At 31.7% G+C, this 144179-nt stretch overlaps 1 protein-coding gene and 1 non-coding gene across 2 annotated transcripts; one reads left to right on the forward strand and one right to left on the reverse strand.

Annotated features, from left to right (window-relative positions):
• The first annotated feature begins 22917 nt into the window (after positions 1–22917).
• LOC124365555 (adenylate kinase isoenzyme 5) lies at positions 22918–118056 on the forward strand. The gene is made up of 11 exons (XM_046821546.1): positions 22918–22921; positions 24505–24678; positions 47402–47502; positions 61150–61171; positions 74906–75051; positions 83261–83443; positions 95788–95977; positions 97167–97345; positions 109729–109842; positions 115674–115838; positions 116446–118056. The coding sequence occupies exons 1-11, from the start codon at positions 22918–22920 to the stop codon at positions 116902–116904; spliced, it is 1737 nt and encodes a 578-aa protein (XP_046677502.1). The 3' UTR covers positions 116905–118056.
• Positions 93159–93229, reverse strand: Trnaa-agc. Its single transcript has one exon. It is a non-coding gene; the product is annotated as a tRNA-Ala (tRNA).
• Positions 118057–144179: the final 26123 nt, after the last annotated feature.

Raw genomic sequence — 144179 nt, forward strand, 5'->3', positions numbered from 1 at the left:
ATGCTTTTAAGACAGCTATTAATATGTGCAATGACATTATTGCCTTGCTATTTTAATTTTTAGGTGTTACTTTTTCGAAATATCCTAAAATTTCAACAGTTAAAAAAAGTTTTTAATACTGAAAAGTGAAAACTCCAACATACTTCTGGAAAGAGTACTTCATTAGTACCCTTGGATAAAGCTTTGGATTTATCACAATATTTAACGAAATAACAGTAAAAAACTATGAAACCGTATAAATTCGATATTTTTGACCACCCCTGATGCAAAAAGTGAAGAAAAATTAACACTTTTTAAAATGATCAATGTATAGAGGCATTTACAGTTATATACTGCTCGAACTACCTTTACATTTGAAAATCCTTAAAAACCCATCCCTAGTGCCATTATTGGGTATTTTTTGACTATTAAAAATTATTTTTTCCGAAATATTTAAGGTCGAAATATGAGCGTTTTCCTACAAAAAAGGTTTTACGTATCAGCCGTTATAAATCGCGGACTAGTGGTCTGCTCCACATTGTGTACTGCGCGGTAACCAATTATAACATAATAACCGTCAGTAACGGTATACACGCTATAACACAATAACAACGCCCGCTTATATTAATCAAAATGATTTATATAGAGCAATTATTAATGTCTGTTGCATATATTGCATCATTTTCGGATATAATCATAAGCTACAAACTACAAGATATTTTTTGTATTTATATCTAATTTAGGATTTAAAGGATCAATAATTTTGGATTTTAAAGATAACCGTTGACGCTATGTCAACAAGTCCAAACCAACCTTGTCATAAATTTAGATACCCTAATTATTTTTAGTATATATGGGTGAGTAAAAACTGCTTAGAAAAGTTGAGTGACAGATCTTTTGTACTTATTATTATGAACTACCAACGTCTCAATATGGAAGGCCTGCGATCGATGAATAGTGCTTCTTAGTGGTAGTAATCATTGGCCAACATAAAAAAAGTTGAATTAACTGTAGAAAATGTCTTATTTTAAGGAAAGAATTCATTCAATCGACGATATCGGAAATGGCTTTAAAGAAATCGCCTTCAAAATAAAAGGAGATTGAAAATGAATTGACTTTGGCGCTCAAAGAAAACGGAGATACAACTGGACCCAAACAAAGGTTGGAAGATCACTGTTATCTCCTGCACTGAATGTAATACAATGGCAGATAGTACTATTGACATTAAAGCTAACTGTTATCGTCTGACTGTATTCACTACGGTAAATCCTAATCTAAATTACTGATACTATTTTAATTTTTTTATTAATTGAATCTGGAAATTATACACTTAATTTTCCATAAAAAATAATGGTTTAAAAGAAAATTAAATAACCCTTTATTGGTGTCCTTGTAGATGTTGCAAATGTTACTTTAAAACACAATCATTAATATATATATATATATATATATATATATATATATATATATATATATATATATATATATATATATATATATATATATGATTAGTGTGAATAATGCCAATAAGAATTAAGCAGTTAACTGACTCCTTATTTACGGATTGCAATAATTGCACTTTTAAACATCATATCATTCAAAAAAACTTGTATTTCCTCAAAGGCTACCTAGTGGATGTAAAATTCACAAATGCATAGTAAAGAATAATATGTTTCAATATAAGGTCTTTTATAAGTTACGTAATAACGCGCTTTCAAGGAATAATTAATGTTTACTCTGTACTGATATTAAATATCAAGACAAACAAAACTATCTGTTTTTCAAAAGTAATTGTTTTGCAACAATACGCGTTGTTATGCTTTTAATAATAGCAGCTTAGGTTTGGTTCTCAGTTTAATGTTACTGTTTCACGAACAACCTACGTCTTGCATCTCTTGGCGTACGTTTTCAGATTTTACGAAACCTAGCATTCTTTGTAAGTTAATTAAATATTTAATACAAAGTCTATAACTATTATGAAACAGTTATATGAAGGGGAAAAGACTCTAAAAATCATATTAATTATAATTTTTAACAAAGTACAATTTTTATATATTTAATGATAATTTATATAGTATTCAATAATGACAGCTATGACTTACTTTAAAGCATTATAAAATGCAAATGGACATTATACAAATAGTTTTTTTCGAACAGCTATGACTTACTTTAAAGCATTATAAAATGTAAATGGACATTATACAAATAGTTTTTTTCGAACTGTTTGTTAATTCTATCTTTTTAGTAGATTAAAAAAACGTTTTAGAAATGGACTATGTTTCCGAATACAATTGATACAGTAACCGAATGACAGTTGTACAGAACATATTCATGGATGGTGCTTTACATTGGTTACATACAATCAAAAATGTTATCCCGCGGATAGTCATAATGTGAATTCAGAAAATAACAGGGTTCTGATATAAAAATATTTTCCATAAAGAAAGAGTCTTTATACGAGGCAACATAAAACATAAGGCCAACAATATCAAAACCACGTATTAATAATATTAGATTTGCAACTTAAATTTTTATGATTGGGCACATATTAAATTTTTATATTTTAGAATGGTATATTTTACATTGTAAATACTTTAATCACTGCAATAAACTACTTTATGGTATGTTTTCGTGTTTTATAGTTTTCAGTCTATGAAATGTATGTGTAAAATCTATTTTAACGCCTTTATTGCGACACAAGTCATGTACCGACTTTGTGGCAGTAAGAATGGTATCATTGTGCGTTCGCAGCATACAATGTGTTAACAGTTTTCTGTGATTGAATAATCTTATCACGCATGAGATAAAAAATTGTAGAATATGTAAGTTATTGAACCTAACATACAGAAGAATTTGGGACTAATAATGGCTGTAATGGTCACTAAACATGAAATACCTTTACGGATTTATTTTCAAATGTGGAACCATCCAAAATGTTATGTCTTAAAATGGGTTTTACGTTATTTAGAAGATAAATATCAAAAATGTTTTATAATTGATAGGTTGAATATTAGAAAGAAATAAAGTTTACGAGAAAACCAAAATGTGTGATTATTTATTGAATACACCTTTACAAATGAGACGAAAAACATAATTCAACGTTAAAAACTTAAGAATCAAAAGGAGTTTTAAGTTTTAATTTGTCATTATTTCTAACTATTACTAAAAAGGAGTGCAACCGGCTTTCAAGTTGAAGTGGTTTTAAAACGTTCCCTTGTAGATGTTGTAAAGGAAGACGTAGCGTCCTTTTAGTTACTGAGTTATTAAAACTAATTAATTTGTTTTTCATTTATCCATGTTTTTAAAGCAGAAATAATATTATGAATGTTAAATTTTTTTACCGGCGATGTATATTAAAATGAAAAGTATTTTAAGGCTTAAATTTTAATTAATTATGCAATTCCAATTTGTAAATAAAAACAACCTTTCCATTTCAGAATTAGATATATTTCTTGAATTAAATACATTATTATTATTTAATATCACCATGGCTCAAGGGATTTTGATTTATTGATGTATAAGTGTTTTGCGTTTTCCAAAATTTCAATTTTAACTGTAGTTAGTCAAATCAAATATAGTTTGTATCAGTTATCAGATTTTGCTAACAGATCATATTACAATAAACTCTAGTCAAGTCTGATTTCTTTACCTTTAATAATCGAATGAATAACAGTATTTGTTTTATGGGTTTCTATGGGTAGAGAGTGAAAATGGTAGGGGAGCGGAAACAATAACCGCTTTTCCTCTCAATATTAGTATGAACCAGATTAATTCACGAACATAATCGTTCTGAGAAAATAAAATTTTAAGGACTAATTTTGGATCTAACTTCGCCTGGTAAAGTAAGATATCTTTACTTTACTTCTACAAGTGCTGCACACCTGATCCACAGTAGAGGCATTCCTCAAAATGGAATCCAAGCACTCATAGACCATGACCTTGTAAAGCCACGTTGGATATTTTGTTATCAGTTATTTGGGCAACTTCTTACTACTTCAATCCAGTAGGAATATATAAAGACAACGCGTTTTCAGAAACAATGATGCTATGTTATGGATTTAAAAGTAATCATGAAATACTGTCAAGGCATTGCTGCAGTAAGCAAGCAACTTGTTGAATTGAGTAATGAAATATTTTGAAATTTAGCTTACTAGGTACAAAGTTTTAAAGACTTAAACGGTAAATGTCCCCGAAACTCTTAAACTATTTCTATTGACACTACAAACAGGTATTTGTGTTCGAATCTCTGGAGATTTATTCCGTTATATGATAAATACTAAATCAAGGGATGATTTTCGTTTGACCCTATCAGTCCTGCGCTGCCGTAGTCCACATTAATGGCTGGAGGCATTAATGTAAGACCGATAGAAAACCATACATACTTATAACCATACAAATATACATATCTTGCTACTCGTAAAACAATAATAGACACTCTTTCTCTGGTTCTCATTACTATTTCAGTAGTTTACATCGGGTGCTAATACCGCATACCATCAGTGCAAACTGCGATGCTTGGGATGGTGAAATACTCATCAAGATGATGATATAAGAAATGGACAATAGGTTTTTAGAGAGTCTAGTTAAAAATCTCTGAGAAAATGCTGGAATATTATAGGTATTTCATTTCCAAGGAAGTATTCTAAAAAGACTGAAGCTCTAAATAGGCTTGACAAGTTCCAAGCTCATTAAGATAATGCATAGTTTCACATATAATGCCAAAAATACGATATATTAAATAATAATGGAGATCAATAGCGTTAAGTTGAATTTTAGATTAATGAGCACATACCGGATTTTGACTGAAAAATACATAGCCCAACCTGTGTGGCATATGTCATAGACAGTAATCCTCTCTCTACTAAACTTGGAATCTCCGTTTTTTTACTATATTGTTCGTAAAATATGGCAAGGAGGAAAAATAATGAAGTATTATATACCTACTATTACGTTTTTAATCGCTTTGGCCGAATACATTTCAATTATGTAATTAATCAAGAGAAAATATCCTTATGAATATTTATTTGATCCATGAACTAATTGAACTAATGTCACACAAACTACTCATTAAATTAGGTAATGCAATTTAATAGTTAGTGTCCTAAGTATTTTCTTCGAGGTATCAATCTTTTATGATAAAAGCTACACTGCTCATACCTCACTTTGTTACATGCAATGCATAAAACGTGTGACGTATTAACTAATGAATAAATAAATAAACAAAGTCTTTATTTGAAGCGATTTTCAACATTACATTGTTGTTTTTAAAAATAACTCAAGTCATAAATTTTTAATCAAGGCACATACAAATCTATCTATCATCATCCGAGAAATACAAAGTTAAACTAATCAAACCGATAATACATTACATTAAACAGCTATTTAGGGGTGAAACACTCCTCCTCCAAAGCCAGTCTGAGATTGTTTCTAAAAGTGGAATATCCATAAGCCTTTAGTCTGTGAGGGACGCTGTTGTATATCTGGGGGCCAAAGTATCTAAATCCATTCCTCCCCATCTCTAGCCTGACCATGGGCACCTCCAGAATGGCGTCCTGCCGAGTGTGACAGTCCCTAATCTCAGCCCGGGTCTGTAGCATCCCCCTGAGGTAAGAGGGTTTTCCCGTCAGCAACGCCTTGTGAACAAGGCAAGCCACTTGAAGTTTGAAAATGCACTTTATCAGAAGTTTCCTTGCTGTACGGCGATACTGGCTAACGTGATCAAATTTTCTCAGGCCGTATACAAATCTTACAGCAGAGTTCTGTAACCTATCAATCAGGACCGTACCCTCAAGGGTCAATCTTCCCCCAAATACAGGAAGAGCATAAACAATAACTGGGAAAACCACAGCTTTGACAATCTTAAGTTTCACTTCCTCCTGGAGTAACCCCGGTTATGTAATAAACACGGTTACATAAACAGATAACCCTTATACTTTATTTAAGACAGTATTTTACCGATGTATTTGAAATTGATTGTCTGTTTAAAAATTAATTCATGTATTTATCATTCGCCTTTAACCCATCCAAATTTGTTTTAAACGGGAATACGTAATGCCAAAAGTATGTTTAGATGTCCTCAGAGTGTAGTTTAAAAGTAGTGGTCCAATAAAACAAAAGTAATAATTGGGATGACACGTGGTATGGCAGTGAATGAGAACATTATGCAGCATGGCTCCCCCAAGGCTACAAGTTGTACAGTAAACAGTGAACAGTGAACAGTGCTGTGCTGTGCTGTACATCGCTGAACAACAATGATGTACACGAGTGGCGTTAACGGCTGTAGAGTGTTGCAGCGGCAGCACTAATGATGTTACATTAATAGTATGAGGCTAATTTCTCAGTATTACAGTTTGAGTACACTATAAAATAATGAGAAATTAATAATTTTACCCGCACAACAAACATTATGTATTGAGTTTCTCATTTGAATTTACTATTACAAAAGTTGTAAATAAAAAGTTGACAATATAAACAAAAATTAAATTTTTTTTTCTCGACGATTGGTTTTAAAATAAAAATACGTAGAAGAATAAAGTAATAAATTAAAACAATAATTTTTATACTAACATTAGGTTTGCTATGGTAAAACTTTTATCTTACAACATAAAATATATTGCACCAAGTAGGCCTATTGCAAACAAAAGATTTTAGATGTACTAGAATTATTGAAAATTCACATGATTTAAACATTTTTCAAATATGTTCAATGTAAAATTTACTTTGACAAAAACTGAAGAAATCCTTATGTTTTAACGGCATTGAATCGCTATTATTTATTATATGCTATATACTATTATTGTAGCAAAAAACCTGATAATAAATTGAGATAGTCTAACCTAATATAAAGCATTGTAATATTATTCTTCCAGCGTTCTCGGTTTTTAGCGCTGTGTTTTTTATAACAACCCGTCAGTTAAAAGTGAAATCCTACTCAAGAACTTTTACTCTTTGCTGCTGGAAATCTTCTTCATGGCTTACTTAACTTGTGCTTAACATTGTGCTTAAAGTTATATTCATATTGAACTTTTAAAATCCATCAAACTAAATATTGCCTTATTCAGGTGTTTGAGTCACAAAATTTTATTATTCATGTAAAACGTGAAGCAATTATACCTATGTAACTGTTGACTCATATTTCCTTCAATGTACTATTTGTATTATCCAACTTGGAAGCATTAGGATGGGTGCTTACATTATAATTTAAAAAAATCTTCTTCATAAGGATACACACATTTTGTATCATCTAAATGAACAATGCTCGAAAAAAATGTACAGCTATCTGATTTTGTATGAAAATTTTATGTAGCCAAATTTGAAAACAATTTCTCTGCCAAAGCATTGTTATTATTGTTTTCGTTTTTGAACTATGCCATCTCTGCCCTGCATTTTTTTGATAAGCACCTCGAATAGGGCATTGCCCCATGAAGATTGCCAGAATAAGAGGATTGGCATCCATTTAAAAAAAGCATCGGAAACAGTCCTATCAAACATAAGAAATAAAATAAAAAATAATAATATTTCTATATAAATTAAACTGTGTACTAAAATTTGTACATAAAAAAAGCTTGTACAAACGTAAATTAAAAGACATATTTCTTACGCATTACAATTGTAACGTACAAAAAAGCCAAACATTTGAACCTAATTAACCAAAAAGTTGAAGTATGTCAAAAATCTCAGAACTATATAACTTTTCAAAACGTAGTTGCATGAAATACCAAAATATTTACGCTCCATAAATTTAAGAGGATTTTCATAAAATAAAATAATGAAATATAAGACTTTTCGACCAGAAATGAAAACAATCTTTTAATTGTGGAAAGAAATATCTGTGAAATTGAATGTGACCTAAGCCAGTAATAAAGTTATACTTTCAATCCGAATGTGTAGTTAGTTAGTGAATCTATAGTATGTAATTCTTGTATCTCATATACAAAGATCTGAGACTAGTTTATATTTCGATTGAACAGAGAATAAGGGAACAGACATAATATATAGGAAGCAGGAAAAGTATTTTGTGTGACAATAGTTAGTTAGGCCTTACAGGAGTTAAGACCATATGTGACACATTAGCTGACAGAGCAAATACTACACAATAGCAATTTTGCTGAACAAGTCAGTCATGGTGTAACTTACAGTTACATTTTTTTAAATATTAAAATCATCTCAAATTAATTTCCTTAAACTAAAATGATTCTTTTTATATATTCTAATATTTAATCCAAATTATTGCAATACAATTAATGTATTTTAAAATTTAATTATGTATTTTGGTATTTATATTACAATTTAAAAGCTTTACAAAATTAATTATTTATAATTATTAATAACGTTTTATGTTTAGGGTTTACTCTAAGTGTTATTTGTGTTTGTCTTTTAAATGTATACGTAATAGACTTTCTTAATAAAATGTGTTCTCATAAAATTTTATATTCTTAAACTTTATTATATTTAAGTATAAAGTTTCAACCGTTATTACAAGTAATATATTACTCACATTACCTAATTGCCAGTTTACTAAACCTTCATGTGAAATTCAAATAAACGCTATAAAGGCCAGCCAGCTTGCATAATAGAGTGCGCCTGAACTGTGACGTACAGCCGCATGTAAATGTTGCACGCCCAAGGTGATGTGCCAGGTATTGATTACATATCCTGTCATCCTGCCACGCTCCTACAGTCCAGCTAACATGTCATGCCACACAATAAATCTTTTAGACGTGGCAAAATAAAAGCTTCAATAGTAACTTGGATCTAACTTTAAAACTAAGTTCTCTCCTGTCTTAATTATAAGCAGTGAACTTATTCTTTGCCAACCAGGCAGGCAACTGTAGGAGAGGGTTATGGGTTCATTACACAGTTACTTTCGTAAGTAATATTTTTAACGAAATTATAGGTATAATAACTTTATTATACCCAAATTTTAATACATAAAACGATACCATGTACAAATAAAATACTGTTTTTTGCCAGAATAAGAATACAAGTTACTGTTTAATATTGAATTTGGTTACTATAAGTGATCATGTAAAACAAACTCAGTTAAAATATTTAATTTACAAGTAAAGTATACATTAATATAAACTGAAATAATTACGTTTGGTTACAAAACATTCACAACCCAGGAAACAAAAATAGTGTCGTGAATAAACTCTCACACTTAATTATTATAATCTTTATTGAAAACTCTTTGGTATACACACTTTTATTAAATTAAAATAAAAATATAATTATTTCGTGTTTTTACGCTATGTTGACGATATATTTGACGTATTTAATAAAAACCCATGATCTTCAACATTTTGTTACCAAAAACGTTTTAATTACTCATCAAAAGAATGATTTTAAAAATTGAAATACATTCATCCCTACCATTTTTAGTTGCAGCCTCTTAGTAAAATGGAACAATGGTAACATAGAATATGAAATTTACAGAAAACCCACTGTTGCAAACAAATACATTCTACACCGTTCCAACCCGTGCCTTCCCAAAAAAGCTGGCTTTAATGCATTGATTTCATATTACTGAAAAAACCTTTGAAGGATAATGAATACGAGAAAAACAAAATAATAATAAAATTAAAACAGTTTCCAACGGATACAACGAGAAATAATTGACGGTAAAATTTAAAAAAAATACAATCCCTTGATCAAGAACCAATTCAAAACAAGTACGAAGAAGAAGGCTTATTTTTCTTAGGCTTAAAATGTAGACATGCCGTTATTTTTATACATTTACACAAACAATAGACATAAGTAATATACTTAATATACAAAATAAACTTTTAACCCATTTAGGAAGTAGTTAACTTTATTCTGAACTGACCTTTACAAGGCAATTAAAATCAGCTCTTTTGCAGGCAGTTGGTAAAAAATTCATAAAATAATTTCTATTAAAGATAAACTTATCATTTTTGTTTTGTTTTGTAGAAAACATTGCGTTTTTTGAACTAAAATATAATCACTGTACATTAAAAAAAGGTTTTTGGAGAAAATATAAAATATGATTAATTTATTTTAGAAATTTTAAAAGCAATTTGCTTTAAAAGCTATTTCAAAAATTTTAAGCCATCTAAACTATATATTTTCTGAAACTTCAAAACAGGGATAATGTCATTCATTATTAATGAACTAACGGTCACTTAAACTACTTGTTCCATCGTCTCAAGAAGGTTCAAAGTGTAAAGCTAAGAACGACGAATTCTGAAATAAGAAACGTAAATAAGAAGTTTGCATTGGGTTAAAAATGTGAGCTGCAGTTTTACAAAAGAAAACAATCCTACTCTGTCATCTAATTAGTAAAAGGTTACATTTTCATTTGATAATCTCTCAATAGCGTTTTATTCTCTGATAAAAGTACTAAAGCTGCCAAATAAATGCAATCCAATATTAATATTAGATAAAAAAACAGCCGTTGCTGTGACATACGGTAATTACAGTAGTACTAGGGAGGACTAATACTGCATGCATCTTCATGTAAGTATGGATAACGCTAATTCAGTTTAAATGAAATAAAACCACACCGATGTAAGGTTCGACTTTATTGCTTTTTCATAAGTCATATATTTTTGAAGATCAATAGTTTATAGCTTATCATAAATACGCGTGATTCTTTAGGATCTAACTGAATAAGTCAGTAAATGTATTAATTTAATATTCCTAATTACATATTTATAAATAAATGGACTACAGGTTAAGTGACAAATAAACAAATCTTGGGTGACAGTTTTATAAATAGCTAAAATGTTGTAAAAGATCAAATACTATGAGGGTGCTTTATATTTAGGAAAAACATACCTTTCATACCATACTACGAACATACCACTTAAAACCACTTTCTGTATTAATAAAATGAAAAATCATGTAAAAAATTAGTTGCTATCTTCACACTCTTTAATCCTATATACATGTAGCGTTTTTAAAGCTAAATTGTTTTTTTTTTTTAATTAAAACTTAATTTAAATGAAAATTTAGGGAACGAAATATTGGGATTTAATTTTAAATTATATTTTGAGAAATTAGGGTAAAAACGAATATGTAATCCTTTGGCAAGTTACTACTGGTAGTTTTAAATTTTTAGGAAGGCGGTTGACTGTCTTGAATTGATTAGAACTTATCTTGTTACGGCTATTGTTCTCCTTGTTTGATACAGCTGGACCAATGAGAGAGCAAAGCGGATGTCCAGCAGAATTTATTGGAGAGGGGGAGAATATAAGCGCCAGCTTGTAATTTTCGCCCTTCTTTTGGTAATTTTCGTGAATTAAGTGGATTACAGTGCGTCGTGTTTCTTAATTTTTTTCCGCGAGGGATTTTGAGGAAAAAATTAAATTCATAGAATCTACAGAGCAATCTACATAATTAATTCTCGATGAAAATAGAGCATAATAGAATCATACAAGTTACATTTGGTTCAAACTTGCAAGAAAAGTGAATTAAAATTGAACTTTGTCAATAACTTTAATTGAAATTTCGAAATTTAGTAATTAATTAATATTTAATTGGAACTGTTTTATTGTGAATTGTTAATTAGTTATTAATTGAACTTCAATAATATTGTTTGAGAGAGTTGTAATCTGAATTGCAGAGACTTGAAAGTTAAGGTTCAACTAGTGGAAAGAGATGTTTAAAATTTTATTTTTGAATTTTGAGTGAACTTAGAAGTGAACATTTTTATTTTAGTTATTTCCAAGTGGTATTTGATTTTTATTTCAAAACTTAATTATTTTATTTTAGAAGAGAGCTCTGATTTTTAGTTTGATATATTTCATTAATATTTTTATTTCTTGCCAAAGGAACTTTTAAATTTACTAAACGGTTTGTCAATTCTTCATTCCTGTGGCAATTTCATGAGTGAAACATGCGGTTGTGACACTATATGCAGTGTCGATTCATATAAATATCTAGGAATTATATTTGACAAACGGATGCGTTGGGCAGTGCAAATAGATTACATGAAAAACAAAACTAAGAAAATTTATTTTTGTATTTAGGCAGCTACGTGAAAATTTTAAATATTAATGAATTGAAACTTGCTTATTTTGCTTATTGTCAATCAATGTTATTGGTTGGTATTATAGCTTGGGGTGGTGCCTATAAATCAGTATTAGAACCTATAAATGTTGCCCAAAGAGCCATTCTAAACACTGCCCTGTGTAAAGGTAACCGTTATGCATCATCTGCACTTTTTAATGATATGGGAGTTTTGGGGGTCAGGCAGCTATATGTAAAAACATTGGTTTTGTATATGTATAAAAACAATAACACAATTTTTAAACGAACTAACCTAAGATACGGAACTAGGATTTCGGTTTCAGTAAATATTTTAACAGATAGATTAACTAAAAGCTTTACACTAACTAATTCTCGTTATATAATGCCAATTTTGATTAGAAATTTACCGAGACAATTAACTGATTTTTATAATATAAAAATTGGAATATTTAAGAAGCTACTGGTTAATCGGCTTACGGATTTAGGAGGGGAGGCAACGGAGAACGTTATTGCATCCAATTACAGATAGGAATTTTCTTTTTCTTTTACTTAAAGCCCTTGTCTGTTACCAGCCTATGCCCGTTACTTTACTTTTTTTAGTTCTATTGTACTGGGAGCTAGGTTTATGTATTTATGTATGTACGTGAGTGTGTTAAGTATGCTATATATCTGAGTTATATATGATTAAAAACTTATCGGCAATGTGGGTCGACCTATCTTTTCAACGACTCGTGCCCACGCACAGGCTTGCCTATGTGGGTACTTTTTTCCTATATTTTAAGTAATGTTAATGTTTGAATCATTTATGAAAATTACTATAGTGTATATTAATCTATTATGGAATTGTAATTTTTTTATTTGGAAATAAATAAGGTTTTGAATTGAATTGAATTGATTTCTTTGTGGAAAAAAGAGTGATGAAAATTCTGAAACGTTGAACTTATTAATTAGCCAGTTTAAAATAAATCCATTATTTTTATTTAGAACTGTGATTTTTATTTAAGACAAACCAGATAATATTTAATAGTTTAAAAATCTATTAATAATTTTACTGAATACTCACTCGGAGCTTACTAATAACAAAATATTTTATATCGTCTTGGATGTCTAAATATTAATATCTACAATCCAAGTCGTTATAAAACAGAAACTTGCCACTTGCGTCTTTACGTTGAGGAGAAAATATATTTGATTTATTGTTTGTTAAACATATATTTTCACATATATCAACGCTTAAAAAGTCATTTATCATATTATAAAATTTTGTGTTTTGGTGATTCGTAATTTAATTAGGTAACTCTATCCAACGGAGTTTTCATATGTCCAAAAAAATTCATATTGAAAGATAAAAGGAAAGTATGGGTTTACTTCTGGCTGGGTTATAAGTGAACAAATAACATAAAAACTGGTACTTGAATCTGGCGTACGCAACGAATGTCCAGGAGAAAGATTTAAGGGACCGCAAATTTAGAGATACTGGGGTAAAAAGGACCCCAACGTTCGTTTAGAGTGAAAGGTCTTCCTAAGAGCCAAACGAAGAATATTAAAATAATCTAATCCAAAGGGAGATGCTTTGGCTTATAAAAAATTTAATACAGATAGCTTTCACCTCTTCTAAGTTGGTAATAGCGAAGTTCTTTGCTTGCTGGATAAGGCTAAGATTTATTGAGAGTTCTTCAATAGTTTCTGTTTCATTCACTCTCGGCAGGAAATGTTCGAGCCGAAAGCCATTGCCTTGGTATAAAAAATATCTTTAACATATTACCACCAAGGAAGAATGCAACACTAATCGATTGCTGGTAGGTGTCTAATTAACTCTAAAAAATAAATATACAGGTTTCCAAATACTTTAAACCTTTTAGAACTATTGTGTGTAAAGTCCATAAATTATTTTTAATTCTTGCCAACAGACGTTATATGTTTGTTTTATGTGAGTAAATTTAATATCCAATATAGGAAAAAGTAAAAAAAATCATACAGTTGAAGAGAAGTTGCATATTTTAGCAGAATAGACCATCGCGTATCGGCGGTAAATTATTAAAATTTTTTTAAAATAAAGCAATGTTTTAGGGGTTTAATAAGAAAACATATTTAGTAATTTCTTTATAGACAAAAGGTTTATACCTATAGCTGTGCTATAATTTTTAGATTTAATAAGAGTAGAATCTTAGTTTCTTAATGTTGAAAATACTTACTGGTATATGTACACTTAAAATTACAATAATAATAATTATAAAATTATACAGATTCTAGGTTATTCTAGTGTTGATAGAGATGTTAAAAATGTAGTGCCAATAAGAAGTGTACTTATAGGATTGTTTAGTCATATTTATTTTCAACAATTGTAGCATCAAAATAATGTATTTTTCTTCAGTTTTCATATTTTCATAAATATTTCTGTATAGTAAACTCTCTTATAGTTATTAAATTAAGTTCGTAGTACTTAATATCAGTGAGTTAGAGTCGATTTCATTACTATAATAGTTTGACTTTGTATTATATAACTGTATAGTTTAATAACAGCATTTAGTTCTTTCAGAATGTATGTCTGAATTGTCTTTATAAAATATTAGGTCACTAAGACGACACCCCATTCATCACCTAAACCAGGTCAGTGAAGCATTAAATTGTTATTATCGTGCAGTTTCTTGCACGCCCATTAAGCGTTTGAAGGGCGCAGGTAATCAATAAGCAATATTCTTCCCATAAACATTTTATATTCTTCCAGAAGTAGGCCAATGTTATTGGTTTAAATTCCAAAAACCGATAAAATATCCTCTATATTTCCTCATAACTATTGATTTATAATTATTATAAATAAATTATACTTAAAGATTAAATCAACTTCCAAATAAGTATTGTTTGTAATTATTGTGATGAGATGGTGATTGAATAGTACATTTTGGCATATATCCCACTTATATATTTTTATTTACATATAATTGTGCTGGCCATACCAAGTGTGTGTATGAGAAATAATAAAATAGGTATAGGTTTTGTTTTTATAAACGTGGAAAAAAAGTAGAGTGATGTAAAACAAGATGGCTTATGAGATGTGACGATTGTAGTAAGAGAATCAGATGGAGATTTGGAGGATGCAGAAAATACAAAATATTTTGATATAGATGATGAAAAAACTTAAAAAAAATTTAAGTTAAAAAATTTTAAAACTACGTTTAACTATGACTATATTTAAGCTTTTTGAGTTTCGAAAACAAGACTCTATCTTTTTGGAATTTTTTTTACATTTTATAATCGTGGACGAGTGGTCTGGGACACCCTGTACATAAAATTAAAAAATGTGGCTTGTAAAAATAAAAACTGTCCAAAAAATTTAAATGTTTGATATCAAAATGTATATTATAAATATCACGGGTACGTTCACTGGGCATGTTTGTGTTATGGGGGTTATATTTTTCAAATTTCCCATATACGTTCATTGTTTCTCATAAGTTATAGTTCATGTGATAATTAATTTCATGAAATTATTATTGTTTCTGATGAATATAACCATTAAGTATTTTCTGTGCGATTGAGTGAATAGATAATAAAGAGTTGGGGGACATTTAATGAACAGTATAAAATAATAGGGGGAAAGAAGTAGATGCTTGTTAAATCATCCATTCAACTTTCCGGAGCACGAAAAAGAGGATGTAAGAATATATGTGGATCTTCAGTTGTTCAGATTTAATAGAAAGATCTGTGTTGAACATCACGGGACATCCCAGATTGCAATATTAACTCCGGAAAAGCTTAAAAAATTATCATAGTGGAAAAAATATTTTTCTTCATGATGGATCGATAGTTTTGAGTTGAATGGCAGGAATCCTCGTCAGTTTTTTCAATTGACAGCCCCTTTATTAAGGAAATCTGGCAAGAGATTTAAAAAAGCCAAGAGATCATATTCAATAATTGGCAGATTAACAAAGCTACAAGAAAACATCATGTAAAATAAAATAGTCCAATATCTAATTTAAGATTTATTAAATTATATGTATGAATCGTTGAGTTGTTCGCAGCGATTAGTGTATATTCATTTGGATGAAATTGTTCTGGTAGGAGCATCTCTATAAAGCATGGCAGATCTGAACCAGTGTCAATGTGGACGATCATTGGTGCAATCTGGACAAGCTCAAAGAGAACTATGCATCGTTTTGAGTTCATAGACAACTTTATTAGAAATCGAATTCCTATTTAGAAAATTAGGAATTCTCATTGTCTCATCAGTTGCATGAGAACTGATTGTTATAAGAAGTTTTAAACACAGTCTCAAATCGTGACAGAGTAACCGGGTTGTCTGTCCACACATTACATTGCTATGGTTGGAAGATATAACGAGACTGTTGATATCAAACACTAAGCGGAAGACGAACTGGAACTGAATACACCATTCACATTGAGTCAACTTCTCCCAATAGAGCCACGTTATGTGCATACGCATTTTCTGTCATCCAAAATAAGCGTAACTTTTGTATTGCTTAAATTCTCATATGTTAAAGTAAGATGAAAGACGATATGAATATTAGATTTTGAACATACTGGACACGATGTATACGAATTATAGTGTGGGATATTCACTATCTCTATTGCGCTACCTGTTCTATACACCAGGCACAAAAGCCTGCACTGTAGCTGAGATTCCATCAGAAACAAGATTCCGTGCTATATACTTCGAAAGTCGTATTATTATCGCAATACCAAGGTAAACTCTAGATAGGGTAAACAAAGTAAAACAATTACTATAACAATGAAATGTTGTGTGGCTTAATTAGTAACATGATGTGATTATTCTCGCCACACCACGTGGATAGATTTAAAACCATATACTAAATAAGATCGTGTGTAGTCTATGCTCCCCAAACCATAAACTACACAACATCTTGTATGGTCTAAGTACCAAACCATAAACAAGATGACCTTGTGCGGTATATGTTCCAAACCATAAACTACATAAGATCTTGTGTGGTATATGTTCCAAACCACAAACTACATAAGATATTGTGTGGTCTATGTTCCAAACCATAAACTAGATAAGATCTTGTGTGGTATATGTTCCAAACCATAAACTACATAAGATCTCGTTTGGTCTATTTTCCAAACCATAAACTAGATAAGATCTTGTGTGGTCTATGCTCCAAACCATAAACTACATAAGATCTTGTGTGGTATATGTTCCAAACCATATAGTACATAAGATATTGTGTGGTCTATGCTCCAAACAATAAACTGAATATGATATTGTGTAGTTTATGTTCCAAAGTATAGACTACATAAAACCTAATTATAATTATTTTACTTGGTAATTAGGTAAATCGGAATGATTGGCAACCCTTTAGCTTCTCTTGTTTTGGTCAAACACCCAATAAGCATAAAATGTTTCATAGTTTTATTAGTAATTTACTTAGTTTTTTAATTTATGCGTGTCTACTTTTTATTACCCGTATAGCACAGATTCCATTCAATCCTGAAAATCTTAAATGATTAAATATGTGCTCAACAGGCATATCTTAGTTTCTTTCCATGATACATTGTGTTTGTTTTTAGAGATCAATGACTAACAAAGTATGATAATCCAGTATGTATATTTTGGCAATTGTTCATAGTCTAGAGTTGTTCCATATTGTCGATCTGTATAAATCATTTTACATAATAGTACATTTCTTAATCTAAGTTTCAAGTCCCATATTTATTTTAATTTAATTAATTTAAAATTATATTACTAACAGTGTAGTACGTTTAATAAATTTGAGCTTTCGTACATTTATATAATATGAGAACTATAAATGTCCATAAACCATATTAAACTATAAAATCTTAACTATAACAATATATTTTTACCTCTAGGTAAAAAAAAAATTGCAGAGCCCTTGTTATGTGAATCCAGTGGGGTAAAATGTACCTAACTTATTTACAAGTAGTCTAAGATTTCGGAACTAACTATATTCTTCATTCCAACACCCACGATATACTGCAAATGAGGTGGTGACCTTAATATAACTAGTTATAAGTACATGCAAATGTTACAAAATCCAACCTTTCTAGACTAGCATCCTTATTTTGATTGAAATAAACGTAAGAATAATGCACAAGTTTTAGAAAATGTGTTAAAAGTAATGAGTTTTTTCTATAATACGACCGCGTTTCTTAAACAGTGCTCTGTTTATAATCACTATGATATTATACTATAGCTATGGTTTAAAGGGATGTGTTCATTCTCTACCATTATCAGGGGTAGCACCGAAGGGTGGTCGGAGGCATATTCTTTATATTACACACATTTTTCTAATACAGGATCACATCTCTTGAACAGTTTTCCAATAAATTATAAAAAAGCGGTAATGTAGTATACAAGACCCAAAATTACCATTACTGTTATTATATTTTCATTGTTTGAGTTTATATGAAAATGCCAAGGGAAAAGCCATATATCATAGTATACTAAAATATTTTAATCTTTATGGATTCAAATATGAGTTCAAAATAAAAATAATACACACTGTGCTGTACAATACAATTTTCATTATACAACGTAATATTTAATTGAATACTTTGTAACCACAAACATAAAGCTGCGGGAATAGTATTTGAGCATAAATGTAATATTTAACGTGATTTTCGAAGAGGAAAAATGTATTGAAAAGTTTAAATTGAACTTGCGTTAGTAACGTGTGATCTCTGATTCCGTTTGCACAGAGAGGTTCACTCAACCATTTTGCTGATCATCATTCTGCGTTATCCTTTTGGTTAACTGACCTTTACAGCCCTTCCTCCACTAAAACTCAGGAAATAAATGGCTTAAAAATATCAGACTTAAAATATTTTGTTTCCGTTTACTGTTTTTCTGATGCCTGGAATTTATGTACATAGTATTAATTATTTTTTTATATAAACAAGAATTATTCTGCGCTTATTTTAACGAAAAAATCGTATGTTAACGAAAAACGCTTATTTTACCAAAACATTTGTTTAGAGATAAACGAAAATACTTGTTTTAGCTTATCTATACTGATGAAACATTAAGATTGATGAATGACCGAATTTAAAAGTGGTAACCTATGTATATAAATATTAATAAAGCAGTTTTAAATTGATTTAAATTAAAAATGAATATTATAACTTTAAGAAACTATTTTCAGGACTTAATTATATATTCAGCACCTCAGTGGCAATTTTTTATGCGTCTAATATAGGACATACGTTACTAAAAGTAGACTACTGCGTACTCTAGAGTTATGGTACATTACTATTAAATACAGTTTTTGTTTCTAAAATACTCACAAAATTAAATGTTTTCCTTACGTTTGATCTTTGACACGAACTTTCCAAGAATATTTTGTTATTTATCACACAAAGGAAACTAAAGCACACAACCTGCCTACCATCCCAACACGTGCTGTAAATGAACTTAGTAATACGTGTACCTTGAAGGAAAGCACTATGTCTGAAACACTTGGTAATTTCTCTGTTAACCTACATGAGTCTGATCGAAAGTTTCTCTTAACACACACAAAACATTAGGAAAGTTTGTAAGGAGTTCACTTTCTGAACGTAAAATCTGTGTTTCAGACGTGACTCAATTTTTAAAATACAATAAATAAAAAATAATTTTTCCTGTGTCAAAAAGCCAAAAAATGTTGAGGGCATTCACTATTACTAGTTCAATATAATCGAAAAGGTTGATCTTCTATTTAGGCAATATTAATTACAATATGGAACTAATAGGTAAAACTTACAAATCAATGCTTTTATGTTAATGTCTTCATATCGGTCTATCTGTACGTCTACTCGTCATCTTGTGAACACTTTTTCCAGACTCTAAAGTGATCAACGCTTAGTAAGTAACAAAGAAATGGGCCTTTGAACACATTTGACCAAATTTTAACAACACTAATAATGTTCAATACGCTATTTTGAAAAATAAATTTAGATGTTTTGTATACTTTATTTTTTATAGCCGAAAAAAAGAGGCGAGGTATATAAAGTTGAACTGTTTAAAAAACCCGTTGTTTGGAATTGACGTGGGAATGAAGTTATTCGTTCCCGATGTTAATCTAATTAAAGTTGAGTCCGCTGGTGGCAATACGTTCGTGAGAGGAGATTATCGCAGACGGGAAGTATTGGGAAACCATCAGGAGCAGGAAACGCCGGCTTTTTGTTGTTATTCAAACTTCATCTTCCCCCCAGGGCCACATTTTAACTGAACCATGACTAGAAACTATCATGTTTTGGTACTTCTTGTGGTGCAGTCGTATTTATGATGTAATATATTGTTCTCCTCAATCGATGCTTTGTCATGTTATTGGTTAGAATAGAGATCATCACATCTTTTACCCTGCAGGACCAAGTTCTGTACAAATACATGTCTCTAAATACAATTTCCATAAGGTCTCTTTTTATATTTGAAATGCCCTTCATGTTTTTAGAAGTTCTCTTTGCTAAAGGGAAATCTTGTAACCAGTGCTGTTGGCCATATTATGCGTGTGTTCAGAAAGAAGTTATGTCCACCCAAAATTGTTATGTACACCATTATATTTATTCCCATACTACAATAAAAACACACTTCTTCTTTAGATAGTTGAATATCTTCACTTACTATGCACACACGTAAGAACGTACTATCAATCTTCTTTAAGTTTTCTCATTAACTAAGTACATGTCCTTACTACACCATCTCCATTAATGTTAATATTTAAGTTGTTGTCTTATCTAATGTTTACGCTTATATGTAATTATTGTTATGTTATATTATATATATTATAGTTATTGTCTATTATATTATTTATTTATATATTGTTATAATAATATTATGATATTATTTTTGTTATTCTTATTGTTTCACTATATTCATTTGCTGTTAAATAAATTGTATAGTAACTGATTGGTTGAGACAAAACTTATAAGTTATTGAATATATTATTGGTCTATTATGACCAGTTAATTATATGCTTGAGCATTTTGTCAGAACCGGAGTTTTCTATTAAATCAGCGATCATTTTTGCGCATAGAGTATCAGATCAATATATATATTAATATCAATGTATTCATTTTTTTTATTGTAAATTGTAGCCTGGTAAGTTTTTATATTTATTATTTGTATGTTTAAGTTATTTAGATTAAGATATTGAAATTGTATAATGGATTTGCCGTTGGAAGTGAAAAATAAAAAATAAATCTCTTTGTTGCTTTTGATTATCAAGGGTTTCTTGTAATTTTATTTGTAATAAATATTCTTTAATTCCTCTCAAATTTCATATCTGTACGATAATAAGTCATAGAAATATTTGTTGAAACAGTTAACATGCTTACACACTTTCAGAGTACACTTATTTACTTTTCAGGTTTTATAAATGTTCATATTTATAACAATATTTCAAAAGTTTAATACATTTTTACTTTTAACTGAATTTAACATAACACATTACAAAACAATTACTCTGTGATTTTTAGCATGTTAAAGAGGCCAGGCAGGAAATAAACATGAGCAAACGACAGCCACAATCAAACTCCAAACTTAGACTAACTGTCTCGACGCGCCTTCTCATACAGAGCAAGTTTTATAGGAAATCAAGTTACAAGAACTAACAAGCAATATAGTTGACCAACCCCCCCACTCCTTGACCACCACGCACCGCGGTCAGGAGGCGGCTAAGATCACGGCAGCAAACGACTAGTAATTATTTTATTTGCATATTTCCTCTGAGAGCCTAATTTCTGAAGGTAATTGCAGGAAAACGCAAAGCAAAACTACGCCCTACAACTATTTTAACTTAAAAAGGGGACAACTGAAACCTATCATGGATAAGCCTAATTAATTCAGATCTAGAAATAATTCAATTAACAAGTCTGCACAGTCAGTTTGCGTCATATACTAGTGATACTATCCATTATCCTGTCATGTTGGAATAAAACAGATGGATTTAACATAAATATCAGAAACCAATCATTGGTAAGCCACATGGATTATTTTAGATCTAGCAATCAGTCGATGAGCCAGCCTACACAATACAGATTGCGTCACATAATACTAATACCATCTTTCCAAATTAGAATACAAAATATTTACGTAACACCGATTGAAAAAACCAATAATGGGTAAGCCAAATGGATTATTTTAGATCTGGAAAGTGATCAATGAGCCAGTCTACTCGATACGGATTGTGTTATATATTATCTACACTATAATTCTATGTTATAATACAACACAGATATTTATTTTTTATGACATATACCGATAATTGGTAAGCCAAATGGATTATTTTAGATCTGGAAAGTGATCAATGAGCCAGTCTACTCGATACGGATTGTGTTATATATTATCTACACTATAATTCTATGTTATAATACAACACAGATATTTATTTTTTATGACATATACCGATAATTGGTAAGCCACGTGAATTATTTTCAATTTAGCAAACAGTCAATGAATCAGCCTACGTTGTACAGATTACGTCACATAATAATAACATTGTACTGTCATGTTAGAATGCAACTGAGTTGAACATCAATCAGAAGAACCAATCATGAGTAAAACCATGATATCGCAATCAGTCAATGAACCAACCTACATGGTCTAGTTTGTGTCGCAATACTACCATCCTCCCGCAATGTTGGAATACAACAGAGTTACGTAACATCAATCAGAGAAACCAATCATGGGTAAGCCGCGTAGATTATTTTAGATATCGCAATCAGCCAACTAACAAACCTTTAGCGTCCAGTTTGTCACATATTCTGCTAACATCGTCCTGAAACGTTGTGATACAGCAGATTTATGTAACATCGATCAGAGAAACCAATCATGGTTAAGCCATTTGGGTTATTTTAAATCTCGCAATCAGACAATGGACCAGCGTACATGGTCCAGTTGGTGTTATATAATACTAAAATCATCCTGTAATGTTGAAATACAACAGAGTTATGTAACATCAATCAGAGAAACCAATCATGGGTAAGTCTTGTGGATTATTTTAGATCTCTCAATCAGCCAACTAACCAACCTACACGGTTCAACTTGTTTCCGCTTCAAGAAAATATATATCACAATTCACAAAAGTCTACTTTTGTCAAAATTATCTTAAATAAGATAGATTTTATATCAGTCTTTAATTTTATAGTAAAAATTAGGTACTAATGTTTTCTTTTAGATTTAATATTTAACATATAATACAAATGTGCAGTTCAATACACATTAACAATGACACTATGCCTTTTGCGTACTTAAACTGCAAAATATTGTTAATATTTTATAACATTTAGAATTGAAATTAGTACAATAGTTCAATTCACATATCAGTGAACTTTCAACTAGCATAGTTCTTGCCGGCTGGTTCAAAGGGAGTGAAACTCTGACCATCTTACGTTTTAGGACAATTTCTAAGGTAGAATAGTAATTAACAAATCGCTGAAATATAAAACGGTGTGAAAAATAACAGATATTCCTTAGATAAGTCCTCTCTTTAAATGTAAAAAATAAAAAAAAACAAACAATGTTTACACAGAACAAAGTGTTAAGAAGAAATAAACTACTGAGCATTTAATGTAATATTGAATTAGCCCAAAGCATTCCCAACAATCTGTCGGATTTCATATAATACTTCCGTATATATACTGTAGAAAATATTATTGCCAAATTCTCAATAGCTTTCAGACATCATATGCACAGTATTAAGACCTCTGAGTAGAAATATGAGATCATGGACAATAAAGATACAATTTTATCAGTACCGGTACTGAAGTGATTGATTGTTACGATACTATACCACTATCGTGGAGTGCAAAACCATTAATCGCAAGTACATTACCATGATAATCGGCTATTTTGCACGCAATATTAGGCATACCTTTACAGTGTCAATCAAATGATAGGATACCGCACTCCATCTAAATTTTGCGGTTGCGCTATCGTGTCATTTACACCCACTCATGTGAGTATATTATAATTATATATATATATATATATATATATATATATATATATATATATATATCGTCCATCAAATAAGTACCATGTATTATCTATATGCCTGATAAATTAAGTTCTAATTTATTTAATTTTGATAATTTCGTATAATTCTGGGTGATGAAATTTGAGCTCTCTCTGACTTCAAAATTGCCCTCTTAACTATTAATTCTAAAATTGAGTAGAACTCGAATGCATTAAAATATTCGCCGATAGGTAAAAAAATAGGGGTGTAAACATGTAAATTCAAGAGTTGTATATAAAACTCTATTCTTTCTTTAGATACAAACATATTTAGTAAAATAATAAATATTGTTGAAAAATCATTGAGATTTTATTTTATAATTTGATTGAATACACTTTGCATAACTGTAGTGTACCCGAGTTGGCTAAAGACAACATTCTGCCTAGGCATGTCATGATATTAGGAAATGGGTATCAAATATATAAATTGAGTCTCATGTAAGCCCACTCAGTTTATGTACTGTATTTATTTATCTATGGATTCTGTTAAAACGTTGTATCTTGGACTGGCCCAAAAATACGAATATACGTGATTTTCATTGTTACAGAAAGGGAACAAAATGGATCTCAGGAATTCGAGATGCAAGGAGGGGATGACTGGCTTAGTGATGGAGAGGGCAGATTCCGCCTCGTCAGCACCCCGCCCGAGGGTCAGTTCCCGCTGCAGAACGGTTCCCACATCAAGTTTGAGCCTCCAAGGGTACCGGTCATCTTCGTGCTCGGTGAGTACTCCCATTGTAATTGCATAAACTGCTTGGTTGCGGTGTACGTAAGAGGGAAGTTGGTCCCGCTGCAGAACGGTTCCCACTTTTAGTTTGAGCCTCCAATGGTACCGGTCATCTTTGTGCTCGGTGAGTACTCCCATTGTAAACGCATAAACTGCTTGGTTGTGGTGTACGTAATAGGGAAGTTGGTTCCCCTGCAGAACGGTTCCCACTTTAAGTTTGAGTTTGAGGGTACGGGTCATCTTCGTGCTTGATGAGTACTCTCATTAGAAACGTACATACTAGTTTGGTGTGGCTATAGAACAGAGATGCTGTCCCCGCTGCACAACGATTATTACTTAAGATTTGATCATCCAAGGTTACAGATCATATTACCGGTGGTTTAGTAAATACCATTATTTATTTAAAGCATCCTGTTGGGTAATGGTTATTGGCTGAACGTTAGCGAAATATATTACTCGTAGGGCAGAAAAAAGTAAACTTATGTCTATCTGTTTGTCTGTAGGCACTATATAATGAACTGACCTATAGCATGTGTAATTTTAAAATGTGACACTTTTATTTGTAAAGTAAAGAGTAAGAAATAATATAGTGATGAGTAAATGTTCAAATCAACTGATAAAATTCTATTTCGGAACAATCTTGCATCTTATTACCCTATCTGGCATTAATCACAATGTGATAGTTGGGATTTATTTACAAACTAAACAGTTGTAACCCATGGCTGCTGAATTAAAAAAAGTAAATGCAGTTATCCGCTGCAAAACAGATCCCACATTATGTGTGTTAATCTGTATCCTTAGCACGTTTTAGTTGGGAAATCTAATTACATAATATACAGTTGTAACTACATGAGGTCTGAATGAAATGCATCCGCTGCAATCTAGTTTCCCACATTATGGTGTGAGCGGCACTAATTCACTCTCTAGTTGGGACATTTACAAGCTAAACAGTGGTAACTACATGGCTGCTGAATAGCAATGTCTGTTTCCGCTGCAAAACTAGAATGAAAAGAGCTATAGATTTTAGACCTTCCGGCAACTTATGCACCTGTTACGCGACACGTGTTTGTGGCGTAAACTAAACAGTTGTAACTACATGGGCTGAATAGCAATGCAGTTTCCGTTGCAAAACAGATCCCAAATGTGTGACCTTCGGGCAATTTAGCACTCTGCTAGTTGGGATATTTACAAACTAAACAGTTGTAACTACATGGCTGCTGAATAGCAATGCAGTTTCCGCTGCAAAACAGATCCCTCATTATGTGTGACCTTCCGGCACTAGCACTTTGCTAGTTGGGATATTTACAAGCTAAACAGTGGTAACTACATGGCTGCTGAATAAGCAAATGCAGTTTTCCGCTGCAAAATGTTTCCCTCATTATGTGTGACCTTCCGGCACTAGCACTCTGCTTTTTGGGACATTTACAAGCTACAGAGTTGTAACTACATGGCTGCTGAATAACAAAGCAGTTTCCGCTGCAAAACAGATCCCACATTATGTGTGACCTTCCGGCACTAGCACTCTGCTAGTTGGGACATTTACAAGCTACAGAGTTGTAACTACATGGCTGCTGAATAACAAAGCAGTTTCCGCTGCAAAACAGATCCCACATTATGTGTGACCTTCCGGCATTAGCACTCTGCTTTTTGGGTCATTTACAAGTTACAGAGTTGTAAACTACATTGCTGCTGAATAACAAATGCAGTTTCCGCTGCAAAACAGATCCCACATTATGTGTGACCTTCCGGCAATAGCACTCTGCTGGTTGGGACATTTACAAGCTACACAGTTGTAACTACATGGCTGCTGAATAACAAAGCAGTTTCCGCTGCAAAACAGATCCCACATTATGTGTGACCTTCCGGCATTAGCACTCTGCTGGTTGGGATATTTACAAGCTACACAGTTGCAACTGCATGGCTGCACTTTTCGCTTGTAAAAGCTTGAACTCCTTATGCCTCGGGACATCTTACTTGATGAGTACATCCAGTGAAGTTATAACAGTTTTTTAATATGAAATGTTTCTTAAAATATTTTCTTTATAACCTGACTATGAAGAAAACATTGCTGGTACACTCCTCTCCTTGTTTATAACAACCTCTTACTGTTACTTAGTTTCCATTCCACTATATAGCCCAATAGTATATTTCTATACAGTTTATATGGTTGTAACAATACACCATTTTCATTCCAATAAAACTAACCAGGGGAAGAAACGTTAGGCTTTTAAACATCAATTTATGAAGCGATCATCAAAGGTTCTTGAGATTAAAAAAAATTAGAAAATAATCTATTAGATCTATTTCTAATCGGAACTTAAGGCAAAATAGATCTGAATTTGAACTAGTTTATCCTAATCATTTCTGTATAGCTTTTCTTATAGGACTATTATCAATTTTGTCGCATACTCTCAAAAGATAATAATTTTAACTTTATTTGAATTTTAGTACTGGAAATGGTTGGTTTTGTAGAATTTGCTATCGTTGCCATGTTTCGAGGATCAAACTCTCGTCATCTCTAGCTGTGAATAACATCATTAAGGCTTAAAGTTAACTAAGCACAAATAGCTTTTGTAAGCGATGGAAACTGTTTGAAAGCCATCTTTATTATCATAATACCGTATTATTATGACAGTAATATTTTTAGTTGTGTTTTTCGTTTTAATAAGTCGTTGGGTAGCTTAGTCGTTTCATATAAAACAAGAGCAACTATATTGTATGTAGTCTTATACAACGGGAGTTATACGCAGATATATATGAAGAACTTAACGCAGCCGTGTTGAAAAATTGTTTATTTTTAGTTAAAGAAATATTCATACTAAAAACTTTATTGCGTAAAATATTGAAAACGTGAGGTATAAAAGATTAAGGATATTTTCCATTATACTGGCGTTTTACATATATAAGTAATTTGCCTAATTATTACTATATAATTGAGAAGAACTAATATTGTTTTATTAATAATTTTATTTGAATAGAAATTTAATTATTTGAGACGTATAAAATACCTATAACAAATACAATTTTACTGTTTATATACCTTTTGATAAGAATAACGTTAAATATTGCATGTAATTTTTCAACTTATTATGATAAGAATTCAAAAGAATTTCGTTCCTATCTTATAATTATTTAATGAAGTAGCAAAATAAAATCGTAATTGAATGGAACCAAATATATCTTACCAAAGACAGGTAAATAGAGCACGAATCCTTCCTTCGCTCTTACTTTTTAATAAAACAAACTGTAATGAGGCCTCTCCGGGACGGGTGGTAAAGATAGCTAATTTATTCATAAGTCGTGCTTCCTTTGAAAAACCCAGTTAAAGGACAAATTAAACAAAGAAGTCTCTTTGTAAACCCAATACCCTAGCTTTTGACGCCAGCAGTCCCTCTTGACTTGTTAGTTTCGGGTGAACGACCAAACTTCCACTGTTATCATCCGTGGTGTGCCCGGTCTCGGCTTTGATGTCTAGTTTCTGCCCGGGGTGGGAGCCCAGGGGTGATCACCAGACCAATTAATTGGTATATTACATCACTCGGTGTCATATTTGAGGAAGGCGAATTTCATAAAAAGCAAACGAGCATAATAAACAAAAAGTTTTCCTTCATTTTCACTTTCATAATGACGTAATTATTTCTCAGAGCAAAACGTAGTCTCATATAGTAACTTAAAAGTAATAATGACTTGGAAAGAATAATCATAATTACTCAACCCCTAGTCAATGCAACCCTTTAGTGCTTATAAATACTTTAAATCGCACAGTGGGATTAGGTTTTTAGTGACGTGAAATTGTGAAGGTTAGTCGTAGTTGTTATATTCGCATCAGACAAGTTACACAAGTATCTAATTATAAAGTATCTAAGTTAGGGTGATTTCACATGTTATAACTCAAAAAATAGCTGTAATAAATATAATGATGTAATACTTGTTTAATAAGTCATGGCCCCCAATAGTAGAATAATGATTAAAATATCGTAAAACTTCAGGGAAAAATCAGGTAATAGAACATAATATTTATTTTATGCTATAGATTGAAAGAGCTTGTTCAATTTAATAAACTATTCTGCTTAAACATTGTCTTATTAAAGCAAATATACGTGATTAACTAATTTAATCTAACTACTAATCTATTTAATTAATTTTTTTCTACAATGATGAAAGACTAATACAAAGTTTACCATGAATATCAACCACTCTTAAGGGTTGAAATCCGTACAAAAACAAAATATTTTGTGCAACTTGTCCAATGTATAAAAAAGATGAAACTCGACGCGTTCCTCACGTACGTGTAAAAACTAAATAATTTTAATGATCAAACAATGTTAACCCGTGAGAGGTTCCCTTGTTAGTTGGCACCTAACAAACATAGTTGGCCTCATGACAATTTTTCTTAAATGATGAATCTCTCTGATATTTCACAAGTGCCTCACTGAATTAATGACGAATTCTTTTCTGTAAATAAACACAGTATAATTCATCCATAGCCTTTTATACGGAAGAATGGGAATTCCACACTGTGCGCTTTGTTATTTGGCAGCTCGATTCAGGACCGACCGCGTTAATGCAGTTGTTAGACGTAATTATTCCGAGATAACGGAATGCAATCCCGTTTGTGTTTTGTATTAGTGCACGCGTGTTAGTGTCCATCCAATGTTTAGTTCGATATCGTTATTTGAGCGTGTGTGTCTGTATGAAACCTATTAGTTGACTATCCATTTTATTTGGTTTATTATTATAATAATTTAAATGGCCAATCATTCGGATAACATTATTGTGAATTGAAATGTAGAGGTTGAAGAAGATATTTCCCCATTTATGGTAGTGGCAATACATCTAATAAACCGTCAGAGCATTCAACATGTAATACGGACACTTAACAGTCTAGTGAAGATAGGTGTTTAGTGTACATACGGACACTAAACACTAAGTGATGGTGAAGGAAACAGGATATTTCCGGACATTTGCAGTTCAGTGATATAAAAATCTAATATATATATATATATATATATATATATATATATATATATAAACAAATATCATCGAACTACTGCAAATGTCCGGAAAATTCCTGTTTAATTCAAAATAATTCCATCGTCAAAAACAATATTCAAGGAAAGGAAAGTGATGGGGAGCCAGAAAATCCAACTGCAACCTTACAGGCCAGATAGTTATACTGCCAACTTAATAAAAATAAATTTACGCCGTTCTAGTATTCAGCTTTTAGATAGTCTACTTGCAAGAAAAATATTGAGAAAACCATGCACTGGTATCATGATTGAGTAAGAAGAAAAACTATTTTTCTTTAGTTGTTTTTGAATGTGTTTTGTTTTTTGATATATTTGATATTAAATTTTGTATATGCAATAAAACACATTTGCTTTTTAAAGAAATTAACTTTATTTATTGTTAGTTTTCCTTTAATACACTATTATGTGTAATGAACACTACAAAAATATTTATAAAATGAGTTATAACAAAAAGTATACAACATTTTATAATTGATTTTCTCAAAAATAAGCATAAAATTATCAAAAACAGATGCAATACACCTAATAAGAGTAAAATAGCATTTAGAAACATAAAAATTGCATGATATCAATTTTATGTTGTACTCGTAAAATATTTTAATAGGAACAATAATGAAGGATTTCAAATATATTTTTGAGGAAAATGATGTTACCAATGATAAATGAAATACGAACTTATAAAAAAACCCAATTAGAATTATTTAATCCAGAATTACTGCTTCGGACTAAAAGTCTTAGTGTTTGGTTCAGTGTGACAGGCTTCGTGTTTATCGAACTTAGCGCTTTGTGCGAAGTCACGCTAGGATGCCCATTGACGCTCATCATCTGCTTTAAAATTATATGATATACTAACAACCCTCTTCGATATTGAGTGGTAACCTATTACTCAAGAGTTTACTTAGCGTCAAATAGCAGATTGCATATATAGTGCATAAAGTGCAGTAACATCATTGAATTGTATAAAAGAGATCTGTCTGATTAAACGTATTATAAATGATTTGGCGTGACTGTTTATTTTACAGAATGTAAAAAATAAATAAATAAACTATAAGGTAGCATTGGTTTAGTAGTACAAAACAGTCTGCGTCAAGGTTGATTATACAATATAAAGTCTGTTTTCGAAATTTATAGTAAATATTAGGATTTCACAAGAACAATAATGAATTTTTATTCTAGAGAGTTGTTTAACGTAAACGGACAATAAATTGTTTCAGACGGAGGCTAATGTTAATAGTTAAGAAAACCCCTTTCGTCGCTTCCTTTGCGCAATGAAAGGACAGGAAGTCGAAACACTTTCCGAGAAGGATCAACAGTTGAGTCGCGTGATTACTTGAAATTCACCACCGAGCTTCATTTGACGCCGGAAGTTGAGCGGCTTTGGCCGGAAACTGCTCACTTCCAACACGGCAGACTGGACGCATTCGGGTGGTAAATATAACACTACACTGGACATATTCATCGCGTATATATTCGTTCCTTGTCAGGAGTACTGGATGATTCTAATAGTCAATAAATCAAGTTTGCCAAATAAATATTCCATGACGATTGTAAGGGTTTATTTGATAACAATTACATGTATACAGTATACAGAATAATAAATTAATACTGTTGTAACATCAACTCCATTGACAAATTTACTCATTGATTTATGTCAAATACTCAGTTATATATCCAAATTAATTGCACTGTAGTACACTCAAAGTATTGTTACATAATTGCCTACAAATATAGACGCTTATATATCAATATTTATTTAGTAAACCTAAGAGCTGCATCTAATTGAATATGAAATGCTTTATTGCCAAGCACGTTTTTCTGAGCTCATTTATTTCTGATATCCTTTTCTGATTTCGTTTCTGAACTGTTTTACTATCAAAACTTAGTCTAATATATGTAAAGAATTATTGATAAAGAAGTTTCCATTTAGAACTGAAGTCTATCTATATATTTAAAGATGCACATATTTAGATTAGTAGATCTCACATTTTGATAATAAATATTATATAAAAATATTATAAACTTAAAGAAATGTTTCAAGAAAAATTATGTTCAGATATGTGGATGTGTGTGTTACTAAACTTCCGCACAGACAAAAACTGTTATCAAAATGAAAAGAATTTCCCCAAAATAAATTAACATAAATATATGACATTGAATTCCGAGTATATGGTGCAAGAGAGTTTGTATTTTATACCCCTGGAAAAATTTGGCATGTGTCTTTTGTACCTTTTAATTATTTTAATAATATCTTGTTCTACATTTATTTACGTTTTAAGGCTCAATAAATAAGTAAATGTACAACAAATTACATATTTTGTTATTCCAATAAAATGATCTATAATAAATTGTGGTAGAAATCAAATTAGGAAACTATGAAGCCAAGTTACATAGAGCGTTAAAATAGAAAATTAAAAAATATTGTTTTACTGCTCAATACTTTAAGTATTACTACTATTGATGAAATTATAGAACCTTATAAAAGATAAGTTATCTTTCTTCTTTTATTAATTGTTAAAACTATGAATTAAAGAATAATAAAAACCCCTATTTTGTAATCTAATGAGATTAAATATAATGGACAAGAATGTACTATTGTATTCTTATGTTCCATGTATGATAAAAGGATATTGGTACTTTGGATGAACAAATACATCGTACATAATTGTTTCAAACCATTTCATTTAGTGTACGTTAATTTGATTTCGTTTATTTGTATTTTAGAACAACCTATATTAAAGATTATAGAAGTACGTAACAAACCGCAAAACGTAACTACGTCATAGAATTAATCTTTCAATTAACAGTTTAGTTAACCATACAAAGTATTATAGTTGCTACTGTAATTTTACCATACCGTGACACTGATTCGTGAACAAAGCGATATTATCACTACTAGAAAAAACTTTCAGACTTTCTCTGAACGAGATATTCCTCATTCGATAGATTAGTTCATAACAAGAGACCAAAAGGAAGCCTACTTATTCATTCTGGACTTCTATTTTAAAACCATTCTACACTTGGTGTCCCGTGAAGTTTTTCTTTGCGACACAGTAATAGTTTTATTTTTTGTATTTTTCATCGTAAAAAGACAAATTGACGAAGCGTCAACATTTTCAATGGTTGACCTTTGATAATAAAAAAAAATAATGACTTCCCTCGTATTAGCGTTTACTCTATTAAAGTATCTTTAAAGTCAAATAACGTTAATTGTATAATAGCACTATTTGTGTGTTTATAAAAATTAATACACGTTTTGAAAGATATTGTCTTTGAAATTACAGATGTTGTTTCTCAAAATACTAGTAGTTGCATATTATATCTTTATATGTGTTTGTGTATCTGATTAACGATCTTGTAAAAATGTAAAAGGTAACCATTCTAGATCACCACAATATTATTCTATATGAAATATCCAAAAAGGACGAACTTGGCAAATAGATATAAATTTTAACCTACTCAATTATTAGTATTTTTTAAGTATTTAACTAGATAACTTAATTGGAGATTTTATCTGAATTTTAACTTAATATATATCAAGTATGAAGCCCAACCTAAGACATACAACCAAAGTTGACAAACAAATAATTTATTTACTATGTTTTGAATGAGCATGGTTTTAAATGGGAATAATTTACGATAAATGAATGGAAATGACCAAAATGTATGTCTGTGTGAAGAAATTATGTTACGGAAGTTAAAATTTTTAGTAAAAATTATAGTAACACGAAGTTTGCTATAATATTTTATTGTATTGTCGCTGAAAAATAGATTTGCCTACTGAGTATTGTATAATGGTTTAATTAAAATTGCTGATTGGTATTGTTACTGTGAAATAGGAAGAGACGACTTATACCTATGAATATTTATCCGAGAAAACAGGTGCTACATTAAAATTATTAAGGGCATCGCGTTCATGTTAAACTGATGCAAAATACGGATATTGTCATGGTAAATTGATATCATTCCCATGCTAACGACTAAGAAAACTAGGGAATTTGTGAAATTGGTTTAGAAAGATGGACACTGTATTACATCAGGGTTTATGCAAACATTCTTAGAACAAAATCTAATTGTACAAGCAAGCAGAGTTATTTGGCATGGTTACTTTATGGTGGCAGGAGTGTAATGTTAGTGAATGATCAAAATCCTATGTAAAAGTTTGGATATTTCTATAATATAATACTACTATATGGATTAAAAATTTTCTACGAAATTAATTCACATCCTAATATAATATTTCTAAATGTATCTATTTAAGTTTCAATATTGGCTACTTATCACATCACGCGAAAGAAAAGGCTTGGATTTTGGCGCTCTCCTAACTGGTCTTAAGTAATTCGATATGCAACTGAAACTAATTTAGAACTATTCATCAAAATGCCATGGAATTTGCAAAGAAAATCCACTTAACTTATTTATACTCATACACACAGATTTGTCCTCAAATGTTTATTGGTCTATTGTCAACATTAATAAATAGAAGATAAGACTGTTAAAAAATTATATACTAAATGATTCTCTCATTTATCTTTGCAGTGCTTAATAACTAATTTAAAACAGATATGCCTAAACTCTCTGTGTTTTACTCCAGAAAATAGGGTATAAGGATGCTAGTAACTGCTAAAAAGTATGGCCTATGTCATGTACATTTTTGTGCGATGATATTTTGTCAATTTGAGGATTTTATAAGCCAGTATGTAATAATAATTCTTGGGAATTTATCACAGTTTACTTTGCTAATGGTGGTTTGTTTATGGCTAACAGATTTAAGACCAAATAAGACTGCACATATTTTACGTAATCCTTTTACGAATCATGATCGCAGCATGTTAAGCTTCCATTCGGACATAGTTGAATAATTGTGGCTTGATCTTCAAAATCTACAGATGGAATTTACTTATTGTTTATAACATGTTACATTAACCAATTCATACGGTTCCAGAACGATTGGGAATATAATGTATGCATATTGAATTGAATTCAATCATCTATTAATTGTGATATGTTCAACAACACAAACGTTTTCCAAGGTATATTTACGAATACAGTTATAAGGATCATTCATAAAATAGGATTTAATCGAAATACTATACACATTATTCACACAAACTCGTCGAGTTTAGGTTATGTTATTGTTTTGACGAGTGCACGGTAAATTGTGATAGCAGTCGCGAGTCGGCTAGGTCGTGGCGACCTTCACCGTATTGACCACTGACTCTTCCTGCCCTGCCCTTGTCCCCGGCCTTCGTCTCTCCCTTCATGTCCTCCCCCGCTAAACACTAAGTTAATAAGGTGATGGCATCCTTCGATGGATCCACATCCAGTTCAAGGATGCTCTTGGGATCGAAGTGTAGGAGGAGAATGTGTCACCTCTATTTTTACCTTTTCAACCTTAACAATCGTACTGTACATATATAGTTTTGGAAATAAGCTATATACCAAGAGTTAATTTCATAGTGTACAAAGATTTTTGTTGTTAAAAGTAAGTGTATACAAACCACAAAGGTTTCAAAGGTCATTCTCATCTTGGAAAACAGTCGTGACTGTTGTTTATGCTCTATTTTTTTTTAAATTCGGCTACTAAGCTGCTCAGTTTCTAATATTAGCGGTCACACTACGTATGTATACAGGGTGTACATAAAGTCCTGCAAAGGTACAATATTTTCTGAACGATAACATATAAATCAACAAGATTTGGTACATCAACACTACACCTAAAAATCTACTTTTTGAAGGAACTATCAGTTTTCTGTAATATGAAGGGGACGTCCCGAAAGGAGTCAGTAGGAAATCTTAAATAGGAGTATAGGTCAATATGCAAATGATTTAAAAGGGCTTATCTCATAACCCCAAACCGCACTCATAAGGACTGATCCAGTCCAAAATGGCGGATGTTCAAAGGTTTTATTTAAAAAAAGATGTTTTTCAGAGTAAATGCTCGAACTGTTCACCTCCGGTTATTTGACAGTTGAAAAGACGCACATAAAAACTATTAACAGAATTTTGCAGGGCAACTTGAGGAATAGTCTGACATTTGTGAAGTATTCTTTGTCTCAGTTCATTTAAATGTTGAGGATTTGTTTTATAGACGTTGTCCCTAAGATAACCCCAAACAAAATAGTCTAATGGAGACAGATCTGGTGAACGCGCTGGCCATTCTACAGTCCCCCGCCTTCTGATCCACCGTTACCAAAAAACAGTGTTTAAATAGGCTCTTACGTCGATGCCGTAGTGTGGGGGTGCTTCGTCCTGCTGAAACCATATATTCTAGAAATGTTCTCTAAACATGTTTCGAAGTGCTGGTGTAATTTTATTTTCCAGCAAACGTTGGTATAATATTACACTTAAATTTCCTTCAATAAAGGAAGGACCTACCAACTGGGTACCTATTACACCAAGCCAGACATTCACCTTTTGTGGATACTGCGTATGTGCCCCCCGCATCCAGTGAGGATTTTCGCTACTCCAGTAACGGCAGTATGTTGTGCCTGTTTACGCTTCCATTCAGCATAAATGAACACTCGTCTGAAAACACAATATTGTTTACATCAACTTCGTTACGATCTATTTTGGCTATCATAGTTTCACAAAATTCTATACTTCGATCGAAATCATCTTCGTTGACTTCGTGCACCAAATGAACTTTATAAGGCTTAAAATTAGACCCTTTCAGAATTTTTTAACAGACGTAACAGAGATGTCATGAGTTTGTGCTGCTGAGCGTAGGGACTCTTGCGGGTTCTCAATAAATGACTGCAATACATCTAAAGAGTTGTCTTCGGTTGTCGCAGTAGCGGGCTTTCCTGACCTATGACGATCGGAAACAATTCCTGTTTCCATGAAGCGTTGAACAGTTCTCCCTAAAGTTGTTCTAGAAATTGGCTGTCTCTCGTGAAAGTAGTCATTAAATAAATTGCATGCTTCCTCGAGTGATCTTCTGTTGTTTCCACAACCAACCATCATAAGAAATGTTATACGTTCACGTTCGTCAAGGGACATAGTGCAGTTGAAGAACTACAAGCAATACGACAAACCCTTTTGTAATAAAGCGCACTGATAGAAAGGTTGGACAGCACTACTAAAACAAGAAAACTAGAATAGCCTACTATGAATAGACTGGCTAATAGGAAAATCCAAACTGCGACCCAAACATAAGAACTTTGTAATTGTTACCGTTATCAAGATTTCCCCGTTATCAATATATTAGGACCAAATTTGTAACATATGCTCCTATTAAAGATTTCCTTCTGACTCCTTGCGGGACGTCCCCACGATAATACAGAAAACTGATAGTTCCTTCAAAAAGTAGATTTTTAAGTGTAGTGTTGATGTACCAAATCTTGTTGATTTATCTGTTATCGTTCAGATATTACACATTGACGACATTATTTCTAATCGTAGAACTACGGAAGATGTCTCATTTATAAGTATATAACAATACGCATCTACAGGCACTTTTTAGTGTTTCGCAACTTTTATTGGCAATTTTTAAACGAATTTTTAATTTTATGCTTTCAAATCCTCAAACATTATACAATTTATAAGAATACAAACAAGTGCTTCGATACTTATTTAGAATACCTTTATAATAAGACGTTTTCCATAATTCTATGACCAAAATGTAAGGGTGTAAAAGCTTTTGGAGATTAACATTGTTTTAAGTGTTAAAAATAAAGGTCTTTTTGCCTACAGCTAGCAGTTGAAATGAGTAATGCTCCAATTCATAGTTTGGATTATTTCCAATAACTAATCTACCAATAATTACGTACTAGTTTGTTTTTGTGTACGGTGTAGTATTTTTAGATGTTTCTTGAAAAGTATTTTATTATTTAGGCTTGTATAGTTTAAATAATACATAATGACCCAAAAACCGCTGTAGCGTTGTTAGTAGACAAAGAAGAGGGAAATTTCTTTAGAATTTCAGCCGTTTTAGTCACCACTATGGCATTTCATCTTGCTTTTCGGGTTTATTATGTGTTGAAAACAATCAGCGTTTTGATTTTGTTACGAGTCGTTCATGTACGGTTTTTAATTGAATGGAATAAATAAGTGCAGGATGAGAACTCGTAAAAAGTTACTGATACAATTATTTTTATCTGCAATAATTTGTTTTAATAACTTCTAAAATCTAGGAGACATTTTTTGATCACATTGTAGAACTACTAATGGCACTTAGAAGAACTAAAGATGTTTTAAATTTAAGAAGCAATAAAAACCAATAAAAATATTCGGGATGCAATTTTTTTTGGTTAAACAACATCGTTCAGCCAGGACGTTGAAAATAAACATTTCATTTAGTAGGTTCTGACTTTCTGTAGAACATAAATAGAATTTTATGTTCACTTTCATTATTGTTCAGAGTGACTGTTTGGGGGCAGTTCTATTACTATTTGTAGTTCTATATAATGATGAAAACGAATTATATAAATATAAACTCCGTAGTAAGTTTTTAAATCAATGAGGACGGCCGCTGTTTAGAAAGTGAAATAATTATAGTCTACATGAATGGGAGATCACAGTTTTAGCTTATACTGTAAATCAGCTTTGGAACTTAAAGTAATATCTTATTAATGTCTTTCCAGTGTCTGTGTAATTAAATTTGTAATACTTAACATTATAAACTTTACTTTTAAAATTAATCTCTTTGCGATTTACAATTCTAAATCAATGTCTTTCTTTCTTCCGTCACAGTTACGAAATGTTGCAGATACAATTTTTACTGCAAGAGTATTAGACCAGATTGGCTTTGTAAATGCACAGTTTTAATGACAACAACACTATGTGTCTACCGCTACACCAGGCTTGAAAGTTTCAACAAGTGTCTGTGCAAGTCAAAACGTTGTAAGCGCCGTTGTACAACCACCTACCTCCATGTTGTCAGGTTTGAGGTTATAATTTGTATTCGCTAGTTTATTGCTACATAAGTATTTAATTGTTTCGTTTCGTGTTTGAATTAAAACAACATCCAGATATTGTAAAATAAAGAATAGTTCTGACCGATAACGGTTATGGTGACTTGGTATAATGGAGGGAAATAATTATTAAATTATATAATTCAGTGACTATAACGATTTAAAATATTATTGTTTAGAAAACCGCACTCGTTTTTTTATACCTGAGAAGAAAAACTGGAAATCAAAAATATGGTTTGTTCTCTAGTACCGGAAGAAAGTGAATATTATCAAAGAAACACTAATTGAAGCTGAAGCAAACTAAAAAATCATTAACATAGTTAATTTTAATATGTAAATATTTTTGTAATTACTTGTATTTTATCTTCTACGTCTTTGTTCTATATTCTATAAGGCGTGATTCAATATTTACACGGCTAATACAACTTTTTAATTTGTACATGCCACGAAGTTTACGTTTTTTAATTCAAGATATTAAAATTGATTAAATATAATGTAATTGTTCGGCATGTAGTGTTCGGCAGTTGAACACTATTTTTCTGACCAAAACTCATCTTTTGACATTTCCTACAACGTTTACGAGATGAACTTTGCCACATTGCAACTTTTAATACAACATTTAAGATCAAATTATTGTTCTGAGGTTTAAGTTAGTTAAAATATTTGCTAGATGCCCCTTGATGATAGGCATGTCACTAAATTTTCGAAAATACGTTTGAAACACTCAGTCTTTGCACAGTGTTGTTATTATTATGATGTTTACAAAAATACGAGTTGAACAGTAAAACATATGAAAACAGAACTTTTAATTGTCAAATATAACGAAGTATACTCCTCAAGAACAATTACTGTAATGTATGTTAAAAATGTGTTAGAATACATATATAAGGGTGTTTGCGAACTCTCCGGAAATATTTTCGTAAACTTATTCTTTGTGTAAACGCAAAAAGTTGGATAAACATAGAATGTTGAGTTTTGCTTTATTTTTATATCCCTCTTAGTGCACTGCCTGAAATATTACATATATAGACAGCGAATTAAGAGGAGTATGAAATAAAGCTATATATAGCTTTATTATATATATATAGGGAATGATATGTTACTAAATAATTCCCTAATTAAGAAATTAAAGATATGTAATTAGTCAAAATAATAGTATTGTATTTACAGAGAGAAGATGATAACTAACTTTATAATAATGACCAAAACAAAACAGGTCTATATCTTTTACAATAATAAAATAAATTATATTTTTAAATCAGCTGACCAGCTGACACTACATGAGCCCCCTAGGGAGACTGGAAGTCAGGGAGCAAGCCGTAAACGCACATTGCGACCAAATCTGGTAGCGCACTCTGGTAATGAGTTGTCCGGGTCTGCAGCAGGTGTACCGATGCTGGGTGCCGGTGTGTGGGCGCTTCTTGGTTGAGGCTGTGGGGAAAGGTCAGGTAGAATGTAAGCAGGCTTCACTCTGTCAATGCTTACTTTAGACCTTCTATCTGCGATCTGGATGGTCATAGTTTTGTCGTCACGGCTGAGCACTTTGTGAGGTCCGCTGTAGGGAGGTTGCAGGGCTCGACGCACAGTATCGTCACGTAAGAAAACATGAGTGCATGTTGATAATTCCTGGAAGACAAATATCTGAGGTTTGCTGTGAGCTGAGCCAGAGACAGGTTGAAGGCGAGATGTTTGACGTTGCAGCCTGACAACAAGGTCAGAGATGTCTTCACTGCGTCCCAACCCCGGAGGGCTGGCAAGGAGTGATCCAGGTAGACGTAAGGGTTCTCCGTATACTAGTTCAGCAGAGGACGTTGTTAAATCTTCTCTGTATACGTTTCGGATACCAAGCAGAACTAGAGGGAGGGCTTGGAGCCAGCTTGATTCCGGGTGACAGATGATGGCCGCTTTTAGATGACGGTAAAAAAGGTTGGACCATACAGTTGGCTTGTGGGTGATAACTGGTGGTCCGTAGAAGTTCAATCCCAAATGTAGAGGTGAGACGTTTGAAAAGTCCAGATTCGAATTGACGACCTTGATCCGTTGTGATACGTTCTGGGCATCCAAAACGGGATATCCAACAGTTCACCAAAGCTTCGGCGACTTCCTCAGCAGTGATTTGCTGAAGTGGGTGAACTTCTGGCCATCTGGTAAACCTGTCAATAACGGTCAAACAGTATCGGTACGGGCCAGCTGGTGGGAGTGGTCCAATTATGTCTACATGAATGTGACGAAAACGAGCAGATGGTGGATTGACTGTTACAAGTGGAGTCTGCAGTTTGTATATCAGTTTCCGCATGTTCATTGTCCTGGTTAGCAGGATGGTGAATCTCTTCAGCATTGTTTTCTTGCTGACCTTGAAGATGACGTTGCAGATCTTCAACTTGAGTCCGCAAAATGTCGTTTTGCCTTTGCAAATCTTCCATTGAATGTGAATAAAAGCGGGTCTTGAATAATTTGTCCTCTTTTTCGGGGTCATATATATATATATATATATATATATATATAAATTGTATAAATGGCAATAGCCTTATTTTATTTTAATAAACATTGAATCACAAAAAGTACTTGCTCCCCCGGGAGTTGAACCCGGATCTCTCACTTGCCGGGTGAATGTGCTACCATTACACCACAGAGCCCTTACTTTTTCCGATTCAATTTATTTGTATTTGGCCGTAACTGTCACATATGCGTTTAAATAAGCAAACTAAAACATGATCGGAATACCAAATACCTGTTAAACAACTTTTATTGACATTAAATTGTATAAATGGCAACAGCCTTATTTATTTCAATAAACATTTAATCACAAAATTTGCTTCAATGTACTTTTTGTAATTCAATGTTTATTGAAATTATATATATATATATATATATATATATATATATATATATATATATATATATATATATATATATATATTGATAATCTGTTGTAATAAATGGCAAATGACCACTTTTTACCGTTAGTATAGCCTCAAAGATATGTTTCTCACTGTATTTCCGGACAGTTCGTAAACACTCTGTGTTATACACATGTACGCACGCGCGCGCATGCGCGCGCACACACACACACACACAAACCCAAACACGCACACACATATATAAATTTTTAATATCGGAAATCAGTTTGGATTTTACAAAACGCAAAACACTCTGATTAAATAAACACATTATTGTAACTAATCACGTTACTTTGAAATGAAAAATTATATTAGGATGTTCAGTGATGTCCTTATTTAAATTAAAACAAATTAAAAGATTCAAATTCATTAGTTTTGCAATGTTTTCAAAGGTTACCAAAGTCGGCAAACAGAGCAAGTAACAAAATCGAAAAATCTTTTGTCATTACGGTTTATATGGGTATATGACATCATTAATTTTACCTAAATAAGTGTATTTTTGCTCTTAGTAAAAGTGCACGTAAAAGGAATCTTAGTAAACTTTACAACTTTTAAGTACTTTAAAGCTAAAACAGATTTTATAATTGACAATACGAGATTTGGAAAATTATTGTGCGGCTGATTAAATGATGATTAATGAAAAACTAATAAACATTTTATAAAATGGAAGTTTAGCTTTGCTCTTGTGAAAGATGAGTTAATAAATAAAGATCGGCATATTAAAACGTCGACGGAACAACTGACCTTGGCCTATTTCTTACTGGCCGGTTGTGCCTACCACTGGTGACAGCCGCTGTGATGTGAATATTTTAGCTGGTCACTGAAGTTACTAATGGGGTGGGTGAACTATGAATTACTGAAAAGCTATTGGCATGCTTTCATGTCAGTAAGTACCTTAGTGGTGGTCAGTTATGTACCTTTCATTCAATATTCCACAGCACGTGGACTGTCCCAAATTGCATAAAGATGATACAAATTATAGTTTTGGGCCATGCATTAATCTACAGTTAGGGTGTTTTGAAATTTTTGACTCAGAGAATTTACAGATATCCAGTACTTTGAACCATCAAAATACTGTAAGCCATTGCATTACTATTAAAAAATATATACTTATTTGAAAAAATTGGAGTATAATCTAGGTGGAATTGTACACAAATCATTTCAAGGTCGGTTTCAAAAACAACGCAAAGATATATAGAGCAAAATTTACAGTGTTTAGTAGCAAGGAACTAGAGAAAGTACAAATCTCCAGCGCATTCTTCTCAGGACTGTCTCTCGAGAATAAGTTGATGTAGCGCGGATATTTAGTTAGCATCACTGTTCGGTCAAACATTAATAAATAATAGTATGAAATGTCGATGTTTTATATTTATTTATTTAAAATAAAATAAATCGTACGGTTCTGACTAACATGACTCAGTATTTATAACTACAGATGTATATATTTTCGACACAGCACAGCAAACACAACTATGGCACTAGAAGTGTAATTAATTCGAAGCAAGGTTGCTAATACCCTCGCAAACCCAAAAATAAAGTTCAGACCTGGATCCCTTTACTTTAAAACTCCTGTTATAGAGAGATTCAGCGTGTAAATAGATGTTATATTCAATCAGTGTTTAGTTGTACTGACTATGGTGACATCAAACGAATTCGTTTTATGGTTTAACGAATATACTTTAAGGATTTAAACTTCCATCTCAAATTTTACTCGGTAGTCATTTACGTAAGGAACTACGAGGAAAAAACAAGGGAAAATACACTCGAGAGCTTCATAATCTGTATCTGGTATATATTTTACAGTCTTACAGTATTGTAACAATAAAAATTAAAAAAAAAACAATATTTTCTTGTCATTGGATGGAAACACAAGAGCATTATTTCCGAAAATGAAAACCAATCGTGGTGCAATGAAACTACATCATTTAGCAAGGATGTAATCGTGTTTCATAGACGAATTAAGTTCTTATAACCAGCTTCATATTCCAGACCTCATACAGCAAAGTTGAAGAATTCGTTATGAGAAATTTATAATTACTATTATTTATGATCTCTGGAAAACCTTAGACGTGAGGCTAACTATTTTGGAATTTCCTTGCGCAAGTTTGATCTCAATTTATATGTTAAAATTTCGATTAGGCAAGTTTAATCTATGTAGTTTGAGTAGTAATCCACAAAGGCATTTAAAGGTTTACATATTAAAATATTATAATGACTTGCAGAAATCAGTGAATAATTATAAGAACACACTTTTCAAATGAAAACTAAATGAACCCTAACAACTTAAAAATGATAGAAATTAATTAATGTTACAATTAGTGTAATATTCATTATAGACTACAAAATCGCCTTTTGAGCTTATCGTTCATGTAACCTGTAATGCTATATTATTTCCTGTAGGAAACGGCAAAAGTGGTTCAGATTATACATATGGGAATATTGTATCAAACATGCCATACACACCTTTGATTACTAAACCACATGAATGCTAGCTCTGTATTGTAGGGAGACCATTGATCAGGAATTGCATGTGAGTAACAGGTGACCCTGACATGCGTGCGAGATGTATCGATGATGATTACAATCGATTCAGCTATCGAGTATGGAAGATTATCGTGAATACCGGGCCTACCAACTTTTACTACGTCTATTGTGCATGCAATACTATCATCAATATTTGTTTCCTTCTTTATTATTCATTTATGTAGGTCGATAAGTTTCGTAGTTACATTTCCAATCCTCTGTTTGTTACCTTAGTTTGAAATGAAATACGTCGATGATTGCCATCAGAAGCATAAAAATAAATTTTATAATAAGAATTTAAAACTAAAAAGCGTGCTTCTTGTTAAAAAAGTAAGCTCAAAATCTGCGTGGTATATAAACACTGCTTTAAAGAATTTACTTAATACTATCAATCATATTCTGTACACAGCGCTTAACAGTACTGAACTGTGTACGTTGCTAAAAATTATTTGTGAGATGTATAAAGTTTGTAATAGCATATAACTGATAGTACATATCTACAGTAACTCTATAACGTCGATAAATATTCCGACTTACAAAAGTCCTAAAATTTCAACAAATGTCTCTTGAGCTTGCCGATGAACTTTGAAATATAATGAATTTACTTAAATGGATATTTTCATTCCTATTCAGACTTTACTAGGCATCATTTACCATACCGAGACTCCAAGTTCAAACAAGATTACGAGCCCTAAAGAATTTCAAGAAATATGCACAAAGCAATGGATCCATGAAAGTGATGCTGTCGTGTAAAGAAACTTTCACAAACCAAACTAAAACAGTCTCTTCCCTAATTAGTCTTAGACTGAGATAATTATTATTCCATATTATATCAAAACTCAATGAGCTTCACAAGGATTAAGTACTACTCAGGTAAATTTGTAATTGATTACTTAAACCATTTAATCTAGTATTTTAAAAATATTCTCTGATTGATAACTCTATTACAACGAAAATGTATTCTTAGGGATATAGATTGAGAGTTTTTACATGAGACGAATCCACTTATTGTCTGCCGGTCTCTAATTTTACCGGAGTGGTTGATTAGCTTAGTCACTCAGAAAAAATCAAGCTTTCATTATGATAATTTTTTAGTAACTGTTCAATAATTTTATTTGTTAAGTATATTATAAATAATATACAAAGCATCCAGAACACGCAAAGACTAAAAATTATATATATTAAATATATATATATATATATATATATATATATATATATATAAAATTATATAACAAACAAAATATATATATATATTTATAGCTTAAAATAATGATTAAAGTAATGGGAAGGAACAACACTTACCAATTGCTACATAATTTGTTTAACCTTTTATATGTAGATAATGTTTTATATGTGGAGTTCTTCACCTTTCCATAATATGTATCCATTTAGATATACCATCATGACTGTACCCTCTCTCATTCATATGATACACTCATTAAATCCTGCTTAATAAAGACAACATTTCATTCATTATGAATGAAGTAGTTTCATCGTAACAAAAACCCAAAGTACTATTTTATACGATAAACACAAAGGTTGTTTATCGTATAAAAAGTTATCTACGTAAATATCAATAATATTTTCCACAATCTCTCATATCTCATTGCTCTCTGTCATAAATATAATAGACTTCGAAGTTTTACATTTTGTGCACGGAGGTCAAGGTGTATTTAAACGTTATTGAAGTTCACATGAGAAAATTCCAACCAATTTGCAAAAATCCACATGAATCGTTATTGTAATGAGACTTGATGAATATAATTAAAATATTTCTAAGTTTTTACAAAAACATTCATATAAAATGGAGACACACAATATTTTAAAATTAATTATGTATTAGTTAGTATTACAATTATCCTTTAAAAAAACTATTGTAATTATGGATGCAAATACTATCTTGGTTTTATGTCCAAACAGTTTAATTACTCTTTAATATAATGCTCATATTGTAATCACTATGTTGAGAATTCTTAAATCGTAATCATTTTGAACATATTTATGTGAAGTGTGTGTATAAATTAACCATGATATATAAAAATGTTAAAAACTTTAATATCAGATTTTTAGAATGTTTATAAGTATGAGTATGAGTATAAGAAGCTATAGGTAAATAAGCTACAGATTTAGTTTCATACGAAAATAAATAGCATATAAATCATATAGAAACTTCTACTGAATTAATAAGGTTATACATTTATTTGATTTATTCGCTTATGAAGATCTGTCCAATAATTGCATTACTATAAGTAATATATCTTAAGGAATGACACATTTAATATCTCGCTCTGCAGTCCCATAAGTGGGATCTCCACTTATATAAGAGTTGAGTAAAAAAACGCCAGATCGTATATTATGCAAATAACCTTAGTCTTCAAGGATATATATTTTAAAACCTGTTTACTGTTATTTAAATGCTTCTATGCAACCTGAAATACTCCATGGCTATAAAATAGTTTTACATTGTGACTACTTTTAAGAGTTAAATTCCGGATATAGTTGCGTTAATAGTAAATAAGATCCGTATTTGTAAATATTAGGTAGCTTCAATTATAACCAAATACACATTTCAAACATTTTCTCGAACTTATACAATGAAATAGCGTATTGACAAATAAAATAATAGCTTGATTTTGAACATCTACCATTGTTATATATGACAATAATAAAATACTAAGTTTAAAGGATTGTAGATTATATTACTCTTCAGATGTTATAAACTATGTCTAAATAAAAATAAGCAGAAACTAATATATTGAAAAAGGTAAGAGACTGGTGGTGAGAGACCTAATGAAGATGTTAGAATCCAATCTACGAACCTCTTTTTGTAACATGTAACAATGTTAAATGTCTGAAATCTTATTATCCTTTCATTCTAACAAAACTGAACAAATATTTAGATATTAGTATGTTTACATTTATTGAACAAGTCCTAAAAATATACAGGTTAAAGAAATAATCAACTTTATAATATTGCACTAACATTGAACAGTTCAAATTGATCCTTAAGATCTAAACTTATTAATAAAAACAAAGTAGAAAGTATATTACATCAACACATTTAAGTAAGTTTTTAAATGCAGTGTAATAGTTCTTGTACAAACTGTAAAAAATACACGAACAGAATTATCAAGGCATTACTGCGTCAGTAAGGGTTCTCGTTACTCGTTATTTAAAGTAAGGACATTTTTAGATTATATTAAATTGCAAGCTAACCCACCTTTACTTAGAAAGCTGGTCTATCATCATGAACGTTTCTGAGGTGCTAAATGGAATGTATGATATGAAGTATCAATTTAAATGAGTAAAACCCCTATTTGTTTATTTAGAATCAGAGATGCCTGTTGCAGGCGGACCTGGTAGCGGGAAGGTGACACATTGCGACTCGCTGATGCAGGAGAAGAGAGGTGTCACTCACATCAACATGACAGACCTCCTGCAGCAGTACACAGTCGGCAACGGTGAGTGCTGATATAGATTTTACTCCTCACTTCTTCTTTCATAGTTAATATAACTAATGTGTTAAGTTTTAAATGCGCCCTGAAACTTTACAGTTATTTATTGCAGAAAAGGTAGTGAGCCAGAGCACTTCAAAATGTAATGCAGCTTTTTTAATTAAGAGGCAATATTGATTTGATTTTCTCAAGACTTCAAGAATAAACAGTAAGACTGAAAAATATTTTTAGTTTTGTAACCGTATTGTGATTATAAGTTCTTACAGGCTCAGCTATTTGAGTTAGAATGAACAATAAACATACACAGTATGATAGTTAAAAGAGCATAAATGCTAGCATTACCTTCTAGAAACAGTCCAGTAACCAAGAGCCAATTTGCATTGTATAAGCACATAACCTAATTTTTTAGGTATCCTTATCATAATTTTACTTCTGTCGTTTGCGAAAGTCATCCATCGTCAGTCACGATGGTTTATGTGAAAGTCGAGATAGGAGCGGATCTAAAGAGTTAAAAATATCGAACGAAAATTATTTCAGATTTAAAGTTTTTCTTTCCTTTATAGCTTTACAGCTAACAATCAAACAAAGTACATGGAGTTAAATCGAATCCAGCCAACTACAGGTATATAATAAACTAAATTTTTTTTACTTAAAGTGGGAATTTAATCTCTTCGTCTCATAGTGTAAGGCTATTTAACCTAGATTTGTATATTTGACGGTTTTGATTTGTATTTGATTGACCTGTGTAATAGGGTAAATATGGGACGAGAACATAAATATAACATAAAACACACATAAAAAAATAAAATATTATCATACAAATATTTATTTTTATCATAATATTTTTGGCAGTTGCCTTTATTTAGCTTGCACACAATCTCTCTGTGTGAGTGTATCGTCATGACTCAAAAGTGCATTCTTAATTTAAACCACTTTTTATTATTTTATAAAACTAAGTTTTGTATATAAAACCCCTATGACATGTAAAGAAATCTAATAATTACTCAGTCAGTTAAATAAATTAATAATAGTTAATGCAGTGGTGTATGTTAATGATTAGTAGGGAGCTATGATTAAAGAATTCTGCATGAATTGTTTTGTAGTTAAGACCGTAGCTGTTTTAGTGTGTTGTGGTTTCAATCGTAGCTATTATTTTAACGGACAGTTGTTATAACGGAATACCTTGTAATCAAGATGCCCTGTAGCAATAAGTTATATATCACTTTATATTTTAACACATGTAATTTCAGTAAACATCGAATCACAAAAATTATTTGCTCCACCGGGATTTTTATTAATGAAATGTTTATTGAAGTTAAATTCGGCCATTACAATTCAAACAAATTTAATTTTAATTTTCTAGTTGTACAGGTGTAAAAAAGTCCTAACTCCAAAACGATTACAAAACAATCGATACTGGTACATCCGTACATCGTTACTACATCTATAAATATACTTTTAGAGTAACTGCCATTTATTTGTACCGTTATTAAAGCACATATATTACATTTATATGGAGCTAATACTTCGTAAATCAAAAGAACTTTTCGGAAATACTTGATTTATTCCGAGATTAAAGTTCACTCAAAATTTGACAAATTTTACAAACTTTAAATTCGATTTTCTTCAAAACTTCACACAATCGAACAAATCAAATTAAAAGTCTGATCAAAAATGAATTAAAATTAAAATGAAACTAATAAAAATGTATACTTCTCCAAAAATGGTTTAAATTAACAAAATAAAATAAAAAGTTCTCTTCTCAAAATACTCAAAATCAATATAACACAAAACTTAATATAACTTTACGACCAAAATTTAATTCACAATACTTCCAAAATTGAATTAAATTCTCAGACTCTGTAAGATGGGAAACTTTAGAAATTTTAATTACAACAGTATAAAAATAAAAGATATTAACTAAACGCTGGTACGGGACTTACTACTTTGAAGATTACGGTGGCTGATAGGGATTTGATACGCACTGAAAAAAAATTAAATACTTGAATTAAATTTACACGCGATAAAAGAATTACTCTAGATCCCAAAACTATAGGATTAGAGGAAGAACACTGCTTCTCTACTCGACGTCTGCACCTTCTCGTTGTGGCTACAAGACTCCACTGCTTCCCCCTCTCTCTCCAGCGAGCCGGGTCGGAACGTATCACCGTAGATGACACGATCAGCTGATTGACCAGTCTCGAACCAACAAACAATGTCCACGCACCGCGTCTAGTTAACAAGAGCCTACTTCCTACCGCGATTCAGCATAAATAATTACGACTACGGTACATATTTGTCAGGTCAGGGGAGATTGATCGAAAGGAGTCAGAAGGAAATCCTAAATGATAGCATAGGTCGAGTAGTACATCAAATTAAAAGTTTTATTAGTAGAGTACAATGCCAACAATCTGACCTCGAATGGTTCAATTTTTAGAAGAATACGCTTGTTTAAAGTTTGAAATATTTACAATGTAGGTCTTGTTATAAATCGTTTACTATTCTTGTCTTGGTTCGTGAAGTCGTGAAAGCTAAACTTATTTAATGAATACTGGACTTCAGAGAAAGATTGTAAGGTAGTTAATGACTCTTCAGATACAATGGAGGATGGCCTTAGCAACTTAAGTAGACACAATCGTGGTGTTAGTAGTACCATGACCATGATTATGTTGCAGCTTTGTAGTTTTGTTTCATTCTTATAAAGGACGATTAGAGTAAGTAGAGTGCTCAAAATTGATGCTTTGACAAGTAATGACGATTAATGTTGGATATTAATGATTAAAAATTAGATATTAAGGTTATAATAACGTTAATGACTAAGTTAATTTTGTTGCGCAATAGATCTTGTATTGCAAGAGAAAATTAATATTTATGATGGGTATATTTCCCTTGGTAACAACGATAACTAATTATGAAAATACATCAGAAAGGAATGTATTCTATAATGTTTAAAATTTAGAACCATACACGTAATAAACTTACAATTTATTATTAATCTTTATTCATTATAATAACAGATTTTCATATTTACAGACAAAAAAATATTAGTAGGATTCTTACTGTTGCGAATGAGACTAGATACACAATTTATCTACTTAGAGAGTAAATCTTTTGAAACTAAGAAATTGCATTTCACAAAGTATATTTGGAAAAAGGCCGTTCTTTAGTGTTGCCCTCTAGGAGACCGTTTGTTACTTTAATGGGTCGAGGAAAGGATTAACTTGAATTAACGCTTGTCCCCCATTGAGTCTCTGATGGGAACAAGCTTTCTCCAGCTTTATAAGAGAACCACGTCCTTTCACGTACGTTTAAGAAAAAGGCATTACGATCGTAAATACTTCTTACTTCTTAAAACCAAAACGTAATAAATTAAAAATATTCCTATACACATAATTTGTATACTGTTTGAGTTAAATGCATAATATTGTTAACCAATAATTTTATTGCCTAATCTTTAACGAAGCCTATAACTAGTGGGGGCGGAAAATGTCATTTCTTCATATCTGTCTGTCCGCACAATATCTCGAAAACGAAATAACCTATTGATTTATATTGTGAATGGGGCTTAGTTTATATATATATATATATATATATATATATATATATATATATATATATATATATATATGAACATATGAGTGATGGTGCATGTCACTCCATAGGGAGAAAATAACTGGATAAATAGATTTATGAATAAAATCAATACACTTACAAGTGGTTCAAACATATTACATATTAACACCTATGGCCCAACTATCCCAACATAAAAAACATACTTTTATTACTTAAAGACTTATTTATAAATAAATACAAAGCAATATTCACCAATTATTTCGAGAAAGATTTCATCTGTTGTGTTGACTTTAAATTGTGCACTAAACCTAATTTCTACAAGAATGCGTTCAATAATACGTTATGTTTGTATCAACTTCCTTTTTCTATAATTGTCTCTATGTCCATACAGATGTCTCACGAATATATCTGAAGTAAATTTAGAGAATAAAATGAGCTGTAGAATTGAAAGATTGCATGAAAACTCAATGAAGTCTTTTATGGAAGGTGGCGTACTCGTACATTGTTTATAAAATAGAATCATTGATACTATACCCATTAAATTAATAATTCTCATTTATAAAATTTGTCAAATTTTATCTATTATTTTGATCTTTAATAATAATAAGTATATTACACATACGGATCACGTTAAGTAGTTCTCAGTTGATAACGGTAGTTTTTAAAACTAAACAACCATCATAATGAATTACTATTTACAGAAAAGGAAAATAATAAACGTTAAAATAATTTACTAATTTTAATATATAGCTGAATATGCGAAATGGGTCTAGAAATGCAGAGAAACAATATTGGTAAAACCTTTAGGTTAAGTGTATTTAGGCAACATACAAGAATTCGCGCAATATTTTCCCCCATTAAAATCCAATGGGATTTTAATGGGGGAATATTTTAGCATTATATTTTAATATCAAATATTTAATACATCTTATTTTCTGTGTATATACAGGATCTACGTGGAACCATAATTTAATACAAGTTTCTATGTGAAAAGTGAGTATGTGAATTCCAGCAAAAACATTTTGCCTACAGTTTAAAAACAAGTGATTATCATATCCCAGTATATTTTGGATACTCTGTTTTAATATTGATATTCGTTTTATGAAAATATAATATATGACAACAAATTTATTATACAATTTTAGTAATATTTTATAAATGTGTATTCGTCTTACAAGTTTTAAAATTGCAATAGATTGAGTAGAGAGAGATAATAACGCAATAAACAGAATTTCAAGGGTTTAATAGGGAACTTATTTATTTTGTAATACATATCTCAGTACATTTCAGTTCTGTCATATTAAATGTCTTGGAGGAGGAGAGGGATAAAGAATTGGTATTGTTTACCTTAGGAAAATGTAACTTAATTACTGGATTTACTTTCATAAAATTTAATTATTCTTGCACTTACAACGGTAAAATGTATAAAGTAAAATGTAATGTATTACAACACTAATATGTTATTTGTTGAATTCTATAATAAGTATAATGATGGGGATCTTTAAAAGTTAAATTATTGGGACGTGAAATACACGTACCCACTTTAAACTTTGCTCTTTGTTTTCATCCTTAAAGTAAACAATAGATTTATTAATAAATAACCGACTCTATTATTTCGAATAATCTCAAAGAAAGTGGGTTAACTACACGAAATTTTATTTGAAAATAAAGTAAAAGTAGCGCAATGAAAGTAAACAAACATCTTATTTTTTTTTAAAGAATCAGTGAAAACATTGAGCATTAAACCCTTTTCATTACCAATTAAGAAATGAAATTGATTTGTAAACTATAGAATTATAGATATTTTCTTCTTTATTTAAATAAAAACGAGGTGGTAGTAGGGCACATTATGTTTTGCCTTATAGGTTTCTCTGATGTAAAAATATAAATCCTCTGCAAGCTACACTTGTTATTATATCAAACATTAAAATTTAAGATAATTATATTGAATTTGATTACAGATTTATTTATGAGTGATATTCTTGTTGCCATTGCTGTTACCCACAATAAAAATGTTGATGCACGAATATAAATGCAGCTTCTTCAAACGCCATGCTTGTTTTAAACATAAGGGGCATGGGCATTTTAAAACACATTTTTAAAATGTTTTAATATTTTAAAATTATTATAAAATCTCTATACATTAAACTGTTTCAAAAACTATACGATTATGATTTTCAAGTATACAAATATTCAAATGCACACCCTCATAAAAGAAAACAAATGACGAGCGGAACTGAAAGGGTACAACGAATAATCTAAGGATTCAAAAAAAACAATTCTTTTATTTTTTCGCCTCAAAACGAATAGTGTACCTCGGAGAATTCACTTCTTAGTGGTTGGCACCCCCAGATAAACCTTTATTGATTACACCAAAAACGTCTGGGTAACCCATATAGATGTCCAGGCATGTTATGTGACTAACCACAAATTTCGAGATATTGGGGTGTAAGGGGGCATTGATAGATCTACCATTGTACAGCGGTATATGATCAAGAAAAATGTTGATGCACGAATATAAATGCAGCTTCTTCAAACGCCATGCTTGTTTAAACATAAGGGGCATGGGCATTTTAAACACAATTTTAGTAAATGTTTTAATATTTTAAAATTATTATAAAATCTCTATACATTAAACTGTTTCAAAACCTATACGATTATGATTTTCAAGTATACAAATATTCAAATGCACACACACACACACACACACACACACACACACACACACACACACACACACACACACACACACACACACACACACACACACACACACACACACACACACACACACACACACACAATATATATATATATGTATATATATGATATATACAATATATATATATATTTTATTTTATATTATATTTTATTATTTTATTTAAACCTCGACCTCAATCTGTATAGTCTCAATTTAAATGTATCTATCTCTCGTTTTATCTATATCGTTGAGGTTTTAAATAAAACTCGCTTTACTTGTACAATGCATGGCTTGTAGGGAGCTTTTGATGTTTTTAGTGCTTTGTCTTTGGATATTGTAGCGTGAAATCCGTACTAGAAACATACGAGTCTACTTAAGTCTCTACCAACTAAAAGACCAGACAGGGTAGCGTAGCATTGAACACCTCCGTATAACACTAATCTCGTAAAATAGCTTGACATGAGCTGAACCTTTGCAGTATATTTTTGTGCGTCGTCTAGTCATATGATAGTATAGTATAGTCACAGAATAAAGTCACCATCTTTGACAGTGTGCAACAACGAGATGATCTAAATCATATTTTTGTTATATATGTGCAATAATATCAGACACATGAACAACACCAATGTATTAGACATATAAATTTCTCATTATTATTACATAGAACATTTTACACAGCAATACACATTCTATTTTACATGAAAGCACTCTAAGAGAAATTCCACGCAAAAAAGCTTTCACCAAGGATGCTAAGAGAGCGAAATTTGTGGTTTCCATTACTTTAGAACTATGGAGTTCTCTAGATTAAATTTTCCAACAAAGTTCTTTGTAAGTAACTGTTAAGATTTAAGCGTGTTTAAGGGTTTGTTGGTTGCCCCCCGGATACTCCCTTTGAAATGGTTACTCCTCGGTTATTTTCAGTATCTTTGTTGCGTTGGTTAACGCTGATATAAGTATTATTTGCTTTTAAATTACATATATAATTGTGTAAAATTAAAAAAAATACTTTTGAAACATTTCAATTTGTTATTCTTTATCATTTTACTATGCTCTATTGTAGTCTCCTCTAAAACTAGTGCGTGAGAAAACGCATTTAATTCCAATCGAAAAGTTCTTTACTTTTGTTACGGAAAGCAGCGAATAAATGAGTATTGTTATACTATACTGTAAATATTTAGTTTGGCTCTTACCTCACGTGTTATAAATCATATATTAAATCATTGTCACAGAAAAAATAAGTTAAATAAAAACTGACAGCTAAACTAAATGTAATTCTAATATAAATGTATATACATCTGAGAGGAAGCAATTGTATCATGTCAGGACAATCTGACAGGATTTTGACGTTGACTGTTAGTAAAGGATGTCAGCCAACGGCGGATGAGCTGACTTGTGAACATGAGACATTGACATCTCTTACCACGTTAAAAGTACACTCAGACTTAATGTAACCCAACATAGTAGTTTATACTATATTTACATGTTGTATCTCGTGGATTATTTAACACGAATGTAGAAACTTAGTTACCAATATAGTGTATTCCAAAATAACATTTATTGAATGGTTTTCGGAGTATACGAAATTTTTAAATTTATTAATATCATGTAACTTCTAGTGCAACTTTTAAAATAAAAAAATATTGGTTTTAGTAAATGGCTAAATAAAAAATATGTTTTTTTTGTGAGACAGTAATATAATATTACTGAAACCTTATGATTTATACCAGTACATTTAATTGTACGTGTTTTCTCTACATAATATAGTTTATATTAAAGTATACTTAATGATTTACAAAGTACTTTAATGATGTAGTATAATATAAGACAACACAATCTACTACAAAGCGTTAATTAAAATTATTGCACTTGGAAAGCAACAGTTTCTCGTTGAAAGTGGAGGTACACTTAGCTGTGCCCTCAGCTGGAGACAGTGTTAATCCTTGTTAGACCCATTTCCTTCCCCTGCCACAACCACAGCACCAAGGGAATCTTCAACAAAATCTTCCTGGAAGAGATTTTAAACTAAAACTGTAATTCCTGGAGCTAAAATTATTTGCCTTTATTTTTTACGTCAAAAGGAATTAATATCTTTTGGAACATTTTCTTCATAACTTTAACTATTTTTATTTCACATTCTATATGTATCATCATTGTGTTATTAAACCGAAATATTTAAAAATATTTAGTAGATAAAATTATTTACCCTGTATCAGTTTGTCCTTGGCTGGTTTACAGAGACCTAACAGCTAATATTATTACACCATTAGATGATTCTTATTCATTTTTTTTTTTCGTTTACTATAGCCTTTTTAGGTATTTATATTTAGATACTTAATTCGTATGTTGCATATGTAATATATTTATGTATACAATTTCCTCTGATAAATTAAAATTTTAAAACATATGCCTAACTGAATATACAAAATATGTTTAAATGAGTACCTTCTAATATACACCGCCTGTGCGGTATGTAACATATAACTGTAGAAAATCCGTCTTTAACATTTTTCTATTACTCATTTACTCAAATTAGACCTCACATTAGGCAAGACTATAATTGCGAACTCTGTAAAATGTTTCATAAGGGCCATACTGGGACTGGGACTTTTTGAAGAACATATACAAATATAAACTATTCATGTATGTATTGTACATAAATTTATAGGATTATTTAACACATGTATTAAAACGGAAAACTTTAGCGCAAAGAAAATTATTATTTATTATCTTTAACCGTATTTACATGGTGTATTAGAACTATTTAAAAGAAGCCATAAGAGTTTGTGACGTGTACTTTTCTGTTTTACCTGAGCAATTGTTATGTAGAGAACTGATCACTCTACATAACTAAATTTTTTTAAATCATCCAAATGAAGAAGCGTGCATTCATTGTTGCTGCAATAACAGAACGGTCACTGATTAGACGCCAATCAGCTGTTCAAATAAAGGAGTTAGGCTAAGGTGAGCCATTACCATGCCATTGATATTTTGTCGCTTGCGTATGTCAGTTATTAAAATTTCAGTATAATAATTTTGTCTTTACAGAATTAAATATCTACGGTAAACTAAGCCTTGGGCCTCGTAGTAAGATTGTCAAGTCCTGTCGATAAACGTATAGGAAATTAATACGTTATCTGTAATAAATTAATACTAATCTAGTCTTTTAATAGTTCACGGAGATAAATAGTTGTAAATACGTGTTCATAGTGTCAAATACTGTATACCACAAATTGTTTCTGTAAATTGTACATAATTAGGCCGAGATATTATCTCGTAACAATTGCATCGTCTCTCATAAATTTCCTTACTAAACTTGTTAACTGTTCTATAAATAATTGAATCGGTACCTTTATGTCCTAATGTTTGTATATTATTTTAGATTTACTCAGAATAATGTAAAGGCAGTTGTCATGAAATTTATACCTACCATTGCCGTGAAAGTGCATACATTAATGCATTATGTTAATACCTCAATACACTTTACTATAATTATTGTAATTAATTAGTTTAAGTAAGAACAAACGTAATTAATTTTTCTGTGTCAGAATTAATTATGCTTTGTGTTTAAGACCAAAATTGTATATCATTGTAATTTGGCAGATTCTGCGCTTTTTTAATGTACTTATGTTTATACATTAAACGTTTCTTTACATTTTTACTGGCCGCTGTAAGCTAAATACGAGTATGTTAGACACACCAACAATAGTGACAGATGTTGCTGTTTTAGTCAGCTGGTTTCTTTTCAGTTAAGTTTGAGATTGTTTTCATGATTGATGATAAGTAGTGTTTACTGATTTCAATGAGCGGCAGAAAATGAATAAAAACTGACTTTATGAAATTAAAAGTTTCAATATTGGATTGTACGGACGATACAATCGACGGCTCGTGTGTGTGTTTTTGGGTCCGCCCAGTTTGGTGAGTAGACTTTACACTATACTTATACCATCGTGCTCCCCTGGGAGGTCGGACTAACTCCGTCAAATGTCATAGTGAAGCCTCTACCTATCAGACTAGGCCTGAATAACTGCATCAGGGTGGATCCAGTTTCGAACTTTGACAAATGGGACTCAACTTTAATTTAATGTCTAGCCATTATGTATTCATGTGAATTATTGTTTTGTAATTTTGTAGTTCAGGAATATGGTCATCATGATTTTGGCCACTGTAATTTTTGTATTAGTAATCGGAGCGCTCCTACCGTAATAATTTTTCGTATTTTTATTTCAATTGGCCAACGAGTTAAGTTTAAGTTAAGTTAAATATATATTTGTTTATTTAGTTTAAGACCTTAGCACTGTGAGAGAAATAGGCAATACAGAATGAAATATGTGAAATATTGGTTTTAATTTCTAATTGCCTGATATTTAATTAGAGACCTTGCAACTTACTATTAAGAAAATTAATCAACCGAAATCTGTGGCTAATTTAAGTACCTAAGGCTTAGTGTCGTAAACCTAATAGTTCTTGCGTGCATGGTAGTGGTCTCGATTGAGCATACCTGAGGGCAGGAAACTGTTCCTTGTTGGAGACCTGCGACTATCACACCCCATCAACAAGGTGGCGCCCTTATTACCGAGCAAACCGTAACCATCTGGGTATCCGTCAATCTTAGTAGTCCTCTGTCACTGCGCAAGAACTTGGTTGTCCTGGCGCTCTACCAATACTCACGCCCTTCTCCACTGAGCGAGGCCGACAATATTGCTAACCCCGCGAGGAGGGGTGGCAAACTGGCGCCCAACGCGGGGCCACTTGTGTTAGCACCTGACTTTCACAGAATATAAAATTGTACTGAACTTGTAGTGTAAATATTTTTTGAAAGATAGTATTTAGTATTTTTGTTGTTTGTTAGTATTGGGAAAACACTGGTAATGTCTTGTTAATGGTTATGTGTTAAATTTTGCTAGTGTTCATGATCTTAAGTTAAATATTGGAAAATACCTCTTTGCGAAAACATAAAATAAATAATTTTGTTTTGGATTTGAACTTTCCCCGGTATGACAAACTGAGGATGATGTGAACTTTACATAATCGTTGGTTGCATTCTAGTGTTGTTATTTGGTTGGAAAGAACTGCATATTTAGGATTGGCTAAACTTAGTGCGAGGTGATATTTCCATGTGGGCTGTATGAATTATTCTGGTTATCTGTTGAATTTTTAGTATCCTACCTCACGATGAATGCGTATCATCTTCGTAAGGACTGAGGTTATCTACGAACTTAAAATTAGGAAATGTTGATACCGATGGCAACGCTAATGAACTGAGGAAGCGTCTGACTCAATGTTTTTTTCGGCTGATACCCAGGTTGATGAAAACCGTTGTAAACTCTTTGGATGCCGATGCGGAATTGGAGAATGCGAATGGATGGATGTACCAGGACTTGTCTTCGCTAGTGAGTGATTACGAAGGCACGGATAATGACACGAGTTTCCTTCGTATTGTGGCTCGTCTTTGGCATCTATATCTCCGAGCGGAGAGAAATTCCGATTGGGGCATCTTCTGATAGTGAGCAAGCGGAAAAAGTAAGGAAACGTTGCTGAGTAGAAGTAAGGAGCTATTGGATTCTTTTTAGAGGGACTTCTGATTCGAAGAACCAACCGGATCCCAGGACATCGGCAGGTGGTTTTTCAACAGCTTCAACGACCAGAGGATGGAGCGCAAGAAACTAATTTTGAACTGCCCAAAACTTTAGAGTTGGCATTTAAACCAAATAAAACCACTGAAGACGACGAGAACCTGGCGACAGAAAGGAAAACTTCTAGAGGAATGGCGGAATTAGGGAAGAGAGAAAACTACAAGAAAAAGAAGAAAACAGGAGGCAAGATGGAAACAAGAAGAAGGACGACTGCACGAAGCCCGAAGACAGCAAGAAGAGAAATGGAAGTTAGAAGAACTGCGACTTCGAGGACCTCAGCAGAGAACAGAAGAAAGAATCCCGCACGAGGAATTGAGAGGTCAAGAAAGAAGAGGACCTCCAGAGGACGAACTACCTTCCCAGATTTTCACTAACTCAAAACGACACAAGCGCTAGTTCCCGGCCCAGATATGTCCCAGTCTACAAGTGGGGGCTAAAGTTTGACAATTCCGGACCAAGTATCGCTGCATTTCTTGAGAGAGTAGAAGAACTTCGTCGGGCAAGAGGAGTCACACATCAAGAGCTATATGAGTCTGCGGTTGATTTATTTTGCCGGATCAGCGCTTGTCCTGGTACCGTGCTGCGTCTATTCGGATTCAGTCATGGCATCAGTTGACGAGGGAGCTCAAAGAAGTCTTTCAGCCTGCGGATTATGACATAAAGACTTCATCAGGAAATCTTTAACCGGCTGCAGGGAGATAATGAGCCGATAGAACTGTATATAGCCGCTATGGAGGGTTTATATGGAAGATTAGCAGTAGCTGTTCCTGAACCTACTCGCTTAGCACATATCTATAATAACCTGCACCCTCAGCTGCAAGATCGATTGGCACTTTGCAGCATTCAAACTCTTGAACAGTTGAGATCCATGGGACGTAGAGCCGAAGCGGGCCCGACTAAGTATGGTTAGAATAAGGCCCCGCAACTACAAGGGAAAATAGCCTTGAACCGGACCTTGCTTATCACGATCAGAACCACCCACGAAAACCTTTATCCGGACGTGTGGCCAGCGTACAGTCTGCAAATTCAGACCGCCAGGACCCTGTCTGCTGGAATTGTGGAGATAAGGGCCACCCGCTTCAGGTTTTGTAGTAAACCAAAACGAAGGTTTTTGTTTTGGTTGTGGAAAGGAGGACGTATTTAAACGAGACTGTGTAAAATGCTGCTCAAAAAAAACGGGCAAGGCAAGGGGTCAGAAAGGAAGTAGGTGGTTCTGGCTCCTTGGATACTGAGACCATCCCGGCCATAAACTATGTCATTCATAGCCAACAAGAAGACCATAGGCCCTTATTTGAAAGTGAGGGTGTTTGGCCGTGAAGTTACCGCCCTCTTAGACTCGGGAGCTTCCCAAACGTTTTTAGGTGGACATGGAATGTGGATTTTGAATCAGTTTTCCCGCTCGCTTTCAGAGTGCCAGTGGGCGTTTTTTGTAGAAACAGCCGACTCAACACGCCATGAGGTCCAGGGCTTTGTCAATCTAACCCATAACTTTACAGGGCCGTACTAAAAAGTCTAAAGGTTTGCGTTTGTACCCATCACTGCAGCATACCTTAATCCTAGGCATCGACTTCTGGGAAATAATGCACATTGTTGCGGATATGCGCAATCGGAAGTGGGACTTTGCAACGAAGAGTGTGGATTTATTTTGTGGTTATGTTGAGGGAATCACATCGGAAGACAATCTAACTCTAGCAGAGAGAAAACGGCTACAAGATCTTCTCGAGGAGCATTTCGAGGATGAGCCATCAACATTGGGTAGTAACAGACCGTGTGAAGCACGTCATCGACACTGGGGGTGTGCCACCAATCAAATGTATCCCCTGCTCGTCAAAAACTCATCAATGAGGAGCTAGACCGCAAGTTGCAGTTAGGAGTTGTAGAGCCTTCACAAAGCGCCTGGTCCTCGCCAATTATGTTACTGGATAAACCTGATGGCAGTAAAAGGTTTGTTGTGGACTTCAGGGCGGTGAATGCAGTGAGCCGAAAGGACGCCTACCCTCTACCACAGGTGAACCGCTGTCCTGGATAGATTGAGAGATGCTCGATTCTTATCTAGCCTGGACATTAAGAGCGCCTATTGGCAAATTGAAACTAGACGAGGCAAGTAAGGAGAAGACCGCGTTTGCAATACCGGGTCGTGGCTTATACCAGTTCGTCACGATGCCCTTTGGTCTGTGCGGAGCTCCCGCAACATGGCAGCGCTTCGTTGACACAGTCTTGGGACCAGAGCTGGAGCGAATGTCTTCGTCTATCTAGACGACATTATAGTTGTGACATCTACATTTGAGTCCCATCTGAAAACCTTGAAAGAGATATTTAGAAGAGTTCGTGAAGCAAAGCTCACCCTCAATAGAGAAAAGTGCAAGTTTTGCAGGAGAGAACTGAAGTACCTGGGCTACATTGTCAGTGGGGAGGGTATTGCGAGTCGACCCTGAAAAAGTAAAGGCGATTGTGGATATCCCAATCCCCGGAACCAAAAGGAGGTTCGTCAATTTACTGGAATGGCCTCGTGGTACAGACGCTTCATTCCCAACTTCGCGGTCCACGTATGACTCCTTTGACTTCCTTACTGAAACGGAGAATCAGTTCGAATGGACTCCAGAAGCCGAGATGGCCTTCCAGGACGTAAAATCCTGCCCTGATTAGCGCTCCAATATTATCCTGTCCAGACTTTTCGAAGCCTTTCACAATCTCCTGTGACGCCTCAGGCGTGGGGGATCGGCGCTGTTCTTAGCCAAGACAGTGAGCAAGGAGAAAGTGTTGTTGCCTATCCAGCCGCACATTAACTCGGCAATGAGCAGAACTTCTCGGCCACTGAAAGGGAGTGCCTTGCGGTGATCTTTGCTGTGGAGAAATTCCGGCCTTACGTGGAAGGAACCAGGTTCACGGTCGTGACAGACCACTATAGTTTGCTTTGGCTAAGTAACTTGAAGGACCCGACAGGACGTCTGGCTCGTTGGGCTTTGCGATTGCAGCCCTATGATTTTCACCTAGTACACCGTAAGGGGCAAGAGAACGTTGTGCCAGATCTTCTCTCTCGGACCACTCCACCGATCTCGACTGAACCCTCTCATCCAGACGTGATGCATTGTGACTTGATTGAGATACCAGCTACAATACAGGACCAGTGGTACAAAGGAATGTTGGAAAAGGTTAAAATGGGCCCTCAAAAATATTGTCAGTGGCGAACTCAGGAGGAGAATGTGGAAGAATGTGAGCAACCCTGGAACCCTCGCTTCACCAGGATAACTGGAGATTGGTACTCCCCAAAAGATCTCAGATCCCAGGCCTTGTTCGAATGCCACGATACTCCAACTGCTGGACATCAAGGTGTGTCAAAGACCTATAAACGTATCCAACAGCTGTACTATTGGCCAAAAATGCGGAAGGATGTTGTAGCCACTTATGTTTCAAAATGTGCTGTATGTCAAACGGACTAAAGTACGACCAACAACTCCCTGCGGGCGTTTATGGGCAGCAGACGTGCAGTTGATTTCTCCATGGCAGATGATCGCTGCAGACCTGATTGGCCCTCTGCCACGATCAGTAAGAGGCTTTAAGTACCTGTTGGTTATTACTGACACGTTTACTAAGTACTCAGTCCTACGACCTCTCCGAGCTGCTACGGCAAGGCTCGTGTCTCAACACCTGGAAGAGGACATCTTTATGGTTTACGGAGTACGACGGTACTTCATATGTGATAACGGGTCTGAGTTCATCGGGGAAAACCAGTGAAGGACCTTGCCAAACAGTACAATGTCAAGATACTACTGAACGCAAGTCGACACCCACAGGGCGAACCCGGCAGAGAGGGTTAATCGGGATATCGTTGCTATGTTGCGAGCTTATGTAACAGACAACCACCGGGGAATGGGACAAATTCATTCCAAAAATAGGTTTTGCACTCCGCACCGCGCATCATGAGGTGACACAGCATTCACCCGCGTTTTTGAACTTTGGGCGAGAACTCGCTACGGTCGGGAGACGGATATGAAGTTCTTAACGATGGTTCGGGGTGTACCCTCTACTGAGGATTGTAGTCCCTTTAGTGAGAAACTACGAGAGCTTAAGGACATATTCCAAGAGGTTTCAGAGAGACTGAAAACAGCCCATGAAAAAAATGCTAAACGCTATAACCTGCGCAGACGAACCTGTGACTTATAGAGTGGGAGACGTCGTCTTGAAAAGAAACTTTGTACAGTCTGATGCTACTAACTACTTTGCAGCCAAACTAGCACCACGCTATGTTGGACCCTATAGTTGAACAGGTATCTCCTCTGATCTATAAGCTGGCGGACATGGACGGCAAGAAGATAGGCCAGTGGCATGTGTCGGACTTTAAGAAATTTCGGCAGTGAAGAAAATTTGGGAAATTTTCTGCCGGATGGGGGGTGTTTTGTGACGTGTACTTTTCTGTTTTACCTGAGCAATTGTTATGTAGAACTGATCACTCTACATAACTAAATTTTACATCCAAATGAAGAAGCGCGCATTCATTGTTGCTGCAATAACAGAACGGTCACTGATTAGACGCCAATCAGCTGTTCAAATAAAAGGAGTTAGGCTAAGGTGAGCCATTACCATGCCATTGATATTTTGTCGCTTGCGTATGTCAGTTATTAAAAATTTCAGTATAATAATTTTGTCTTTACAGAATTAAATATCTACGGTAAACTAAGCCTTGGGCCTCGTAGTAAGATTGTCAAGTCCTGTCGATAAACGTAGGAAATTAATACGTTATCTGTAATAAATTAATACTAATCTAGTCTTTAATTAGTTCACGGAGATAAATAGTTGTAAATACGTGTTCATAGTGTCAAATACTGTAACCACAAATTGTTTCTGTAAATTGTACATAATTAGGCCGAGATATTATCTCGTAACAATTGCATCGTCTCTCATAAATTTCCTTACTAAACTTGTTAACTGTTCTATAAATAATTGAATCGGTACCTTTATGTCCTAATGTTTGTATATTATTTAGATTTACTCAGAATAATGTAAAGGCAGTTGTCATGAAATTTATACCTACCATTGCCGTGAAAGTGCATACATTAATGCATTATGTTAATACCTCAATACACTTTACTATTAATTATTGTAATTAATTAGTTTAAGTAAGAACAAACGTAATTAATTTTTCCGTGTCAGAATAATTATGCTTTGTGTTTAAGACCAATATTGTATATCATTGTAATTGGCAGATTCTGCGCTTTTTTAATGTACTTATGTTTATACATTAAACGTTTCTTTACATTTTACTGGCCGCTGTAAGCTAAATACGAGTATGTTAGACACACCAACAATAGTGACAGATGTTGCTGTTTTAGTCAGCTGGTTTTCTTTTCAGTTAAGTTTGAGATTGTTTTCATGATTGATGATAAGTAGTGTTTTACTGATTTCAATGAGCGGCAGAAAATGAAATAAAAACTGACTTTATGAAATTAAAGTTTCAATATTGGATTGTACGGACGATACAATCGACGGCTCGTGTGTGTGTTTTGGGTCCGCCCAGTTGGTGAGTAGACTTTACACTACTTATTCCATCGTGCTCACCCTGGGAGGTCGGACTAACTCCGTCAATGTCATAGTGGAGCCTCTACCTATCGGACTAGGCCTGAATAACTGCATCAGGGTGGATCCAGTTTCGAACTTTGACAAATGGGGACTCAACTTTAATTTTAATGTCTAGCCATTATGTATTCATGTGAATTATTGTTTTGTAATTTTGTAGTTCAGGAATATGGTCATCATGATTTTGGCCACTGTAATTTTGTATTAGTAATCGGAGCGCTCCTACCGTAATAATTTTTCGTATTTTTATTTCAATTGGGCCAACGAGTTAAGTTTAAGTTAAGTTAAATATATATTTGTTTATTTAGTTTAAGACCTTAGCACTGTGAGAGAAATAGGCAATACAGAATGAAATATGTGAAATATTGGTTTTAATTTCTAATTGCCTGATATTTAATTAGAGACCTTGCAACTTACTATTTAGAAAATAATCAAACCGAAATCTGTGGCTAATTTAAGTACCTAAGGCTTAGTGTCGTAAACCTAATAGTTCTTGCGTGCATGGTAGTGGTCTCGATTGAGCATACCTGAGGGCAGGAAACTGTTCCTTGTTGGAGACCTGCGACTATCACACCCCATCAACAAGGTTGGCGCCCTTATTACCGAGCAAAACCGTAACCATCTGGGTATCCGTCAATCTTAGTAGTCCTCTGTCACTGCGCAAGAACTTGGTTGTCCTGGCGCTCTACCAATACTCACGCCCTTCTCCACTGAGCGAGGCCGACAATATTGCTAACCCGCGAGGAGGGGTGGCCAAGTTTAGTATTTTATTTGCTTAAATGAATATGGAATAGCCCCAAATTGTATTCCTAAGCCTATTATTGAGCTATTATTTAAATGAAAGTTTGATAGGGGCACTTTTCACAACATATTCCAAATTTTAAAAAAATGCTTGTAGCTCAAGTTAAAAAAAAATATTACAGGAGATGTACGTCCGTAAGGGCTGCATGTAAAATGTGTACATTTCATATTCATTTTTCCCAGTGACTACTAAAGGAACAGAAATTGAATTTTTACCCTTTTTCCCAACAGTTGATTCACAAGCAGTTTTAGAAAATGTGGGAAAAAATAAAATTTTTATATTAAAAAAGAAAACTTTTATTAATTAAAATGTATAAAAAATATTTTTTTAATACTTGGGAATAAATAGTCATATGTCCTAATTAAAAAGTAAAAATTTTAAAGTGTTCATAGTATACTTTCTGAGATAAAGTAACTTATATATAACACGGTTTCTGGGAAAAGGCAAGATAAGAAAATATTTTATCACAATCAGGACCTGCCAAATTAATAAATTGTATAGTTATTTTTATGTGTCTACATAAAATAGGGTTTTATTTATAATTCTTGAGTTTTTATTCACTCCTTAGTCGCTGGTAAATCTGAATATTCTGTAATCTCCTCTCGCTGGCAATGTTTCGAAATTTACTCACACTGTTACAACAAAATTAAATATTAAATATTATCACACACCATATGTTCTAAGTTAAAAGGGGAGATGTACGCCCTATACCAGCTCATGTCAATTTTCAAATATTTATATGCCTTTTTCCCAAGAACTATAATACCTAACGAATTGAAATTTTTAGCACTTTTAAAACATACTATTATACACAAGCCCTGCCACTTTTAAATATTTCCAATCAATATTTTTGGCTTTAGAAATTTTTTAAGGATACTCAATATTTTTTTTCAATTATTTGTTTTTAAAAAAATTTTATTTTTTTTTTATTTTGACCTAGACTTATGAAAGTGGCAGGGCTTGTATGAATAGGTACTTTATATATACGATATAAATTTCATGAAGATTGGACAACTAGTTCCTGAGAAAAAGGAACATTTATGTCAAAAAAGTAAATTTTCGGTAATTCACAAAACACTTTTATGTATAAAAAAATATGATTGAAAAGTACCTTTTAAAACATTCCTGCTTCATAGTCTTGTTCCTTGGCCTTATCATCATCAATTAGTTTCTTCCTCACCATTCTTGCCCGTTTCCTAGCTTGCTTTGTCTCTTCTTCACCAGCTTTTTCGGCTTTCCTCACTCGGTCCTCATCAATCTGACGTAGGGTATAAACACAGTTTTGGCCTAGCTTTATACCTAGATCATTAAGCACTTTTATTCTGCCTTGACTTCCTTCATTAAAAGTAATAATACTGTCAAAAACACCAAATCTTAGTGTTTGCAGGCCTACAAAATTTAATTTAGGTATACGCGTCCACAACACAGAATTAAAACTTTTGTTTTGTTTGTAAAAAAATTGGTTACATTCTGTGTTTGACCATAGAGACATTTTTTAAGCATGTCTGGTGAAAATGATATTAAAATATTATTAAAATAATATTAAGTAATATTAAAAAGTGCAAGTTATGTATATTAAAATGCTCAAAACAATATCCTATCGTTCAGAACGTCTTCGATACGTCTGACCACGGATCCGTCCGTGCGCCCGACTAGCATGTTTATAATTTTTTTTTAGCATATAAATATAACCCAAATATATATGTATTATATATCACTGAACTCAGAAAAATCTATACTTTAAGATAAAAATATAAAAAATATTGATTTTTTTTACAATATAGGCGTACATCTCCCCAATTAGGGTTCCTAGATAGTCGATTTTGTAACCATAGTAATGAATTAAAAATAGTTTACAATATAAATTTTAGTGTGCAAATATTTTTGTAATAGGTCAGGTTTTGAAAAATCCTTGAATTTTGGCTTTATAATGTCACATACAGCTTGTAGTGAATTATTAAATTAATAAAATTTCCCTTCTATACAAATTTTTTGTACTTACACCACTGTACATCTCATAGCTCGTGTTTAGGTATGTCATCTGTTGACATTTTGTAATTTTTCCAGCAGTTTTTAATACATCACATAATTTCTTCCCTTTCACGTCCCGTCGTAACCTTCGAAGACAAATAATGGCTTCTGAACACCTGCGACACACTACAACTTTTCTATATGATTATTGCTTCCGTACTGTTGAGATTTAAACCTTGCTGGAAACACTTTACTGTTCTCATCTCTCATGCAATTCTTATATCGTACTTTCCAAATTGACTCAGATCGGGCAAATACTACTTTAGCACCCTCCACCTCCATTACCCCGCTAGATTCTTCATGTTTCTTTTATTCTACAAAAATCGGGCTCAGCCATACCTCTTACCTTTACTTTTACTATACAAGTGACGGTATTTACTTAGCACAAAATCTAATATTTGGCTCGCCAATTAAAAAAGAATATTTACTGTAATTATGATACATATAATTTATAACTTGCAAGCAAGATCTTGTCTTTCATAAGTTTCCTCTACTAGGCCTAAAATGCTTTCACTTTTGCACTGTTTAAAATATGCAGAATTCAAGAATACTTGTTTAATTATTTCCATACTTACAATTACATATATAAAACATATCATTGTAAAATTTTAAACTGGATATATATATATATATATATATATATATATATATATATATATATATATATATATATACACGTATGTAACCAATTTAAAATGTTACTTATCATGTTGGCTAACGTGCTTTGTTTAAATGCTTTATTGTCAGTTGCATAATATATTCTGCAATGTTATTGTGTTGTTTAGATAATGTTTTGAACTTTTAGGTGATTTTTTATTGACTTCATTGAGAATCGAAGTAAATAACGCTGTCTATATATATATATATATATATATATATATACAACAGGTCTATAAACTATTAACAGCAAGGCCATTGATGTCTTCGTATATTTTTATAGTCGTGCATAAACTTCAAACCTTCAAGTCTACATATAAATTTAATTAGCACACTTCAAATATTCATAATTTTATTTATAGTCGTACAATTACCCAGTTTTGCTATCTCCTACCGTTATCACATGACTGCCAAAAACTAAAATTACAGTACGTATGTCGGTCACGAAATAAAATATATTGTTTCAAATTAAATTTAATTAAAAAAAGTTTTAGAACATTTTAGCCTCATAACTCTGAATGTCTTATAAAAAGCTATAATATAAACATTTTGCGATTTTTGATGTTTTACTGCTATTTCAAGTGTAATCCTGGATTTGTTTTGTAGCGTATCTAAATTTTACATATGATTGAATTTATAAACTTTCCCGTTGTATTATATCTTTTGGAGTAGGTTGCAAATTATTAAATTGTATTTCGCTTAAAATAGTATGAATGTTTTCTTATTTTCCTTACAAACCATGTTTATTTAATTATGAAAACCTGTCTGTTTCAATAAATTGTATTTATAAAATTTCATATACGACCATAGGCCTACATTAAAAAAAATTAATTTTAATGTAATGTTATTCTTCATTTTTGTATTCTTGAAGTTTAGGCATATTTAATTTTTTTTTTAATTCCATGAACTATGTCCCTGCCACATTTATACTTTAATAATAACTCGATAATAAGTTTAAAAAAGTTTTTAATAAGTTCTATATTAATTTCGGTTTAAACTTAACACGTTAATAAATATTGAAGACCTAGTTTAAAACGTATGTAAACGTCTTTTATTGTACAAAATTTAAACATGTACGTAGATTTGCATATAAATGTTTTCGTTACCAAAATTTTAAGTGTAAATTGATGTAGCACACAAGCCATATTTACATCGCAATTCCCAAAAAGTGTTTTACACGCCCCTATTGGGCAATCTTTCGGTACTTTACAAAGTTCAATATAATTTCGGTAGATGGTGTAAGATCGAAATGTGAGAAAATGAGAAAGAACATAATTTAGTGTTAGTGCGATAACTTCACATATCGCTGGGTTGTTCTGCCCTACTCAGTATTTTATATACATATTATTATTAGAATAGAAATAGTTTCAGAAGAACCAATTTTATTCAAAAATATTTTTATTAAAGGTTGATGATATTTTGATGTTACTTATAATCCGTTGCTAAAATACAGACGTGCTAGTATGCTGGGTTGAATGAACGATAGGCAAGATTTCTTCGAGGTTTGACTAGCAAAATCGAAAAGGGTGAAATATACCTGACGTCAAATATTGAAGTCTTAGGTAATAGAGAGCCTTTTTCCAACGCTAGTGTTCCAGGTAAAAAACTAAGATACTGAAAAACTAAAGGGATGCCCAACTCATAAATAAATATAACTTAAGTAAGTAAGTAAATTACTAAATTTGTTTCAGAAATATAATGTCTTAAACATCAATAATTTAATAAATAATAAACTCTATATCTAACAATATGTAGAGCTTCTTAGCCTGACGCTAGTTATAATGAGTTTTTTAAGATAGGCCTTTTCGCATTTTCCTGCCCATTAACATGGACATTTCACTTGTTCAAGTATTTATGTAACACAATGAAAGAGAAAGTCATTACAGTGCAAGGACGATAGTACTGATAAAAAGAGCAACAGTCACGGACGGAAATTGAACCTACACTATCGACAACTCAAATTAAAAGCAATTTAATTAAACAGTGTGGAAAGCGGCTCTCGTAATTAATGTTTCAAAACAGGAACAATGAATAATGGTAAAAAAATGCGGACATAAAACTATGCGTATTGATTATAAATCATTACAGAATCAAAATAATTTAAAAGAATGTATTCATATTTTTACAATACAGAAAAATATAATTTTTTTTTTCACGAAATGCAAGAAATATTAAGCTGTAAGACAATAAGTGTACTAATTAAGCCTCACGTATTGATAATATCCTTTTATGAACTTATTCAAAATTTTTAGACCTTGTGGGAAAATAAAAATATCCCTTCGGCTCAGTTGGATGAAAAGTAGATTTCACGTGTAGCCATCACCTCTAAATGTTTAACTGAATATCCATTATTATATTAGAACTGTTATTTGCACAAAAGTGAAGGGAAATTAACTCTAAATTCCATTGCAATATAACTGTAACATTTGTAAACATTTATAAACTTCATAATCTTGAAACCTCACCAAAGAAAAGTTTATAAGCATATACATTTCTTTGTAGTAGGTAACTTTGATTTAGTTATAAGTAATCCAAAATTATGTTTGTAAACATATTCGTTGTCAAAAATTTAATTTTATACTTCTAGAAATGTAAACGGCAACCATCTTGTAATCCTGACTTTTTCATAAATAAGTAAGAATAAATGTTTCCTGAAATAGATTGAAATTTTTTATAAAAAATTTAATTTGGATTTATATTATAATACCATTAAGACAAAACATTTTCACAAATTTAAATTACTTCCATCTAAAGTACTTTGTAAAAATATTTATTAGTTAAAACATAATATTAGTTTGAATTTATTATTAACTACGGTAGTTATCCTGTTAATAATCCTTCACTATAGTATACATTTTAAAATTTGTATGTCTGCTATCGTGAAACCCTAATAGTAATAAAAAACCTTAAGTAGCAACATTACTGTACATTACTTGAGATTTGTCAAACTCTTTCTTATTTTGCGCTAAAATGCATAATAGCTCAACGTAACCAATTGTTTTAGTAAGCTTAAAAGGCCGAAATCCTGAACTATAAGAGATAATGAAAAAATTAAATAATAAAAGCATTACATAATTATTTTGTATATTTAAAACATGTATTGTTTGGAACAAATTGAGTTATTAACTTTCAAAATGAAATGAAAGATAAGTGAAATATACCTTAAATATAATTATGTGATAAAAGCATGTTTTTAATACTTTTAGTAAATCACCTTATTATAGAGAGATCTGCAAGTTGCACAGAATTCATTTACTTATTTTTTAAATTAAATTAACTGCAAATTAGTCATTTATATAGTATGGTAAACATACAGAAGAATATTTTCTCAAATAAATTTACTAATATTTTATTAATAAACTTCAAAATAAAATATGAATCAAAGAAGATTCCTAACAATTTATAGACATTTTGATTTAATACCAAATTGCTCAAAAGACCACTTCTTTTGTAAGTTTTATTAAGAAAGGTTTTCTCCTTTCACATAAAATAAATAAAATTAAAGTATCGTCTTATTTAAAAAATAAAATTGAACAACAATTTTAAATTTATTATAAAATTCATACAAAACAAAAATGTTTAATTTAAATCAATATAAAATATACCCTTTTTATTATAAGCAAAGCTAAATAAAACTAAACTACTAAATTACTTTATTAAAACTTTTCACACCACGTGTCTTACAACATGTCAATGCAATAAATTCATAGTAAAAACTGTAAATTTAACTATGTTTTATCCAAAAATACTTATTTAAAACTTTATATCATAATTCATAACAATAATTCTTACTGTTTAATATTGAATAATATTTGCAAAGGCATGTACTCTCTATAGTAACTTCGTTAATTATTAGGCGAATTAAAAAATCTTCTTATTTTCATTTGTATAATGATAACACAATAATCCCTATAAAAGGTATGTACAAATTACTTGAAAAATAATACCCCATATGACAATCGTAATCCAACAAAATAAGTGCTACTTAAGCAAAATACTGCGCAAACTTGTAAAGGGAAAATTTTGAATCGAAAAACAACAAAAATAAAACTCAAAAAACCGCCGAGATGCGCGTGTTGAAAGTTTTTATACTGACCTCTTCTCCTATCCAGCTAACTAATAACCGACACCTTTGGTTGGCCTCCGACTATCCAATAACAAGACCATAAAGATCTATTGTTAACTCAAACTACCCCTATTGTAATCCCGTTATTGAAACCTACTACCAGAAAACCCCGCTGTCTTGCTGTACCATTCCTACTTCCTTGGACCCTTTCTTGAGAAATTACATTATGTATTTTACCTATATTTAGAAAAAAATATTTAAATTTTAAAATATTATCATTTATTTTTTTCTAACCTAAATACTTAATAAATAAATTTTAAATTGCCGAAGCTACAATTATAATGGCTTAATTATGGTTAGTTAAATGAAAACTTAGGACCTCTTTGAACACTAAATACGAAATCTATTTAGTAACCGAGGATACTTCACTGGCATTCTCATCGAGAGGTCACAGCTTCAATTCTCAGAAAAGTGCCAGTCATTAATTTGGAGAGGACTAGAGTACTTCGTTACTTCTGTTAATAATTAAAAGGGTATGAAAAATAGTTAAGTATGATTTTAATGTATATTACCACACGAGAAGTGACAAGTATTTAAACTAGAGTTCAGAGAAAAGTGAATGAAATTTACAAACCTTCATATGTTTATCGTAATTATAAGAACAAATTTTAACGACGATAATCGTATCTGGTAATACAATAAATAGTTACTCGTATTTCCATGATTTTATTATGCATAATAAGATTACATGTTAAAAAGCGAGTTATGTATTCGAGATAAAGGCCCACACATACTTGTAGATTCTAAACAACGCTAATATTTATACTAAATATCTGTGACATATTTTACGCTATAAACATGGGTGTTAATGCTTAAAAAAGACTATACTTCCTACTAGAAATACAGCAATTCGTACCGTTGTTCCCAATAATAGACCTACCATTTCGACCGGTTTTCTGACGGTCTGAAATGTCAGAATATGGATCAGATTAGAGATAACGATGAGTAAAATTCTGTCTAGGACCATTGCAATTTTTATCAGTACCGTACACTTTGTAATGTATAGATTTCCTCCTTATTCTGTTTCTTGCACAGGCGAGTGACCGATGAGGATGGGCAGAATAAGCCTGAAAAGGAGGTCGATCTCTCATTAAAAACTTTACATTCTCACAAATAGTAGCCATAGTTTAAAATGCTCTATGTAGGGACATATGGGATATATCTTGTAGTAACTTTGTGGTATTAAAATAAACAGGTGTATTTTGTTGCATTATCTATGTCTGCATCAAAGGATATAAATTCGGTACTTACTTATGATATTTTTAGTTGTGAGCTGAATATCTCTTTAGTGATCCAGTTGCACATTACTAACCTAAGATTTCAAAATACAGAAATACGAATTGACCACGAGTACAACCGCAGTTTACCGCAGAGGAAAACTTTAGGAAATGTGGAGCTCTCTAGTACCAAACACTTCAATTAATGTAGAACTGAGATATATTTTTCTCATATGCTATTTTCGACCTGTTGAACCTAAATAATATTTTGCCTTTCCTTCTTTAAGTTGGCAAAGGATGTCAGCAAAATAGGTATTAATCCAAAATGTTTAATTATATAAATATTCACCGTTACAAAAGATTATTAAGATTAAGATTATTTCATGTTACAAAAGAGAGAAAATACCTTATTTTACCAGGAGTAGTTACAACCCCTCAAAAAAACAATTTAGAGACAAAGGGCTGTAATGTGACTCAAAACTTCCAAACAACAATACATTCCAAAGAGAGTTGTGTCTGTTTTATCTATGACAACTGAACCGGACAGTTGAGTGATAATTGAACTTTTCCAGACCTTATTTTTTCATTATTTTACAGTTGTTCATAAAGAAATTAATCGATCCTCTACTATACAACATTTTTAGTACAGGTTTTACCATATATCTCTAAAAAGATATTACAACTGCAGATCATATTTTAGTAAAATGCATATAAATACTGAAATACTGTTGCTATGTACTACTGATCCGTATCCAATGGTATATAGAATTAACTTACTTAGAGAAATTTTAGGTTTTAAGTGGAATAGCTTTTTTACCCTGTGAAAAAGCAGTTTTTAATGGCACAATTACTACCGAAATATAACTTTAACTATCGGGACGTAAATTTTTAGCGGGATTCCATGAATCTTGTAACCGGTATATCTTTCTGAGTAGTACAATTATCTTACAACAAATTGAAATAACACTGCTTCAAATGTTATTATTATTATTTATATAATTTAACAATAATGTACTGTTTAACTACTTTACCGATACTTTTATGGGGTCAAAACTTGTTGAATAATGTGTGTTTATTATGTTCAGCAGAGATGAAGGACTTCGGGCAGTTGTCGAGCAAGACGGTAACGGAAGTATTGATGCTTGAGATCAAGATGGCGCCTGCAGCCAAAGCCTACTTAGTGTCCGGCTATCCCCGCAACATGAGAGATGTAGTTGAATATTCTAACAAGGTAAATATGTTATATTGTTTGAATCCAACTCTCACATATATTGTAAACATAATAATTCTTGTTTTACCTCCAATGTTAGGTTTCAGAATAGTTTATATTTCTGTTTGTCGTAGTAGAACGAAATAAGGGTAGTTAGTTCACCACATTTACGAAATGTCTTTCAATGTTATTATTTAGGGCTGTAAAATTATTACACATAATGTTTATTTATACGAATAAATATTTCAGCGGCTTAAAGTTGCCAAATATAAATGTACATATGCCTGCAATAATAAAAGCTTAGCACCCTATTTGCAAACATATTGAATTAATCAATGCAAGCCGCACTAATTATAACTCTTGTGCGGATGCAGGCACAATCAATTGGTATTTTTAAGACTTTATGTTAGAACCTGATTTTAAATTGCGTGATTAATTTTCAATACTAAAGATAATCCTTGCTTTTGTATTATATATTTCACCATTTTCTCGATAATCCGATCATTTTAATAATCCGATTGCTTGCAACAAACAAATACTCGAATTAATGTGATTAACCTGTATTTGAATAGTAATTAAATAATATTTCATATGTATGTCTAAAAAAATAGTTCTTGACCAATAATTCATAACTATGGCTTGTTACTGGGGAATCATCGTCATTATCAAAGAAAGTCATAGTCAGTGAATGATTTTCCATGGAGTGGATGAGGTATTGGTAAGTACTATATAGGCTAGTTGTATGATTTAACAATTTGGTTGCAAAGTCTCTCAGTGTTTAATACGAATGTTATAATAAAATAGTCTTGTGCTCTTACGCTATCGAACGTGTTATATACCCATACTACCCAAGCTATATCACACGATAGTAACAGTTATTTACCAAGCCACTCAGTATTTGATAATGCGAATGTCATCATAAAAGACTATTGTCCCTTCAATAGTAATTGTGTAATATATACAAATACAATACCCAAGTTATAGTATACGATAGTATCACTTGGATACCAAACCAATCAGGTTCCATAATACGATTGTCATTACAAAAGACTATTGCGCCCTTCGGTAGTAGATGTGTAATATACAAATACTATACCCTAGTTATACAGGGTGTATATTATGTCTGGAAACACCCAAATATATATCCTTTAATAATTTAAATATAAATTTGAAACCTCTTACAATCGTGATAGAGATTGGGCATCTACTTTTTGGAACAATGTTTTTTGTTATGTCACACCAACGGGGACGTCCTGGCCTCCGAGGGTAAATCGTGAATATTCTTAATGGAAGCTATACCTTGTGATACATTAATTTTAAAGGTAATAGCTTACTGAATTGAATGCCACAAACCGCATCTCAAAGGAATTATTCTATCAGAAAATAGAGCATTTTTAGTATTGAAAATTTACTGATGTTCAACAATGTAATTTTAACATGGTTTTCTTGCCACAAAATGTGTTACACTAATTTTTTAGCATTTTTTAAATGTTCAATTAAAATAAAATAAACAATTTATTTTTAAGCTGGTTTCATTAGTACAAATTTACCAGTTTTTTATTACAATGAATAAAACTTATGAGTCACTTTCTCTGATTACTTATGAATTCTGTACTTGGTGTTTTTCCATTCAGCAGGAAGGTTTTTAAAGGGACAAAGGTCACTAGCCTATGAGAAACATTATTGTGTTAATAATAATCTGGTCTACAGGTTTCAGTTTTGTTGAGCATGGAGCTTTCACTAGACAGGGTCCTAAGCTTGGGAATTACAAATGGACAAAGGTCATATCATTCCTGTCGAGTTTAATCAGTGTCTCTGTGAAGCATTGCTGTCAACAAGTTATCTAATTACAGTAGTTCAGTTTTTTATTTGGCATTTTAATGGAATTGTCTGAAAGAGAACGAATTACTCTGTTGATGATGCGAGGATATGGCGATCGTCAAAGATATTATCGGGAAGTTTGTAATTTGTTTAATGACACTTTCCCAGAAAGGAATCCCATACGTGTTTCAACAATATCAAAACTATTGAGCGTTTTGAAATGACAGGGAGTGTACGTAATCGGCAAAAGTCGGGTAGGATACAATCTGCAACAGATGAAGAACATGCACTAGATGTTTTGCAAACATTTATTGAAGACCCACATACATCGCTCAGAAAAGCTGCACAGCAACATGATATGCACCCTATGTCTGTGAGTAAGATTTTGAAAATTAATAAATACAAACCATTTAAAGTTCATTTAGTCCAAACAGTTAAGTGAGGATGATTACGACAGAAGAGTTGAGTTTTGTGAACTTGTGATGCGCAAATGTGATGACAATAGAGATTTTCTGACCCAACATACTATTTTCTGATGAGGCAACTTTTTTTCCTAAATGGCAATGTTAACAGGCACAATTGCCGTTACTGGGCTAGTGAAAACCCCACATTGGATTACTGAGTCCCATTCACAGCAACCACAAAAACTGAACGTATGGTTGTGGAATTTTAGGTAACAAAATTGTTGGACCCCTTTTTCATTAATGGAAATTTAAATGCCGAACTTTACTACAATATGCTCCAAAATGAAATAATCCCAGCTATTCAAATTGCATCAGGAGAATACTTTGATAATGTATGGTTTCAGCAGGATGGTGCTCCACCCCATTATGGGAGGACAGGTAAGAGAGTATTTGGATTTAAGGTTTCCTCATAAATGGATTGGCCGAAGAGGAGAAATCGAATGGCCTCCAAGATCTCCGGATTTGTCACCAATCGATTATTTCCTATGGGGTCATTTAAAATCCAATGTTTATAGAAGAAAGCCTCATAATTTGGAAGACCTAAGAAACAGGATTATAGAGGAGATTGCTTTGATAACTGAAGAAATGTTAGGCAACTCTGTCGAATCATTTTACACAAGATTGGCTCATTGTCAAACCGTAGAAGGAACACAGTTCGAACAATTGCTTTGACACCAAATGCAGTTAAACGTTTGTTGTAAGACTTTTTCTAACAGCATACATTATTTTTTATTTGTAATAAGAAATCAATAACATAAGTATTTCCATAATTGTACTGTAATAAAAACTGGCAAATTTGTGCTAATAGAACCAGCTTAAAATGAAATTTTTTGTTTTATTTAATTGAACATTTAAAAAAAAATGCTAAAAAATTAGTGTAACACATTTTGTGGCAAGAACCATGTTTAAAATTACATTGTTGAACATCAGTAAATTTTCAATACTAAAAATGCTCTATTTTCTGATAGAATAATTCCCTTGAGATGCGGTTTGTGGCATTCAATTCAGTAAGCTATTACCTTTAAAATTATGTATCACAAGGTATAGGCTTCCATTAAGAATATTCACGATACCCTCGCAGGACGTCCCCCGTTGGTGTGACATAACAAAACATTGTTTCCAAAAAGTAGATGCCCAATCTCTATCACGATTGTAAGAGGTTTCAAATTTATATTTAAATTATTAAAGGATATATTTGGGTGTTTCCAGACATAATATACACCCTGTATATACGATAGTATCTATTGGAGACCAAACCAATCAGGTTTCATAATGCTATTGTTATCACAAAAGACTATTGCGCCCTTAGGTAGTAGATGTGTAATATACCCATACAATACCCAAGTTATAGTATACGATAGTATCACTTGGATACCAAACCAATCAGGTTTCGTAATACGATTGTCATAATAAAAGACTATTGCGCCCTTAGGTAGTAAATGAGTAATATACCCATACAATACCGAAGTTATTGTATACGATAATATCACTTGGATGCCAAACCAATCAGGTTTCATAATACTATTGCCATCACAAAACACTATTGCGCCCTTCGGTAGTAGATGTGTAATATAGTATACGATAGTATCACTTGGATACCAAACCAATCAGGTTCCATAATACTATTGCCATCACAAAACACTATTGCGCCCTTCGGTAGTAGATGATTAATATACAAATACTATACTAAAGTTATAGTTTACGATAGTATCACTTGGATAACTAACCAATCAGGTTTCAGAATACTATTGTCATCACAAAAGACTATTGCGCCCTTCGGTAGTAGATGTGTAATATACAAATACTATACCCAAGTTATTGTTTACGATAGTATCACTTGGATACCAAACCAATCAGGTTCCATAATACGATTGTCATCATAAAAGACTATTGCGCCCTTCGGTAGTAGATGTGTAATATATACAAATACTATACCTAAGCTATAGTATACGATACTATCACTTGGATACCAAACCAATCAGGTTCCATAATACGATTGTCATCATAAAAGAATATTGTGCCCTTCGGTAGTAAATGAGTAATATACCCATACTTTTACCCAAGTTATAGTACATGAGAGTAGCACTTTGCCACAAAGTTACTCAGTGTCCTTCGGTAGTTAGGCTGTTCTATATACAATTACAATTTTACGTTATATTATACGTTAAAAGTAAAATAATTAGTAATAATTATTATTTATAACATTAATTTCTTTATACACATCATGTCTACCTCTAAAATGCATATACAAAGTAATTTAAAACAATAGGCTGTACAGGGAACGCACTGAAATTGAGGAACGTATTTGGTTCAATACTAAGTGCTTGGGCTTTTTATACAGTGTATAAGTAGCAACACTTTATGGATGTATCCTTTAACTCACAATACACTTTGCCCATATGTTTCTCGTTATCTATAGGTTCCTCTCTTAATAACTATGCTACGTTTTCATTTATTTTTACTATTCCTTATTTTTCCATAACTAAATATTCTATTGTTTATGCCTTTACGATATTTGAATATTACAATAGAACAACAAAACAAATATTTTTTGATATAAACATTGTAACACTTTGGAAAAATTTGAATTTATTTATAATATTTTATCCCGTCTTACACATCAGGCCTCGGACGTCTTACAAGCAACCACTAGCTAGACACTTTGTGAAGACAGCACTCTTATATGTAATCTGCTACTGTTTTTTAGTAAAATTTGCAACGATATTAATGTGAGTAATGAGTAAAAATAAATCAATATTGCGTTCTATTAATTAATATCGGGTTGAGTCTATTAATAGAATTTTGAAACTTTTCACCTTGTATCTTACAAAAGAAAAAAGTTTAGGCTATATTTTAAGGATTCAGATCTATTTATTATCTTCCTTAGAGTTCACAAAATCCTAAAATATAACATTATAACATCCTAAAATATAACATTATAACATCCTAAAATATACATTAGATTAACATATTAAAAATCCAGATTTTTGAGAAGACTTCCACCTTTCCTTGTGCGTGCAATATGTTTAGTGTTCCTGATCCTGACATTTTTTGGACTTAATTGATAAGGATAGATCTCAAACCTTTAAACGTATTATTATATGTTTTTAAAATACATCGATAATAATTGACCACTATCCTATTCTCCTTTTAAATTACTTATAGCAAATAACAAACCCGGAAAAAATACCGCATTCTTGTTAAAAACCTTCTTGCTTCAAAATATTCAATTGGTTTTCTCTCTCACCCTCAATCAATTCAGTAACGGAGACACCGATGTATTGACTCAGTTCGGGGTATGTTTGCCATAAATATCACATTACCATAGTCGTATTAGCATGTATATTGATGACTGGAACATGAGACATCTGTGCAATTCCCTCCCTTTGTTACATATGCAACAAATACAGTCGCTTAGCGTGATTGTCTAATACCAACATGTTCTGTTTTGATTATGCATTAGGCTATTTAGATTTACCACAATCTGCTAATTCCCTTACTATCTACAAACACAAACTAACATTAAAACAGTTAATAATAAAAAATGGTAACTACAAAATGATGTTACATTCCAGTTCTAAAACAATTTCCAGTAAGATTTGCACAAAATAAATAATAAATAATTACGTGTTGTTTACGTAGTGCCTAGACTGTGAAATTTTAGTTAGTTGTTATATAAATTTAAGTATGGAAAAACAATAAAACTATTATTTTAAGTTAATATTATAATTATATATAGTTGTATATAAATTATAATACTCATAATTTATATTTATTAAAAATTATAACTATGTATTATAATTTATAATACATAAATTATATTAATGTTATATGATTTATATAACATTAAATTATATGTTAATGTTGTATATAAAATTATATTAAATAACTTCATAATAATTTGTGAAGGTTTTGAATTAGGTTTAAAATAAAATAAAATATAAACTGTAAATGGAATTAGATGAAAGTCTTTGATGTAGATCATATCAGATGAAAGTTTAGTTAATCTTAAAACATTAAAAGGAATTGTTCTTCACCAGATTTCTTAAGCGCCCTTATTAAAATGTTAAATATAAAAATTCGACTATAAATCCAATAATTTAGTTTATAAAATATTTAAAAATTACAATAATGGTATTACAAATTAATAGAAGGATATTGTGTATTTCAGTTCCTCCTAACAGTTTGTTAGTTAATCTACTGGCTCTCGCCCCGTGTATGTCATTATAATGCTTTAGAACTTACTAAGCATTTAATATGCTTAAACCAAACCACTTTTCATTGTTCCATCAGGCTTAAGTAAACAAAAAACTTCGTTACGTGTTACAAGTTATACATTTAACGAAGTTCTCCCAGATGTTCAAGTAATAAAATAATTAATTTTTATTTTATTTGTTATAACTTCGTAACAGTTATAGTTTGTATTGACTAAGCTTATTATTACAACTTATAAGTTGTAAAATAGAAAAAATATTAGAAATTGTTGTTAGGTAATTCCTTGGAACTAATATTTTCATTTCTTTTATAATTTCTACATATCTTTGACTGTTATAATATAACCTAATAATTGATAATAATCTCACAATTTACTGCTGACTAAAGTAGTTTAATTTATTTAAAATTTATATTTAAAATAAGATTACATTAAATTAAGGGCAATTAAATGATAAATTCATTTGTGTTAAGAATTTAGATAAAATTTTACTGCAAAAAACAAAACAAGGTTGACCTTTCAGCCATTTATCATACGATTATAGTAGCTGTAGTGAAGGTATGGATATGTTAAGTAGCTAGTCCACAACGTAATAAAATGAGCAGGTAAACCTATGTTTGAGATTGTATTAGCGTACAAATGTTGTAACATTGTAACATCGTAACAACGCTGTAGTGCCTGGGTACACGACGATTGAATTAGCTGACGATCTGAGAGCCTGTTAATTCTGCTTGACTGGATTGCGTAAACCCCATCTAACAATTAGAGCTCTGCGTTCTCATGGCTTTGTTATAAAGGACCTAATTGTAAAAAAATACCAGACATCACGACAATTACTTGAAATATAAGAGTAGACGACTTAATTCCGGCAGTTTTAATATGGTGGTGGATTAAAAATTAAATTGAAGTGCCATAAATTAAGATTTATTGTAACTAACTACCATGTATAATTTCTATTATTAGAACTCTCCTTTTTCTATTTTTAAATAATTATAATATATAGTTATTACAGTTTAAATTAAAGAACAACTACGAACTACTCATAATACTAGATGAAAGAAAAGCTACAAGAGGTAATCAAATATATTATGGGAAATTTAATTTAGTCAGTGATAAGTATTCTACGATTTTGTGACCGTCAATTTTTTTACTGGTTCTAGCATTATACTTTATTAGTTACTTATAAAAATGTAAGAGATCTTAATTCTTGTGCTTACACAGTTGGTTGCATAACTGAAACCAAATTCTTGCTGTTCACACCGCGTGGAAAAGAAAAGAACTGTCATGCCCAGAGTGATCCTAGTGGCATATAAAAACTAGTTATGCTGACAAGCTACATTGTTTGGCTACTACGATGGCTATGAAAAAAATTATATAATACCTTAATCTACTCTTAATATTCTTAATAATGTAACCTGTATTAACATGAATAATATAGGTTATGAGTTGACTTACCTTCAAATAATGTCAAGAGGAAGATCAAGAGATATAATTTGTTTATTAATCTGCCAAGCTATATTTACTATCCTTGATCAAATGGAATTGCCCAGTAATTATACCAGTAATTATTTTGTGTTGTCTTTTACAATAAATATTGTAAGTGCAACTATCAATTGTGGCTTGAAACTGGCAATCTATCAGAGAAAAATAGAACATGGCGTCAAGTTGGGTCTCGGCATTGCTAGGATATAACTGCCCGGCTATTACATTTTATCTCGTGTTGTTTGCACAGATACAGATCGTAAGTGGAGTAATCCTAGTGGCTTGGCGTGAGAAAGTCCTGGAGAGGCAAATAGATTATGGTGCCAAGTTGGGCCATGTGGTTCTCGGCTTGGCTAGGATGGAGCTATCCAATTTCTACAAGAATGTTGTTCCAGTTGCCGACTACTACGACCAGAGAGGCATGCTCATAGCGGTGAGTTATTAATTTCTGTATAAGCCTTTATTATTTATTGCCTTACAAAAATGCACAAGGAAAGAGTACGCCGCACCGTTTAACAGGCTTTGCTGATCTGCATGCAAATTTGGCATGTTGTTTATATCATTAGACTATATGTATTACTATGTCATGTGTTAAAATATAATCAGATTTCTTTTGACTGTTAAATAAATGTATTAATATTTACATTTATATATTATACATTTATTTATAATAATAAATGTTCACTAACGTTCAGCATAATCCTACGGATTAATATGCACCATAATCAAAATTAGTTTTGCATATATAGAAAATAAGCTTCATGAAAAATCTAGTCCATAGGTCTATTCGTTTTCAAAAGATCGTGTGTACAGACAGACACACAGAGAGAAAAGCAGAAATACTAATTTTCCAGCCACTCGAGGGATAAGCTTTGAGGACGCTCAGCCAATAATTGCAAGAATAATGCCTTTCCACGTAAAGAAAGAACCTCACTTTGCTATAGTCACCATTATCGTACGAATGACTTCTAAATGTAAAGATTGTAAGTGCGAATTTAATTAGATATGAATCACCATATTAGTCTAGAACCGAACAACAAATTTACACTACATTAACACGCAGTTTTCGTGATATCTATAGAGGATATTTCGTATAAAAGAAGTCGGTCATCACCAATTGATGGACGTCGAAATGGGTAATAGTAAAATATATGTAACGATAGTTTTTTTTCTTAGGAAAGAAGGCTGTGTTTTTATAAAATGCAAAGAGGAGAATGCAGGTGTTACTTGTTGGTATTTGAATAATTGTAGATATCTCTATTTAACATCACACTTTGGAACACTATTTGTAAGATTTGGAAAAACAAAGCATATTCAATAGCTTAAAAATAGTTATACCAGTTAAATTTCTAGTTAATTAGTCAATTTTTCTATAATATTACTAAAATACTATGGGACATATTTGAAAATTTATTACGAGCCGTTATTATGTAACGTTAATAAATAATTCTTGAGGTCTACTTATTAAGCCCACATTCGATTTAGATATTTCACAATATACATCTAATTTCTTAAAGGTGACTAAGGAACTCCACAAATGATCTGAATTCGCCCCTAATTAGCTGTTTTATAATCTACAGACAACTTTAGATATGAATACTACAGTATGTTCAATGTGTAAAATATTGACATTTTTAATATACTATCAAGTTTTGGGTTAAGAAAGTATTATTATAATTGTAAAATACAAAACAGTATATTATTTCTGGATTACAATTACTCTACCTACAAAGAAACCCAATGAATAATCGGTAATACTAATTATGAGCACAATATCATAGTTATCCAAATGTTTGGTTGAACAAGGTTGAATTATAGCTACTTAATGAATATAACAAACTTTTCCTACTAGAATAATTACAAGAACGTTTTTGAAAAAGGAGTTCTATGTACCAAACACCAGATACTTAATCTGATAAACAGTAAATAATATACTAAGAAGTAAAGTTTCTTAAATACTGAAACTTATAATTATTTTCTGCACTCTTGTTTACAATATTGAGGAAAACAGAACGTTCCCATTTATATAATTTATAAATACTTTTCCTAGAGATTACATTCATCCCGTAAACCTTTAATTAAAACCAGCTGATAAAACTTAAGTACTGTAATAGGGTTTAAATGTCATACATTTTACACCACGGTTTTTTATGCGACCATTTCTTGGTAAAGTCTGCATACTCCAAAGTTTCAGAAACACTTGGCGGCCGAACTCTTTATAGCCAGCACCATGTAAAATAAAATATCATGGCACTTACATTATTTGTGTGTACTTGAAGACAAATCCACACTATGTTGTTTTTAGTATTCTCGGCGCTTTCCGTTACTGTGATGATATATAGGTAAAAAAAGAATTCATCCTAACAGAGCAATGAGGATAGGACCTTTCTATCTTATACTAGATAACCTTCTCAGGTAAAACACCGTTCATACGCACAATTAATACATATTACTATAGGAAAAAACCCAAAAGTAGTAAAGTAGGAGTAAAATCAAAGGAAAACAGTATTTGTGACAGAACAAGATTACAAAGGTATTTGTAGTCTCAGAACGGTCTGACACTCATGCATGTGGACAATGGCGCGAGAACCTACATCGCTACCTCGCTCTGGTGACGATAAACGAAAAACATTATTCCAGATAGATTATGCCTGTTCTAACAGAATAGGATTTTGATGGTCCAATTATAAATAACTAAGAGAGCTGTCAATTATTTTCAATTATATGGGTATATACGTCGATTGTCTTTATTACGAAAAGACGTTTTATAATTTCTCTAATAATGCCGTCAAACTGAATTATTAAATCGTATGTATTTAAAAACAATTTTATACTTAGGAGTATAAAACGGAGCTAGGTAACTTTCGTTTCTTCTTCAGTAACGAATTAAAATGTAATCATTCTCTTCACTATTGAGATGTAATTTAGCTGTATTTTCAAACAAGATAATTTAATTTAAAGCACAATTAATAAGATTAAAGTCCAATGAAATAATTTTACTCATTTTAGGTTAGTCCTAACTAAATGTTGTAAATTCTTTCAGTTGCATGTGAGAGAATATAAAATTTAGGACTTATTAAATGTAAAATTGTGTGATAGTTCACACAGGATTGGTGAAACTGAAGATTATTAAAGTGGAGATAAACATAAATAATTATGGTTTAGGAGTGGGTAATCAAACACTTAATCAAATAGTAAACACGTTTTCTTATGGCCTTTTTAAGAGCAGATTTCAAAGTTGAACTGAGTTAATAAGGAATCTCTTCGTTCTAGTAAACTTATTCATTTTTATATATGAAACTGCTATAGATATAAAACGGTTCACGCGCATGCGCTGCAATGCAGGTTGATTGCATGGAAACCCTGGCGTCGCTGAAGACCTTAATATTTCCCAGAACGCCACTTGTTGGAGTCTCAATCAACACTAACTTCAAACAAGTTCTAAATACTTCTTCATACACTAAATTCGTAGCCAAATTTATAAATTTTTTTACTACAATCAGATCTACACCTCAGGTACAAAGAATAAGATTATGGAACACAACTATGTTCCTTTACATCCAAGACGAAAACAGACTCAACGGTTGAAATAGCGTCAGAAAATGGCTAATGAAAGAAAACCGATGATGGATATGGAATAGAAAAAATTGAAATTGGACTATTTTCAAAGAATCATAAGTTTGAAATTATGAGGTTAATAATAACTTTATTTACTAGTATCCAATTTTTGCTACTAGTAAAACCACCAGTTCTACAGGTTATCATGTCAGGTTTATTTTAGGGTGTGACTTAAAGTTCCAACTCTTATTCTGTCTCTACTGCCTTATCTTTGATCTCCTACTTACAGGCAATAAATTAGTAAATAGAAAATGATAATGATAATGTAATTTATCTTGACAGTGAGGAGCAAATCTAGACCCAGGTTTCTTAAATATACTGAAACATAAAGTATTTCAAAACTCCTTAGAAAGGTCTTAAAAATTACTAACGGTGGATGAAAACCAATAGAAAATTTTAAAACTAAAATAAAAAATAATTAAAGATGGAGCCATTACAATCGGATTAACGCTTTTGAATGGAATGGATAAACTGAAATTATATCCATTTGTTTCTTGCAAATAATAGTACTTACAAGTTTACAATACATTTGAGTACTTTCAGTGTTCTTGAAAGCATAATTATGACTCATTGATTTTTGTTCAACAATTCATAACAAACTTTTAGTAATACTTCCTTTATTCAACTGAATGTGAGTTCTCAAATTTAATGGTTACGTGCGCTACAGAATATACTAGACTTATACGTAAATATATAATTTACATGCAAAATAAAGCCTCTTTTTCAAGAAAACAGATTCCTATGTCGTTTCCATATTTTCTATGTTAGTATCGTATTAGTATCGGTGTTTTGCAGCTAATGGTTTAAGTTAGTTTTTGAGATTATCCTAACTTAAGTAACGTTCCATACTGTTCCCACACAATTATCCTGAATGGATACTAAAAGAAACTGCATTTCATCAAGGAAGAGAGAGAGAGAGAGAGAGAGAGAGAGAGAGAGAGAGAGAGAGAGAGAGAGAGAGAGAGAGAGAGAGAGAGAGAGAGAGAGAGAGAGAGAGAGAGAGAGAGAGAGAGAGAGAGAGAGAGAGAGAGAGAGAGAGAGAGAGAGAGAGAGAGAGAGGAGAGAGAGAGAGAGAGAGAGAGAGAGAGAGAGAGAGAGAGAGAGAGAGAGAGAGAGAGAGAGAGAGAGAGAGAGAGAGAGAGAGAGAGAGAGAGAGAGAGAGAGAGAGAGAGAGGAGTGTAAGTTTAGCAAAAAACCCCTGGAATTAGCCCAAATGCTACCGGAAATTTGTGGAGGTATGTGAATGAAAAATTTCTAGTTTTTTCTCATGGAGACACTTCATTAAATTACCTTTTTAATCGCTAATTTAAGCCAAAGATCAGGAAGAATCGCAGTCCCTCAATCCTTAGTTAACTAACTTCAAATTAATAAGTTTTATGTGTGTCAAAATATTAATGTTAACATATTAATAAAGAATGGGTTTGAAAATACACACAAGAAGATCCATCCCAAGCTCAATAGTGAGTTCCTCATGCCAGATAATTAAACTAATATAATCCACTCTTAAGAATAACTGTTAAATATACTGCTAGACTTCCTTAAATATGACTAAATCGATTTAATTCAACTAATACATATATTTAAGATTACATAACAATATACGTACTTTAGATCATACTCTTTAACTCTAGTGATAATAAAAGTGTATCCCTGAATATATTAGGATTATGCTGTGAATGTAGATTCAGTTGCCACTCGGGAATGAGCCTGGACACAGAGTGACAGTAGACAGGTTAGTTATTAATGTGATGGAGCCATTAAGTCGTGTATCTAGGCCCACTCGGGCATGCTCTCTCATTATAGCTGGACTACATTCATGCAGATGAGCATATTATGAGGATATTAACTGACAACATCTAAACTACATGTGTGACAGAGTGGTTACGTTTAGTATGATGACTGTTTATTTGATTGAGGTGTTACATAGTTTATGTTGAGCTCATTACTGTTATTATAGAACTTAGATAATACAACTTAGTATAATAGGTAATCATAGACAGTAGATAGATAATATAACAAATTGTCTGGACCTATAAGTGTATTTTATATATTTAAAAAAGTCTTTACTGTAAGTGACAGCCGTAAAAATATTTGAAAAGATTGCGATAACATAGACAGCATAAATAATGAACAAACACTCTGCCATAATATAAACGGATTGTAACTAAAGCTGGCAGAATTGTATTTAATATACCCATCATGACTTCGGAAGACATATCTGTATATGTAATTATTGACATGATTGACATGTGGGCCTGTTTATATTGATCTGTGCATTTTTCTCAGTTACTTCCTGATGTAAAAAACGATGAAAATATACTAAATGATACAAAATTGTGGGATTTTGCACTATAAAAAGTTTATCTGCCAGTTTTAAATATAAATAACACTTAACGGAGTTTGAAAATTTACCTTAATAACGACAAAATTACTTTCTAACTATGAATATTTAATTTTGTAACAGCCAAATTTGAAATATTTATACTGTTCCAGAAAATACATAATATTCATTGAGCATCTTACCGTAGTTTTAATGTCAAGCAAAACACACAAGCGAAGCAAAATTTTAAGTATACCTATGAATTTCTCAACATGTATTACCATTTTACATTTACAACTTTTTTAATTAAATTTGATTTCATATCAGTGCTTAAATAATAATGGTGCACACACCAAAACACTATGGAAAGATTTATGTGTCAGCCTTCATGTCATAAAATGTCACATATTTGAATATCTTATTGGGATATCGAGTTTTTCGTTGCCTTCATGGTTTCATAAGATTCATGCAAAAATATTTTTTTACTATCTTATGTATGATACAAATTGCGACGAAATAACGTGGAGTGACATGTAACATCATCTAACTCAGTGTTAATCATATATTATTGAAAATTCATATACAATTTCAAGTCTACAGAATTATAGACAGGCACATATGGAAGTTTTTAGTCCTACGAATTTAGTTGCTAGGGCTCAGGTAACAAAACTACTGTCATATATTATCATTGGAAATCTACACGCGCGTGGAGACAAAGGCCTGTTTTAATTTGAAATGAAAGGCTCGTCAAAAGTGTACGAGTATTAAATTGACACCAAATATGTCTATAAAATATATTTTAGATACCTAAAATCATCAATTAAAAATCAATATCCGTTCAATATTAAAATAAAAAAAATTGGAATAAAAAGAGTTCAGCTGGTTAATACATCGTTCTATGGAATGTCCATTTAATAACAACAGCTGAGATACAAACCGATTGATACTGTCAACAACTGTTGTTTAGGTGAGATTAAGTGGTGAATGTCACAGATAATGTTCCTGATAATCGAGGAATTAACATACTGTTTCACAAATCAGCAAGCCATGTTTTACTTTATACCACTGATTATTGAAGATACTATTAAATCAATTATTTATTCAAACCGCATCGAAAAAAAGTTTGGTAAATTTATGTGTTACTATGTGAATAGCAGAAAAATTTGTTTTAGCTAGATCTACAATGTGTGAACGTTGACGTTATTGTTATGTATTTGGAGTGTTAATACCTGGGACTGCGGTTGATAATATTCGCTTTAGCTACTAAAATCATAGTGCCGATTACTAATATGTATGCTATTTTATTTACAATGTACTATGGTAGTGATTTTCAGTAAATTGTATTAATGCAGAATTAGTTAACTAAATGTACAACATAGGTTTTCATTGAGTTAAATTGGTTAAATTGTTGGTGTTGGTGCTACTCATCTCTTTGTGGAAGTAACTGACACATTCAACGGTTAATCAATTGTAGGCAAAAGTTTAATTTTATACTACGCATCGCTAATAATAAATTACTATTGTGTCATAAATTAGTTGACTTTTCAAATTGTTTATGGGTAATTGATCTCATGTTGAAATACGTTCGAATCTCTTCCATTCTCAATCAAACTATCCCTGTTGAACATCAGACTTCAGACCTAGCCGTAATTACTGTGACCAGGTACTTTCTTTAACTGAGCTTTAATTGTGGAGATATGAGAAGACATTCAGAAGATATGAGAAAAACATATTGTTCCCAACTTTCCACCAAAATGATTCATTTTGTGATTCGGATTATTTGCTTATTCTGAGTCTTGCATTTATAAAAAAAATCCGTTTAACAAATACAAGACTCAGGATGAGCAAATAATACAAATCATAAAATGAATCCTGTTGGTGAAAAGTTGGGAACAATATGTGGCACATAAACATTTAAAGTGATAACCTAAGTGTTGGAAAAGTAAGACAGAACCAAACAATGACTATTACAAAAAAACATAAATATACGTACTGTTCAAATGAGAAAGAGCAATTCAAATGTACATAGTGTGAACTAAAAGTGTGTTACTACCTCTTTGCAACACTTATATGAAACGCACAGTAATTTTCTTAACACTCGTCTATTCCATTGTATTTTATTTACTGACAAAATATTGGTTATTATAATCATAAGTTCTGCGTTTTAAATTTCTTGAAAGTTTCTTCCCTCTCCGTTGGAAAAAAATTTACTAACAATTTAAAACAAACTTGTATTTTAAAACAATTAATAGATTGTATCTTTTCATAAAATGTTGCATCCTACTAAGATACTTATATACAAACTGTTACAACGCTGCAACGTAAGATCTAGATTATGACTTTAAAAATTAAAAATACCTACATAGAGACTATAATATGCTACGCGAAGTGAAATAGCTATAAAATTAAAGGGATTTTTGTTTATTTTCACTTATTTAAACACATCCCAATTTTTTTTTAAATGCTTCACATACATTAGTGTCAATGGGTACTGCATTACCAACATCCAATCGGTTACACTTCCACACCGTCTTAAATATAAATAAAAAAATGAAAAGTATAATCTATGAGTCACTTTGACATTACTGTCTTATTGGCCGCTGTCATCTGTTTGTATAAATAATAGAGTGGTGAGTCAGTTGTTGCGGTTCGGTGTGGCGGTATGGCGGTATCAGTGATCGATTTCCGGTATCTAACCGCGGCGCTCTCACGCCAACATTAACAATGCACGAGCCGTCACATCGCACTGTTCTCCACACCGTTGAGTTTTTAATTATTCTAAGGAAAATCAACATCGCATTCCACTGGCAATGAACTTTAGGATACGATTAAATAATTCTAAGAACAAAAACGTCGCAATACGTGACGCCCCGCCGCTTTCTTTGTATATGTAACATTTATTACGTACGTAAAGGCTTCAAAAAGTAAGTTGCTGAGCGTAAACTAAGCTTATTACTTGAGCGCTAGAAAAATTACATTTCTATTTATTTTTCTGTTTCTCTGTCTGCATGATATCTGAAAACGAAATGACATTTAGAGTTAGTTTTGAAGTCAGATTTACGTCTATAAAGGCAAAATTGAGTTCGATGATGGTGGGTGTGTCAGTTTATTATTATTCCAAATTTTGAAATTTCAACATTAGTGTTAATAGTGTTTTTTGGAACGTATTAAAACAAGTTTTGTGAGTTGTCGTGTATCCTTTTGAAATACAATCAGAAAAAAGAAAGGAGGGAAACGTATGGATAGTATGTATTACTATGTTGTTACGGAATCTTTTAAAATAATACCAAAACTTAGAATTTAAAATAAGATTTCTGAAACCGTAAAAGTATTCAATGAACTGAAATTTTTTATGTGTAGGCTATGCAGGTCTAGCATAAAATAGTTAATATTATCAAAAGAAGTATAACTTTATTCAAATTGCATTACTTCTTACATATGAATACATGGAAATAATGTTGATTATGACAAATTCAAAATTCTTACTTGATTAAAAAAAAGGTTTTTTGACATGCAAGTGCAATATTTGCATCTTTAAATATTTCATTTGTTCTGAAAAAAAAAACAACAGAGATTAGTCACATTTCTCTTTTTGTAGGCATCAAAGAAATTTATACCTATAGTGTTTTTGTAATGTAGTTGTACACACACACACACACACACACACACACACACACACACACACACACACACACACACACACACACACACACAAATATATATATAATGTGTATGTAATGGTAGCACATTCACCCGGCAAGTGAGAGATCCGGGTTCGACTCCCGGCGGAGCAAGTACTTTTTGTGATTCAATGTTTATTGAAATTAAATAAGGCTATTGCCATTTATACAATTTAATGTAAATAAAATTCGTTTGACAGGTATTTGGTCTTCCGATCATACGTTAGTTTGCTTATTTAAATGCATATGTGACAGATACGGCCAAATACAAAATAATTGAATCGGAAAAAGTAAGCGCTCTGTGGTGTAATGGTAGCACATTCACACAGCAAGTGAGAGATCTGGGTTCGACTCCCGGCGGAGCAAGTACTTTTTGTGATTCAATGTTTATTGAAATTAAATAAGGCTATTGCCATTTATACAATGTAATGTGTATATATATATATATATATATATATATATATATATATATATATATATACATTATTATAGATAGATAATTTCAATAAAAATTTAATCACATAAAATACTTGCTCCACCGGGACTCGAACCCGGATCTCTCACTTGCTGGGTGAATGTGCTACCATTACACCATAGAGCCCTTACATTTTACGATTCAATTATGTTCTATTTATATATATATATATATATATATATATATATATATATATATATATATATATATATATATATATATATTTATGTCTGTGAAATGTGGTATTAAGAATTTTTTGGAATATTTAAAAGCTAAAAATGTTCTTTGATATTTTATTTTGTTAATACATCCTAAATTTATTGTGTGACATTTACTGGCCAAGAATAATAGGTGAAATAATCTTGGATTATTCTCATTAAATTAATGTGACGCTGTAGGTTATTGTATGAATTAATTAAGTTTTTATTACAAAAATTATTCTTTCGTTCACTACTCTCACACCAAATACAAAAAGAGAAAATTTAGAAAAACCATTTAGTTTAATATTTAAAAGATACACCTTATATATGATTAGGGCCTTCTTGATGTACGGTCCAAATAAACTTCTGAAGGTCAGTTCAGTGATTTCTTTTTGGGTTTGTCTATGAAATATGGATAGCAGAAATGCTTTTTTTTGGGCTTACATAATGCAATTCAATTTATTTCAATATGTTTTATAATACCACATAATTTCCTTAAATATGATTTTATTAATAATGGAAGTTAATAAGTTACAATTTACTACAACCACACTTGAAATTTTCTTAAGTTATAACAATTTTATTGATTTTGAATAAATCATTAGTATTCCTAATAATGTAACTTTTTTAATAATGATCGTATAAATAAAATGCAATTAATAAAATACTTATTAATACCTATAATATAGGTATTATAGGTATTGCAAAGGGACGACCAGAATTGCAAAGGGATCTAAGTGCCAAAAACAAAACTTTTCAGGAAATGAAAAAAACTTTACATTTTCAAAAAAAAATTGTATTTATATTTTGTAATTATTGAGATACATTGTTTACATTATGTTTAAAATTATTATCAAGTTTTATAAAGCTATTTACTTGAATAAAAAGTTTATAAATTCCTTTCGGCAGAAGGTCCTAAGTCCAAACTACCTAACAGTGCAAAAGGATGTAAGTGCCTTAAAAAGAGTTCATTTTACTAACACAGCTCACGATAGAAGTTTCTGTTGTTTTCATCCAACTATGGAATCATTGTGCAATACATTTTCAATATCTGTTATTGTCTTGCCTTTCTTTCCCATAGACATAGATCGTTAAATTTTTTTTATACAGGTTCAATTTGATCCACTTTGATCACGGAAATCTGACTGATGCCTAGTTTTTTTTGTATCAATGCAACTAGAAGCTGCTTTGTCAAAGTCAAAAAAGTGGTCAGCCATTTTCAAAACTTTGAAAGGCTTTGAGGGTCTAGCTTCCTCGATAACTTTCTGTAGATCTTCCATCACTTGCATTCTAGCTGACCGACACTTTTTTTCGATAATAGCGAAGTCTCTATCAGCAACAGAAAAACTTTGGCCGGAGAGCAGAAATTTGTGTTGAACAGACTCAAAAATACCCTTAACTACCATGTATAGGTATAGAAAAATAAGCATTCGATTTTTTAGTTATAGCATCATTAGCGTTGGTGCTATGGACATTGAAATTGTAGCAGGTGAGTTGGCGTAAATAATACATATTGCAATGTGTCAATTTAGGCAAAGGGAATACTTTTTCTAATTCCATTACTACCGGTAAAGCTATCACACTTACCTCTACAGCAGGCAATGGTTTCGCTGCTATCTCCTTCCTAGTGTGTTTGTTTAGTGTCATATAAGACTTCCCACTTAGTCTTGCTTTCTTCTGTTTTTCTCTAAACGCCAGCTTCTTTTCACTGACATCTTCACCAAAAGCACTGTTATTCAAATTGTTGGTGTCGTCAGCCATGATTGTAAGAAAACTTTATAACTTAAAATAAGCAATATGAAAAACACAGGCAAAGGCAATGACGGGTAGAGCACGCCTGTGTCAACAGGAGTGGTGGGGCGGACGACAACGTGACGGCACTTAGATCCCTATGCATTGCAAGCCCGCCCCGACATACTACCAAGCGCATTCTGTTGCATCCTATAACAACTACTAGGAGTTTTTTTATGAACACAGATCACATTGCAGGGCATTGGCATGTGGACATAGATCGCTTTGCAGTGAAAACCCATTGCGCTAAAAGATGGCACTTAGATCCCTTTGCAATTCTGGTCGTCAATGTCCTTGCGGGGGCATAATGCAATTGCTAAATATTTTCCACTGTTTAAAAAATTACTTAAAGATTTGTGACTTAAAAAAATATATATATATTATGAAAAAAGTAAACTTATCACTACATAATAAATATTCTCTCGAGAAGGAAAAAAGACCGACATTCGGGTAGCAGAACGAAGTATTATTAACTTTTAAATTTCTAAAAAACTAGCATTAGATTAATATGACTTATAGTAATTATTGATTTATATATAAATAATTCATTATGTGTGAAAATGAAAGCAACATTTATGGTATCATTTGTAAAACATAAATAATTCTTTTTTGGTGAATATGATTCAGGTGTATGTTATGTAAGTTTATATTGCTTATTAGGATTTAATAACATATTTTATTGTATGTTTTTAGATAAACGGGGAACGACATCCGTCTGAAGTCTATACAGACTTCCGTTCAGCTGTGTTGCGGTTTCTCGGGTCCCAGGACAAGACGGCGGTTGCCGCCCCTAACGGCACTGCCATAACTGTAGCACCGACGACTACCGCTTCCGTCTACAAGCCACCGGGAAAAGGATATCCTCCCGTTATCTGGATCATAGGTGAGCTGTTGCTGTTGCTATATAATTCTTATTAATATAAATTAAAATAATACAAAACCTTTGAGGTAATAATCGGTAGTAATATTTATCCATCCAAATGCCTTGTAACAGTTCCATAAATAATAGGAGTATTCCAAACCACGCGACACGTAACAGGCTTCGCTGAGGCTGCTTGCAAAACTTGAAATGTATAGCTCATTTTATCCTGGAGATGTCCTGTGAAGAGAATACCTTCGTACAGAAAACAACTTGCGCATTCCCCCCTTAAACAAAATATAAATTATATCAGGCTTGTTCCATTTGAATCCATTTTTGGATAAGCACCAGCAGAACTTACTCTTGACTATGTAGAATGAGATTTCGTGCAAAATTAAAAACTAAGATAAAATATTTCTCGAGATATCTGGCCTCATACACATACATTCATATTTTTGCTCATAATTGTTCATTAGTTCGGTTTCATAAACGTGGAATTACAATGGTTTGAGATCGCTGAAAAAATCGTGTACACTAATTTTTAAATTTAACTTCTCACTCTATTTTTTCTCCTTTTTTACTCTATGAATCATATGATTTTCCTTTACCTGTTTACGATAAATATTATTCTGATATATCCTTGTCGTCATGAATACCTATAAGACCAAGGCAAAAACATTCACTAATGGTCACGAAGCTATACTTGAACGTTTATAGAGATCTATAGAGAGAACTATAGATCACTATGAACTATAGAACAGAGATCTATAGATTGAACTGATCTATAGAGATCAGTTATCCTTCAAGATATGGTGTGGGCATACAGAAATACAGACATACTTATAATGTGAATTTATATGTCGAAAATGCTCATAACTCTTTTAAAAGTGCTTTGTATGTCAGTTTAATTTTAATTTTAATCACTGTTATTACGATGCAACAAAGTGTTCAACAGCGACACAGAAATTGCTCAGAGCAGCAATAAATTATTAAAACGCTTGTCGTATTCAGGTCCGGACTCGTTATTTGGGAGTAGCTATGGATATTTAGGAAAATAACAGTAAAATTGGGGAAATAATAACTATCCTTTTGAATAGTTTGGATCAGTTATGTTATTTAGAGCCTATTTTTCTGGATCAAAAGAAAGATTTTTCCAACCAATTATAAATCAGTTTGTGAAATCTGAGTCCAATATGTCATGAAATATTTCCAGGAGGTCCTGGGAGCAACAAATCATCCTTGAGTCAGAAAGCTGTACGCCATGCTTCAGGGTGGGTGTCCCTAAGCGTAGGGCGTCTGTTGAGAGCTGCAGCAGAGACATCGGAAGGAGCAGCAAGCGAAGACGCTCAAGACATCCGAAAAGCCATCGTCGCTGGCGAGATGGTTGAACAGGTCAGTCATAATAGCTTTATTTTACAAAAAATATAATATGGTTACTTCAATTGGTAGAGAATAATTGTATTTTTAATATACCTAAAACATTATGACCCAACAAAATACTGTATCGAAACATTCCACAACGTTATATACTTAAAGGTATTTTAATTGAGTGCACTAGTACATGTAGGCTATTAAGCACCTATAAAGTACAATGGCAACAATAAATATAGTATGGTTACTTCAATTGGTAGAGAATACTTGTATTTTTAATATACCTAAAACATTATGAACCAACAAAATACTGTATCGAAACATTCCACAACGTTATATACTTAAAGGTATTTTAATTGAGTGCACTAGTACATGTAGGCTATTAAGCACCTATAAAGTACAATGGCAACAATAAAATGTATAAACAAGAATATCTTAAACGAGTTGAAAACCTTATGGCCTATGTATTGTATTTTTGACTAGTGCCATTCTGTGATAAAAACATTCTATTCAAGGTTGATCCGCATAGTCCCTGCTTCGCCATACCCTGTTTAGCTTGGCCTTACCAAGAAAAACATGCTGTGTGACTTCTAATGTTAAAAAACCACAACAGAACAATGACATCAATTACCAAATGAAAGTATAAATCTAAACACACAAAATCGATACCAGTAAATGTGTAGGTAACGAAGAATTTATTGCGTAACGTCTACCAAGGATAAAGTTATGGATTAGGGATAGGCTGGTAAATTCTCCTTACCTTTCATCGCTTCAAAGAACTCGCCAATGCAATACACTTTAGAAATATGTAATTTGTTTTGTTTTGATCAAAGATAATAGCACGATTTAAATATTTTCGTTGGATAATTAATAATTTTGCAATAACCGTTAAAATTACAGAGTAGTTGTGAGTATATTAGTAAAATACAGTATTTCTCTAGAGAGGGGTAGTTTGGGCGATTAGTCTACGAGCTATGACGTAAGGAATACAACAAAGATATGTGTTGTTATGCAAATATTAAATAAAATTGTGCCTTTTAATATGAAGTGTATAATATATTCAACATAATTTTTTTACTTACTTATTTATTACAAACATGTTGGCAGGTCCAGTTAAAATACTCCTTTGTTTATTCGAGTACGATTTCCAAAATAGAGTTGATTGTGAGTAGTACTTAAAAATTAATTTCTCAACGGGTTGTTTTGTGTTTAATTTCTAAGTCCTTTAATCTAATTAGTACCATTACTTATAATGGCTTCTATTTTATTTCTATCTCATTATGAATGAATTTTTAGTGTTGATATTCTTGTCCATTAGGACGGTATAAATAGTATGAAATGTCATTTATGGCCCATTTTAAGTTTTATCTCGTTTTCTCTATGGAGCATCTACCTTATTGAAATAATAGAACAGGTGATTGATTTTCTAAGACATGTAAATATGGACCGTTCCCATTTTAAAGTTAAACCTTTAAAAGATCGTTGAACTATAAAAAGAATTTTAAAATTATATAAGTTACTTAACTATATACGCTAAAAAGTTTTTCTATCACAAATGGAATTAAATTACTCATTATAAAGTCCTAGCCTAATCCCTAAATAAATTATAAAAACATAAGTTAAACGTAATAGATTAATCGACCTTTGCCTGTAATGAGTTTAAATAGCTAATTGATTATGGATAGAATAGAAGCTTTGTTCTACTGTATTCCATTCAAAAGCATATTGTTACCTAAAAGCATTAATTGCGTCGAACATGCAACCAATCAGAGCGTAATTACCATTTAACGATACTCGCAATGACTAATTGACATAACTAATTAGTTGCGCCAAAGAGAGGCCCGATCTGTTGTTTATAGAAATTTCATATGAAATATTCATTTTTGGTCGGTTTATGCTTGTAATAAAAACACGCACTCATATCACACATTCGTGGTTAATTTTACGATTTTAATAGTAAGTCTTATTGACTGTATTTTCAAAACATGCGGACTGCACTTGAACGTAACTTTTAATGAACGTGATACTCGTTAAAAGTATACGTAACGTCATTCATACAGACTTTATATAATATCTCTGATCAGTTCCGTTAGATTCAGATAACTTTACGTGTCGTAAAGGCTATAGAGAAATATAATATTGAAATAACACCAATTCTTTACGATATCGTAGAGTTACGTAAGTGGTACGATGCGAGCTTGTGTGCAAATATTTGTTCGCACAGACGAAGTAAAGTCATTTAAATGCGCTCTCTGAACTCAGTAACCAACTTGCCTTCTTTGTTTGATTGTAAAAAAGATTTTAATGCTAAAATCTTCGTCTCTTAAGTATTAATTCAATAATTTATAAATAGGACATTCGTTCTAAATATGCATTACATTCACTAGGTTAATATGGATACATTTAGAATAAACAATCCATCCTTAAAATATGTGCTGAGTAAAAATGACTGAATCGTAAAAATTGCTTCATTTCAATTTCGTCTTTAATTAGTTAAAGTAAATAATTAAAGTTCAGTATTGCCGATGGGCGACTTGACAGGACAACAGTGTTTCAAGCATTTGCCATGGTTAATTATGCAAAATTAGAACAATATATTTTCAGTATTTAAATGTAGCCTCTACATCAAGTATCAAATCATTAGAGCACGAGCTCTTAAGGTGCCTTTAGATGCCCATATTCCAGCCCTTGAAAACATGGTGTTCTATATTTGGCAAGGGCAAATGTCCGATAACCTAACTGTTATGCTGTTCTAAAGTTTACTTTAAAGATGAGGTATCAAATTGCTTATTCAAGTAATAACGAAGTTTCAAGATCTTCTGATATTTGAAATCAGTATTGGACCAGTATTATGTCCCTGTATAATATTAGCTTTTACAGATTCTCTTTTAGAGTCCCACTGATCTCAATAAATCCCTAGAATAATTACAATCTTAGTCACTCAAAGGGAATTTCACACACCCTAAATGTTTACAAAACATTATGATTAACAAAGTCAGTGTATAAACTCAAACTCATTAAATGTGGTTAACATAAAGTCATAGAGGTATCCAAGTGATCTGGAGCTTATCAATATATATCGTTTTTATCTATCTATCTATCTATCTTTATCGTGCTCCGTTATTGTATGCAAATATTTGTTAATGAAGTAAACTTTAAGGATTTTAGAAAATTATAATAATATTAATGAGATTTTTTTCATCTCATACATACAAATTGTAAAATAAATACAGTTCATTGGGAAAATCATTACCTAACACCCCGTAGTCAGTAGTCAGTATATATATATATATATATATATATATATATATATATATATATATATTGAGAAGATAAATAACTTATCCCATTTTTAAGTCCATGCAGTCAACATAGCTGTAACCCCACGAAATTGGCTAAATATTAAATTAAATAATTAGGGTTTTCTTCTATAAATTTAAAAAAATATGCTAAACATTAATAAAATTAAAATGAACGTTGATAAGGTGCGCTAAACGTCCTGTCTGACAAACTTCTATAAAAACACTTTACCATTAAGGTTATACTTTCATAGTTTAAACTTTTGCGCTGTCTTTTATTTTTGTCAGTTCTTTTCAATGTTCTGTCTATGGTAGCTTTTGAGATTGATAATGTTGGTATGGATTATTTTGTAGTTTTCAAAGAAATGTTTAAATCAATCATTTAAGGAATTTCTTAAAATATAAAAGTACCAATACCATATAGGCGCATGCACTTACTTGACATGCTTTATCCACCCGGGGATCAGCTACTTCATTTCCCTAATAACTATAGTGTATGAAACAAAAGTTAGTCTATGTATCATGAATACAGTAGGGTACACTAGTGGTGGATAAAATCCATACACAACATTAGATGTAGTAATAAATGTATGAGCAATAAGTTTTCATGGTTTCATCATTCACTCTTCTCAAAAATAATTTAAAAACAAAAACAATATATCAGTTATCGTTTGTGGATACTTAAATAATTCGAGGCAGACAACAAATATGACCAACTGACTAACGTATTAAAAACTGGTCAGTTTGAAGTTGACTATACAATTTTTGTACAAAAACGTATGTTTGGTTCAGTATTATTCTTAATTTATATAACAAAAATTAATGTACCTGTATAACCAACAGTCAACATTCTTTATATGCACAGATGACACTTCCCTGGTGACATCGGCCTACTCTTGGGACGAGACGTCCTACCAGGATTCCGAGGACTTCATGGAGATAAATTATTTGCTTTGACATAATTCTCTTACAGTAAACACCGATGAAGACATTATATACATTTGTAGTAAACCTGGTACTTGAGAACTGCTCGTTCACTCCGGCGGAATGTTACAGGGTTATAACCTTAACCGATATCCACTCGTTCAGTACATCAATAAACATTACATTGTACATGAAATCACACAGGTGTTTTATGTGTTGTACGTGAAACATCCCAGGTTTGTATTAGTTATCTACTTGGAATGGTTGTTGCAGTAGGGCGTCTTGGCGTCGCTTACGCTATGGGCTTATATCACTGGTGTTGATGGAAAGCTCAAATAATTATAAAAGCTATGAAACTATCCGGAAAAATCCTGTTTTCTTCACCATCCTTCCATCGTCAAAAACAAACTTCAAACAAAGAAAAGAATTAACTAGCTTTTTAACGAATTTCCTCACTCCTACAATATACATAGAGATTAAAATAAAAACATTGAGCAATTGTTTAACTGATAGATGTTCTTACTGTTAGCTTGTGCGAAGAGGAGCGATGCAGATAGAACCGGTTGCGCAAAAAACTAATTAGTATGCAGTGAGCTTTGAATTAAAAAACTCCTCTAGGAACATTTATAGTGATAGTAGTCATTATTCATATTTTTCACACTCGTTGATATCTATATTGAAGTCACTATAGATCGAGATGGCCGTGGCAATGGGAACTGATGTTTCAGTGTGTGAGTGCTGTGAAAATACTATTATTTCTAGTGAAAGTGTGCTGTTTGTGCGAAGCATTTGCAATAAAACGCTAACCACGCGGCCTGCTTAAACATTGATGAGGATAAAATATGGACTAATTCTGTCGCTGAAAGACTCAGTTAAGTGGGTGTGTGAACGATGTGAAACAAGGTTAGAATCTATGAAGTCTCAAGTTATCAACGCTGATGAATATTTGAATCTGCATGAATTGGTCGGTAAGCTTATGTTTCTTGTGAAAATATAATTACTGACAATGTTGAAATAAACAAAAAACTTGACAGTTTGTCTTGTGACAAATTTAATAATTTTCAAAGTGATTGCAAGACCAATCCTGCAAAATACCATAAACAGGATGATGTTTTCAAAAATTAAAGACGTCAGCAGAAGTGTAAATGTAAAAAAAACTTTTCCACCTAGCAGACCGCTTACTAGGTCACAATCAAAAAACGTGTCCCTCAAGCAAAGAGGGAGCGAATAATCAAATTGATCATGTCGAAGGTTTATACGGCAGAAGAGATATCTGACCCTGACGTAGTTACCGGTGAAAAATGAGAACAATAGTCCTGAAGTTCTGTCTACAAAAAATATAACCAGTGCTAACGATGATACAAGGCCTGGTCAATCAGATGTATGCAGTGGCGTAAACGATAGTAATAGCATAGAAGAACAAACCTATGCAAAAGTCGTAAACAGTAGGACCTGGAAGAAAAAATCTTTAATGTATCCAGAATCGTCAAAACTCAATGGGTAGTTGAACTTAAGAATTGTGACGAATCTGATGTAATTTTATCAAAGAAAAAATCAGAGAACTCTAAGAAGACAACAAATTTTGCCTGAGACTAGCAAGCATCAATCTCGATCCAAACCTATCTTTGGTACTAAAAATTGGAGGTGAATTTAGGCTTAAAACTGCTGCAACAAGGTTGTGGATCTTTGTTTCAAAGTTAGATATAGGAGTTACCAAATCTGAAATTGAATCCTATCTGTCTAGTTATAACATCACCAACGTCGTCTGTGAAGAGGTTAAACCGAAGTATGACACATACAAGTCCTTCAAGATTGGTGTCTGCGAAGAAGGTTTTTTTGAGGCTGTTTTTGGATCCTGAGTTTTGGGACGAAGGTGTTCTTGTGAAAAAAGTATATTCCACCACGAAGATACAATAGGCCTGATCATTTTTAGGCCAGAGGAGAGGATAGTTAATTTCTCTACAACTACCCTCACCGATGAATGCACTGTTTCATTTGGTTTTGAATGTTTGTTTCTCAATATCCAGGGACTGAGGAACAAAACACTTGTGTTCGAGGACTTTCTAAAAGACTTGTCTGGTAAGTCATCTTTTGTCTTAATTTGTATTTCCGAGCACTGGCTCAACTTGGATGAACTGGCATTGCACGTGCCTAGTGGTTACCAGATGGCAAGTGCTTTTTGTAGGGAAAGAACCATATCCGTGGAGGGTCAGCAATTTTTATACGTGTAAATATTGAATTTAGAATTATAGACGTAAGTGATTTATGTAGAGAGCTTATCTTTGAAGTGGCCGTTATTGCACTTGATGTTTGCAAATTAATTGTGGTTAGCCCTATATCATCCACCTGGAACAGACCCCGGTGAGTTTTTAGACTTATTAGATAGGCTGTTATTGTTACTTTCTAAATGGGATGATTATACAATTGTGGTTGTAGGTGATTTTAAACGCTGACTTTGATGTAAATCAATCCAACCGTAAAAGTGTCATGACCTTTTTAAATCTATTAAGACAATATAATTGCTACTGTTTAAATAATACACCAACTAGAGGAAGTGCCTGTTTGGACAATATTTTTTCCAACAATACAGATAGGATTACTGATTGTCATATTTTAAAAAACTTTGTTTTCTCAGATCACGATGGGTTAGTTGTTTAAAATAAAAAAATAACAGAAGCCTTGATAATACAAATGATATCCCTCATGAGGCTTGTAAAAAATCCTAGGTTTGTGTTTCCTAAAAGAAATGTGCCGTTACTGGTAGATAAGCTTAATAGTGTAGATTGGAATATTATGTTGCAGCATATTTCAAATGGTTCTTTAATGTTTACTACTTTCTTTACATCAGTAAATAAGGTTATCTTGGATTTAGTTTTGTTAAAGTCAGCAGGTGGTAAAAATGTCAAGCCTAATAAAAGTAGAAAGTGGTACACACCTGAGTTGCAGGCTATAAAAAACAAATTAATTGATATCCATTACTTGTATCGTTTGACCAATAGTCCTAGTCTTAAAAGTAAATTAGATGAGATGAAAAAGCTTTACAAACATAAAATTTCTGAGGCTAAACTTAGGTATAATAATTTGGTATATTGATCAGAGTTCTAATAAATGTAAAGCGGCCTGGAGTCTAATAAAGAATGAATGTTCTTTTCATAATAGGCCTAATGTTGTGGCCAAGGTGTCCCCTACAGTTTTCAATGAATTATGCATTGAATCTGTGAGGAATAAAAAAAAAGAAATATCACCTACTAGTAAGACTGTTTTAGATTTAGTAAGAAGTGACAATGTTTGTAATACTGAATTTGAATGGAGAGTGGTGACTTCTCAGGATGTATTAAGAGCAGTTAAATCACTAAACAACTCTGATAGTCCAAGATTTGTATTTTATGTCAAATAATATCATGAAACAAATAATAAGTAGCATTGTTAGTCCTTTGACTATCTGTATAAACAAATGTCTGCTAGAGGGAAATTTTCCCAAGGAACTTAAAGTCTCTCGTGTCTGTCCGGTGTTTAAGAAGGGTCCTAAAGATAAACCGGAAAGTTTTCGTCCTGTTCAATTGTTCCCATTTTCTCTAAAGTGTTTGAAATTATTATTCATGATCAGTTAAGTAGTTTCTTTGAAGGTCATACTATTTTGTCTAAATTTCAATTTGTTTTCCGTAAAGGGAGAGCGACCATGGATGCCATAGAGGAATTGGTTTGTCAAGTGTTGCATGTGTTCGAGAACAGGCTCTTTTGCTCAGGCAACTTTATGCGACCTCAGTAAGGCCTTCGACACAGTATGTCATAATGATCTATTACTGAAGCTTGAATTACTATGGTATTACATGGATCTGCTCTGAGCCTTCTCAAATCCTATCTTGATAGCCGCAGACAGAGAGTGTGTATCAATGGGGAGTGGTCACAGGATATTGAACTCGAGTTTGGAGTACCCAAGGTTCAGTTCTTGGCCCTCTTCTTTTCTTAATTAGTATTAATGATCTACCTTGTAATGTCAAGACCCAAAACATTTTTGTACGCTGATGGACACTTCTTTTATTAGCATAAGTAATAGTATTAACGACCTTAAAAATACTGTCCATTCTGTGATGGCTGATGCATCTGTATGGTTTGAAACAAATGGCTTTTATCTTAACCAAAATAAAACTCAAAATATTGTGTTTACCTTAAGGCCTTTTGATCCAACTGACAGTAATCTAATAACTGTAAATGATGTAAAATTTTTGGGTGTTGTCATAGATAATCAGCTTACCTGGGGTAGTCATATAGACCACATTGTACCCAAGTTATCTCGAGTGATCTATCTTTTAAGGCGTTTAAAGTCACTTGTTACCTTTAGACTATCTTAGAGTGGTTTACTTTGCTTATTTCCAGTCTGTTATTAAGTATGGGTCTGTTATTCTGGGGAAATTCAGGTCGGTTTAAGTGAAATTTTAATTCTTCAAAAGAAAGCTATAAGAATCATTGCTAATGCTGAACGGCTTGACCACTGTAAACCTATTTTTAAAGAACTTAAAATTACTTACTATTGTAAATCTTTATATTTTCGATCTTGTTGTATATGCTATTAACAAATCTTTTGGACTGGTTGTTTAACGAGGATGTTCATGCTCATAACACGAGAAATAAAAATAATTTATCCTTTGTACACTGCAGGCTAAGTAAAACCTTGAAAAGTCATACTGTTTTGTCAAAGAAAGTTTATAATAAGTTAAGTCACCTCATTAAAATGTACAATACTCAAATCTTTAAAAATAAGTTAGTAGTGTGGTTGTTGAAGAACCCATTTTATTCTTTGAGCGAATTCTTTTACATGTCAAAGTATATATTTTTAATTTTGTACAGTAGGGTATTTTTATTAACCTATACAATAAATTTTAATGTCAAATATTTTTAACTAGGCCTATTTGTTTATTTAAAAATTTTATTTGTTATCTATATAAAACTTTTATAAAACTTGTTAATTTCTTCTAAAATTTTTTAATGAAACTTGTTATTTTTTATTGTTATTTAATTTTAATATGTTGTCTGTTACATATATTGTTTTTAACGTAAACCTAAAAAATGTTAAATTTTTTGTTAGGCTATTTTATAATTATAGCTAAAATGTTTGAATTTTCAATTAGTTTGTAACCCAAACTAGGACTTATGCCAAGTTTGACTGCTACCAGTTTGTGATTGACAAAACCTGTTGGTAGTTAATTTTGACGTTGTCAATGCATGTAACTGCCTTACGACAATAAAGAGATTTGATTTGATTTGATTTGATTTGACTCATTTTGGCGTTAATATTAGTCCATGCTAGATAGTCATGTACACAAGGACGATCAAGTGGAATAAATACAATATTCTATCCGTCTTGCAGCATTTTTCGTGGTTTGCGGTACAACAAGATTGAAGAAACGAAAGTAAGAATATTTAACAGATTGGGGTTTAATGTATATTAGAGTTAACAAAAATAATCAGAGGACATATGTAGGGACATATTTGTTAATTCAGAATAGTACGTTTCCCTAAATGTTTCACACGTATAAAAATATTTAATTACTATAAGAATATCAGGTTAATTTTTATATACTTTAATTTAGAAACTGTCGACAGGGTGTTGTCAGCAGATTACTTGAATAATATGTCTTAAAAAAGTTTTTTTTTCTGGAATATGCACTTTCCGGTAATCCACTTATGGTTTCCTGATAACCATGTTAGGACGGTGAATTTCAACGTAAGATAAATATTTAAAAGATATGTTGTATGTCATATGCAAAAAGATAAACCTCTTGATATAAAAGGAAGCACAACAATAATTCATAGCAATATCAAACACTCACTAACATAATCGTTATTTTTAATGTTCTAGCAAGTTCTCGTCAAATTAAAAACATTTATAAAACGTCCAGGATTATCATGTGAAGAATTATAAAGCAAAATATAATCCTGTTTAAATTGTATACCTTTTCATTGTTAAAACACGTAGATCAGTATTGATATCTTTAATAAGTAGGCTAATCTTTGATAACTGACTAACATTTTTGCAACACGGATGGTAAACAACTATTTATTTCAAAGGATAACAGGATTTCAGACATTTTCCATCGTTATATGTTACAAAAGGTATAAAACAACGCTTAAAGGATTGGAATCTATCCTCTTCGTCGTGATGGGAGTAGTATGAATAATAAGTTTTTATGAGTAAACTATTTTGGAAATTTCATATATCCTATTATCCTTTCAAATCTTCCCATAACAAACCTTAAACAAAGAACAATTTATTTGTGTAAAAATGACTTTTGGATGGGAATTACGTTTCCTTAGCTATGTGTAAGCAACTTTGATTAGTTTCCAATTTTTGTTATACATTTATAATAGTCCGTATTAAACCAAAAGAGTAGACAATAGTTATGGACTTTGAACTTTATTCTCAAAAAAGTATTAAAATATGGTATTTCAGCAGTTTAACACACTTTGTATTACTGCTAAATATGTAGGAGAGTTGTATCTGACGTATTACTTGTCTTTATTCATGATACTCTCAATACTCAACAGGCAGAATTGACTTATAATAGGGCATGAGAACAGTTAAAACAATTTACGGCCATAACTTATTGCTTATACATCAACAGATATATCAGATAAGAGTAAAAGTTTTGTAAAAACAGTTGAAACACAGGGATTTTTAGTTATTAATTGTTCGGCCTTAAAAACAATCTTAGTGATATATATATATATATATATATATATATATATATATATATATATATATATATATAAATAATATAAAAGAAAACAAAACATGTTTCTTCAACTTGAAAAGCTTAATATTTCGTTACTTTTCAGTAACATATATCAAAATATATATATATATATATATATATATATAAAAAAATATATATATGTATCACTATAAACAAAATGAAAAGAAGTTTTTTAGTCTCACTAAAACTGGAGAACAGCTGAACTAATTTGGAAGGTTTAAAAGGTGAGAAACATTAGAAAAGTTTCTCAGAATATTTCATAACTCTGGAAAATAATTATTAAATTTACGACACTTAATTAAAAGTTAACTGACCCTAAACAGCTGTTAACAGTTTCAGCTTAAGTTTACCAAATTCGCAAAAATATTTTTTTATATTTAAATTTTAAAAAGAAATTTCAGAATAATACAGAGCTTCATCAGTAGTGTTATGCAGATTGCAAATATAAAGTTGCTATCTAACTTTTATTTTATATTTAATCAATGACTAATAAACCATCTACGCATGGAAATTTTTACAGCTTTCTAAACAATACCCTACGAACAAAGCTGTGAATGTTTTGCACGTAAGGAAATTGAAACTGGTTTTCTGCCTTAACAAATTTACCGTAATTAAAGGAAATGCAAAGAGGTGCTACACTCTTTCCTTTATATCAGACGCAGAAAACAAGCGACGGAAGTACATATTTTCTTTATTGGGGTAAAAGTCGATACTACATATTACAGCGCACACCGTTAATAAACAATATTTGTGTGTGTGTTAATTTTCTTTATTTTTGTAACTACATAATCTTGACTGTGGATTCGTAAATAGATTAGAACGGAAGTAAATATAATCAATTTATCTGAATCTCTTGGACAGCATTGCATTTTCAGCCGTACTTAAGTTATATATTTTCTTTATTGGGGGAAAAAAAATTACGCTATGGCTATGGAAGATGGAAATATTAGACGGAAAGTAAATTACAAGAGCTGAAGTAGACTGTTTTAACAAAGTTGAATTTTGCTGGTATATATTTTCTTGATCGGATCATATGTCAAACTTAAATATGGGACTAAAAGTACCTTAAATAGAAAATTAATATAATAAGATCAAAGTTTACACTTTATAGCCAAACTTGATTTTGGAGACATTATTCGTACAACAAAACCTAAAATAGAACCAATAAAATTTTATTCGTGTTTTGAATCTCTCAACCGTGGATACTCAAATATTATGTACCTGATATATCTAATTATGTTTAAAAACTTCATATTATATAATTAATGCTTTAACTTAGAATGCTGTGGCCTCTGACTATGAAATTGCGATTGAAGAGTGAATAACTACTTTTATGCTCAATAATTTCTATCAAGAAAATTAAATTATATACTCGAAATCTGTTAAGTAATCGGTGAGATCTATTTAATCCATGATTAATGTCTAGGATGTAGTTCTGCAACTGGTGGAGACTCAACTCAACACGAACATGAACGTACAAGGGATACTGCTGGATGGATTCCCTCGAGACATCAATCAAGTTCATAAGTTCGAGGATAAGGTGAGCTATATATCATGTTATTAAAAAAAAACGCTCATATAATGCTAGTCTAGAATCAATTCTACAAAATTAATATTTTATGAAACCAATAAATGTTTACCATTAGAAATCATAAGTTTATAACTTACATGCAAGGAATAAATTTGCTTGAAATTCAGGACATGAAAGACTCTCAAATTAATTTATTTGTAATATGCTATTGGTTAAATTATTCCTATATTTTTTAAACAAGGAGACATTTTGGAAATTGAGCATTAACAGTGCAAATGATGCCTGAATGCAATGAATAAATAAGAGTCTAAACAAAGATATTAAAAAATAACCGACATGTTAACGTGTTTCATTACATTTTAATTGTTTTTGTGTGTATAATTTTAGTTTTATAAGCTACAAAAACTAATTACATTACAATAAATACAAAGCCTCATAGGTTTATTGAAATGCTAGTTCAAATATATGTCTATCTTACACATCAAAATGAATCTCTACCTGTTATCTTGAGTACGGATGGAGTAATTCACCACACAAAACAAATATTTGTTAAAGTCTGAGGAATGATTTTATGAATATAAGCGTTATATATGATTCTTATAAACGTTATTGATATGTGAGATATTAATGAAACACAATCCAAATTTCACTTACATTATAAACCTCTTGAAACTTACAGCTGAGTTCATATAGACATTTGAAAAAAGTGTATTAAACATAAAAATAAAGTTACCCTCTAACCTTTAATACATATTGCCCCAATGTCGAATTAAAATCATTTAATGAAGTAGCGAACTATTCAACACTGTTATAAAACATATCTTCATGAAGAAAAGTTTACATTTTTTTGCACGCACATTATTGGAAACTAGTTGGCTAACTGAACATTGTGATATGGAAGTTTAATAGTAGCTTACATGACCCAACGATCCATTTTTTTCTCAAACTACAGTAACAAAAAAACAAAAAAAATCGCAAGGCTTCCATGACGCAGAATCTTTTCTAAACAGTATGGTATAAAATTTGGTTTAAGATGGTATAAAACGGATTATTTACAATTCCCTAATTATTTTTGGATTAGTTTACAAGCACCGAAGAAGAGGATGTTTTTTCCCGAAGTAGACTTCTCAGGCCTAAATATGATTATATATTCTTAATCGGGGCTTAACAAATAACCTACAGCATCAGACATATACTTGAACGGAAAAGACGCTTTTTTAATTTACACGACCAATAGTATTTTAGAGGCATTGAAAAACCACAGCTCCTGAGTACTACATTTTGAAAGCCGTGTATTTGACGTGTTTACAGTTTCATTTTCACACAATTTTGATTTTTATTTATATACCTTATATGTTATTCAACATAATACTACACATTTAAAATTACAATAGGCTACACATTCATACTATTTAAATAAATTTATACATTATTATTTATTCATAGGTATTGGAAAACTATAAATCTAGCCTCATTTCTGTGTATTTTACAATCTTTTTGGAATCTGAAAGAAAACGAAGAACGGAAAAAAGCCTTAGATTAGCTTAAAAAGAGGTACACTACATAAAAAACAACAGTAAAAGATAAGAATAATTAATAAATATACCATAGAGAAACTACAGGCAGTATAGTTTACTTATTTGTTCATGACTTTTATTGTGTTACTTTTTCCAAATTTTATTTCTTTTCCGCAACAGTAATTATTGGTAGTGTATGTGTACCTTTATCTCAGTCCCCGTTAATAGTATAGACATGAAATTTTTGACACATCTTTAGGCTATCATAACACAAATGTATACCAAAGAGTTTGTAAAAATATCACTTAAAAAAATAGAATCCAATTTTTTGGCCGCTTTAACATAATAAATACAAAACTAAAATATATTTTACAAAATTCTCTAGTGTAAAGATGTATAAAGGGTTAATATCAATATATGCAAAGTTTCAATCCTGTATCTTTTTTACTTTTTGAGTAATGGGTATATGGCGGAGATACGGATATTAAAAGCGACCTGCCCCCTTGAGAAAACGGACATAATAACGTGCGAAGCTGGAGATAATGGTAATAAATAATAATGAGGTATTAGTACTCAACATCACGTGATACGTAACAGGCCTCTCTGACGTTGAATAAAAGATTCATGTCCATACCCCATTTCATACTGAAGATATAATGTGAATCGACAGACTGTCTCGCAGAAATGACAGCTTTACAGCTACCGGGAAGATAGAAGAGCAAATCTGCATGCCTACTTGGTTATAGACCTCAATGCCACCATGTCGAATCCAATGGACAGACAGGCACTTTCGTGGAACTAATTCTTGTCTATGTAGAAATATAATTTTATGGAAAATGTTAAGCCTTCAGATGAAGCTCTTGAGATGTTCTGTAGATAATCCAAATTCCATAGCGGGACATGACCATCATCTCCTTTATTATTGATGCTTAAGAAGAAATAATATTATACCGAAAATCTCAAGTCCCTAGGTAAAGTTTTGAGATGTCCAACGAAACCGACTCGGGATTTTACTTCTAATATAGGCTTTACTAAGCTTGGTCAACCTATAGAAAAGGCACACGCACAGTAATGGAACTGTATCTTGTCTACATACAAATAAACTGACACGGAGTATCAAGGGTCCCAACAGAATATCGTACCAACCAGCTACAAAATGTCAAATGATTAAATGTCGTATGTTTCTGTCGTAAGTTTCTCGTAGCCATTTTAGAGAAATCCCACAGAGTGACGTGCCTAATCATAAAACTCAATACTCTGAATATAACTGATAACATCCAGGGAAACGTTTAATTATATAGATCAGTTATCGTTCTGAATATATCATACTGGCAGACAGGCAGCTAGCGGTGAAATTATTCAAGCCCTGCGAGTGATAGATTTCGCAGACACTCAGCCAATGATATTATATAAATGATTCATTGCTGTATTTATATAATATGCGGTGTTAGAGTATAAGCAGGCTGATAGTATTTTTAATAATCTAACTGCATGAAATATAAATGCAGCTCAATTTCATTTAAATACATTCGCTGTTTTTATTTAATAATAAGTAAACACGCATTATTTGGAACAGGGAAGGTGTACGGAGACAACGAATATTTAAACAGCGCAATCTGTATTTAAACAGAGACAGGCTTGTTTGCAGTTTTAACATTGAGAGCGTTTCATACTTGCTAATGTAGGTATGATAAACACAGGCCTACTTCCTTGTTTACGTGTATGTAGTAAGTGCTAAACGAACTGAAATTTGTGGTTTTTATAATTGTAAAAGTACATTACTAGACAAAATATTAGTAATCGACTATTTCCTTAGTATTCTTAGAAGGTATATTTTCTAGCATTAGTTGTGGAAGTATCAGGGGATGAAATACAGTTTTAAATATATTAATAAATAAAATTCGTATTGAACTATGAAATATGAAAATGAGCAGTTTGAACCGTTAAATATTGATATACTGTTACAGGTTTTATCTAACGACATTTTATTTTTATAAAGCTTGTAATTTGCGTTTGTTTTGGTCTCTCTGGGGGTCATGTTAGGTTAAATTATGTAGACAGTTTCTATAAGTGCTACTGCATAAGTAAAACTTTAATAGTCATATTTTTATATCTGTAAATTATACTTATAGGAAGAATAATGCGACAAATAAAGCTAACAAAGATCTTGAAGGAATTACTAAACGATGAAATTGAGGATTCTATAAAGCAATTCGAATTCATATAATAATCAATTGTGATAAGGTTTTTTTAGTTATTTTTCTCTAGATTTATAGGAAATTTAATAATAACATCTCCAAATAAATTTTTAAAAAGAAATAGATCCACATGATAAAATAAAACAAGAAGTTATCTACAGTTAAATACATACAGTATATCATATACTGTAAAAAAAGTTTTTTTACGATTAAAAGATCATTTTTCGAAAAAAGATAAGATTATAATTTTCAACTTTCTCAGTTTCATCTACTGACTTGCTTTTGTATAGAAACCGAATTGCATCTATATTATGTTCTAAGAAACTACTGAACCGAATGTATGAATTTTTTACTATTCATTCTTATTATACCTAGTTACCATATAGATCTATCATTTTAGTAAGTTAATAGAGTATCTTGCGGATTGAGAAATAGATAGACAGAAAGACAAAATTTCCTACCCCCTCCAGCAAAAGGCTTGCTAACGCTTAACCTATTGTTAGTTTTGAAAAAAATATTTATGAAATGTTAAGTCTTAATTTCAACAAATAACATAAGCAGTTTTCATACTTAAAGGTTCAATAAGTTTTAAAGTGGGCTATTCACTAACTTATTTATGGAACTAAAGAGCATTGAAATTACTATTACGATAACATAAAGAACTTTACTATTTGTTAGTTCTTAGCAGCAGTGTCTCACTATTATTTTAATTTTACTTTTAGCATTAAATGTTTAATCTTTTTATAGTGTTTAAATGAGGAGTATATGTGTATTTAGTTTGTAATCATGGAAAGTGTGGTTAAGCATGGTACGGTATCTAAAAATTAAAAAACTCAGGAAAGAATTGATAATATCTTTAAAAGTAAGTGAAGCAGTGACACAATTTAATTAGGTAATTCAGTGTGGCTGCTGAAGACTGTCTGCAGAATTAGTTAGTTCCACCATTCTGAATGTTGTACAGAAATATAACAAGAAAGCAGAACAGTTCTAATCTATAATCCATTTATATTCTACCATTTCAATGAGTAGCTCAAGAGAATTTCTAAAGTGTGAAATTAAGGAGTATTTTAAGATTACGATAAGTACAAAATATTATTGAATTGTAAAATGATTCTAGTTTTGCATATAAATATTGATAAACATTTACGAGATAAAATATTCTTTATATATTTTCTTTATAAATGTTCAATAGTGTGTATTGTACATTTTAATCAACGTATGCAATTTTTATAAAAAAATTGTAATGTTATTTAAAAATTGTACACATTGTATAATAATAGTGCATTCAGTAGAACATCTAATATTATTATTGTACCTAAATTTAATACGTATCGACTTAAAGTTGTAGGTGATTTAAATAATGTATGAAGTTTATTAAACACATATTTTTGTCAAATTTCTCATGTTATCATAAGAGCTCCTTTCGTTATCGCCTTTTTAGCGAACAAGATGTTATAGAGTTGGATTATCAACTCAAGCTTGTAAATAGTTTTCCCATTTATGAAAATTATAAATATTGATCACAATGCAATGATGCTGGCATTAATATTATACTTTTGAGATCAAACTAATATTATGTCAGTTTCTCTCTATGGTTTTTTACATTCTAAACATATACACTAATGAAATCAGATGTCATAAATAAAATTTTTGGGAAAGAATTTCTGTTAATCACAGTAGCTGCATATGACATTTGCACTACTTTCATCTCTCCTATTCCTGGATTGGCACTTGTGTGTAAATAGATTGTTGAAACATAATACAACAGAGTCACCACTGTATTTATGGGTGTAAAATTACACTTGCCCCATCTCTAATTGTAAAATAAACCACTTTTTAACATATTACATATTTTTGTGTTTGAAGTTAATTAATAATGATCGATTATTTAACAGGATTACAGAATTTCGGCAATTACCATCATTGTTTGTTACATAAGTATAACACCACCTTCCAAGTAGCGGATAATATCTTATTGTCCATGAGTCGAAAACTTGTATCGCACGGTTCTTTACTTTTTTGTCTATTTACATTTCCTTTCTTGTGCCAAAGAATATAACCTCATTGATTGTTTAATGTTAAGAATAAACCATTCCCATATATTACATTCCATTTGTTTACACAGTTCAATCAACAACCGAAGTTAATACTCCTAGACTGCTCAAAACTACAGTTGGGTCGAGGGCGTCTGGACGACAGCATTGCAGCATTCAGGAAGAGGCTGGAGCTCTTCCGGGAGATGACTCTGCCAATGCTGAAGACGTTGGATAATGAAAGTAGACTATCTATTGTGAGTCAAAAATTATGCATAAAACATTCAATATATAACAACATTAAAAAAATAAAATAAAAATTTAACATTGCCTAGTTTTTGGTTTTCATCTTGTTGAAATACTATTAAAAGAAATAACACCTTGGGATATTTGGCCTGGCCATGGAGATTTGGCCTTGTCAATAGATGAGTCAGTAATGCATATAGCTTCTAAATTTTATTTAAATGTGACGGAGCATTATCATAATTGTGTGAAACTAAACAAATCGGAAATTAATAGCATATTTAAATAATGGCTATTCGTGTTTTAACTGTTTGATACTGTCTTCTTTGTTCGGGTTACTTCGCACTTATCTATTTCTTCCGTTTCTTTTGTTATAATTTTTGTACAATATTTGCACAAAATACTTGAGTTATATTCGTTTATACTGCTCTATGTTCTTATTTGGCTGATTTTTCCTAACACAGAAAATAACGTGCTAAACGTATGTACCTTGGGATGAGCTATAACTGTACTGAATGCATAGAGTACGGGTGTATAGTAACGTTAAACTTTGTAATCATTGTTATAACATCATATAAATGAATATAACAACTGAGGGTAATGCTTATTAATGTTTCACAGGTGGATGGGGATACCGACTCCCCTCAGGTACAAGAAGAGTTCACCCGTATGGTGTTGCAACAAATAGATTACCTGAAGAACGCTGACGGCTTGATAGTTCCTGAGCCTGTAATACCCAATGGTAGCATCACCCACCATAACGGCAACCACATTGCCAACCATGTTACTAACCACGTGGTCAACCATACAGCCAACCACGTGTCCAACGGCTACCCAGACACGACCACAGTACTGGATTTAGAGGAAGGTGACGAGCCTACACCCGTCCACATGAACGGTTACGGTCCGACCCGACCTACCATCAGTGACATCGGAAGGACCATGGACTCATACCACCAGAGGACCGAGCAGAACGGCGGTCTCTTTGGGGGACCCACGATACCGAACCGGCCTTCTAGAGAGACCATTCGCAACATGTACGCCCAAGTTGACCGGTACCCCATGGACTCTAATATATGAACATTCTTTAGGGAGGCAGATGGAGGGGACGTGATTAAGAGGTACTAGATGTCAAGGTGTGATGACGTTTTCTGATGGAGCTGGTCGTAAAATTACACAAATATTAAAATTAGTTACACTATTTAAAAACAACTACAATTTCTTTAGTCATAATAATTTCTGATTACCAAGCTGTTAACAAAAACTAACAAAGTAAATTTCATAGCAATCACAAATATTATAAATGTGAGTAATTAAATGGAAACTCCAGAGTATCGAATAAAGCACTGTAACGTAATAAAAACAATATAATACATACAAATAGACCGACTGACGGAGTGTCCTTGTACCTTTTGATCCCAAAATCATTCTTGAACCAAGAGAAACCAAAGATTTAAACCTATAGGACGTTTCTAGTAAGACATCACACAAGTAGACTGACCGATAATGCAGACACGATTTTAAACATTTCCTTTAAACAAGTCTTTATAAATCACTGATTTCTTTTAATGATTAAAATGACTGCATTTATTGCTGTAAAAAATGAATAAATATTTGTTTATTAATTTTAAATTTTGCGACTTTAAGTGAAAGTTAAAAAATTAACCCAAAAGTGAAATAGAATTTTTTATTATTGGGTAATATGTATTTTATTTGGTAGCAATAATTTTTAAAATTAAGAATACCTTTTCGTGTAATGAAACTGATACGTGATTAGTTTAAGTAGATATATTAAACAAGTATGTTAATTCAAAGCGAAATTAAAAAGGCGATATAATTATAACGTTTAGAGCAAAGAACAACACATTTTGGAGTTTTACAACAACCATGACCAAATAACCATAAATTTCACAGTTAGTCTATCACACAACATGAACAACTTTCTATTTTAATTGTAACATCTCAGTACCTCGTATAGTAGTATTATAAAGTTGTAACAGCCTATAGTCATCGTTCATCTGTACTTTAGGGGCAAAAGATATCATTAAAATTCTGTATAGATTATTAAAAATTAATGTCCAGCTCTGAAGTTAACTGTCGAAATGCTAGTACCATCTGGCATGCCCCTGAGTGGTTTTTGTTTCCTCCCGAATATTAAGTAAGAACTTAAGTGATTTTGAGTGTTATTAAAAGTAAACACTGATAGACAAACAATTCACATATTCACCTAACTGTGCCTTGTTAAGATAAGTTATTATTAAATATAAATAAATACATTTATACTATAGTTGTAAGTGTCTTTGTAATTTTGCAAAATATCAAAAGTGGGTCATATTTTATTGAAGATAATCCTACACATTTTTAATTGAGGAATATAAGAAGGACTAAAATATTATTTTGCTTATAAAAGTACTAATTAAATATTATTTAAGAAAGAAAACAACACATGAAGAACATCATTAATTATTAAATCGTTTTGTACTAAATAGCGATTTGATTAGGAAGATTTTAAATAGACCCAAAAAATCCAAATCAATATAAAACATTATGGATTTTGGTCATAAGATTTATTATTTAGTTTTACAAGTTGAAATATTGTTATTATTTATTTTCAATTATCAAATTTAAACCGTACTAATTAAGACTATCTCTTCGAAAAGTTATGTACAACTAAATAAAATCATTATTTAAATGTTAAAATCAATACACAAAAACGATGTTTTTTATACTTAAAAAGAATAACATGTATAATAATAGTCAATATTTTTTCCCATATGAATTGTAATAATGCATGATTTTCGGACAAATGTACGTCTAAAGGTAATGCATTTTCGTAGTCTTAAATTTATTCTATAGTTTTGGATGCCAATGGTGCCTTCGCTAGAATATAGCAATGTATTTTTGTACCCAATTTTGAAATGTTTTTAGTATTCTCTGTAATTAAATTAATATAATTGTTTAGTGCTTAGTGTTTAATAAGTGGGTTTGTCAACTTTTCCTTGTTCAGTGGTCACTGTTATATAAGATGTGATTGTGCACAATTATATTTTAATCACACATGTAATTAATTTAAATCAATATTACATCAATATTATTATTTAAGTAGGTAAACTGCGGGGATATGTTGTCTAATTATTGATTGAAAATGTTCATTTAAAATTTCAAACATTACATAAACAGCTAAAATTAATTAAAATGTAATTAGTAATTTTCTGAGAGTATTCCAACAAAAATTTTGTGTATTATATTACATATAACCTATATAAGATATAACCTATGATATTTTGTTCCTCATAAAATTATAATCGGTTCCTAAGTTAAGGTTCCTCATAATGAGATATTGAAAGGAGAGAGTAAATCATAAAATACAATTGATAACAAAGAGAGTAAAAAAGCAAATTATAGAAAAATATTTACATGCTACGCATGTTTGTAACCGCTTTAAAACTACCACATCGCGTTATAAAGCTGTGATTTGTCTGGAGGTTTTATTCATAAGAAATCATTTAAAAAATTTCTTTTTTGACGATTATTTTGCTGTATATATTTATCAGTTTTATTTAAATACTAATTAAATATGTATGATTTTCAATAAATCGATATTATTATTCATATAATATTTATTTATAATTAATTAAAATATAAAAGGTAAATTATAGAACGAAAACCTTTTTCGTTACAAAATTATTAATATGAATATTTAGCCGATAAAAATGTTTATGAGGTAAAATGTACTGTTATAAAATATCGCAAAATTGGTGGACACTATAATGATATTTTTAGTCAGTCTAAAAACCAAATTTCTTCTAAGTATCAATTTATATAGGATGTTTATTAGGGTTTAACGGTTAATTTTTCTAAAATTAAATGGAAGTGATAAGAAACAATTTCAACATTTGCTTTACTATAAATATATAAAAGCATCGAGTTTCAGATATAAAAAACCTCATCAGATTACCATAAGATAGTGGTATATTTTGTAAAATAACATGCTTGGTAAATATTTTTGAATAATCGTTTTCAAATTGTAAAAATTGTTCTGGTAATTTTAAAAAATAATTTTACAATTTTTTAACAATTTTTTCAACATCAATTCGTTTGTTCGTTTCGTCACATTGATGCTACTACGCACGCACGCACGTACACATATTCATTTGGCACCTCGCACATACAAAACCCCATAACAGACGAATTGAGGGATATTGCGAGCATTCTGACAACGAAAAATCTACTGCAGGAATTAGATTCATTAGCACGTTTCCTCTGCAATGATAACATTATAATAATTCTGTGTACGTAATGTTTATGCGAGTAGTACGAAGAAGAAAGGGATCAGGCTTATTCAGAGCAGTATTAAGGTATCATGGCTGTGTAAGATAGAAACATCACGTAAGTGTACAGTTAAAAAATTATTTATTTCTGTAACAAACGTGGAACTCTGATATACGAAATAATGGTAGTGAAGGGAAAGAGGTTTTATTTATTTGGTCTGGCGGATGACTGGATTCTCCGCTTGGTGTGGCTCCAGGCCTTGATATTATATTGGAACCGTCTTCGAGATTGAAAAGCACGTAAAAGGATGCAATATCTTCAACATGTTTATCGCGTGGTGAGTTTATTACGAAATAGAATTATATTTGAATTGAAAGATTTATGATTCCTCAATAACGGTGTACGGACTAATAATTAGGCCTAAGGTCTAGAACCTGCAAAAATTAATTTATAATCATTTTTAAAATTATTTCGAAGCAAATAAGCCCATTCCCATTGTGGTAGTACAATATCTCGAAACCCATACAGATAAGAGTACAATACCCTTATCTCGGAAAAACACTTAAAATTTATTCGCAATTTCTATTGACACCTTTTTATACTTACATGATCTTAGTTTCTGAAGTGTATTCGATCAGTTTTATAAACAGTTGATTAAAAAAAAAGGTTTTATGGTAATAATATTGATAATATGTTTTGGAAAATGTGAAATGTTTTTTACATCAAGTTAAATAAGGAAAAGATACAAATTTATCAGTATATGTAGATAACTATCTATCCAAATCGTTTCTCCAGAAAACTGATATTGTTTTAATCTTGCATGAAACGTACGACAGCTTTGGAGTCTACATAATGGGTGGAAAAACAAGTAATACGTGCAAAAATTAAAGGTCTTGGGAGCCCAAGCAGCAACACCCAGAAAATATTATACCAGTCAAGTAATATCTATGGTAAAGACAATATGTAAAGCCATGCCAATTTTATTTTTAATGTTTTATATTAGGGGCTTACAAATATAAGGTTAACTCAAAAAGAGGAGATTCAGAGACTACATGATTTCAGAGAATTAAAAATTCAGAACGCTAACAAACGAACACATAATTCTGAATAATTATGATACCGTTATATAATGGATGTAAGCCAAATCTTTTTGGTTTCCATTTGAAATGATAATAAAATTGAAACTTAGTTTTGTTTATATATTTGCGATTCATTTGACAAAACAATTTGTATGTTGATAGTAATGTTTCATATTAAGTTATCCAACGTTAAGTTAAGAAGCAATTGATAATATGTTTATATTTATAGACGCTTTATGGTTATTACATTCCCATTAAAGCGGAATTTGGTAAGTATTCACATTTATTATATTTTAGAATTGATTTTAAGCGTTTGCAAAATGAATTTAAGTGCTATAGAATAAGTTTTTCTATTACATATACACACACACACACGCGCGCGCGCGCGCGCGCGTGTGTTGTGTGTGTGTGTGAGACATCCGGGTTCGAGTCCCGGCAGAGCAAGTACTTTTTGTGATTCAATGTTTATTGAAATTAAATTTGGCTATTGCCACTTGTACAGAGTTAATGAATGTAAACAAGTCATTTGACAGGTATTTGCTTTTCCGATCATATGTTAGTTTGGTTATTTAAACACATATGTGAAAGAAACAGCCAAATACAAAATAATTGAACGTAAAAAGTAAGGGCTCTGTAGTGTAGTGGTAGCACAATCACCCGGCAAGTGAGAGATCCGGGTTCGAGTCCCGGCGGAGCAAGTACTTTTTGTGATTCAATGTTTATTCAAATTATAAATAAACATTGATAAAAAATAAAAACTCTTTGATTTGAATTGTGTAAAAAATATTATTTTATTATTTAGTTTATTGTTTTTGTAATGATATTAATATATGTTCTCTTGTACTAAATCCGTTATAAAAGCTTAAGTTATTACAATATATAAAATAAAATGCTAATTTAAACTCCTTTATCAACAGTTAGTTGAGCTATTTAATATAAGATGATAAAAGTTAGTTTCTTTTAGTTTCCATCTAAAAATACATCGGTTGTGGAGAACGACCATACACTGTATAATAGTGCATTATGTATTCCAGCTCTATACAAATTCTATGGTGTTATTCCAAAACTGAGGGTATCAACAATCAAAAATTTTCTTCCACCTATATGGTTAAAGTTTTCTTAATGGCTCATTCAATACATTATTTAGAATACGTCACTCATATCTGAAAAGGCTTTTTCATACAAATGAGTAAAACGGCAATTACAAACAACTTACACATAATTATGTTACACATACCTTTGCATCTATACATGTTCATTTTTATAATAAAATCAAATGAAATATTTTTCCCCCTGTATTGTATACAATAGTCTAAGTTGTAATATTTAATAATTAACTATATATTTTACTTTTCTTAATGATTGTGTATCATTAATATTTACTAAATATATTTTAATTTACTTAAAAAGTTTATGTATTTAAAAATATAATACCATATTTATAGAGATATATTGTGGATTTACGTATGTATTAAAACAAATTTATATAGAGAAATCAGAGAGACTACACACATTTTTAAAGTTATTTCTACGAGCATGTATTGACTGTTTTTACTCTGCAATAAATATTAGTAATTAAATGTTTATATCAATGATATTAAAAAGTTTTGTAGAGTCTCTGGGTTAATTTTAATTTTAACAAAAATACCATATTTTGTTGAACATTACAGAAACTGGTATTAATTTTCCGATAATGTTAAATAGCGTTATATATGTGACGAGTAACTAAATCATTCTTCGTTAAAAGTGTTTTTGTATCCTGTTTTAAAATTTGATTGCAGTTAAAAAGTAAAAAGATTTCAACCAGTGAGAGATTTGGATGATATTAAACTGTATATACACGAATATATTTTTGTATGCAATAAATAAATATGTATTAAAATATTAATGTTTCAACTTATTGCTTAAACCAAAAAAAATTCCATCGCTTTACTTCAAAATATGTGACTTAAATAGTATACCACATAAATGTGACAGAGAGGAACAGACAATAGATTTTCCTTTAGATGTATTAATGAAAAGAAAAAAATTTGGTTGGATGTATAAAATGGATAGAGACATCTTACATCGTAACTATGCAAAACTATTTTAAATCCGAATCTTATATTAAACCTAAAAATCGGACCTGTAATATGATACTAAAAGTAGTATGCTTTATGTTTTTTGTGTTTTCCGTTAAATTCTGAGTTAGTAAATTTAGCAGTTTTACAATGTTTGTTTACTTGCCTATAACTATGTTCCTAGTGATTTGTATAATTCGTTTGATTACTTCAATAAAGATTCTAGTTTGTAATTAAGACCATAACCATAATTAAATTTAAATTTCTTATTTGTTATGCCTAAGAAATTATTAAAAACACGTTATAAAAATGTATTATATTGAAAAATGTTACAAAACCTGAGGGTTAGGATTATAAAGTAGGGGTTTTTACCACCAAACATCATGTAATAATCTAGACAATGTTATAGAAATACTAAATAGAGATAAAGCGAACAAAAGAAAAATATAAAATTAAACTGAATTCCGTCAACAGAAACTGTAATACCTATCTAGACGCAAGGAAAACTAAACAATTACCATAAGACAATAACAGTTAACTTAAGACCCTGTGAGAGCTTTGATATTGTTATCCTCCTTTGTTATTTCACAGCCCAGAAATATACCATGAATATGGAAGCCAGCCATGAAATTAGTGCAACCCTCCGTGTATCCTTTTGTTTAACGCTTTGCACTCCTTTACATATATTTTCTAGAGAATAATTTTGTTGAATTGGCATTACACATTTTTTTATTCATTCCGTAATCCTGTGTTGTACTTGTGTATTCAACATATTTATAAAAAATTTGTATTAAAAAAGGTTTATTAATTCTTCAACAATTATTTGTCTAATGATTATTAAATTAGAATATTTCTTATTAATTTTTACTAATAAAATATATACCATATACAAAACTAAACAAAAACGTTTAACAGAATTATGTAAGTTGTTTATGCTCTTCTATAACTTTTATATTAGGCAATTTTACTTACTTTTTAGCTTATTTAGTTTAAAAGGAAAAGATGTGAACAACCTGGTATTATTTTTTGCTGGTAAACGTCTTGTTCTAGCAGAATTGTTATTGTTGAATCTCATATTGTTAATTAGGTTATAATTGATTTTAAGTTAATTGAAATTCGTAAGTTAATTAATAAATGCCATTATAAGAAATATTATTATACTTATAGACAGTTATAAATGATTGTAACATAAAATTGCTTATTTACAAAAGACCTTTGCACTTGCTTTCGGATTAATAGGGTATTCAGGATAGATAAGATTGGTGGTAGAGCCCGCCTAAAGTTAAGATTCTAAGGGGGAAGTGGGATATATATTATTATTATTATTAACACAATATACACTTCCCTTTGTTAACGGTGAAATTATAGCGGGAACCATTCCAATTCCCTCCCCCCCCCACCATCAGTGCTCCGTCCGCTAAAACGGAGTAGACCAAGCGTACCATCATACCCATGGAATGAAGGCCCGAGAGCGACATGTTCCATGCTTAATCAGCCTCAAAGATGGTCATTCTCCCCGACCAATTACCCCAAATATCCCGTATCAATATTTCGCCAACTGGGTATACCCACGCGGCTACTATTCATCAGCTAGTCAAATCAATGGCACAGAGCGTTGACATACCACAGTCGCGCTCCTCTTCCTCAAGCGAATACAGGAAGCGAATGCCAGCTGGCATCCCAGCCACTCCACCACTAGCCACCCCAGGAACCGGAGCCTGCCTGCAGAGGACGGCTACTCCGACCCAGCGTCCAGACGGAGTTGCCAGCAGAAGACCTTCAACGTCCCCATGTACGATGTCTACCGGACCGACCACCCTCCCCACTCCATATCACCGCCTGGCCAGTGGGTCGACCATTCTTGTCCATTGGCGAGAGTGTCACGCGTCCCACGTACCGTCTGGTCCACGAAAGTGACAACGAATGACATTGAAAATTGCGGCCTGCTTAGCAGGGCCAGTGACGGAGTTCTGTTCCCTGTACAGCTCAGTGAGGTCCCGTCTCTACCTCGTGGAGGTCAACTGCTCCACCCTGACCAACCCAGCAGTTGTGGCCGGCGACTTTAGTACCAAGGACACATAATAGGAGTTTGTCGCCAACAACTGGGCAGACTGTAACTACTTAAGTTTCTGGATATATGCCAAGACATCTCTCTGATTGCTCCGGTAGACGCCAAACACATCACCACCCATTGGCCCGAAATACTGGTTTTTCACCTGCTCTGCCACCTAACAGCACCCCTCGACGTTTTGCTGTGCAGGACTTCTCACCTGACCACCTTCAGCTGACTGCCACTACTGCGACCGTCAACTACCCTCCAGAGGAAGACAAACCTTAGCCGATAGACCCAATCTCCTGAAACACCGAACAGTGACAAAGAGCTGGACGTTGGCGTTCCAAGTCTCCACCCAAGCCTGCAGGAGACCTTGACCTACGCCTTCTATCCAACATTTGACAGGGGCATATCATTTTAGAGATCTGGCTGAGAAGCCAACTCTGAAAGAAATCGCAGCAAACGAGTTGCCCTAGGGACAGGACAGCCTTTAAAATTCAATCACGAAGGGTCCCGGACCTACTAAAACAACACAGAGAGATGAGCTGGAGTGAGTTTGTCGACATTCTCTAGTAAGCCCCCTAGTACAGGTCCACACTTAGAAGAGTAAGGTCATCTGCTTCCCAGTCATCATGTATACAGTGCTATGAATATAGGCATCCTTTTTTTCGAAAATCCCTCCGAGCACAACTGGTTTTTAGTGTAGCGAAAACTCCAATCTTGGTCTCAGAAGTTCTGAAATATTAATTGAAAGAGCATTTCAACGTAACCAAATGTTCTGTGTAAGCATTAGTGTAGTGAATAAATTCTCTATGGATAAACCATTATATTTTAGATCGTTTTAGATTTTCGTAATTAGGTAAGCACTACGTTAGAAAATCAACATTTCAATATGTCCTCAAACATAATAATATGGCCAGATTTTGATTCCGAAGGTCTTTGAAGCAGTCAACAAGAACTATACAAAAAGTATACTATATGACAGATCGCTGGTATGTGCTTTTGAACTACTTTACCGATTCCAGTTATAAATGATTTACAATATAATTTTTTTAAATTTATACAGAAAAAATTGCGTAGCCTACTATCATTTTATTGTAGCCTACTTTTAACTGTACTTTTATTTATCAAATATAAAATATAAAAGACACAATTACAATATATTTTTAATATAAATTTAAACACCGATATCCATCTTAGTTCTCTTTTGACAGAAGTAGGCTTCTCAGATATTCTTTGGTTGGGAAACAATAAAAAATCAACTATTGAATAAAATATACTAAGAGGAAAGTAAATTGCAATGCCCATAAATATAAACTTTTAGGCGCATTCTATTGATTGTGGCAACAAAGCAAACTCATCGTTGGCGTCAGAAATATAATTCACTAAAACAAGCAGTGGTCATACACGGGCAAAGCCTACTAAATTGTGAAAAGGAGCGTGTAACTGCTAGCAGTACAGATAATAGACAATGAAGTATAACTTTTATTATTAATACAAATATATCTAAGTTGCCTTTTGACAAAATTAGGCTTCTCAGGGTTGTGCATGTATATAGTTATCTGACAAAAAGTACTAAAATTGGAGACATTTACAATGACCATTAATATACACTTTTAAGCACATTTTCATGATCCTGAAACGAATGCAAACTCAATATTGGTGTCCGAAATATAATTCACTCGATTTATAATTTCTTAACACAGGTAAGTGCGAAAGTGCTCTTGTTTGTTTCTTTCAATTTCACGTTTAACTATTTGACCTATTGTTCTAAATTTTTATATGGCCATTCTTAGAATCTCTGGTATGAATAGAGGCCTATTCTTACATCCAACATTCCTCCGGGAAACGCATCACTGGTCTCTAAAGTAGAAAAAAATCCCATTTTTGTCTACAAAGTTGCACATTATTAATTGAAAGAGCCTGTTAAATGTAATCACTGTGGAAAGATAGGGAGGATTTTTGACAGCTGATATGTCACATATTTATTTACATGAATAAACATGTCGTTGTGTGAAGCATATTTACAGATTCATATATTATCAGGAGAAATAATATGCCGTAACTGTTTAGTAGATGGTAGAGGCGGTGTGTTGAAACCAAGTACATCATTCTAGATTTTAATAACTGTACAATATTGTGAATGTGTACATGTAGGGTATCAAATTTGGTTTCCATAGACATTATTGGACGGTATATTTACAGTGGCTGAAGGTACAACGATGGAAGGCCTGGGCATTAGCATGATTCAACAAACCATTCGCTCCGTAACTACAATTTGAAGAAAATATTCCGTGACTATAACAAGTGGAATAACAAAGCAAGTTAGTCGAGGAAACGTTGTCTCTTTTACACTAATGAGTTATAATTATATATAATAATTGAACTAACCGTAAGTATTATTAGTAAATCGCGCCATGTGTTTTAAAATAGTTTTTGTGTGTAAGGGTAAGTTTACAATTACTGTAATAATTGTAGGAGTATCCATAAATTATCCCAGAAACCAATTAATGTACTATACAGAAATTGTAGCACAAATGTAATATGTCTTGTAAGAGTGAAACACAGGGCAAAGTTAGGATTTTCACTATACCGCTCTTTACCCTTTTTAACCGAGGTGAGCTGCTCAGAAAAGTACGTATATTGTACATACGAATATATTTGGCTGATATACTTAAAAAAAAAAAATACTTATTCTGGATTTATTACCATTCACCGAAATTTCGTGTAACTATTCTCTGCAAATGTAATTCAACAAAATCAAAATTATTTCCAAATTGCCTTAGGAATATTGCACAGTATTTTGTTACAGAAACATCCTATATTTCTAAATCTGTTATAGGTTCTCTTGTGTACTTTTATTAACGTAATAAAATCGGTTTCAACATGTATTAAAATGAGAAATCCCAATACTGAACACGTTATACTCAAAATAGATAACAATAAAAATTGTTTACGAATGTGACAGAATTATTGCATTTTCAGACTTATATTAAACTTTTGTTTTTAATTAGTTTTAGGATTTGTACTTTATAGCTTTAGTTTTTGGTAATTAAAACAACTTGGTTTCAGCATAATGTTTGGCTGGCACTGGGTTTGCTTATTCAATATGTAAAGCATAAATTAGTTTTGTTTCAGGAGTTTAACTCACTTTATTCGTTTTATAATAGCCTTTTTCAATAATAAAGGACTTTTTAAAAGCCTTTCTTTGGGTTATCTTCATGCTCTATAAGATGTTGGAGTTTTAGGGTAGTTCCTGCAAGACTTTCTTTAGGACCATGTAAAGTGGTAATTTTTATTTTATGCCTACTGTTATTACATTATTAGTATATCTCGGTAAGTTAAGGAAAGACATGTAAAAATTTGTCTTTGTTGTCATATTCTTACTAATAGTGCCTACTATTTCTTTTGCAGCTATTTATGATGACCAATATAATTTCATAAAAAATTACATGTATGTATATTTATATAGATTTTTTGGGAAAATTTATATTTAAAAAAAAGTACGAACCAATTGTATTAAAATATAATAGTACATTAAACATGTATTTGCATTGAGAGCGAAAAATTATGTTTCTTAAATGAAAGATACTATAAAGTGAGATAACATCCTATTTTTAATACACTTTCCCATTTCACTGCCATAATATAAGATAAGAATCACATTCGTGATCGGCAACTAACCTGTGTTTCTAATTGAATATATATTTTTATAAAATATCTACCTACACTAAACCCAAACAAAATTGGCTACCTTAATGACCATCATTTATGGAATATCCTCTTGGTTAACAAACAAACGACCCATGACTTATAAAATGGCATACCTGTGTATTACATTGCGTCAAATTAAGTTTTAAATTATTTGCTTGTTGGTTCTGGTGGAGCCAAGTGTCCGGAAGTGTAACATTGTAGTATAAACAATGCACAGCCGGAAAGCCGATGGAGCAGAACACTGATCGCGAGGAGCGAGGCCAGCAGCAACTACAGTAGTAACAGCAGTGGTTACACCAGTGGCTAGCAGCTACCGCTACTATGGGATGTACCGAGTCAAAACTACATCCCCGCAATGTGAGTACTTAATCTGTTTAGTTCCAGCTTTAGGTTGACTATATTTTTGTAAGTGGATATAACCTGTTATTGATTTATAGAGTTCACGAGTGATAATCCATATATCTAATATTTAATATCTTGTTCATCAAAATAATAAAGAAATGTTAGATTTTTTAGTGTTAGGTGAAACAATCTAACACAAAATAAACTAAACTAATTGGTAAATCCGTCTTTTAGAGAATATACTTACGGCTTACTATTACATTACAATTTATAATAATACATTTGTTACTTGATGATAAGGCTTGTTCACTTTGAGTGTTTTGAGAGAAAGTTTATTTGGATTTCGACTAAAATGAACTCTTAGAAATTGATAGGCTACTTCCTTATTGTCTACAATACGTTTATTGCAAATTTGAATAGTTAAAAAAAAGAATGTAACCTAATTTTGTATTAAAAATTGAGAATAGATCATTAAAATGCAGGAACAATTATTTGCCTTAATGAAATTTGCTAGAAGGCTCTCTGTAGTTCAACTAATCTAGGAGAGCTGTTTGAAGTATCAAGTACTTTGGTAATTAAAGAAGCTCTATACCGTTAATTAAAAACTCACCCACGACTCAAACTTTACCATCAGTGATTACTGGAAAGTCAATCGTACTATTATTGAAATGGCTTTGTAATTTTCTAAGCCACGGTAGTAATTCCTTTCATGAACTGATAGTTGTGCAATGTATAAGTTGAATATATAAAGGATAATATATATAAAACCCCCTTTAAAGGGTTTTTTAGTTTTTACATATTTGACCAATAGTTGCTGGTTAGTAGGCAAACCTGTTATGTTTATATGAGTAGTAATATATTATAATATTCTTTGGTTAACTATCCTTAACACTATTTGAAAGTATCTTAGGTACAGAGAAAATGTGTGCTTTATATAATAATAAGGATTTCGGATTCTTTCAATTGAAAAATATTTTTTTATGTAATTGATAAACTGTGAGAAAAGTATAAGTTAAAAAATGTAAAACTTTATCAACAAATATAACATCATAGCGCTAGCTCAATAATTACATTTTTTAAATATTTAGTTTGGCTATATTATTTATACAAACGAATATATGCAAGCTTCCTTGGCAAGCCCTTTTAGTATTATGAAGAAAATATTTATTTATTGAAGTTTTAAACTAAAAATTTTGAGTGATAAAGGATAAGATAAAAAGATGAAGAATGATTCCATACACATGGTAGAAAACATTCCAATTCTTTTCCTGGTATAAAAATAAAGATTGATTAAATTTAGTAGTTTAAAAGGCAGATATAATTTTTAATACAAAACAATATTTCCGAGAGACGTACAGCACATTGTGATTCATATACGGCGTCGACTATTTCATGTATTGGGTCCAATGCATAAACACTGAAGATATTTCGATACTGTATTCCTATACATGTTTTCCATTTTTCAGTTTCTTCTTCTTCTAAAAATATTAGTTAGAACTCAACTTATCTATTCCAAGTTAGACAGAATGTTTTTATTTAAGCATTTAAAATGCCTTAAAATTGCAGTAGGCTATCATTTAAGGTAAAGTTTGAGATAACATTATTACTCAAACTTGTTAATGGTACTTTAACAACTTGCTTTAATAAGTATTTTTAAAACTTCACTATAATCATGGGAATTTAGCTTATAGAAGTAAAATAAAATAAAATTTTGAAGCAATTCCTTTACCATCTAAATTCTTTATTGACTCTCATTCCGATGTCAACTTTAAAGTGTAGTCTGATACTATAAAAACAAATTTTGTATTAAGTTTGTACGTTTGTATCATAATTTGTGACACAACAAAATCTTGCACTGTATTCCGTTTTAGGTGCTAATCGTAAATTTAGATCACATATAGTTGTTAGCAGTATGTTCATTTACCTTGCCTCGAGCGAATCGGAACACTACAACAGCTGGATCACGTAGCGAGGCTGTTTGTTTGGCAGGAGCGGGTAGGATTAGCTAATGAAAGTTTTCAAGCCTAGTGGAGTAGCTCACGCAATGTTTATTTATGACGTATGTTCTATCGGGGGAAAATGTACACGTTAATTAAAATTAAATTTCTCAGATAAGTTTCCAAGTTAATTGTTTTATACAGTATAATTGGTTAAAGTAATATTGGTTAAAGTATACAAATACTCGAAATTCACGACTACAAATTGACCTAACCCTGACCCGATGTATTTAAAAAAATGAGGACATTAGAGACCAATGTCACCCTTGTAACTATTGGAAAACAGTGTATAATGTTTTATATGATTCATTTCTAAAGGTAGTAAAATATTTTACACACTAACATTTTCATTCTTGCTGTACGGTGAAATTTTGAACGCATTGTGTTCTCTTATATGCGATTGTTAAGTTGGTTAAAATATACTTATTATTTGTTGTTTCATAATTAAATTTTAAAGTTTCAGAGTATAGAGTTTTAAAATATACAAACAAATGCCGCTCGGTTTCCGATGATGATTTAGAGCAGGGGTTCTCATCCTTGTTGAATCTGCCACTCCCTTTTTATGTCTGAAATTTTGATGACACCCAACCGACAATTGCACATCAGGGGGGTGAGGCGCTCATCACTACTAAATAAATAGAGCTCGGAACTGTAAAATGCTATAGTTTTGTTTTATGCTATTTTTTTCATTAAATATTTTATAAAAACTAAAAAAGATGTGATTCTACGAGAAACAAGGCAGATCAGAATATAAAACAAAATGCATAAAATTAGTCTTGTTTTAAGTTTAGGTTCACGTCCCTTGGATATAAGCCACAGCGTGAGGTGTTCGTGAAGTATTGTCCGCTAAATCAATGCAACAATCGAAAATGTTACGTCATCTGGAAAAAATGGGCGCAAGAATAGACCGGTAAGCTGTTATGAACAGAATGTCAGGCTTGGAAGAATCAATTAGTATTAATAACCAGCATGTTCTTTATATTTCATATCGATGAAGGATAAAAAATTGCCCATAGCGCTAAACTTCATTGAATTGCAGAAGAATTGATTCTTCCTGCTGCTACCGATATTGTTTCATGAGCGATAAGATCCCAAGAAAAGAAACTTTAAACATTACAAAGAAATACTGAAGAATATTTGTAACACAAATCACAGTCGCTCTACAAAACTGGCGATTAAATAAATATTCATTCAAAATTTTTAAATAAAGTAATAATATAAAATTAAATAAGGAGTCTTGTTAATGTTGTGAAACACTTTTCAATCAGTTTCAGTGAATAAGGATTCATGAATATTTAATTTAATTTTGACTAGAAGAGAAGTTTTCAGCGAAATAAAAGGTTTCTCTTGTAAGCTAAGGCAGTGTTTAGCATATTGAAGGGAAAGTGTGTTAAGAAAAGCAAAACTGTTCTGCGGGGATCCAGTGATTTTTGGTTATTAAAATTTCCCTCAAATTTCCTTAAATTTCAACCAAGTAGTTAAAGGTTGAATTTGCAATACATTATAAAGCAATACAACTATAAAGCAATCCTTATAGTGATTGCTCTCGTCATTCATATTTATTAGCCTGGAGCAAGTCCATTACAAAAAAATAGTAATACTCAAAAAGATTCGATACTAATCACTTATTTATAATTCATTTATGACATAATTCATATACAGTAAAATTCCAAAGAATTAGATGTACTAGAGTAGACAATTATTTTAAATACACGAAATGTTATATGGCAAGTATTACCAAATTAACACAATTTACAGAAGTTTTAATTATATTGGTCTATCTGATATTTTGTTCCCTCCCCTGACAATCCATTTCCTCAGTATAACGGGAAAGCTTTATCAGAACAGGTCCGTTCCTAGCCTCATTTATTTATTTCCAACGGACCTACTTCTCATTTTTATATCGTATAATTAACTTATAAACATATTAACCTAAACAATGATTACAAACAAATCATGTGGATAAGTGAAAAATAACACTTGCATAATAAACTATGGCAGAGCATAATATAACAAGAATATAAATAAATGTATTATTACAGTAACAACACTAACAGATTGCATAACTCACTGTTTGCATGAAGTCACCTCGTTGTTATTTGTTACTGAGTAACCTAATAAAAGACGTTAGAAGAACGTATTAATCTTAAACATTACTGAAATAACAGGGTTTTGCTGGTAACACACGATCCTGGTTATAGGTTACCACTGAATAACCCAGTTATAGACTCTAGTACGTTATACACTGCTCATCTCGAATGGCAGAAAGTGCAATAGAGATGTTCTTGTGTTACTTGTGTTACAATGTGTCAGACACGTTTATTCTTCAAAATTGGAAGTATAAACTAAATTTTTAACCGTTTAGTTTATTGCATTTTATATAATATATATATATATATATATATATATATATATATATATATATATATATATAGGTCAGTAATATGGAATAGTTATAGCGTAATCTTGTTTTAGTAGTTGTATTTGGGATGCAATCTATAAATATCGATGATTGGATAATAATGAATATTGATTAATTGATTGCAATTGTGGCCGTGAAGTATCTAACTCAAGTAATAGTGTTTTATCTTTAAGCCTTTATGGTGGGACAGGTTTAAGCAACTAAGCTAGTTTCTAAAAACACCATAAATACTAATTATCAATCGCCCAATACAATCGCCGAAAAGGAAAGTTTATTTATTTAAAAATAGATAGAAAATTTCCTTTACTAGAAATTAATCAGTAAAATATCTTGTGTTCCGAAATTTAGGGAAACTTAAGGATACTTCGGACGGAACAGATTTCTACAGCAGTCCAAGATACTAATAGAGAAAAAGAGGATTATTTAATCAAAGAAAGTAATGTTTACACGCAATAACTCGTTATGACCTACTTGTGCCAGCAAAAACTTCAAATTTAGTAAAAACCCTTGTAATAATCGTTATGGCCCAACTTATTCAAAAATTTCGAACTATCTAAATATATTATAGACAGGATCACTGATCTAAGCAGTCTAAGACCCTAATTAGACGATCTATCTAATTAAAAATAAGTTTAATCTGCACAAAATAACATGTTATGTCTCTCAGGTTTCAGCAGATCGAAAATTGAGGGAAACGTAAATTATGTTATACAGGTTAACTGTTCAAAGCTATTTGAGAGCCTAAAAATAAGATTAAGTAATTCATTATTCGAAAATAAGGAACTTAATAAGAAAAGATAATTTACTTGTAATAGCATGTTTATGAACATCCAAACTTTAAGGTGATCTAAATTTATTTGAGACAGAAAAACAGGTAGTGTCAGAGCTTAGGGACAAAAGAAACGTTTATTTAATAGACAATTAATATTATTTACTCACGGTTAGTATTTATGACCCGCATTTGATATTAGATATGAACTGCATGGAACCCTGAATTTATTTTAGACAGGACCACTTGTTACAGCAGTCCGAGAGTCTTAATAATAAAATAAAGTTTATATACTCGAAAATAAATTCAAGTATTTGTGGATACTAGTTATTAAAAACTTAAAAAGACTGGTGTTTGAAAATTTATCGAAACTTAAATTGATTTTAGACAGGAGCATTTTCACAGTAATGCAGGTGTCTAATAATTAAGAAAAGTATTATTTATTAAACAGATTATTTACTTACAATTATATGCCTCAGCGGGTCGTAAGTTAAAGTTAAAATCTTTTTTTATTTTTGGAGTGGAAACCAAAAATCCCCCGCCCTTTCCAAAGGGGGGTAAAAGAGGGTAACTTTAAATTTTCAGGTTTATTCAAAAGAAACACAATGACAAAAGTAAAATATATTACATTTTCTGAGTTGTAAGGGGAACTTTGTAGAGATGTATTCATGTCATTGGCTTTCTATTGAAGATACCTCCAAAATGATGTGTGAGAACATGTTGCAATTTGAAATTTTAAAGTCCACTCCAGTTTGAAAAGGGAGGGACATTTGTTATCCTCGAAAAAATCTAAGCAACGTATTTTATGGTGAAGACTAAGATCTTCAATACATCGATATCAATCCGTTTAGTGTATATCTACACGTAACAGGACTTAATTTACACCCTGTATAGTAGTTATCGTAGAAGTTAAGCTTACCGACTCTCCCATATATCCACCTTGCAATCTCTCGTGTCGTACTTCTCACACACCTTATGAAGCCGGTGCCCATATTTGTTGATGACCGCAGTAGGTGGCGGTAGCTACAATCCCACCATTTATTTAAAACCTAAAACATTAAAGTATTTTACTGTTCTGGAAAAACATGCGAGCAAAATTGGAACCTTACAAATGAATATTATTTTTCGCAACTATTTGTGGCGGCTTGTTTTTGTTAACCATAACACAATTTTACTGTTATGTAGTATCGCCATCTCAGACAATGTTATCCTACTGTAAGTGATATATTGGTGTACCACCGCCACTTCATGTAAATTACAACGCAGAGGTGCTTGTAGTTAATTACTCATGCATGATCCTGGCAAACTGCGACTGAGTCACCCACCATGGATGAGATGTTAGTCCAACTTGATGCAAATAGCTTGATTGTCATTCAAATGTAATTCCACCCAAAGCTTCTGATGTTCTTTGTTTATTTTGCCCGCAAGAAATGGCATATTTAAGTAAAATACAATATAGTTATGTTAGTGGAATCTTTTAGTTGACGTAATAGATTTCATTTGTTACCAGTACGCATGATTTCCGCACGATATTTCAAGAACCTATACATTTATAATGTTGCATAACGTTTCATTTCGATGTAGGTAACACCAATTTCGACGACGATACATGTCACTCTAAGCAAATTGCCTGAGCGCTAGTGAATATTTTTACACTAGGGCTACTGTAACATTATGACAGAGAGATAATCACAGAATTAATAAACATGTAAAAAAACAGAGTCCTATTCTGTAACTATTTCACATGTTAAATAATAAAAAATGTATTCTAATAATAATTACTGTATACTTTAAATTTGTAAAAAATTAAGTAAACCCTGTCACACGTTGTGTGGCGTATTATTACCTTGTTTAAAGTTTGTCAATAAAGAACACATACAGTTTTAAAAATTTATCTGCGAAAAACATAGCAATCCAAAAGCTCAATTGTTGTAATTCAACGTATTATATGTACGTCATATTTTATATAATTGTCTGAGCGTTAGCGAAGCCTATTTCTCAATGTACTATGAATAAATTAATTTTTAATATATATTCTGTTAATTGAGGAAAATACGTTACATTTTGCATTAAGCCTCATGTCTATAGAAGCAATATCGAGTGAGATAATACTGCTTGTTTCGTAGCGATATTTGAAGGAACGTCAATAAAGCTTTATAGTTTTTCACAGGATGTCTCAAGAAACGGTTGCCCTACAGGCTTGCAATTTCGGACATTTGTCTACCACTCAGAGGGCTAGTAAAATTCATCCTCTGTGTGTCTTTCGTAGGTTATGTGAAGATAACAATGTGGTATAGGCTTCTAATTTTACCTAACGTTTAATTTCCACATAGGGAATACAAAGTATGAATATGTTGTATACACTTCCATGAGATCAGATATATCATATTCGTTTATGTATTTTCGCTGAGTTATGAGTAAAGCTTATCACTTAAAGGAGTATTCCATTATCTATTTCTGCTTTACGCTTGATATTTAAAAGAATATTTATTTACAAACATGAAAAATTGAGTTCGGTAATGGTGCACGTCTTTTATGCGATTTAGAAAAGTGATAACAGCATGGGGTAATGAGACGACTGCATGTGCTATCGTTTGTGGCAAATACGTAATTTCCTCGTAACCTTCCAAAGGCAAAGTGATGAAACATTCTACATTACTCGTCTTAAAATTTACAGCCGACACAAGAAACAAAATACTATACCTGGCCTTCTACACTTAAGAAAGTGTTCAATGCAAACCAAATGTTGACTTATCGGCAATATCGGCACCAAAACTGAAGATTCTAACAAACACCTCCTTACATATAAAACCAATATCTGGCGGCCCGCTCTTAAAACACAATAAGTAAATTGAATCTCCTGTTATTATACCCTGCTCTTCATGTAGTTCGAAACCCACCAAATGAGTAGCGGTACCAAAGTTGTTCACAATGTTAAAAGCAATAACGACGAACTGTGTAAGCTGACGTAACTTAGATTACACTTCCGACAGTACAACACTAAAGACTGAGATGTTCCAGTTAAACCACTGACAAAGCAACTCTGGTGTAAGTCGATTATGTTCGTCCCATAAGACACTGAGCCAGATACTGCGTTAGAAGTGCCTTAGAATTATTGTTGCTAACATACAAATTTAATTTGTACAAGAAAATTGGTAGAAATTGTTACTTTTGTAACATAAAAATGTAAAAACTTTTTTACTATATTAAAAACAATTGTTAAGAATATATTGAACTCTAAAAATGTTACAGGCAGAACTGGTGAAATTCAAGAAAAAATACGACACATCTCGTATCAAGGATGAGCAACCTGTCCATGTCTGGATTGTTGGTAGGTGGTTGTAGTAAGTTATCATCTCAATAGTAGGCTGCATTATTCTCAGCCTGTGATATTAATAAGATTCATTGTGATTTGATAAGAGGTAATAAATAGGCTCGTAAATGTAAATATATTTATTACATAGTTTCTCAAAACTATATCCAGTTTTATAAAGCATTGTAGCTAAGAGATACTTACAATAATTATAAACAAGAAATAAAAATTGATTTTTAATCAAATTAAAATTTATATATGAAAACTAACCAAAATAAATTTGTTATATAATAAACCATGCAGATCATTGATAAAAGTAAATTTTGAACAGGCCTATTTTCGATGAAAATTATTAATTAATTATATTATTTTATAGTCAGCTCTTAATTTAAAAAATCATCAGAAATGACATGGTCTTAAACCAGTTACATCTTCTCTGCTGGTAATAAAATGACTGTATACATATAGATAGTATGTATTAACAAAATTGTCTAAATGTTTTTTATAACCAATCACGAATGAAATGTATAAATATAATAAGAATTACACTTATTATTGATAAATATGTATAGTATGTTGATATATGATTTATTGCATGACTTTGACTTAGTCTATAAATAATTTATAAATTCATTATATAGCATTAACCCTTTACTTATCATGTATTCAATTGCATACATCGTCCTAACTATGTATAAGCTTTGTCGTGTGATACAATTCTGTACACGGCCAAGTAAAGAGGTAAATAGTTGCGAATAAAAGTGATAAATTCAAAATTTTTAAATATCAACTTATGCTTAAGGGGCAGTTAACGATGCAGCTCGTGAACTTGGTGACTTGATAGCCTCCAAGCACGGATACTTGGCTCTCAGCGAGAAGAAGCTCCTGGAGGCGGAGGCCGCAGTGCCAACAGAGAGAGGACAACTAGTCAAGGCTATCTTGCTGGACAATGGACTTGTCTCTTTAGTAAGTATGCTAGTAGAACAAACCACCTGATGCTTGCTATTATTCAGTAATATATTATTACAGTGAATTAAGTCTTTATTATATCATCATATAAATAAAGAAATATTCAACTTTCTATTCAACACAAAGAACAATTAATATTTAAAAATAAATCCTATTATTTACACTTGTAATACAAATTAAAACTCTACTTACTAGGAATAGTTCTTGCAATCTTCATTAATGCAATTTTTCGGAACTTATTTCAAAATATACTAATCTGTATATTGGAATATCAGGTTTTCCAAAGAGAAATCGTTTTAACACTACCGACACACAAGAGAAATTTTTTTTAATGTAGAATATTTGATAAAAGATTTTTTGAATAGTTACATTTAAGTTAAGGAAACCATTCATGTTTAATTTTAAAGAACGTTTCATGTTGCTTTAATGTGATTTTAATTCTTAAATGTGATACGTTATTATCATTATGCAACATATTTTTTAACATTTATTTTATTTATTTTTACTTTATTTTTAACTATTTAATTTTATATTAAGAAATCTAAAATATATCATATTTTAGAATATATGTAATCTTGTATTGAGTTTAACTATACAAAATTAAACTCCAAAGTCATAATTGTTGTTCTTAATCACGGAATAATAAAAATTACGCAGATCTGGTTCACATTTCCAATCACCTAGGTAGAGAGTTCATAGTTTGAAAAATATAAAGTTTATCTCTGTTTAACTGGTTTAAGTACTGTATATTATTAAACAAGTAAAGATGCAAACTGCCGAAAATGCGTTAATCATTCTACGAAAACAGTTAAATTTGCCTAGTATTTAATCAAATAGATACGTAAACATTCTTAATTATATTGGAAATACTGCACATAATCCTTTACAGAAATAACTTTAGAACAACACAGATATACCTAATTGAACTTGCATTTTATTATTCCAATAAAGAACTTCTTTATTCCTAAAAGAGGAACTTTTTTATATACAACACATGGTTTTATTCCAATAATTTAAATGAAGTAAAAATAGCGTCGGTAATTATAATCCGCCATAGAGTATGGAATTCGTAAATAAATTGATCAGAAAACATGATTATAAGCAGTGTGAAAGCTATGACCGTGTGTGCGGAGAGGACCGTGAGAACATGCGCAAGGTCGGCAGTGCGTGACGAGCTGATGCGGATGCGAAGTGCATTCAACCGATTGGTCGGTAGACATTGGATTAGCTGCTGTTGTGTGAACGTGTGTGTGCGTGTGCAAGCAGCTCTGCCCACTCACTGTTAGTCTGTTTGATTTACCGAACATATCCTGACTCTACCATATTTGCGTGTGGTGCTCTGGATCTGTTTGCTGCCCGAAGCCGAGGGTGAATGTTTTACACGGTTGCCGGGGGTATCCGGTAATCCGATAGATGTTTGCCCTGAATTGCGCTTTTACCAAGTTCTTTTTTCATCTTTTAAAACAGCAATTGTACTGGTACCACAGTTAAACATGGGAGACGCAACATTTAGAAAAGCCTATCAATCGTGGAGCTGTAATTTTTTTCTGTCTGTTTGTCCACATTATATCTAAAGAATAAAGAAATCCGGAGATAAAGTTCTGTATGAATCTTTATTTCTATATAATCGATACCTAGTTCCATGAAAGTGCATAAACACGATCATATTTGTATTGGTCTTATTTATAACCATAGTGGTAACGAGAAAAACACATGATAGAAACATATGTTAAATTCTATCTAGAACCATATATCAGTTTAACATGCGGCATAGTACCGCGTATAGCCTAATAAACAATGGCAAATTTTGAGTGAAAGCTCAGCGAAGCTTGTTACGTGAAATGTGGTGTGTTGTACGCATACCTTGTTAGGCAAAGAATAAAATGTCTCAGTTGGTAAATTCCTGTGGATTATGAATAAAGGTTTTAAAGTTTCAACCCTCCAGTGATTTATCACCTCCATTACATAAATCTACTACTGAAATATCACTCTTCTTACTAAAACTTTAAACTTTGTTCTTAATTAAGTTTGGCCACTTGAGAAAGCCAGGTTGCCATCAACGCTGCACAGTGAAATGGAGTGGTTTAATATTTATTATAGTTCTAAAATTCATAGTTATAACCCTCCAAATAAATTATTTATTTCTTCAAAACGTCATCAGGTTGATGATTAACACAATGCTATTCTACATAAGGAACTAAATGGTAATATGTTATGTAATGGCTAAATATGAGGAACAAGCGTCAAATGAAAATGTTAGGCTTTTTGATATGGGATGATAAGAATATCCAATAAATAATAATTTGTGTTTATTGAAAAGTTTTACTTATATTTAAAATTATTATGTTAGAATATATTATACGGTTTTATACTGATTTAAGAGTATGAGTATCCTTCACCACTTATCGAGTGACTTCGCTGATGTACTTAAAAATATAGCTATGTTATGTAGATAGACAGCTCAACAGAAAAGAAATGTTTTCATGTATCTGGTATCTGGTCGACATCATATCACTTACTCGCATGTATTTGGAAATGAAGTAACGTGTGAAAATGTAAAATCTACGAATTAAAATCTCTCTACACACGTTAATATGTAAAATTATTTTTCTCAGTTTACTTACAAGTGTATTTAATCTCATTTTTTGGATTCGCTAAAGTAAACCCCATTATTATATTACATAATTGAAAAAGATATTTCCTAACAAAGCTTATTTTTCACCAGCAGAATGGCAGTGCAATTAGAAACAGTAACAACTAAGGAATTCTAAATTCTGATATTAAATTATAGAATTTTAAAACCCACCAATATTTAAATAGTTTACTTCTTTTTCACATTGGTATTTTTAAAGACGTTATTATAATTGTGAAGTCAATCCATAAGTAAGTCCATATATATTTATTCTAACGCATTTCACATATTTTTTAAACCTTAAGAGACGGTTACTGTTCTAATCTACTTATGGTCTCATTGCATTGTTGTATTCCATATTCTATGGTATAATGATCTTAAACCAAAACTTCTTTCATAGAGCCATTAGTTTTTTGGTATCCTCCATGTATTTTTTATCTTTTTTAATCCGAAAACAGTTTAATTTTAAATACTATTTTGTAATTATAGTCTAATCGTTTTTATTAAGTAAAACATTGCATATTTCTTATACTACTTATGAAATAGGTGCTTATTCTGATTGCTAATGTTATATTATTTAAATTTATATGTGTAATGTTATATTACCCAGTGTTTGTCATGGTTGATAAATGAAATAAACAGTAAAGATACCGATATAACCAGATCTTCCATTTCCTCCTTCTAATTCCTATGAATTGGATAAAATGTACTAAAATGAAACGGAAGTTCATTTCTGGGGAATTATTGGCATTAGTTGATCGTATTAAAAACATAACGTCAAAGTGTTTTACAGCAAACTATTGAATGTAATAAAATGTTATTAACAGCAACGACTACACCCAAGGAACAAATGTAGCCAAAAGGGTTTAAAAGTAGAACGTACTATTTAAAACTATCTCATGAAGCTATACGTAATAACAGACAATAAAAAAAAACTAAGTTAAGAGATAAAAGTGGTTATTCACTGTTGCAAAGACACTGAATAGCATTTAAAATGTCGAACAAACCATTACGATAATGCAAATGAGTTGGGTGGTAGCCAATGTTTAATTGCCTTTTTGCGATATAAACTCCACTCTCTGCTCCATTGCCAGTAATTTGCTAAATTACCCGCTCTCTAGCTTTTTAGCTGCCAAAGTAACATCTGGCGAAGCGTCGCGATTGTTAAATGACAGTATAAAATTTAGATATACTTATTAAAGCCTTTGACGTTTCCTTACTTGTGCCTCGTTTAATATACTGCATTTCTCCGAGGAAAAAGTTTATATGTTCAGAAGAAGAACGTTATAGATGTATTTTATTAACTTAGACTTGTTATGACAAATATCATGTACGTTTTCATTAGAACTTTGGAATCTTTACTAAAAGAATAATTATTAAAGTTAGTAAAACATTTACTTATCTGTTTCAGGGTATAGTAGAAGATCTCATTACCGAAGCATTGCTTGCCTGCTGCCCTGGATTGAAGGGAGTCGTGTTTACTGACCAACCTCGCTGCAAGTGCCAAGCGAAAATGCTTAAGAGACTTGTAAGAATTTCTCTTTTATTTAACGAAAAATTACAGCATTCGTTTTTTCCCAGGAGATGACCGATTAATATGATGGGTGGTAATCGTTACCTACAATTCACATGAAACTTTGAGTTCATTTATTAGGAATTTCATACTGAAGATTTTTTTTCTAATTTAAACAATGTGAGTAATTCAAGGTGGAGACCTTCATTTAGACCTTTAATTGTAATGAAATTATGTTTTATTTCATGAAGCTCCCGCACAGTTTTACTATTAAAGGAGGACCCAACTGTGAAATGCACTAGTACGATTCAAATTATTTAGATACCAATTTATATATTAGTTATATATTGTGGTTCTAAAGTGTTGTAGACTTGCATTTACTTAAGTAAACAATCATTGAATTCGGATTTCACCATAATCTGATACCTCTTCAAATTCGCCCTACCCGATTCTGTGCCTGTTCCTATATTCCCTATATAAATTTAATACAATAAATGGCATAGCGCTCTTACTACTAAATTCAGCTTATAGTTTTACAGCATAAAGGAAGTCTAGAGTACATAAATGTGAATAAAGTTTCTAAAGAATACATTAAGCAAGTATGGTTGCCTAAGGTTTTGGCGAAGGAGGTGGCGTGTAATGTAAGAAAATTTTTAATGTCATAATCGGTATATATTACTGACATTTTTGATGCTACTAGGCGCTTGAAACTTACTGTTCGCAGTCGAGTAACTCTCGAGGCACCAACACAGGAAATGCTAAAGCAGTTATCGTGGAAATGTGGTTCATGGAATTGCAGGTAAAATGTTTCGTATATGATTTTATGAATTTGGAGACTCTAGCCTACCATGTTCCACATTTGTTGCAAATATACAGCTCTCACCACCTGGAGGGATGAAAAACGATTTGTAGTATCATAGTTGTGCTTCCATTTGATTGAACCTTAAGTAGGTAAAGTATTGTTGGTTAAATGTTTGATGGGAAAGGGCACTGAGTGATTGTTACACTTTTACAACAATGGCAGGTGGCTTGACATAACTGCAATTTGACTTTACATGAAACTTTATTTTACATCGTTGAGTTAAGGCCATTCATACAAATTTAGAGATGCGAATGTTGATTACTCGAAATTTATTCCTGGGAATGTTGACATGAACAGCGATTAATAGTATCATAGTTGTGCTTTGATTTGATTGAACCTTAAGTAGGTAAAGTGTTCT

This window comes from Homalodisca vitripennis, chromosome 6, assembly GCF_021130785.1.
Source record: "Homalodisca vitripennis isolate AUS2020 chromosome 6, UT_GWSS_2.1, whole genome shotgun sequence".
Classification (NCBI taxonomy): Eukaryota; Metazoa; Arthropoda; class Insecta; order Hemiptera; family Cicadellidae; genus Homalodisca; species Homalodisca vitripennis.

Coding starts and splice junctions, on each gene's coding strand:
- LOC124365555 (XM_046821546.1), top strand. Junction 24,679..47,401: donor ACCGGTCATCTTCGTGCTCG/GTGAGTACTCCC, acceptor TGCCTGTTGCAG/GCGGACCTGGTAGCGGGAAG. Junction 61,172..74,905: donor TGAGCCATCAACATTGGGTA/GTAACAGACCGT, acceptor TATTATGTTCAG/CAGAGATGAAGGACTTCGGG.